This window comes from Fundulus heteroclitus, chromosome 15 (assembly GCF_011125445.2).
Source record: "Fundulus heteroclitus isolate FHET01 chromosome 15, MU-UCD_Fhet_4.1, whole genome shotgun sequence".
Lineage (NCBI taxonomy): Eukaryota > Metazoa > Chordata > Actinopteri > Cyprinodontiformes > Fundulidae > Fundulus > Fundulus heteroclitus.
In genome coordinates, this window is record NC_046375.1 from 7,533,470 (window position 1) to 7,641,427 (window position 107,958).

Genomic DNA, 107,958 nt, shown 5'->3' on the forward strand with positions numbered 1-107,958 from the left:
AAAAGTTTGAAAACCATTTTTCATTTTCCTTCCAGTTCACAATTATGCTCTAATTTGTCTCGGTATATATCATGAAACCCCAATAAAAGAAAAACCCTGAATTTTGCAGTTCATAATGTAAAAAAAAAAATCTGAAGTGTTAAAGAGGTATGAATACTTTTGCATTAGGCTTTATGTCTTTACCAAAGGAACCACAAATATCCAGCAGGTTATAACAAGCGTGACTTGGCCAGACCTTTAAAGATACTGTCCATCCATCCATCCATTTTCTAACACATCTATCCCTTGTGGGGTTACGAGGGGTGCTGGTGCCTATCTCCAGTTGTCGATGGGCGAGACGCGGGGTTCACCCTGGACAGATCGCCAGTCTGTCGCAGTAAAGATACTGTCATTTCAGATAAGAATAATGATTCTCACGAATGTGGCACAGAGCAGCCAGAGTATGTCTTTACACAGCCAGAGTGTCACAGTCCTGAAGTCACACCCTCAAATACCACATGAGTGAATAAGTGTGCCGGTAACCCTTCTGCAATCCTGACTCTTGACAAGCTGGGAGTTCAAATAGAAGTTTACCGATGCACGATCGAAGGGACAAACAGGCTTAGATAATAATAGAGACATGCAGTTTGCGTGAGTCGTGTGACTCATGAGGGAAAATGCAAACACAAACAGGATTGAGGAGTTTCGTTGTCATAAAACCGATCTCTGATAGGGTCAATTAGTCAGGGACCCCATAGAAAAGAAAAAACATAAGCATGTAGAACATTCTGATCGTGGCTGTTTTCATTCAAAGTCAGCAAAGACGAAAATGCTTTTTTAAACGTCTGGTAAAGCATCCAGTAAGCAGAGGTCGGCGTGTAAGCAGTGACATTATACTCCCTTCCTTGCCAAATATAGAACAGCATGATGATGATGATGATGATGAATAATTTAGTACAGAGTGGCTGATCGACACAAGCTCTCTAAACAGAACCATAATTTTTAAACCATGTCTTCTTTTTTGTTTTGTTTTTTTCACGTTTGACAGCAAGTCTCAGGCTACCTCTTTGTTTAAGTGCCTAACGTCGACCATTTCCGAGAAACATCCGCTTTCACAATCTGGGCCGTCTCATCTCAGCCTCTTCCCAATAAAGCTGCAGAACAGCGGGCTGTGCTATGTCACGGAGACATTGATTTTTCTGATGTCATCTTTGTTGAACATGGCCTCTTCCTATAAATCAGGTCAGACATTCTTTCTGATGTTTTTTTTTTTCCACGAGGCCGTAAATAGATCAAAAAAACGACTTTCGTGGTAACGCAACGCAGATATTGTTGTGCAAGCTCTGCGCTGCTGATCCGTATCAGAGAGGCACCCAGAGAGTTTGTCATCTAGCTCTAAAAAACAGGTCTGGACTTTACACCGTTAGAGCCACATTGAATAAAAAATGACAGGATCACCTGAAAACAAGCAGCTGCAGCGCCACCATGAAGATTTGTTTCTGAAATGTAAATTATGTAGAAAACGCTTCAGGTTCACAACATCCACACCACTTATTGGCAATATTTGATTACTATACCATAACATCGTGCTGAAGGGGAGAACTTCAGCAAAAGTGAAGCATCACCAAGTCTGCATAGAGTCCATCAGACGCCAGCTGGATAACACCTGAGGTTTCTGTCCTACCATCACAAACGTTCAGATGTGCCGTCTGGTGTCTAAACATTACAAGACCTTTAGCCTACACCTGGCTTTGGTCAGGCTGAGTTGTCACAGTGAAAGCCTACAATATAAAGTCCTTCCATCAGGTTCTGGGTCTTCCCCGAGGTTTCCACCTGGTAAAAAAGCCCTAAATAGAGGCAGCCAGGCGGGGCATCCACATCAGATGTCCAAACCACCTCAACCGACTCCCCCAATGGTTGACTCTATCTCAAAGGCTTAGTCTGGCCTCCCTCCGGGGGAACCTAAACCCCTTGGAAAACCTGTGCGGTTGAGCTGAACCACAGGGAGCATCAGAGAGACCGCTAACCTAATAGCTCTAGATCACAGTTTGCTTTGCAAATTATCAATGCCATTATTTCTTCTGAGGATAATCCCATACCGCGTGATCCCAACCTCATTGCAGGAGACCAAGTCCTGTCCCACTATGCAGAGATCAGCATCAGCAGGAGTACCGGTAGCTGTCGCACCTAGCATCTAGTAAAAAAAACTAAATTAAAAAAAACAGAATGGATACTTCATATACATTTTTTTTTTTAGATTTACACTAATTAAAGGCTAGAGTTCAGTGGTGCAGTGTGAGACAATTCTTCTGCAGTTACAGACGTATTTCTTTTAAGTCTTTTCAACATTTTTTCCAATGGATGGCATTAAGTTTACGTAGAGGGTGTTGTAGCTCCTCAGCATCTGTGAGTTGCTATGAAAAAATATGGAAAAATGGAAAAACAAAAGGATATGTATAGTTTGCACACAAAGGCGTGTCTTGATAATGGAAGTCAGTTTGCTATCAATGCCTAAAAGACTTTAAAAATATGAACCGAGGTTGGATTATAGATTCTTTCAACCCTCAAATCTACCGATAGCACCAAATGCAAGTCCCTCCTCAACCTGAGGATAGCATGAGATGAGTGGACTTGCACCGGCATTCATGCTGATGCTTCTTTCTCTTTTCATTGTGACGTTAGGGATCAACAACAACGACCCCTGAAGTCAGACTTCACAAATCATACATCTCCACCCAGCCTCCAGTTTCAACAACCAACATGGCTGTTACGGATAGTGAAAACCACCTTTTTTTTTGCCCCCCCCCCCCCTTTTCACATTTTGTATCCTTTGTAACCCAGTGGCTCGCCTGATCTCTATTTGTGAACGTGCGCCTTTTGTTATGTAGCATATGAAAGGAAAATGAATAAATTTTTAGTAGCTCGTACAAAAGCCAGTCACTAGCACTGCGGCGATTTGGAAATCCCCGACTCGAGTCGGGCGTGACAAGATTCCCAGATTCAAACTCTGAGACAAACGGCACGCAGCATCAGCCCGTGTTAACCCATTATGGTCACAGTGAGAGCTTTCCCACTGCTAAAATCACATCTTCATATATCAGTTTCTTGATCAAATAAAAACTGACATGTAAATAAGTATTTTAAGGCCAAAAATAGGTCACTTTTTTGTTTCGTTTTGTAGGAACAATGAATGGGAATGGACCTAAATGTCCAACAACTTCAGGGTCTATTTAACTGTTGCAAGGTAGCACCCTCAGCTAAACTAATGGAAAAGAAGAGCAGCTCAAGTAGATCAGTCTCGCCTTTGTTTTTTTATGTTTTATCAGAAACGTGCGAGTGGTGAAGGGTTGGGTTATACCTCAGCACGAATCGGGCCAAATCCAATAAACTTACCGTGACTGGCATGATTCAGAGAGCGCCACACTGCAAAAACAGACCTAAAAATGAGTAAAAGTGTATTTGTCCTTGATTAGAGCAGGTAAATAAGATGATTTGCCAATGGAATAAGATTTGTGCACTTAAAATAGGAACAACTCATTTCTATCATCTTATTTCAAGTGCAGTATGTCTGATTATATATTTTAGGGGACTAAATATTAATTTCCTTGGCAGATAATCTTATTTACCTGCTCAAATCAAGGAAAAATACACTAACTTTAAGAACATTTTACTTATTTTTAGATCCATTTTTGCAGTGTTGAGAAAACCTTTTCTCCAAACGTTACAGCTTATGTTTCTTTTCCCGAAATCCTTCCCTCCTCTCATTTGTTATCGCTCAGTAAACCTTCTACAATGGGTCCCGCTGTGATATTCCATTGTATTCTTTTTTGTAACGATGAAAATCCCTGGAGGAGATCTTGTTTACGGGTGCAAATGTTTACATTAAATGTGACACACGCAAAATCTGCTTGGTGTTATGAATCAGTCTGAAAGGCCAATAGCTTTCCTCTGTTACGAGAAAAAGGATTTTGTCACGCGAAGCACTAAACCCTTTATCATGTCTGGCAAGTAGATTAGTTTGAAACGTAGATTGTATGTGCGGTTTCAATCGAGAACGCTCTGGGGCTCATCTTTTTTTCTATCTGTATAAATGTGGGTATGTAGGGCAGGGAGGCTTTTGTACTGTAAATAAGACATAGTTGACTGTTCGTGTAGATATTGTCCTGTAAGCGTCTCTCACTTACAGATTCATTGAAGCCATGGGAGTGGACGGAAAATCAGCTAACACCAACTTTGTGCTAATCTTAATTCCTCCTCTGAGCGGTTTTCGTTCCCTTTAAGGACACTTGCACTCATTTAGCTACGCAAGCTGCCATGTTCGCAATGGCGCCAAAAGACGGTGCATTCACACTTGAACACATACGGCACAGTCTCTCTGTCTAAAAGACGTTAACAGTCTATTTTTTTGACCTTTGATTTTTGTTGTTGTTGTTGTTGTTGCAAGGTTAAAAGAAATAGGCTTTTTTTTTAAATGTAATTTATTTGTTTATCGACACAAATAAAACTGAATTGCTTCCTTACCAGTTGATGATGTGAGTTGAAAACATTTTTTTTTGTGTATTCTAATGTCACCACGAAGCTGCCTTGATGTTACACGAGGACTGAATACCAAATATCTGTTTAAAACTGGATACAGAGGTCAATAAATGAAAATGCTCACTAAAACCTCTGCACTGTTTTTTTTTTTTTTTTTTTATCTGGATTGTAAACAGGAGTGGGTGACGTGAAAGCAGGTTGTCTTCTTGGTTTGCTCTATTTTTCGACCAGAAGCCCACATCATGATGCCGCCACCACCGTGTCTCACCCTAGGGATGGTATGCATCGTCGGTTTTCAGACGACTCAGTTAAGGTGGACGGTAATGTCTTTGTAGGTTTGCAGTTTTGATGTGGTCTTTTCATTTTTTGGATGTAGGGGTTGACTTTCTGTGAGATTTAAAGAACCCTGCTTTAAACATTTCCACAACTCTTCTGGTACGTTCCTCTGTTTTCATTATGTTGCTTGTTTACTAGTGTTCAAAGCTTCTAGGCCTTCACAGAAGGCCTGCACCCATACTGATATTAAATGACATACAGCTAGACTGTTGTTATGCATGGCTATCAGAAACGGGGCAAAATACAAACACACGGCACACTTTTAAGGCCTTTTATTCATAAAATATATTGAAAACCATAATTCTTCTTTCACTTCACAATCAGGCGCTACTTGCCGTCCCATTAAAATACTGTACTTTGAAGTTTACATGTGTAATGTGGCAAAATTTGGAAAATTTGTAAGAGGAAAAACTATTTTTTTTGCTAGGCACTTTTGGGGTTTTTTGGTCTCATAATCCCTGATTTCTAAGAGAGTCAAACATATTCTGCACAAGATGATGCATGCTCATAATGCTGTACACCCGGTCTGGCGTTCTGTTAGCTGTGACATCATCCAGGAGGGCAGATCATCCGCTACTACCATCTAATGTAGAACAGATTACTGGATCAATGTGTGCTTCTGTGCTTTTTTGTGTCTCTGCTCTGTCTTCTCTAACCCCCAGTCGGTCGAGGCAGATGACCGTTCACACTGAGTCTGGTTCTGCTGGAGGTTTTCCTGCTGTTAAAAAGGAGTTTTCCTCTCCACTGTCACTTCATGCATGCTCAGTATAAGGGATTGCTGCAAAGCCATCAACAATGCAGACGACTGTCGACTGTGGCTCTATGCTCTTTCATGAGGAGTGAATGCTGCTTGTCATGACTTGCTACAATCTGCTGGGTTTCCTTAGATAGGAAACTATTTGACCAATCTGGATAATCTGACTAAATTTGCCTTGAGATGACCTGTGTTGCGAAGTGGCGCTATATAAATAGAATTGTTTTTTATGAATGTAGCATCTTCTGCAATGCTATAGCTCACAAATAGGTTTTGAGTTGTTTTTAGAGAAAATAATGAGGTACTATGTACAGTCGCAAGAGTTTGCATGAGTGTGTCGCTAGTTCTGATGTTGTGGTGCTTAATGACAACAAGAACCACTGTGGATACATTTGGCTTGACAGTTATGTCCCAGACATAATTTACTAGCCAAGTTAGAAATCCTGCAGAATGCTTTTCGTGTTTAATAACCTGAACGCATTGCAATCAAAGCATGTCCCGTTTTAATTTATATTCCTAAAACATTTGTTACAAACACGCAGAAACTTTAAAACTTTTGAAAGACCAAATCCTCGGAAAGGACGGTAAATCCTCAGGTTCAAATGAAAGTTTTCTGAAGGTTCACATTAAGGGCTTGATGCTGTTTCATCCTCTCCTCTGCTAAACTTGCTCGTCCCACTCTGCCCTCTGATTGGCCCACACGGCCGCGTTAATGGAGGCAGCACTCTGCTCGTCAACGTCTGTCTGGCGGATATCACATTCTGTTAGAGTGCTGTTCTGAGACATCGCCTCTGCCAAAGCTTTACCTCCGATCTGCACGAACACAAAAGACACACACACACACTCAGAATGTAAGTCCTTACGCATCTAAAAAAGAAACATTTGACAACCTTGTAAAATCCACCATTCTCTACAACTAGATATCGCTGCTGTCAACTTTCTCATGTTGTTTGTTTTTAACTCTGAAACAGCCATTCCTATTTCCACAACGACTGAACCAAGGTCAGAGATAGCGGCGGTATTAGATTTCCGCTGTTTGGGCGATCCTCTGCCATGCATTTCAGACAGAGATATAGTATCCTGCGAAGCCTCGGACAGGAGAGCGCAAGAGAAAGATAAAAAGTCAGATATGTCTCCCACGGGGAGAGACTTAACTCTGCTCTCCATTACTGCATGTTTTCCACACGCGTCTATGAATAATTTAAAATCCTTGTGCTTGACAGCCATTCTGGTTACTTGCTACAAACATGTCTATGCAGGCTGTGCCATTGCGAGCAAGTAAAGGGGAAGAAAACTGTTTTTTTTTTCTCACTTTGGTGGCATTAATCTAAGATATGATAGACTTAAATGTTTCACTTTGTTCTACTTTTACTGTCTGGCACCCAATTTTCAGGGTTTCTACTAAAGAAAAAAAAGTATTTTACTGTTATTTATACAGTACTTATCGAAACTGAATAAGTACGATTAAAGAAAAAGTATACAAAAAATTAATTTCCATCCATCCATGTTTCCACATTTAAAGCCTGAACACCATAAAAATAGCTGGTAAACTCTGGTATAAAGAATTTCAAAATGTGCTACAAAAAAGCTTTTGAGAACTCAATGGGAAATGTTTTTGCTAGAAAAGTGGTTAATTTTTCAAAATGTATTTATTGGTCATTTTTGTGCCACTAGTGACTTATAATGAGCGCAGGCAGACAGGACAAACATGTAGGATGATTGAGTTTGATAAAATACGTGGATTTACTGACTATCAGATAATAATTGAAGTATTACCTCGTACGGCTGGGCGATATGGCTTAAAATTAAAATCTCCGGATTTATTTTGCCAAATCCGATTAACTGATTGATTAATTGATTGATTGATTCCCCCCTCCTTTTCATTTCACAAAAAGAAATGAAAGAAATTATTTTAAATACATGCAGCTTTTATTGTCAAGCATTTCGTCTGGGAGCTTGAACTGAATTCAAAGTGCAACTAAATACAAGCTGTGGGATTACACAATGAGCTAAGAACAGGCTTCACTTGTGTAACTTCAAACTAACTTAAAAAAGTAAATGAATAAATTAAACGTCTTGTCTTATGGTTAAAAAAAAGAGTTTCCTTTTTTAAATTTTTTTGACAATATATTTTCCTAAACATATATTCGTCAGTGCTGTTCTCTTCATGGAAGCCCAATGAGTGCATTGGCAAAATAAAACCCAGGTTTTCCAAAAATGAAATCTTAAAAAATTGTAAATTCGAATTAATCGATTAAATCGATACGGATAAATACCAACATACGTGAATTTTTAATTTTTTTTGCCAGAACATACTTTTGGTATATTTCCCAAACTGTCCAGCTAAATGTACCCTAACAGTAATACAACTTTCTGAATCCCTTGGGTTAAAACTTTGCTTTCGTTGACCAAGGAGCGAAAATAAAGTAGCCGTGAATAGTTAATAATTATAATTAACGACATGTTCGAACTTACCTCTCCAAGATTGTTGCAGGACAGATTGAGGCTCTTCAGTGTTTTGTTCTTCAGCAGCACTTTCGACAGCGCGACAGCGGTCATCCAGCTCACGTCGTTGCCTCCCAGGTGCAGGTGACTCAGCGTCGTGTTGTTCTCTAAGGCCTCGGCAATGGCCTGGCCCCCTCCGTCCCCCACCTGATTCAGACGCAGGTTGAGGGACGAAAGGGTCACATTGTTGGACAAAGCGCGAGCTATGGCCTTGGCTCCTGGGTCGCTGATTTTGTTGTTGCACAGGTCGAGCGTCTCCAGTTTGCTTCTGGCGAGTAGCTCGCCAACAGCTTTGGCCCCGCCGTCGCCGATCACGTTGTGGGATAAGTCGAGGTGCCTCAGCGACGGGTGGTCCAGAAGGTACCTCACCAGCACCTGACACTTTTCGTCCTCCACCTGGCTTTGACGAAGCCTCAGAAGCTGAAGAAGCACAACGCTTGGATTATTTAGACGAAACGACAATATGCAGCTTTAAATTGTCTGATCACATGGTGGCATCTTAGGAGATGAATAAATTAGGCCCACAGATAATAGAAAATCTAATCAATACTGATCAACAGCTTTGAATACTTTTTACAGAGAAGTGGCTACAGATGTGGAAAGCAGATATAGTAAATCAGAAGTCTAAAGTAAACTTCCTGTTCCTGAAAAGTGTATCATATGGCCATATATACCTATATATATATATATATATATCATATATATATATATATATAAGAGAAGAAGATAGAGATATTAACATATAGATAGTATACACATATACTATATACATATATAATATATACATATATATGTATATGTATATGATATATCGATATATTATATATATATATATATATATATATATCTACATATACATATAATATTTACACATATAATATTTATAATATATTATATATATATTATATAATAATATTTTACATTATAAATAATATATTATATATATATATATATATATAATATATATATATATATATATATATATATATAAAGTCTGTGTAAATACCATAAAGATTTGATGTTAGGTGTGGTCAAAAGATGGCTCCCAAGTCACATAATTCTTCTTTACATTTAATGTTTCACATCATCACACTAATCTTATTATCAGATAGAGAATAACTTGGGTGTAAACAAAATGTAGCTAAATGGCGGTTTAAACTAAGGGGGAAAAAAGTTGATCAAACCAACCTGGCCCTGAATATGAAATGAATGGCCTTATTAAACAGCGTGGCAATTTCTTGTTTCTTTCTTGTGGTTGTGACTACACCAATCCAGAGGTGTCCTTTTGTTTTCTTTTGACTGCTTCATGGCAGATCATGAATTCATTGTTCCATCAGTTATGGAGAGTTTTAAAATTCCTGATGCCCCAAAGTAGCTCCAGACCTTAACACGGCCACCAAAGTCAGATTATTTTATGCTCTGTTCATGCACAGCACTTTGAATTGCACTGCAAAAAAAAAAAAAAAATAGTCACATTTTCTTAAAATTAGTTTATTTGTCCTTGATTCGAGCAGGTAAATAAGATGATTTGCCGATGGAATGAGATTTTTACACTTAAAATAGGAACAACTAATCTCCATCATCTTATTTAGAGGGCAGAATATCTAATGATCTTATTTTAGGGGTCAACTACTCATTCCATTGGCAAATCCTCTTATTTACCTGCTCAAATCAAGGACAAATACACTTATGTCAAGAAAATTTGACTTATTTTTAGTTCCCTTTTTGCAGTGTGCCTTGTTACTGAAATCTGATAGACTGATAAACTTGCCTTGCCTTGCCTAAAGTATTCTCGTCGCTCCCGCCATGGCTGAGGCAAAAATCTTATAAAGCTCTAAATTTAAACTTAGTGAGGCAAACTTTGGAGCAAGTCAGGCAGCCCTTGTTAAACAGGCATCTATTTTTAAAACTGAAAAAAAAGATGTAAGTGGAAATTTTTTTTTTTTAACAGAACTGTGAATCAAAAAAAGTCGCAACCTCCTGTGAAGAACCGAGGAGAGAAACATATGTTTACCTTCAGAGTTTTACAGGACTTGACAGCCATGGCGAGGGATCTACAGTCTCTGTCAGTAATTTCGAACATTGACCATTCAAAGTTCATGCCACATTGTTTGATAGTATAAACCAAATGGAGCTCTTCCAGGTTTATCAGCTTCTCCAAGACGGGGCCAAAGTCAAAGTGTTCCATAGAGGCCTTGTCTTCCTCATTAAAAATGACGAAGGCTGATTCAAACGGCTCCGCCCTCTTCCCCTTCTGGGGCTTCTTTACAGGCAGCAGCAGCTGCGAGATGTTCAACCTCCTGACGTCGTTTTTACAAAGAGGGAGCAAATCCAGAACCGTCTTTGGCTTTGTTACATCCGGGATGAAAAGTTCGATCGCGTTCTCCAAGTGCCTCTCGAGGAACATTCGCTTCCAGCTGTGGCCATAATGAGAGATGTCACAGACGTTCCACCTCTGCTCGCAGCACCGCCTCCAGTAAAGCCCATCGGGGACCAGGTTGGCAGTCACATGCAGGGGCAGGGAGGGAGACAGCCTCTCCTGAATTAAATCTTGCTGGTCGGGTGCAAGCTTTTCAAATACTTGCTTTTCTGTAACGAGCAAAAAATTTTTTGCGCAATTAGGTTTAACTAGTTAAAAGAAGAAAGAGACATTTCACCGCAGCGTAGGCTGGGTTGTTCGGTTCGTTCTGAAACTCCACTGCAAAAACGGAACTAGAAATAAGTAAAATGTTCTTAAAATCAGTGTATTTGTCCTTGATTTGAACAGGTAAATAAGATGATTTGCCAATGGAATAAGATTTTTGCAAATAAAATAGTAACAATTCATCTCCATCATCTTATTTCAAGTGCAGGATGTCTAATTATCCTATTTTAGGGGTAAAAATACTCGTTCCACTGGCAGATAATCTTATTTACCTGCTCAAATCAAGGACAAATACACTAACTTTAAGAACATTTTACTTATTTTTAGATCCGTTTTTGCAGAGATTTGCTAAACTGCATAACAAAATACCTTCAAAGGTGTCCGCAATGCACTGCAGACAAATGACGGATAAATTGGGAACCAAAGCCAGGGACCAGTTTTGATCTTCAGCAATGATTCTTCTCATGTTTCTTTTGTTTTCCATTGGATTGAAAGGCTTCTGGAAAATACACATACACAATAATGTGAATAAAATAAAAAAATAAAAAAAAACACAGATTTCTGGTGAGGAAAAAAATAGTACAACACAGAAAACAGCTGGAATTACTAAACCAGGTGTATCGCATCCAGTTCCCATGAGCAGAGCATCATTACTCAACATTTTGTAGGAGGCTTGCCCTGTTTGAACCCCAGACATTTGGTCCGGTGTGCTCAAGACTGTTGAAGTGCATGCAAACAGCAAGGCAAGATCAAAAGAGCTTTATTGGGCTTTCAGAAAGAAGACTAGCAGCCTATGAATCTGGTAAGGTTTCAAAATCATTTCAAATCTGCCATTCTGCTCTCCGGAAACTAGTCTACAAAGTAGAAGACTTCCAACATGCCCAAGTGTTTCCGACGAGCAAGTTCACCCTGAAAGCCGACTGCAGGATGCTAAAAGAAGTCTCCAAAGTCTCTAAAAGGTCATGGTGGGACCAACAGCAAGACCATGCTACTGTTACATGAAGTTAGTGCCTGTACAATAAGAAAGAGACAGCACGAGTTCAAGCAGTTGCCAGAAGGAATCCTTCTCTCATGAATAAAAGATTAAAGTTTACAAGAAAGGATGTAGACAAAGACCATTGCTGCTTGAATAACCATCTTTGAAAAGATGCAATGATTTTTTTCCCGTTTTAATTTTGCTTACAGTTTATTGACCATAGATGTTTTTTAATGTGCAAAAAGACTCATGTGTGGGTTGTATTAAAAAAATTAGTGTGTGTTTCCTGATTAAATACATTTAGACACAAGAATGTCTGTCTTAAACAGCCGGGAATTGCCGGGAGAGAACCTCATACCAACTCTGAAGCACAGAGCTGGATGTGTCATGGTTTGGGGACGCTTGGTGTATCAGAAGGTGGAGGATTGCACCAATCCACCAAGGACAGGTGAACCAGAAGCTAAGGAATGGAAAGTCCTGACCCAAAAATCAAAGATTATGATCTCACTGAAGTTCTCCTGTGAGGACCCGATACATGCTGTACAGGCAAGAAACCCTTCAAACATCTCACCACTGAATGTGAGAAGCAGGGCAATCTTTCCTCACTTATTTCAGCCAAACAGGGTAAAGCTAACTTTTAGAGCGTAGGCTATCCTGACTAAAACAATGCATTTCTTTGCTATTTAAAAGCAACCCCTTTCTCTCCCAGAGACAAATAAACAATAAGATTAAATGTCAATTAATGTGAAAACTTTTAAATAAAAACTAAATGTTGGATTAAATATTGTATTATTTTTAAAACTCAGTAATAACTTAAAAGAGCTAATCAAAATATTTAGCACACACAAATGTAGTTTAAAAGTTGCTAACTGGAGCTGTCCATTTAGATTGCACACCAGAGGAGCAAGCTAACGTTAGCTAAACTGCTGCCAGCTAACATCTATTAACTGAAAACGTTTTTAAAAACGAAACAACCAAACGTTACAGAGTTTGTTACTATCAGACTAACGTTTTTTCCTGCTTAAACCCTGAGCAAACAACTGACTGTGCATTAATAATTTGCACTGGAGGATTTATATAAAGCCTTCGTAGCAAACCTGTTGGTTTCGGGATCGCCCTGTTTCCACGGAAACGAAACACTTTCCGCTTAGTTTACGGTTTCGCGGAAATTGTAGCTACCACCCGTCGAACGAGTCAGTTACCTTGAAAGGTTGACATGTTGTTATCCCGAAGCTCTCTTTAGCTTTTTATATAACACACTGTACAAACTGTTTAGGAAAATCAGAATTTTGAGGTCGTGGCATATTTCTAAGTTAGTATAATAGAAAAATTTACGAGCTTTACATAAATGCAACACCCCAATCAGGGCAAAATCAACATAAAAACCCCACCTCAACCACGGCCATGATATCCACTTGGATAATCTATATAAAACGAGTTTTAATTAAGTGTTTTGAAGGAATTAAAGGGACATAAATCAAACTAAAAAATATCAATCAAAGAGTGATGACTTGAAGACCTTGTTTTTACTACGGTGGCCTACTTACTGAAAAACAAAAGATCACACAACTAAAATTATATTAACTAGTATTATTATAGAGAGACTTATATTCCACATATATTGAAAAACACAAAATCCTTATGACAGTAACTGCTTTTGAGCTATTTTTCAATTATTTATTTATTTATGCTTTTTATCAGGCAATGTGGACATGCTGACAACCACATTCAGATTCTGCAAAAACAACCAGATGGACCTAGAATACGGATCACAGGTCTCTTGGATGAGAAAACATTGGATGGAGTGAATCCATCTGTCTGATAAACAACATCGAGGAGTAGCCCAGATACTCTGCAGGAGGCGGTAGTGGGGGACAGAGAAGTATCTCCACACAAGAAGCATGACTGTTGTGTTTGTATAGATTTGTATATTTTCTACGTGACACATTTAATAAATGAAAAAACTCAAACTGGAAGGTATACAACCTTTGTCTGACATTGTGTTATCTGAATATTCACCCATGCGTTGTCAAAGATTATACAGCAGCTGGATAAAACCAAGATTTCTGTTATTAAGATAAGATAAGATAGTCTTTATTGATCTCACATTGGAGAAATTCACTTGTCACATCAGCTCAATAGTCAGTCAATAGTCAGGAGAAGGTGCCAAAAGTAGGAAAGGGTGCATCAGTTATATACAGTGTATCTTCCTATATACAATGGATCAAAAAGAAAATGAGAAAAAAAATAAGAATAAAAATACAAAAGAAATCGGAGTAGGCAGATGATGTCTTGTGCACTTCCCAGTTATATACACATTATACACATGTATATATATATATATATATATATATATATATATATATATATATATATATATATACATATACATATACACACATATACACATATACGTATATATATATATATATATATATATATATATATATATATATATATATATATAATAAGGTGCCTTGCAAAAGTATTCGCACCAATGAAACCGTTTCACAATTTTTCACACTATAAACTAGTTTTGTAATATTTTACAGCCATTTTTTCTTGTAGACCAACAGAAATTAAAATCGGGGGGAAAAGGTGGGACGCATTTTTATTTCATCACCCTTAATTTAATGTCTTTCTTTAGGATCCAGTGCAACCAACTCTGTGTAGTTATAATTGATGACTCTTTGCGTCATCAACATTTTCAGCTTCTTGACGGAAAAACTTGTGAAAGAATTTTGGTGACAAGATTATAACAAGAAATAGTTTTTAATTATCCCTTTTATAGCCCTGTTTTTTATATTGGTAGCAGGGTAGAGGGAGAGAAAAATGTGTGAGCTTCCTCCATGAATCTGATGTTGTATTGGAAGATGAGAGGCTTCAACCAAACTCCCCGGGCAGTCCATCAGTCCTGTGTTTGTGTAATTCGGCATGATGGACACACGCTATCCTTGTAGTTTGGCTTTAATGGACTGGTGTGACAGCAGCCAATGCAGGAGGGGAACTCACTCTGGTGTCCCTGTGTGCTCTGGGTGAAGCCGCTGAGCCTGTGAGTGCCAGCAGCACACAGAAAGCATACAGGTTCAGACATCGCTTTGCATTTCTATTGTGTTGGCATGAAACAGAGCAGTCCAGCTGCAAAAGTTTCTAGAATTGATCAGAGAAAAACAAAAACAAAGCAAAACAACAACAAAAAAACGTAATAATCTAAAATTAAAAATCACTATCAATACTATTGATAACTAGTAGTTTACAGTTTTGCTCTGTTCTTTTTTCTACAGAAAACCAAATAATCAGGAATTAACCAGCTGAAATAGTATTTCTCCCTAAGCCCACTGGCTCATGCATCAAATCAAACACATCTTCCTTATTATTAATAATGCCATATAAAATAGTTGAATGGGTGGATTCAGTAAATAAACTGTTTTTTTTCTCCATTTTCCTGTTGTGAAGTCTCAAAATGACAGATTGTGTAGTGCTGTGACCAAATGTTGTTTTTTTCCCCCTGATTTCTTCTCTTTCTGCTTCTTTTCACTCATCAGTCATGAGCTGATATACTGACGTTTCTCTTTCAGGATTTTCTGGTAACAAATGTTAATACCTCCGTAGATGCAAAAAGTAGTTTCCAAATATTGATTTTGGGGGGAGGAGGAGAAGCTATCCAAATCAACAAGGTTCCAAGTGAACAAGTATTTGTAGCCTCAACCTCCTAACTGGCATCACCCTTGCTGACAGCAACTACTGTTAAGCAAAATGGACAATGAGTCTGTGGAAGAGTTTTACTCTCCTTCACAGAATTGCGTTAATTCAGCCCCATTAGAAAGTTTTTCGAAGATGAATGGCCTGTTTAAGTTCATGCCACATCATATCAATCGGAGTTAGATCTGGACTTTGACTAGGCCGTTCCAGAACCTTAATTTTGGGATCATATCAAGGACAATGGCCCTCTGGACAGCGTTCATGGACAAAAACAACTCTCACTCACACACACACACACACATAGTCGATACTCCAATGTTAACCCCCCAGCATAAGTGTCTCGTCATTTGTGCTTTTCTCGTGCGAGTTTTTGTTTTTTTGATATCTAAAACTGTATCCTGGAATAAAATAAAGTGTGAAATATGTTTTTTTTTCCTCTCCCTCCCCAAATGTGGCCCCTATCTTTCCACAGAGTTAGAGGCAGCGCCCTATGGAAACCGCGTCAGGCGGGGTCCTTGGCAGCAAGGCCTCAGTCAATCATTCCCTCGAAATGTTTGTGATGGATGGTTGTACTGGAACTGTGATTTCCTTCTGGGATTATTAAAGTATTTCTGATTCTGAATCCTTCAGCGGTGGACATGCCGGTGTGACGTTGATCACTAACTGATGATCCAACATTTTGCTTCAGGGTTTTCTGTTAGGGAGCAGATGGTTATGGATCCGTTAATTATAGAACGTGGTCTAGGTCCTGAATCAGCAACGCAAACCAATAGCTAATTACTACTACCAGCGCGTTTGACTGTCAGTAGGATGCTGTTTTTCTTAAATGCTGTTAGTTTTACGGCAGATGTAATCAGAAAAAGTCCCCCTTGGGTCTCATCAATCCACAGGGTATTTTTACAAAAAGTCCTGGGGATCATGAGGATGTTTGTTGGTAAATGTGAAGCAGGCTTTTATGTTATCTATGGTCGGCCTTGGTTTAGGCCTTAGAAAACTGTCATGGATGCCTTTCTTTGCCCAGTCTTTTTCTTATTGTTAAATCATGATCATTGACCTTAACAGAGGCAGAGGAGGTCTGCGTTGCTTTACATGTTGTTTTGTCACCTCCTAGGGGAGCCAGAAATGTAATGTTTGAGTATTTTTGATAGGTTAGCAACTCCTGGGAAGGCTGCCCACTATTCCACGTCCCAAGAAATGGCTTTGCAACCTTTTCCAGACTGACAGATGTCTTTACGCCTACTTCTTGTCACCAGACAGCTTCTCCTTAGGTGATTAATTGATTCTTGGTCCAGCAGTGATCAGGCCTCGGTATGGCAAATGAATTTCAGTTCACATTTTCCAAAAATGTAAGTTGTTGACTTAAAAATTACTTTTTTTCACATAGCACCAAGTTAGTTTGGAAGGCTTTTAGACAGAATGAGAATCTGAATACTGATTTGTGTATTTTCTGTGTTTGGTTGACTTTATCTGATTACATTTTTTATCTTGTAGCTAAAAAAGTAAGAACAACAGGAATCTGCAAGAGGAGGAAATACTTTTTTTAAAGCACCGTTTAATACCAATAAGGCATCCTAAATGTTCGGAGAAGTCGTCGAACACGTGCAGAAACGCCTTTGTCTTTCTGCAGCAGAGTGTGATAACAGTGTGCTGAAATAATATCGTACCATCACACTTTCATTTGCTCTCACAACACCTATAGGTGTTGCAATAGTTCCTTAGCAACATAGCATTTCAATAAAAAAAAGGCAGAAGGAGAGACAAGGATTTGATCCGACATTTCTTCTAAATACAAAATTGGCACCCACTCCCACTGCTACTGATACACTTTTTATGGAATAATGTTCCATGGTAAAAAAAAATCATGTTAATTTTAAGGAAATAAAAAAAGGTATAGTTTAAATAGTTATGTGGGTTTTAGCTGAAACAAATGAGAAATATTCCTCAAAGTTTAGTGCTTTTGTTCATGCTGCCAGGACCCAAATGTATGATCTAAATGAACTGTGTAAAGTATAAAAACAATGCAAATTTTTGATAATTTCTTATCCTAATTGAAGATTTAATCTGGGCATTTTGGTCAGGCAAAAGCAGAAAGAGCTGAGATAAACGAGGCGCTTCCATTTTGAGTGATCGATGTTCTTCCTTTTCTACGAACATGTCCTTTCAGGAGATCTCCAGAGATTTTAGTCTTTTTAAAATCAATAATAAATAATTATGGAACAAGTAGGAATTTATGTATTTGCATTAACAAGGCTGTGCTGATTTGTTTCATTCTTGTTTGGATTTGAAACAAAAACTTCCAAAATAAATTTACAATAACTTGTCAACACAAGTTATGGTGGTGTAAAAAATATTTACACCACCATAACTTTTTCCACACTTTATAACAAAAAAAAAACAACAAAAAACTATTTCTTGTTATGGGTAAAAGTATTACATAACCTCTGAGGGACAATAATAAATGTTTTCTTCTGTACCTTGTATTTTGCATAATTTATTTTCCCAATAACATCTTCCATGTTATTGCAGAAGAAAATCCTACAGCATGATGCAACCACCAATTTTTTTATTATTTTCATTCACCTTAAAATGACATTAAGGTGGATGTAATGCAATAAAATCAGGAAAAAACCCAAGGATTTATTTTAATTTTTTGCCATGCCCTGTATACAAGTGTTTATATAAAGGATTTTAAGACTAACTTTATTGGTCCAAGCCCAAACACTGGCTGCTGCATAGATATAAAATCGACAAACACAACATTCACATTTATATCAAATTCCTCGCAAACTTTTTTAGACAGTGTTTGAGTACCAACATTGTACGATCAGGATGAAATAAATACAAAAAAATGCTATTGACCGGTAGCAATACATTCTGCAACGAGTTTAGCGTTTTTGTTGGCTTTCTTGATTCATCAGTCCACACTAACATCTGCAAATGCTTGAAAACTTGTATTAAACTTATAGATGGGTTATTACCCCTGACAAGTTGTTGCAGATCCCCTATAAATCTGCTGTGGAGAGTTTGATCTCTTCTGCAACCATCTGTTGGGATAGCAGCATCAGAGCCAGAGACAAAGGAACTCAAGACAATAGAGAAGGCCGTCTCTGTTCAAGGGTCTCCTCGCAAACCTCTGGATTCTTCATAAAAGGAAGAACATTACGGGGAAACTTGAAGATCCTCATCAGACTATTGTACAGCAGCAGCGTCTTCGCAACAGAGGCTTGTTCAACCCTGCTGTAAGACAGACCACTACAGGAGATCCTTCCTGCCCACAGCCATCATCAGCACCTTCAGCTTTGAAGAAACCTGCATAATATGAGTTAAAACATTTAATTTCCCTTTGGGAGTAATACATTCTTTTTAAATTGAAATATGAAGACTCGTGGCAGATGGTCGTTCTCACTGAGCCTGGTTCTGCTGGAGGTTTTCTCCTGTTAAAGGGAAGTTTTCCTCTCCACTGTCACTACATGCATGCTCGGTATGAGGGATTGCTGCTAAATCAACAAACACATTCCAAGCGACTGTCCACTGTCGGTACATGCTCATCCAGGAGGAGAAAGCGCTGCAAATTAACAACTCAGTGGTATCTGCTGGGTTTGCTTCGGCAGATAATATTTGACCCAATCTGTGTGATTTGAAAGAGTGAGTGCTACAAGGCAACGACTCAACGTAATCTTCTTGGTTTTCTTAGAAAACATTTTAACCAACCTGTACGACTGGATTGAATTTCCTGTAAAATACCTTGAGATGACACGTGAATAGGAGCTATATAAATAAATTTAATTCAATTATTTGGGTTTATTCTGAACATACCATAAATATGAACAACATTATTTCAGGTGGATAAACGCTGATAAGACAATATTGACAAAAACTTGTTGGGCTGAAGTTGCATTAACACACATTATGCAATTCTTGCAAAAAAATAATAGAAAGTATCATCCTTAAAGCCTCAAAAAGAATTTGGATCAGCATGTCTCCCAACATATTTCTGGGGAAAAAAAATTTATCCCTTTAAAATTACTTTGATTCCAAACTGTTGTAAAGGATGTTTACATATTTAAAAAAGTCAACCCAATAAAAGGAGAACATATGGGCAAGGAGTGATGGTGAAAATGCATAGCAAGAAACTTTATTTCTTTCGCTGGAAATCCACACAATAACTGAAATTATCTTGTTACAAAAACAAACATTAAACACAAGGAACCTTTGGGGACTAACGACGAGACCAAAGGCTTTTTGTACTAAATCCTAAACATCCCCAAAACAAATACCAGGGATTCCTATAACTCTACAAAGTTCAGTTCACGTTCCAGCCGACAGAGATGGAAAAAAAGAAATGGTTCTAATCTAGAAATCCGTCAAAACTGTCCTCAGAGTCCGAATGGATGCTGCTGTCCGTCTCCACGTAGACCACAGAGCTGCTGTTTGTGGACACCATGCTACTGTCGCTGCTCCTGCTACTGTCGTCATCGTAGATCACCGTCACCTCAGCGCTGGCGGCCGCTGGAGCACACGGAGAAAAGAACAAACGTGAGGTTAGCAGCGCCGTCTCTCAGAAACAAACATCTAGTTTCCTGGGATGTCTTTAGCTTTTGGAACACATTTCCAAAGTACACAAAAAGTAAAACAGTGCTTCACACTACTGCCATCTTGTGGTTGAAATGTTTATTTCCTTCCACCAGAACCTATTCTAATGCCGTATTTTTCACACCATAAACCGCACTGGATTATAAGGTGCATTAAAAATTCTTTCCAAGTGTGTAAAATCACTCCACCCATCCCCCATACACAGCTCTCTCCTGAAATGGAGAGGTATCCATATCTGTCGGGAGGACAGAGTAGTTGGACTTCACTGCCCTGTTTCTAACATGTGGCCAAAATAAACATAACTTTCATATTGAATTACCTTACTTGGTTTATTGTTGCTTGCTTGTCTTGTAGACAGCTCAGGGGTCCGATCAGGTAGTGACCATAATACTCTGAATATCCATTGAGTGGAGCGGCTTCATTGCTAACCAAAGTCATACTTACACATTTTGACAGATTTTTGAGCACATAGTACCACATAAAATCAGTCAATTAGCACAACGGAAATCATATATAAAGGTGCACCACCAATTTTTGAGCAAATCTAAGGATTTTAGGTGCGCCTTATAGTCCAAAATTACGGTAATCTAGCCATTTATAGTTTAGAATGGAGCAATAAGGGAATTTTCATTATTTTAAATAAAAAGAACTACAAAATAGTTTTGTGAAGAACTAAAGGTATCTTTTTAGATTAACTATGGTATGATGCCACACACACCATGTTTGTGTTGTTCTCCAGTCTCTCGTTTACATAGCCCGGCCGGCGGCGCGTCCATGTGAACAGCGGCCACTCGGGGCTTAGCCCCTCCCTGGCCTAAAATGCCACCGTCGGGCACAAAACGGCAGAGAGCACGCCCAGCGGATTAAAATGTTCTCTTTCTAACAGCATTAACAAGTTATGAGTTACTTCTTCACCAGAAATGTTCCTCCGAAAGGTGATGCTGTTTTGTCATGTTTTTATCCTTTACAAATATGTGCATAAGGGGTGAGAAGGGGAACGGAGGTAGAGAGAGGTGTGGCTTGATACACATCTTGACCCTTACCCTAATAATAATAATAATAATAATAATAATAATAATAATAGCTCCTGTTCCCTGACCCTTCATGGGGTCAACAATGAAAACTCTGTCATGTGGAAGAAAGGCACTTCACTCTGACGTCTTTACGTGAAAAAAACGCACACGGATGATGTGGGTCAAACCCGGGCCTACAGCCTTTCTAGAATTTAACTACAAAGTCTACGCTCTCTTCTCTCCGGACATTTTGGTTGATTTCCCTGAGGTGGGCTGTGCAGATACGTCTTGTCACACAAAGGATTGTGGGATACCTTCAGGCTTCTTAGCGCCGGTAAAGGGTTCCTAGGAAAAAAACTAGCTGCAGGAGAAGGCGTACAAGCTAATTTTCCTGCCTCCTTCCTTACTAACTGCACTATTCGGACAGCTTTGGCTGAAGAGTCCTTGCTCTATAAGGGTGTTCAGATTGAGTCCTTGTTTTGGTCTACAGACAGTGCTCAAGCCCCACCTAGTGGTGAAAAATCGCTTATTTCGCCTTTAAAACTATATTTCTGCAGTTTCTGTAGTCTTTTTTATTCTTGTAAATTATCTGTTGGTGGCTTTTATGCATAAATATACTAAACACACGCATACATTGCACATTTCTTCACCTTGCTCAGTTGCAACCTTTTTTCTGTTCTTCCATTATGCTATTTTAACAACTAATAACTGTAAAGTATTTCTTCATGCTAATTTCCCCTTTCAGCATAGCTTCTTATTCATATTTTTACATACTTTTTTTTATCCTTATGTGTATCTCTATATGCTTCCATTTGCTGTTGGGACACGTGACTTTCCCCACTGAGGGGCAATTAACGCTGTTTCTAAAACAAAGTCTCTTTGGTTGCTTTAAAAACTTGCTGCCGGCTTTACCACCCAGCGTGAGCTTTGTATCCTTCAGTCATCATTTTGGCCTTTATTGGGATATTTGACTCAATCTTATATTTCAGAAGCTTGACTATTTGGCCTCATTGTCAAGAAATGTGTTTTTGAGGAGGCTTAAGTCTGATAACACTACCAACTGTCAAGCAAGGTGGTGGCAGCATCATGATGAGGGTCTGTTTCGCTGTCTGTGAATATTGGTGCTTTCCAAAGTGGGTGGAATAATGAAGATGGAGGACTATCCCCAAATTCATGTCAAATCAACAGCTAGACCATAAAAGTCAAACTCCAAGGGGCTGGTTCTCTGTTTCAACACACTTTGATTAAGTAACATAATTTAGTTGGATTCTGCAGAACCAGGCTGCATGCTTAAGAGTCAATTCAACCATTTAATTTAGATTTGTTGGACCAGGGAAACATTTGAAAGTTGCAGGACACCAGCCTTCGAGGACTGGAGTTTGACAGGGTTGGGCTCGATGGTTGAAACTCGGTGATCCAGTTGAGTTTATTTAGCTTTTTGACATTTATAGTATGGCTACACGTGCCTATTTCCTTCTTTCCTCTATTTCCCTTTATGAGCATCTGCTCATATTAGTCAAAATATAGAATATAATGGCCAACAGTTGCAACAGTTTGCAATATGAAACACACTTATAGTGATATAGTCCCGATTTATTCTGCAGCCTTATGGCCTTTGCAAATTTATATGTACAGAGACTAAAGCAACGTGACCAATGTATTAATGCCATGCATAGCGTTTTTTTCCCCATACAGAAAATAACAAGCGTAACTTTTATCTGCAGGGAAATGTACAGCTTTAAAGGGCCGCCACTTTATGAGCGTCTACGACGACAGATGGCAGTCAGCACGCACCTCTCACCTTTCCTCTCGGTGATGAGGGTCTGCCGCCGCGCCTTCATGTCCAGGCTCAGGTTCTCCACCATGCGGTCGATGCAGTTGTCCAGGGCCAGGCAGCGGGTCTGGGACTGGATGGCCTGCCGGCAGATGGGACACTCGTCTTTCTTGTTGCGCCACTGCTTGATGCAGTAGCAGCAGAAACTGTGGGCGCAGTTCAGGATGACGGTCTGTAAGTAGGGGGGGGGAGTCGGTGGAGGTTTTAAAGATCAAAAACACCCACTTGGACACAGGATATCTTTTTGCCAGCTTCACATTTATACCACCTGGGCTGATTTGAATATCAGCTGTAATCCAGAGCGCCCTCTAGTGGTAGAGACTGTAATCGTGTTTCATAAATCACCCAAAATGCTAAACTGCTGATGAAACCAACCTCGATGAAGAGCTCTGAGCAGATGATGCACTGAAGCTCGTTCTCAAGGACTTCGGTGACTTGAGTCACTACCTCTTCTTTCTGGGCCCTCGCCTTCTCTTTCTCCTCCTGCACAAACAGGAAGACTTTGGATTTAAAGGCGCCAACAATAGAAAAAGGTCAGACTAAACAGAAAAGAACAAAACAAACAAATATACCTTCGTTACTTCTAGTTCTTTGTTTTTAGCTGATATAATTTCCTCAAAGCGATTTCGAGAGAGGGCGAGTTCGTCTATGACCTTCTTTTGCTGTTGAAAATAAATAAGATCAAATTTGACCAGATTCAGGAATTATAAAAAAAAAAATGTAGGTTTTAAAAAGCATTATTCTTAAAAACACAAGATAGACAGTTACGGCAGAAGATGCTGCTGATTTTGTTCATCAGTGATGCTTTTCTAATTACAATGGGTTCGTATAATTATTATTAAGAGGCTTATTTTGAGTTTCTTACCTCGTGTAAGGCCTCTTCAAGCTGCTTTTTCATGAGCTCCTCCTGCTGTTGCGTTTTCTGCTCCTGCTTAAATAAGAGGGACCAATAACACGTCTGAGTTTAGCAATGAATTTATAAATATGGTTTACTTCAGGTTAAATATGCAACATGGCTTGCTTGAAATTGATTATAAAACTTTCCTCTTATGACACCGCGGGTTGTTTTTGTTTTTGAGAATGCAACCAAATAAACAGAATATACATGTTCGTGTAGTTGATAATTTGGCAGATCTTTACTTATCCTACGCATTGTCAGACCCCACAGATAATTTATTGTTCTATATGTCAAGGTCAAAACTGACTGAAAAACAGCGAAGACAAAATGTTAAAGACAAGAAAAATACCCTGAAGAGCGACGTTTGTCCCGCTACTGAAAAGCATTATAGATAAACTTACCTCGCCTTAAAATTAACACAAACCTACAATGAAATGTGTCTTTTTAAAAATCACAAACATCCACGTATTTTATTGCCGTTTTATGTCTAAGAACAGGAAGTAGAACCTATTCGTGACAAGCAAAAAAGCAATGGCTGGAAAAAAAAACATAAAAAGTCTTGTTTAAAGTTTGTCAAGATTGAAAATATGTCACAAGAGACCTAAATGTAAATGTTGGGTCCACGTGGAAAACTTTGAGTGTGGCAGAAAACTAACAATTCAGAAAATTTCAGGCAAGATTTAAAATTAAAATCCTGTTTTGAAAAGTCCGAAGCTGGGAGAGACATACCACAAAAGACGGCCCTGCAGTTAAACGTGTCGATTCAGGGGCGGTAAACAAAAATCCATGTCACACTTCTACGTTTTTTATTATTATTATTATTTTATAACCACATTACAACTATTAACCACTCTGTGTTTGGCTGTTAAATGAAATCCTGTTAAAATACCTTCAATCCTGTGGTTGTGACATCAGAAAATGAGGAAAAAGTCAAGAGGTATCAATACATTTGTAAGACTCTATTTGAAATGCTGCAAAAAATAAATAAAAATAAAGCTAAATTCTAACTTTATTGTCCAAACGTATACCGTGTTGCAGGGAGAAAAAAAAAAACCAAACACACACACCTCCAACTGTTTCTTTGTTTCGCTGAAGGACCTTTCTAGTGTCTCCATGCGGTGCATTTTAGCTCTGAGCGCCTGCAGCTGACCCTGCAGCTCCCGGACCTGCTCCCCCCGCAGAGGGTCCGCCTGTTGGGGCTCTCCTCCCAGAGACTCCACCTGCCTCTGCGTGTCGTTGACCTGCTCCCTCAGCAGCAGGATGTTCTGGCTGTACCTGCGGAGACAGGAAGATGTCCAGTTGGATGTGCGTTTCTCTCCTACGTTTTAATTTGAGCCTCATGAAAAGAAAGAAAAAAAAAAAAGATAGATATTTGTAAAGAAATGACACTGAAACAGAGCTACATTTGTGCAGTCGGTATGCTGCACGGGCAAAACTTTCTCTTTTGGAGAATCTTGAATAATCACTAGCTCGTTTATTTCTGCTTTGCATCACTATTACAATAACCAGTCGCATTTCGAGCGTGCGCGCAAAAGTGTCTGAGATGTAGGACAAGCCTGACGTGCCGTTTTAGATGTTCTGACTTCGCAGCTCTGCTCTGTGCGTTCCTTGACCCGATTCCCCGTCAGGAAGCAACAATGATTCTCCAAAACACAGATGAACAACAAAAAAAATGCCTTTTTCCTTTAAAACACTCAAAAGGAACAAAAGAAAAATGAAAAATTCATCCCAGTCAATCTTTCAGCCATTTAGAAGAGGGAAACTGACCAAACTAGCTTCCCTAAGCACCTACAGTATTTGCTTCTGCTGTTGGTTAACAAACCTAACTAAGACGACCGATTAGAGAACCAATGCCTTCAGCACCATCCATCCTTACAGATGAGGACGGGTCAGGATCCAGAGCTTTGTAGGCTGGTGCCAGCAGAACCACCTCATGTTAAATGCAGGGAAAACAAAGGAGCTGGAGGTGGACTTTCGGAGATGCAGACCCACCTGTCTGACACAGGTGAACATCCAGGGAACTGATGTGGAGATAGTGGACTCTTACAAGTACCTGGGTGTTCACCTGAACCATAAACTGGACTGGAGTCACAACACTGATGTTCTCTGATGCCACTTATCTGGAACAAACTACCAGAAAACTGTAAAAGTGCAGAAAGCCTGAGTTTCTTTAAATCAAGATTAAAAACACATTTGTTTAGGACTGCCTTCCGATTGCTCTAGTTAAATAGTTCTACTGAAACATCATTAGTTCAACTTTTTTAGTCCAACTGTTTTTAATGTTCTATTTTTGTTTCTACATTTTATTCCCACTTGCTTTTATTTTAATCATGTAAAGCACTTTGCATTGTCTCTGTACTGAATTGTACAATACAAATAAATTTGCCTTTGCCTCTTTACAGGAAGGATCTGAACAGACTCTACCTGCTGAGGAGACTGAGGTCTTTAGGAGTCCATGGGGCGCTCCTGAAGACCTTCTTCTACTCTGTGGTGGCATCAGCCATCTTCTATGATGTGGTTTGTTGGACCAGCAGCTTATCTGTAGCTGAGAGGAACCCGCTGGATAAACTCATTAGGAGAGCCAGCCCTGTCCTGGGATGCTCTTTGGACCCAGTTCAGGTGGTGGGAGACAGAAGGACTGTAAGGAAAATCCCATCAGCGATGGACAACGTCTCCCACTCCATGCATCCCAGATGCTCTAAGGAGCGCTTCAGCAGGTCGTTCCTCCCAGCCGCTGTCACTGTTGTTACGGCCAGTGGCCTTTTTGTCTGTTTTGTTTTTCTTTCTAATATGTTTGCAGGTGTAGTTGCATCTTCCTGCCAGCTGGTGCCCCTGTGGAAACTTGCAGACCTCCTGAAGTCTCCTCCTCCTAATTTACCTTCAGCCACTTCCTTCTACCATCATCCTGGTTCTGGATTGGACACTCGCCTAATTGCCTCACCAATCTTAGGAGAGCCCTCCTTATTTAAACTCAGCTCTCCCATGCAATCAGGGCAGCTGTGTTCTAGAGCAGCTTGCCACACTGCCGGTTGTGTTTTGTTTGTTGTGATGTGTTTTTGTTTTACTGTAACACTCGTTTAACCTGACTACTGGAGGCTGTGTCACTCGTTAGGCAATTAGCCGTTGCACTCTGGTTAAGCCTTTCAGTTGCTGGTTGTGTCACTAGTTGGATGTTCTTTCTTGTGCTTTATTTTAGTGTTGATGCTGTCAACACATTATTTCTTGTGGCCTTAAGTCATCTTTGGGTTTCTTTTGTTATTAGATCACGTCCTGTCTTTTTTGGTAGTGTACTTATTGTTTCCATTATTTTTGTTTCTATAGCCAATTTATCAATAAATTGTTATATTTTTCTCATACTCTTTTGTGTTGGCTTTTTATGTTACCTCCCCTGTACCCCTAGACCTTTGGGGTCGTAACACTGTATAATCTCTGCCGCTCTCATCACGCTAATCGTTGAGCAGGTTCTGATCAGACCATTAATTGTTTACGCTGTAGGATTATCGTGTGTTATGTTAATAGGCTGGAGTTTTCTCCCACTGTCAAATATTTTCCAATGTGCGATATTTACTCTGGTATTTACTTTTATCTTCTCTTGGTGTTTTTTTTTTTTATAGAGCTAACTGATTAGACTGATTTGTTCTCTCTTTTCTTCTTCTCTTCTTTTTTCCTCATTGCTAACAATTGTGTGTAAATGTCTGTGTGTTTGCTGCTCTCACACCTGAATTTCCCCATTGCGGGACAATAAAGGAATTCTTATCTTATCTTACATTTGCAGGTTGTCAAGGTCCCAGGCAGAACCGGAGCCATCGGACGGCTGCTCCCCTTCGTGCACCTGGCCGCTGGACGCGGTCCCCTCCGGCTGCGAGAGACAGAGCCGCTGCTTCGGCTTCGGAGGAGACAGGGGACAGGGCTTTGCGAAGGACATGTCTCCAGAGGAGCAGCGGTAGAGTTTAGGCTTTGAGGTAGAGGGCTCGACCTCTTCGACGCCCAGCTTCCGCTTGAAGTTTTTGTGTGCGGGCGTGTGCGCCGCTCTGGGGTCCTCCCCGTGTCCCCTTACCACGTAGGGGCTAATGTCTTTGAGCGGCCGCCGGATGAGGACGTAGTCGAACTCCACTTTGGTTCCTAACAGAGGAACCCCGAGCTGGATAGAGTCTCCGAGTCTGAGCAGGTGGGGCTTCTCCGCAGGTATCCGCTCTCCGTTCACCCACACGCCGTTGAGGCTCTGGGAAGCAAAGCAGCACAACGTTTACAAGCCGTGGTCTGTCTGCGAGGTCCAGAGCAAGGCAGTCGTAGCGCAGCGTGAACCAGACTTCAATGCGTCTTACCGGGACTCAACCCAGAAATGACGTGTTCAATTCAATTCAATTTTATTTATGTAGCGCCAATTCATGAAACGTGTCATCTCAGGGCACTTTCCAAACTCAAATTTAATCAGATTATACAGATTGGTCAAAAGAATTTCCTATCTAAGGAAGGTGTTGCCTCCAAGCCAACTCGCAAGAAGCAGAGAGCAACAGTTTGATCACATTTCATTTTGAAACCTTCGAACGCTGACTTAATAAGACATCATTTTAACTCTTGTTTTTTTTACAAGATGTCATGTGTGGTGGAAAACGAATGCTGTATATCATCTTCATGGTAAGAGAAGGCGATGACCCTAAACATACAGAACACGTTTAGTACTGGTTTAGATTTGAGCAATATTATCTGTTAGAACTGCCCAGTGGAAGTCATAATATTGCACAATGCATCTAAAAATTCCTGTTAAAATGTTGTTTTTTAATAAAAAAAACAAAGCTATGATAAATCATGATTTTTACTTGTTTTTATCTGACATATTATGGTTTGACTTAGGGCTGGACGATATAGAAAACAAGCACATCGATAAAACAGAAATCATATTGATCGATATCAATAATTATCAACAAATTCAAAACATATTTTTTAAGTGCATCCCTAGCCATTTTACACTGTTGCTTAGCGACCTATTTTTAGATACAGAAGACACAAACACTGAATTAAAACTCAGACCTTTATTCAACCAACATTTGACTCAAAGTGCAAGTTTTTAAAGAAAGAAAAAAGAACTCCTGCGCTCTGAACTCTTTGAAGGGGGCGGAGCTTGTTGACGGAGGTTCCTGGGTCTGCGTTGTGATTGGTTGGGAGTATGTAACGACAGTAATATTAACCTACATGGCTAAAATGCTAAAGGAAGGAAAACAGTTATACCTATTATTACTTTTATTATTATCATTATTCCTGTTATTACTATTGAACTTTTTATTGACACTTTTTTCTATCATTGGTACACGTCTATCGTGTTATATATATATATATATATATATATATATATATATATATATATATATATTGTTTATTATTGTTTAGACTTAGAGACTTAGACAACTTTATTTGTCATTCTGTATGTACAGAGTGCATACAGAACAAGATTTCGTTGCATACAGCTTGTAAATTACAGTATAAAGTGCAGCAGTGATTAAAAAATAAACAACTGAAATGTAAATGTAAACAATGCAGGTGAAAGAAACAGTGTGCAGGAGAATTTTGTTACTGAATTATTGCCCAGTCCTAACAAAAAGTTCAACGGAATAACAGTTTTTCTTCCTTTTGCATGCTAGCCTATAATATTAGTTAATATTACAGTCAGTATTCCCTCCCAGCCAATCACAAACGCAGACACAGGAACCAGGAACCAAGCTCCGCCCCCTTCAAAGAGTTCAGAAGGCACACGTTTTTTTTCTTCTTTTTTTTTAAATACTTGCAGTTTTGGTAAAAAGTTGGTTGAATAACTGGTCCAGTTTTAATTCAGTGTTTGTGTGTCCTACATCTAAAAACAGCATAAAACGGCCAGGGCTGCACTCAAAATATATGTTTTGAATTTGTTGCTTATTATCGATATCTATTTTATTTATATGCTTGTTTTCTGTATCGTCCAGCCCTGCTTTTTATTGACCCCTTTTCTATCATCGATATACGTCTATCGATCAATATATATTGATATTGAATTATCGTCCAGCCCTACTGTAAAAAGTATTTGAGCAGGTAAATAAGATTATCTGCCAGCGGAATACGGCTACGTTCACACAGCAGGGAAATGCGACCCAAATGCGACAGTTCGAGGAGAAACCATAGCGACAACCACTGATTTACGGAGATTACAGCTCGGACAGAAATCCGCTCACCTTCTTGTCTATCACCGTCCACTGGCCGTCCTCCCTTTGCCTGAAGGAGCAGTGCAGTCTGGAGATCATGAGAGGGCAGGTGGAGGACAGCAGCTGGTGGGTTACCTCCACGCCGCGTCCCACGGTGATCTGGACAGTCAAAAATAAACATGAAACTTAGCCTCCCCCCTTCTGCGGCGCTCTGGTTTGAAACAAAATACGCTGGATTAACGAGCCGAGCGAGGAGTGAATTAACAAAACACACACACACAAAACAAAAACAAAATAAAAACAGAAGCTACGAGTGTCTTTTAAACAGGTGATTCAACTTTAAAGCCGCGCAGTGCTTAAGTTTCGCCTGTTAGCTAACGTTAGCCAACTGCACACCTCTGCGTCCTCGAACAAACGGAGCCAGCCCGAGTTTTTCCCGACTCTCATCAGACACGGAACCTCCGCATCCGGACAGTCGTCCTCCTCGGCCGCACAGCAGTCCGTCGTCACACTGTCCATGTCGCCGCTTTCCGGCGCCAGAGGCCGCGTCGACCTGAAGCACCGCACCAGAGTTCCGTTTCTGGCTCACATCGCTACTACTGCTGCTGCTGCTTCTGCTGCTACTACTGGCTGTCTGCCGCTGAGCTGCTGTAGCGATGCAATGCGACCGGAAACCGGAAATGACTGGCGACCTTTAAAAATTAAAGCCTATTTCTTCCTCTATTATTATTATTATTATTATTATTATTATTATTATTATTATTATTATTATTATTATTATTATTATTATTATTATTATTATTATTATTTAAATGGCGGTTGGCAAACAATATTAGTTCGATTTACCACCGTCAAATTGTTAGCAGTGTGGACCACATGATGAAAAAAAAATACTACATCCTAATATACAAAAAAAAAAAAAAAGATATTCTGATAGCTCTTACTACTTCCTGAATGTTTCTGCAATACATCAACAACGTCTAATTTCATTTTCATGTTACTAAGATGTCGAATTAATAGATTTCTCTCAATGTAATATTTCATGCAAAGCAAAAAAAATACATGTTCTAATGTCTTATATTCTGCACAATCACATTTCCCTGTCTGATGTCTCCCTATTATGAATAATGGTCTACTCAGTTTAAGTTGTGATATAATTGTCTCTTTCTCTCCTGTTTCTTTCTGTTCTTTTTATTTCTCCAATTTTCCTTTGGACCTTATGAAACCACCATTCTTTCTGTTATTCCTCCCATAACTTTAACCACCTCTCTTTCATTTTTTTGTTTTATTATAACCTTAATTTCTGTCATACTAAACTTAATATGTATGTCAACCAATATCCGTTTGGCACTCTCCTTCGCCATCCGATCCTGATGTGTTGGAACTCATAAATTTACTGTAAGCCCCATCATTTTGAGTCTATAAAAAGTATGTTGTATATACTTATATCTTGTCTACTATCTGACTGGTTGTTTTGCAAAGTGACCAATGAAGAATCTGAACAATGGTCTTACCTTTTTTACCCACTGAACAACTAACAGTATTACAAGCATTTCACCCATATAAACTGCACTTTCTTTGTACTTTAATGTTAAACTGTGGTACAATAAACGCTATTCCTATCCTGTTAGGTGTACTTTTTGATGCATCTGTATACATAATTATAATACTGACTGATATATTCTTGTATTATATGCTCATTCAGAATATAAATGTATCCTTTCTAGCACTGTAAATTCAACTGCAGCATCAGGAAGCATCCAAGGAGGTACTGTGGGTAATGGAACTGTCTGACATATTTCTAATGTATCTATGTGAATTTCTTCAACTGTGGAATTTATTAGCCATCCAGAGCTCTTTATGCTTTCCTTTCTTTCTCCCAACAATATTTAGGATCTTCTAATGTTGGATGACCAACCTTGTAATTTGGACCAATAATTCAATATTATTTGATAATATTGAATTATTATTGATAAGAGGGATTTCTCACCTGTAATGATTTCTCACCTGTAATGTTGTTGCTGGAGATATTTCAAAAGCGCCTGTACATATTGTTAAAGCCTGAAATTGGATATTCTTCAACTTGTGAGGGTTTGTATCTGCGTCTGAATTATACACTATGGTCCCATAATCCAAGACTGACCTCATCAATCTAGTAAAAATAACTTTTAAATAATTTCTATCAGCTCCTTAGTCCCTTCCACCTCATTACGTTTAACCCTTTTTTTACATTTGTCTTTTAATATGCCCACTCCATGCCATTCTTACATCAAACCACAATCCAAGAAGTTTAAATTGTTTAATGTTTTCCAATTCCTGACCATATAATTTTCTCTTGATTACCTCATTACCTCTATTCCTTGTAAAAAACATTGTTTTTGTTTTATCTACAGAAAATTTTAAATACATTTTTTGAATTAATTTATTGTAAAAGAAATACCACTGATTTATTGCTTCATTTATTATAAATCCATTTATGTCTAGTCAATAAATCAGATATTGTTATGTATCTATTAAAACAAGACCATAAATAGTTCAAAGTCTTGTTATTTAGTTGTTTTGTTGTTTTGATCATTTGAAATTACAATATTACTGTTGCTTCTTTTGCGTGGGCTATTTGTTTCATTCTGCTTTTAATTATTTTTATTCATTAGAATTGCAGATGTTTTTATTTTTTTCATTAATTCACTTTGGTGAGTTTCTTCCTTTTGTGCTATATAAATAAAGTTGGTTTGGCCATTATTTGTTGAATTTGTTTATGTGTCTGAATAAATCAAAGAATAAAGTGGGTTTATCAACTGAAATTCCTCATTTGTCTATTGTTTTATGTTTATTTAAGGTGTTTAAGCTATTCTTCAAAGAAGAATATAGGCAACATTTTCAGTATCTTTATGTGTAGAGATTGTAGAGATATTATTCAACTTTTTTTTACAGTGTCAGGAGGTCACAAAGGAACTCTAAAGAACTGCAAGCCTGACTTCTCTTGGTTAAGGTCCTTTTCTGGGTCCTTATTAAAAAAGAGACTGAGCACAAATGGTATCCATAATAAAGTGAAAACTCCTGCAGACCAAAAAGACCCCAAAGGCCATGTAACCCAAGGCTTTTGGGAAAATATTCTGTGTCTCATTATGTCTGGTAAGATAACATTTAAGGAAAAGAATACACCAACGGTCAAACGTGGAGGTGGTTGTGTGATGACCTGCTTTACTGCTTCACAACCTAGATTCGCCACGATTGATGTAGCCATAAATTCTGTTCTCTTCCAGAGAATCCTGGTGGACAAAGTTGGGAAACTCAGTCACACTTAGGTAAACGCAATGATCTAAAAGACACCTGCAAGAAAAATAAAACAAAGAAAATGAAGGTTATGGAGTGGCCTAGTCAAAGTCCAGATTCATAGAGCTTCTGCAGCATGATCTTTTTACAGGCTGTGCATGCTTAAAAACACCCAACAACAATTGTGAAAAGAAAAGTGGGCCAAGATCCCTCCCCTGCTTTAATATGAAAGACTTGCCAAATAGGTTGATGGTAGGATTTTGTGCAAGCACGTTTAGGAGGCATGGAGTTTTTATTTTTTATTTTAGCTAGAGATGAGATGAGAAATAAATTATAATCAAAGATAATCTGTACACGCTACAGTAAAAATAACGCACATTTTATTCAAACGCTTTTTAAAAAAAATTAAAATAAATAAAGTATCACAGCAGTAAACATGACAGGAACTCCCAACCATATTCTTCCTCTACGCAGCGATGTTCTATCTATTACGTAACCGACACTTCACTCGGGCGACCCCGCATCCCGAATCAGGCGCACCCCGAGCTCCAGGCGGGACTTCCTCTCTCCTGCGGATGCGACATCAGGGCCGGGGAGCAGGCAGAAAGGGCTTGGTCGGGGTGTCACCGGGTCCCGAGCCGCGCGTCTCCGTCCGGACGGCAGATCTCTCCCCCCCCCCACCCCCCGCCCTCCGCCGCCGAACTGGACGCGATAGCCGCCCCGCGCAGAGGAGCCTCCTCCCCGGCTATGCTGCCCTGAGAGCGCCGCGACCATCCGCCCCGCCAAAATGTCTGATGTCAACAGGACTGTTCAGAAATGGCACGCCAGTTTTAGGAAAGGCACAGACTTTGACTCGTGGGGTCAGCTGGTGGAGGCGATAGATGAGTACCAAATGTAAGTTGAGCATGTGTGTGTTCTGTCTGTCCAGAAAGCAGCGCTGCTTTATTTTATTTTATTTATTTTTAAATTGATTTTTTTTAAATGTTTAAAGCCGTGCGTCCTGAAACCTGCAGAGCAGACAGCGGCTTCAGAAGAAGTTAGGCTGGGAGCTGTCAGTGCGCTCTCACAGCAGTAAATAATAAAGCTTTCCCACCCATGACGTGATGTGGCATTTGTTGCACAGGGAGTGGGGTGTGTGTGTGTGTGTGTGTTGCATCCCTTCTTCATCCACAGCAGCAGCTCCAGCTGTTTGATGGAGACTCCTGGTCATGGAAAACCGTACTGAGCTGCGTGTTGTGCAGGGCAGTGAGAAAAGAGCCAATATTCCTTAGAGTATTGAGAAATAGGCAGCCACACCCTCTCATTGTTATGGGTGGGTTTCATATGTGTTCATGGGGGGAAAGCTTTGTCCTTCTCAGAAGAAAAACAAAAATCCTTCTCACTGCAAGTTATTTCAGGCTGTAATCCTTGTCAAAATGTTAATTTGCAGCCATTATTTTTTGATAATAAAAAAAAGAAATACACCAAGATCACCTGATAATGTAATTTCCCGACCACAAGGGGGCGCCAGGGTCAGTCTTGAGAGCAGTCACCTTCCAGGTCTGGAAAGGTTTTCAGATTTTATGCGATTTTCATAAAATATTAAAATCCACATTTCCAGAAACAGTAATATTTTTGAGTTGATTTACATTATATTGACACAATTCTCCATTGATTTGCCATCAGCATCTTTTGGAAGCTTTCATGCTCATGAAAAGGGTTTCTGCACATTTTTTTCATCATATAATTTCATGCATTTTCAAATGTTTAGATCCGCCCCAATTGATTCTAATGAGAAATCTAAACTTTTAACATTCCTTAATAGGAGCTGGTCACATTTCCCATAGTTTTGATTTTTAATAAAATAAAGTGCTGAATTAAAGTGTTGTAGGACCTCTGTTTTAGTGACAGCTTGGCTATGTTATATTAGCTCTATTTCAAAATGGATGACTGTTAGATTTCACAAATCAGAAGAGGATGTCCTAGGCTAAATGGAGATTCTCTGTGGATATTGTTAACTTTCCTGTTTGAAAAATTTTCTAAAACTAGCAGAAGTTCTTCACTTAGTATTTTAGATGGAGTTTAGGAACAACAGCTCCGGTCGAGTTCAGCCTTAATTTGAAGTTTCCCAGAGACCAAAAATGGAGCACAAAGCCTGTTTTTTTGTTTTGTTTTTTTTTTTGGTCTAGTAGGAATCCAGTTAGTGAGTAAAAATCAGTGTGTGATCTGACAAATCATAAAACTCAACTGATTTAACATAGATCAGTGGGAAACAACCACACTGATTAAGTATTAACAGACTTTAGCCCTTTGAAAAATGGAAGAGGCAAAAAGTTCAGAAGAATAAATATTCCTTATGTGGTTTTCGTTTTTCCATACTGCTCTAGATCTGTAATATTGTTAAAAACTATTTTTTTTCTCGACTGCTTAGGGAAACAAGAGTTATAAAATTGACAATTTAATCTTTTTTTTTTGGGGGGGGGGTCTTCAGAACTGGACCTGTTTAAGCTGGGCCTGATGCTTGCAAACGAAGCGTTACAATTATCTTGCGTCTTTATTAAAATAAGAAATCCCTCGATATAGACATATATTGTTGGCTAAGAAGGGATCATCACAAGCTAAAAGTTTGACATTAACACAAAAAGACATACAGATAAAATAAAATGAGTCAGAATCAACATGACAAAGATACAAGGTCCAGTTCAATAATAGCAGGCATACCTTTTAATCACTGAAGTCTTTAAAGTGTTTGATGAACTCATCTAACCGTGTTCATGTGGATTCACCCAGTCTCGCCAGACAACTACAAAAGGAGGTCCAGTCTACAAACTCTTCAGACTTCACAGAGGAGCAGAAGGTAATCCCTTTGGTTTTGCTGCCTCTCCAGACCAAACTCAGTTGCTGCCTTCTAACTAACAACTGTTTGTGTGTGTGTGTGTGTGTTTTTTTTTTTATTATTATTTACAGAAAAACTTAGGAAAGATTGCAACATGCCTAGAGATGAGAAGTGCCAGTTTGCAGGTTTGTGTTTTCATTTTTAAAATGGTGATTTAAAAAAAAAAAATAATTTTAATGTCACATCAGGTTGATACAAAATATTAGTATAACGCAAAAATTGGATAAATACATATATGTTTTTTTGAGTTTTCAAGTGCTTAATGTGTTCTTAATGTGTACATTTTGTTATAATCTTGAAAAACACAAGCATAAACTGATGATTTGCTGTATCATCAATCAGCATTGAAAATAGTGAGATTACGGAATAATACGTGTTAGGGAAGATTTCTAACATGAAAATATTAAAAGACAGAGTATCCAACCTAGAGGAACGCCAACAGGGTTATTACTTGGTCTGTAAAAAAAAAAAAAACTTTTACAGAGGATTACTCATTAGTTTAGTACAGTACTGTGGTTGAATGTATTGAATGCTGCACTGAGATCAAGAAGCACAAACACAGAATAACTCCACACCTACGTGGTCGTCCTGAGATTGCATTTATTGGTTAATTTAAAAACTACTAATATGAGTTGCAACTCAATAATTGTTGCCTCAACTCCCTAAATCCCTAGATCAGAAATATTAAATTTAAAATGTATTTAAGATACTTAATAAAGATGTAATAATACATACAAACAAACTTAGCTGGTCATTCACATGGCAAAGAAATAATGGGGAAAAAATTAGCAGCATTAGACACATGTAAGGAGGTGAGTGAGAGTAAATTTCACTCAGCATAGATCCACCTATCTCTACATCTTTGAGTCAAAGTCAAATTTCACTTCAAAAACCCCCAATGTGTTTTTTTTTTTCTATTTTTGCAGAAATATATCCATCCTCCTATCAATATAATATCCTAGTTTTATCAAAAATAAGAACATCCAGGGTCACTTCATCATGATAGTTTTCCATGCCAGCATTAGAAGAGTTTGTTTAACCTCTTGCTGCTGTATCAACGAGTCTGGAACACCTCCAAGCAAACATATTAGTGGATCTACTGGCACAAGTTTGCTACTTATTGCCATGCTGATGGTAACACACACCGCCCTCGAGAAAAAACACAAATTTTAATCTATTTTTAAGTAATCAGTTTTATACGGTTCAATCACAAATAAATGCTATTTATTTACAAAGTGAAAGTGTTTTTCCGCCTCTTATCTCTGTAGCAACAGTAAGTTTCCTCCCATTTTTTTTATCAGTTTCTCAGGAGTCTACAATGTGTACATATGTGGGTCTCTCTTCTTTCTTTCTTCTTAAATACAGAGGGTATATAACTTTAAAATGCTCAGTGGGATATGATAATAAAATGTATCATTTCCAGAAATTAAGATTCTTTATTTCTTATTTTTCCCTTTTTTTGTCATAAACAAGTAACTAGAAGTATAGCAAAGTCACATTGCATCATGCTAAAGTAGGAGGGATCAGATTCTGGACCCAGTTTGGTCCAAACACAGACCGGCTTTGTAAATAGTTTGATTGCCTACCTTGCAAAAGTTTTCGTACTCTTTATTTTTTCACGTTGGAAACAACACACTTTAATGTGTTGTAATGGGATTCTATCAATCAACACAAAATAACGCATAACTAACTGAAAATGTTGCCTGTTTATCTGCAAAATAGCTCAAAGCTCAGTCAGATGGGATGTCGAGCGTCCGTGAACGACGTTTGTCAAATCTTGCCAGAAACTCTGAATTAGATTTAGGTCAGGACTTTGACTAGGCCACTCAGCTAAATCCATTTTCTCAACTCTAACCAGCGTGTTTGTCACTGCTATATATTAATAAATATACATTTATTGACGCATTTCATTATTATTACAAAAGAGGAACACAAGGTTGAACTGGTGCTTATATGCATGCTAAACACATGCAAAGACCACAGAGTGGAACATGGACGCTGCCATCTGAGGCGCCATCTTGAATGATCACGATTGCTGCTGGAAACACTAGAAAACGCTGGTTCAAACCTCATCAAGAGGTGCCCAGAAGTTCTGTGGATGAAGTGGTTGACAGCTCGGGTTTGGGAAGCTTCATGCATTAACTGATATCTTAGATATAGTGTTTAAAATTTAATGTCTGTTTTTCCTCAGTGCACCCAGTCAAAGGAGGAGTTCAAGTTAGAAGACTTGAAGAAGCTGGAGCTCAGTGAGTACATGAAGATGGATGTGCACTAATTTACAAGAGCCGCTGTGAAAATGCAATAATCTCTGTCCTTTTCTCAACAGTAATCCAGAATATACTCACCTATAACAAAGAGTTTCCTTTTGATGTCCAGCCAGTGCCATTAAGGTGAGTTTTCCATCACTCAATGCTTTGTGTATTGGCTGAAATATATGCAATTTATTTTTTTATTTTAGTTAAATATTCTGGCAAAGTCAAAGTTCTTTAAACAAAATGAAACCTTTGCTTTGCTGATCACAGCCAAAAGTAAAGTCAGTGTAATTACAGTGTAATCCAGATATTTAAACATCATTGCAAACATTACATGAGATTATAGATGTGCAGATTTAGCCCAGTAGCTGTGATTGTTTCTTATAGCTGGTCATATTATTGAGATCAGGGAATCCTTTGTGGTTTGTGTGCATCTAAAAAAAAAAAACAAAAACAGAACTTTTACACCTCCATGGCATTTCTGAAACATAAATTTATATAATTGTATCCTTCCGGGTCACAAAAAACAAACAAAACAATTAATTAAAACCAGTTGTAGCCAAGCTTATCCGGTAAAATCTGTGATAAAGCAAGTGAAGACTTGTTTCTGCAGGTACGCTGGGTTGCTGTGAAGTTTTTTTTTCTTTTCCAATTAAAAAAAAAAAAAAAAAAAAAAAAAAATATATATATATATATATATATATATATATATATATATATATATATATATATATATATATATATATATATATATATATATATATTTTTTTTTTTTTTTTCCCTCACTTTCTGTCAGGAAAATCCTTGCTCCGGGCGAGGAGGAGAACCTGGAGCTGGAGGTGGAGGACGATGCTGCTGCGGGAGCGGGTTCCACGGAGGCGTTCCCGCCGAGAGCTCCCGGTATGGCTCCTCACAAAGAAACTGTTTTCATGTTGCTTCGGTTTCACGTGTAACTTGGTCCCTCGTCTTGTCTTTTTACGCCCGTTTGGCCGTTGCATGTTTTCGTTGCATCTGTGCGCGGCTTAATCCGCGCCTGGATCATTCGCAGCTTCCACAGGTCTGGCTTTAACCTCTCACAGCGTCTGAATTCAGCTCCGTGGAATATCTTCATCAAAGCTTTTCACTGCAAAAAACGGATCTAAAAATAAGTAAATTGTTCTTAAAGTTAGTGTATTTGTCCTTGATTTGAGCAGGTAAATAAGACTATCTGCCAATGGAATGAGTATTTTGACCCCTAAAATAAGATAATTAGACATCCTGCACTTGAAATAAGATGATGGAGATGAGTTGTTCCTATTTTAAGTGTACAAATCTTATTCCATTGGCAAATCATCTTATTTATCTGCTCAAATCAAGGACAAATACACTAATTTTAAGAACATTTTACTAATTTTTAGGTCTGTTTTTGCAGTGTGTTCTAAATACTAACAACTGCTTTTTATCCTCTCGTCAAGTTAGGATTGTCTCTAAATCAGCTCTTTCCTAACAGGAAATCCTCTTTTGAGCTAGACACTAGTTCAGTTTACATCCACACAATGAATTCAACTGGAACTCGATTGTAACGTTTCACATTATCTTGGTTTTCCCACTTTAATGAAGTGTTGTTGCTTAAAAAAATCGGCATCTTGCGTGACAGGGTCCTCACAAACTCCAGAAAATTACAGAAAGAGAAAACGTGGATTAATGAGAAACATAGTTGTATTCTCTAAATGACCCATCTATCATCTAGTCATGAATCCATCCATCCATCCATCCATCCATCCATCCATCCATCCATCCATCCATTCATCCATCCATCCATCCATCCATCCAATTTTTCTATTTTCTTGCCCCTCCGTCCATCCTTATCAATTCACCAGTAGGTGTGATGGATAGTGCTGCTGTGCAAACAGGCTTTATGGAATAGTTGGCCAAAAATCATCTTTATAAATGTCCAATTAGTATTAACAGAATTTGCATAATTGTGAACCCTTGAACATATCAAACAAGCTTTTAGAAACACAGCCAGAGGCTCTTTTTGTAATAATTAATTTTTGGACCCTCTGATGTCCCTCACCTTTGTCTTTTTAAAGGCACCCTGTTGCCACGGTTGCCTTCAGAACCTGGGATGACGCTACTCACGCTAAGAATAGAGAAAATCGGGTTGAAGGACGCCGGCCAGTGCATCGATCCTTACATGAGCATCAGTGTCAAAGGTAAACGGCACGTCACGCGGGAGGTGTTCAGCCGCCACCTTCCCTCCATCCTGCAACCCCCCCCCCCCCTCTTCTCCCTCAGCCTCTGACACACAAGGAAGCCTCTGAAGGCCTCCTCCAGTCCTGAAAACATCCCCTGGTCTCTGTGTGCTCTGCCTTCAGATGTGAACGGAGTCGATCTGAACCCCATGCAGGACACTCCCGTGGCCACCAGGAAGGAAGACACGTACATTCACTTCAACGTGGACGTAGAAATTCAGAAGCATGTAGAGAAATTACCAAAAGGTAACGACTGTCGCTGTGTCCGTTCGTCACCAACAAACAAACGGCTGATTCACCAGCGGTTCCTTTCTTTATTTTTTTGCGGGTGCTTCTCTTGGCTGCTTGGGCAATGCTGACGTAGAAATTCAGAGGTGTGACGGTGGGACTGGCTACCTTGCAGTGTCTTTGGCAGAATTGCAAAAGAGCATATTCTTATTTAAGGGTGGTTGAGACCCAGATACAGAGTATAAAACAAATCTTTGAGAAAATTACGTTTTATTAAAATAAACTATAACTGATGGAGGTTTTTTTTCTTAAATCTACATTCATAAAAAGGTCGAACTAACAAGAGAAATGAAGGGAAGTCCCAATGTCCCTTTAGGCCAACCCGCACTAGATTCTTTTTTATTGTCTTAAAGGATAAAGGAATAAAAACAGAAAAGTTATTCCAGGGCTAAAAGCGCACTCACACTGAATGCGAACAAGGCTGAAGGCTGACGGTCGATTGTAGTAGACTACCTTCCATTTTGAATATCTCTGCACGATAATGAACCGGTCCCTGATTGGTTAACGTGACGTGAATTGAGAGAAAAAGTTCAGATTGTTGAACTCGAGCTAAGTTTTGCTTCGCTCTTGTCTCGCTGTTCGCAGTTTCGCTCCAGTTGCGTTGCTTGGAATGGGCCGTTTGCATCGCCGAGCGTTTACTCGAGCCTCTGCATAGGGGTGACATGTAAATCACTCGCTCGCTCAACCTTGTTCGCGTTCGGTGTGAACGCACCTTAACATATTTGCACGATGGCAGGTTTGTGGAACATTTTTAATACTTTGAGTATTACACCAATTAAAGGACGGATACATCTTCCTAGAGTATATAATCAAATCCTTTCGGCTCCCATATATAAAATAACCAATATTTTCAAAGGGCCGTGATGTGATTCCCTGTTTTTGCAGGGATACGTGTCGATTTATGACTGGCAAACTTTCTCAGGCAGTATTTAAAAAGATAAAATAAAAAATCCTTTTTTATAAAAGAATTTTTTGCAGCAATGGAGTTCACTGCAAAAACGGAACTAAAAATAAGTCAAATTTACTTGAAATAAGTGTATTTGTCCTTGATTTCAGCACATAAATAAGACGGTCTGCCAATGGAATGAGTATTTTGATCCCTAAAATAAGATAATTGGATATAATGCACTCTAAATAAGACGATGGAGACGAGTTGTTCTTATTTTAAGTGTAAAAATCTCATTCCATTGGCAGATCATTTTATTTACCTGCTCAAATCAAGGACAAATGCCCTAATTTCAAGATTTGACTCATTTTTAGTTCCGTTTTTGCAGTGTTCCAGGTTTGTAAAATGAATGCAGATTAAACAAATCTGATGCAATTTATGTACAAACAATATATTAATATTTTTATTGAGTGAGGATTTGTTAATGGATGAAAATATACAGACTTTAGTAAGTTTGCATTGTCTGTTACTGTATGCTTGTGTTCACATGAAGGTACGGTGCCCTACAGAACTGTTTTTTCACCTTATTTATTTAAAATGGGTTTTACTGGGATTTTATGTGATGGCCAAAAAACAGTAATGGACAACTTTTGCTAAAAGAAAAATAATACATTGTCTGGAAATCAATAAGCAAGGCGGGTGTAGCATCATGGTGTGGAGAGGCTTAAACAATTTCACTTTCTTCTTCTTCTGTTTTTTTGTAAAACAAGGTATATGCCGCATGTTTTAAAGACCTTCACTTTGAGCCTCTTCTGTTCGGCCATTTTATTGATGTAAAGTTCAAACTTCCTCCAGGAGCAGCTATCTTCTTTGAATTCAAGCACTACAAGCCCAAAAAGAGGTTCACCAGCACAAAATGCTTCGCCTTCATGGAAATGGACGAGATCAAACCCGGACCCATCGTCATCGAGCTGTGAGTTTTATTCATCCGTAACTTATTTTCCAGAGAGTGACCATGAGGTAAAAAAAAATCACATATATAATATAAATGTTGCTCCTTGGATTTCAGGTACAAGAAGCCCACAGACTTTAAGAGGAAGAAGCTGCAGCTGCTCACAAAGAAGCCACTTTATCTCCATCTTCATCAGACGCTCCACAAAGACAGCTAAGCCTCCTCTTTGAGCTCACTGCATATCCAGGGAAATGTGATGTTCCTCCTCATCGTCGCATTCAGCAATACCAAGTCAAGGCTGCGGTGTGAAAAAGGCAAAAAGGGAACCGATCTCCTCGCACAGATTTGATGAATTTAAGTGCATTTTTGTCTCCTTCTGTTACAGGGAACCTCATCTTTAAACCGGCGGCAGCTTGTTAAAGCCGCTTAGGATGTTCAGTCTTCCACAGGTAGCGCTCTGAGATATATATATATATATATATATATATATATATATATATATATATATATATATATATATATATATATATATATATATATATATATATATATAACCCTAAACAGGAACACCTCTTGAGTGCCCGCAGGTACTTCACTTTAAGAGTTTGGTTTGTTGTGTTTACGCCACTGAACTCTGGACTTTAAAACGAAGAAAGGAAGGAAAAGAAACCCCCGGCAAAACATTAACTCCTTAATCCAACCAGCGTCTTGGGGAAAACTTTGATCCTCCCCTTGGACCATTTTTGTTTGTTCAACTTTAACGTTCGCTCTCTTAAGGCTGCAGAACACGGCTAAAAAACCCAGAATAATTAAGCTGTGAGTCTTTTAATCATTACTGATGCGACTGAAAACACACACCGGCGTAACGGTTACTAGGTTTACATGTGGGCTTGTGTGCCATCAGGAGGCGGCAGCAACCTGTCGCAGTTCCCTGAGCAACTGGAAAGAAGACGAGGGGAACAAAGCTGCCTGAAGCGTGTAAAGCCGCATAAAACGCCACAATATTCAGTGATTTGTAGCTTGGTAAATGGAGATGACAGCTAAAATAAAAACCGATCATAAGTATAAAATGTTGAATCCACAGTACAATGCTGTGAAAAAGTATTTGCCTTCCGTTTATTTTTTTTTACTGCAAAAAGAGAACTAAAAACAAGTAAAATTTTCTTGAAATGAATGTATTTACCCTTGATTTGAGCAGGTAAATAAGATTATTTGCCAATGGAATGAGTATTTTTACCCCTAAAATAAGATAATTAGTTATACTGCACTTGAAATAAGATGATGGAGATGAATTGTTCCTATTTTAAGTGCTAAAATCTTATTCCATTGGCAAATAGTCTTATTTACCTGCTCAAATCAAGGGCAAATACATTCATTTTAAGAAAATTTTACTTGTTTTTAGTTCTATTTTTGCAGTGTATTTTTCCACACTTAAAGGTTTAAGATCAACACTGCAAAAACGGATCTAAAAATAAGTAAAATGTTCTTAAAGTTAGTGTATTTGTCCTTGATTTGAGCAGGTAAATAAGATTATTTGCCAATGGAATGAGTATTTTGACCCCTAAAATAAGATAATTAGACATCCTGCACTTGAAATAAGATGATGGAGATGAGTTGTTCCTATTTTAAGTGCAGAAATCTTATTCCATTGGCAAATCATCTTATTTACCTGCTCAAATCAAGGACAAATACACTCATTTTAAGAACATTTAACTTATTTTTAGTTCTGTTTTTGCAGTGAAATTAGTTTTAATATCGAAGATAACCAGTAAACACAGCATGCAATGTTTTTAAAAGTATGCTTTTATTTATCAAAGGAACAACAGCTATGGGTTAGGGTTGGCTTGGTCTAGCTTAGAAAACAGCTTTTTGTATTTACTCAGGTTATCTTTGGAGGCGAATACTTTCTCACATCCTTTAACTGGAAGTCATTTGGAAACAGGTTCCACTCGTCGTGTACTCGTACTTCTCGCAACTCCGTTGTGTTTTAATTTACAGACGCCTCTATTTAATTTGTGTGCTTTTTTTTTTTTTTTACAGGGTGAAAAGGAGTTTAAAATAATGAACACAGTAACTTTGCTAATCACAGCGTTTTCTCTAAATCGTAAGAACTTTTTAAAGCATAGGAAAATGCTTTATTTTATTAAGCTTTGCTCTTTTACCTTGGGTCAAAACTGAGTGCTTTTTTTAAAAGTTCCTTTTACTCCATGATCTTTTGCAGACCTGCAGTTATCGCATTGCATTCTGGGTAATGCCATGACCAGACATTTTCAGCACGCTTGTTTAAACGATAGCCACAACAAACCAAATTATTTGTTCAGTGTTGTTTGAAACGGGATAAGTCTACAGACCGCACTGGGTTTATGTTTTTATATTTTAACGTACAATAGTCTTGGCTACATTAATAAATTCTATCATTTGCAAAGGAATGCATGAAAACCATTTATTTAAATGCCCCATGAGGAACTATATGCCCCCACTGATTCAGTTTTTAAAGTTGCAAGGTGGAGTTAGTTGGGTTTGTTTGCATTCTGATAGAAATAAATCTTAATTAATGGAGCATGGTTTGAAAAGATACTGTAAAGCAGAAAAAAAGTGTTCAGATGTTTTCATTTATTTTTTTTAAATTCATCCTTTTATTCATTGTTTTTTGTTCCCCTAAACACGAAGGTTAAATGAAACTGTGATTAGCTGCATCTTTACAGGTGGATGAAGAACAGAGTGGTTCAGATATAATCCATTACTTTGTAATGCTATTTAACTTCACCTTCAGTCACATGTAGGTGGTAAAATCTGCTTGCAGACTTTATTTTTGTAACATCACTAAAATGAGGACAGAAAATAAACCGTAAGATAAGAATGATGGATTAACTGTAAATGTGCATTGAGGAATGTTTGCGATTATTGACTTGTTTTTTTTTCCACTTTGTTATTTTTGATTCATAATAAACTATAACCGACGACGTTTGTAATTCGTTGTATTTCCCTGAAAATGCATTTTGTTGTGAACTGTAAACTCAAGGCCAAGCGTGCATTAGACGGGCTGAAACGGTCACAATAATTCACTTGAGGAATGACAATTTCTCCACGGGATTAAGATCTGGTGAGATTCCCAAGAGTTTAAGGTTTTGATCCACACCTGCCTGCTGCCATTCCCAAGCTCTGTACCGGTGGCAGCCTGATCCCTTAGCTGAAACCTTTTAAGTAACTTCCTGCACTTGATTGACACTGAAGCTTTCTGCATAGTGACCATACCCTTCTCAAGGTTTTGGAGTCCATAAATGGTTAATTTGTGTGCAGTCTTTGCCTTAAAGCACCTCTGATGCTTCGCAAAGCATGCATAGCAGCTTGTTTTTGTTGCAGGACTAAAAAAAAGTGTTAGCTTTTAATGAAATACATTTCATCCAATGTTTTATGGCACCGCGTAATCATCAGTAGTTTAAGAATCATGAGGCATGGCCTTGCATAAAGGAAAACCCCATTTTTATTAGCCTCAAACGGGTGGTGTGTAGCTACGCAGGTAGGTTTTTACACCCGTTTTAATCTTAACTATCCAGGGCTGAAAACAGATATAAAAATAATTTTTAATAAAGTCCACAAACTGTTTTTAGAAGTCGCCTAAATAGTTTGTCATTTAATTTCAGTACAAAAACAAGTGTCTATATACTTAAAATCAGATGTATTATGAGCAGGAAGATCAGCTGGAATGAACCAAATGTGATTTCTGAGATGTAGAGTCTGAAGAAAAAAAGAAACTAGGAAAAAGTGTAAAATATTTCCTAATGTTTTCTCATACTTTGTTGATTAACAACACGGACAGAGTTTCCATTGTTTATTATTAAATGTTCTAGCCGACAAAATAAGTTATACATCTGGCCATCATTTTACACATTTCCTGTATACGGTTTGTACTGAACCAACATGTTGGTGGGGGGGGAGGGAGAAAGGGGGATTCCTGAAATGTTAAAACTAAATCTTCTCGTCTCTTGCTGTTTTTTAATAATTTCCACAGGAAACAACATTAAAAAAAAAAAAATGTGCCCCCCTAAATCATAGCAATATACTCATTTAAAAAGATCAACACAACTGGTATTGCACAATAAGCTGTGGAAGAAAACTTCTAAACTCATGAATTTCAGACATAATTTCTGGCGATTTTTTTTTTAAGACCTTATATTTTAATAAACATCTTTGCATTTTGTTGGACAGAAAAAACTGAAACCCATCACGAGCGAATGCTTGGGCCTCGGGTGAGTGGTCATCGTGTGTGGAGCCCTGTCCAGCTCCTCCTCTGCAGGCTGGAGCGTTTTAAGGCTAGACCATTCCTGGTCTGACTGAATCCTGAGGGGCCTCCTGCCTCGTGTGCGTGTCCTGACCGGGGCCGCTCTGAGGGCCCGCTGAGTTCTGGGGGTGGCTGGGCGCGCCCTGACCGTGCCCGTCACCCGGGTGAGCAGGAGGGGGCGGCACACCGGGAGGAGGGGCTCCAGCTGGCGGCACACCGGGAGGCAGGTCCATAGGGGGGCCCATGTGGTCCCTGGGTCCCGGGAAACGCATGTCAGGAGGGAAGGGTGGACGGGGGCCCAGGGGTCCGCGGACGCCTACACGGAAAGCCCGAGTGGGATAAAATGACATGTGAGAAACGGGTGGCATAAAAATGATGAAACATTTTTTTATAGCATCAGGAAGGACTCATCGACTGCTGTAGTTTCAGCATTTAGCACAAAATTCTTTATTTAAAATGCATTTTAAAAGTAATCAAACCTTTGATAATTTTTAGACTGATTTGCAAATAAAATCTGAAAAGTGTGTCACAGATTTTGTCAATTTGTTGTATCAAAATGATTAAAAACATCTTTAGAAAAAGCCAAACCTACCGAGCGGCGGAGGCATCGGTCCGAAGTTATGAGGCGGAGGACGGAAGTGTGGCGGCGGTGGCGGGCCCCTGGGATCGCCCGCGGGGCCGGGGCCGTGTCTGAGTTGGTATAAATGTCCGTTGGGAGGTCGAGGGCCAAACTCCCCCCCCATGGGTCCGGGCAGGGGCATCCCTGGGTGTCCGTTGGCAGGCAGAGGAGGGCCAGGCGGGAGTTGGTAAGGGCCCGGTCGGGGATGTCCGTAGGGTCCGGGTGGGGGTAGACGCACGTTGGGTCCGTGAGGAGGAAGAGGGTCATGTGGTCCCGGGCCTGGAGGTGGTCTGTGAACCATGGAGCCGGGCGAGTCTCTGATTGGCGATGCCATGAAGGATCCAGGTCCCTGGAAACAACCAGAGGAAAAAAGAAGAAGATCTAAAACTGTGCAGCGGGACGTCTTCCAGTGAGAAAACGTTAGCCGTGCACTAAAGATGTCCAGTTTAGTCCCCAACAAGAGGTGCAGAAAGCTCGATCACATGACCAGTACCCACATCCCATTACTATTGGGTAAAGCGGCCCCCTTTGAAAACGTTCAGCTTAATTTGGTGCATCTTCTTGGTCAGTACTGTGAGTGAAACCACAAACGGAGAAAAGGAAATCTTTAAATATCCCCCAAAAAAAGACCAACTCCTTTTTTTCCTCCTCCCCAGGCCAGATCCAGTTTTAAAAAAAGAGGAGGAGAAGGAGGAGTCGGCGCGCTCGCATTCACCTTCACACCAAGCACCAGGACTTCGGCAGCGCTCATACTCACTGGCTCTGGGCTCTCCGTAGAGGCCACAGCCTGACTTTCTGTTTTTATCTGTGGATCTATCACTTCAGTCTGTTTTAGAACAAGGACATTCACAGGTGAAACCTCAGGTAGGATCCCCTGTATGTGCAAATGGCCAGGAGGGCAACGGGATCAAATGTGGAGATGTTATATCTGATAGACGAAAGACTTACAGAGCCATCCTGGTTAGCAGGAGAGGAGCTCCTGGGACCCATCATGTCTGAAAGATGAGAAACAAACAGCAGAGTTTCAGCAAGATAAATAAAAAATATAGAAAAATGATGAGAGCTATAAAGAGTTCAGAGAACACACCCATCCCAGGGACGTGTTTGTTGTCGGGGTAGATGCCGTGTGGGTCCGATGGAGGCCGAGGACCTGAACGGAGCGCAGAAGAACAAAGATGGCGTCACGTAGCCTTCAACGTATATTTCTAACTCAGGACAAAAACTGAAAAGCTTTCACATCAGAGAAGGAAAGAAAGTTAAGAAGCAAAGTCATTTTGAAAGAAAAGAGTACAAATTCAGATTTCATGCATAACGGTTACAACATTAAACATCCAATCCATTAATAGATAATCTTCTCTTGCCTCCACTGCTGAGAAGGAGAAACTTGTGTTTGAGAAGGCTACAAAAACACAATAAACTGAAAAAAAAAAAAATGCTCTGTACCATGGACATGTTCTGATGGCTTGACCAAGATGTCTAAAAATAAAAAAGGCAGGTGCCAGGAAGGAGATAAAGTGCAAGTCGCAACGCAAACAAGGAGGAAACAAAAGTAAAAGCATCAAGGCGAAAGCTGAAAGGAAAAAAAACAAAAAAAACGTGACGTCAGGTGTGAACAGGGGGAGAGATTTAAGGCGGTTGTCGTGAGGAGATGAAGCCCAGCTTTGGTACAAATGACAGCGGGGGTGAAGAGATCCGCTCGGACTCACCATACGGGTCGATTCTTCGCCCTACGGGGGCAGAGGGAGGGCGCCTCGGACCCTCGATCATTATAGGAGGGGATGGAGCGCCCCCGCTGACGGGAGAGGGTCCGTACGAATCACCTGTTACGATCAAATCCTCGATTTACTAAAAGGGGATAAAAACTGCTGACAACAAACCACAGCTTGGGGCGGTAGCGGGTCGATGTTCCACGTGAGAAAAGAACACCTGTGGCCAGAAACACTGAAAAAGCTCAACACGAGGAACAAAAGGGAGCAGCCGCTTCTCTTTTAAGCTCTGTGGAATAAGAGCGTTCTGGAAAATAAAACAACAAAAAAAGGTTTTGGGAGCGCTCACCTTGACGCGGCCCTGCCGGCTGACCAGAGTTGGGCCTGAACAGAGGAGCGCGGCGCTCCATGAGCTGGGAGCTGAGAACGGCCAGCCTGTTAGATTAGACAAGAAACCATCAGCGACCGCAGCTCAGGTTAACCCTTTCAAACCAAATAGTCAATTTTAAAAGCCACCGCTATTTATTCCTTTTTTACTTCTCATGAGTATTCTGTCATTACAAGCCGCCCAAAGCTTCCCAGTTCAAAGAATTCAAAAAACTGAATCCTCCGTTGGAAACTCACTTTTCCCGCAGCTTGGAGGACTCGACCTTCTCCTGGCTGAGAGCTCGCTCGGCGTTACGAGCGTTCACCTGGAGACGACACCGAGGGTTAGCGTGCAGCCAGACCATCACGCACTGCTTTTTTAAATGCTTTCACTGCTTCTGTCACACTATAGTCAAACACCTGAGGGCGCTGCAGGGATTTCATGCGCTAGTCCGACGCCAAGCAGGGCAGAGTTGTGAGAATGAGCCAAAGTGACGCGCTTTTCAACAGCAGTTTTACAAATATCTTAAACGTTTGGTGTGCATTTGTATTCAGCCCTCCTCTGAGTAATTACTTTGTAGTAGGACTGGGCGATAAATCAATTCTATCGATTAATTTACAAAGAGAAATTGTCTTTTCAATAACTTACAATGCTGAATATCTGTTTAGGAAGACATATTGTCAAAGCACTAAGGTGAACAGGTTTTTACCCTAAGACGGGGCACTTTAATTTATTCATTTACTTAGTTTTTTTTAAAAAGTTATTTTAAAGTGAAGTCTGTTCTTAGACGTAAGCGGCGGCCAGAGGGGATCGACACATATTTCTAACTCAGGAAAAAGTTTCGCATCAGAGAAGGAAAGAAGGTTAAGAAGCAAAGCCTTTTAGAAAGAAAAAAAAAAAAAAAAGCGTACAAATTGAAATTTTATGCACCACGGTTGCAACACTAAACATCTACTCCATTTATAGATAATCTTCTCCTCTCGACTCCACCGCTGAGAAGGAGAAACTTGCGTTTGAGAAGGCTTCAAAAACACAATAAAGTAAAAACATATTGTCAAACCATTAAAGAGAAAACATTTTTACCCTAAGACGGGCACTTTAATTTATTTACTTCCTTTTTTTTAAGTTATTTTGAAGTTAAGTCTGTTCTTAGATGTAAGCGGCGGCCAGCGGGGATGGACATATATTTCTAACTCAGGACAAAACTGAAAAGGTCTCACATCAGAGAAGGAAAGCCTTTTTATATATATATATAAAAAAGCGTACAAATTCAAATTTTATGCAACACTAAACATCTAATCCATTTATAGATAATCTTCTCCTCTCGACTCCACCGCTGAGAAGGAGAAACTTGCGTTTGAGAAGGCAACAAAAACACAATAAAGTAAAAACATATTGTCAAACCATTAAAGTGAAAACATTTTTACCCTAAGACGGGCACTTTAATTTATTTACTTCCTTTTTTTAAGTTATTTTGAAGTGAAGTCTGTTCTTAGATGTGTAATAATATCAGCAAACATTTTGTGTTACAGTTTCGCTGTTTACTAATGCCGTGGCCTACCATCTTGTTTTATACGCATGTTTTAAGTTGCACTTTGAATTCAGGTCGACTCCCAGACGACATACCCTAACAAGCTCTGAGTGTTTGGGGGTTGGAAGACCTCATTGCCATCACCCTAATCTTTAGCCTGCTTCACAGATTTTCCATCAGAATCAAGTCGGGATTCTGGCTGGGCCTATTAAAAATGTTTAGATTTCATCCAATCAGAAGAAACATGTTGGCAAAACTATTAGTTTAAAACTAAATCTACCATAGGTATAAATGTTTGGGTTAATTGTATGTATGCCTTTTGGCAAAACCTTGCACGGGATTTTAACTTCTTTACTCTTCCGTAAATGGACCTCTGCACATAATCCCAATTAAACACATTAAAGTTTATGGTTATAAGATAACAGATGTAGGCAAGTTAAAGCGGCATGAATACATTTTTTATTATTTCTCTGCAGCTTACCCAGTTGGAATGAGTTTTGTTTTCCTGCTCCTTTATCTAAAATGATAAAAAACAGAAAAACTGGTTTAATACAATGAAAGTCTCCCCTTTTTTACACAATACTTTAATTAATGATCTTAACGACTGTACCTGCTCTTTATAGACTTCCTCTGTCTTCTTCATCTGCTCCTCCATCTCATTAATGCGCTGCCTCAAAAGTTTAACCTGCTCCTCGGCCTCCACGGCTTTACCTCCCACCTCAGACAGCAGGCTCTCTTTGCTGCGCCGCTCCAGCTCCTCTTTCGTTAATCTCCTGAGAAGCAACAGATTCACAGCCGCATCAAAGACCAACACCTGCTTGGCATGTCGTCCGCGTTTTCAGACTGAAGGCGCTTGGACTGGGTTTGGCGAGCAACGCGGTCTGGTTACAGGACAGAGGACCGCCGCAGGCTCGACTTACTGCTGCAGAGCGTTCTCCTTCTGCTGATACATTTCAACCATGATTTCATTTTTCTGCTGCAGGATCTTGTACTGGTTCTCCATCTGCATCTTCTCACTTTTGAGGGCTCCAATTGCATGTTCCAGCTCCTGGTGCTTTTCTGTTTGCAGCAACAACAACAATAAAAAAATAAAAATGTATTATTCAACGTGAAGGATTCATGCAAACAGACCTACAACAGTAACACAAAAATCACCCTTTAAGATCCAGGGAAGACAGATCACCCGCTATTACCATCTAATGTAGAACAGATTACTAGATCAATGTGTGCTTCTGTGCTTGTTTGTCTCTCTTGTTGTGTCTCTGCTCTGTCTTCTGTAACCCCCAGTCGGTCGAGGCAGATGATCATTCATACTGAGCCTGGTTCTGCTGGAGGTTTTTCCTTCCCGTTAAAGGGGAGTTTTTCTTTCCACTGTCGCTTCATGCTTGCTCAGTATGAGGGATTGCTGCAAAGCCATGGACAATGCAGATGACTCTCCCTGTAGCTCTACACTTCATCAGGAGTGAATGCTGCTTGTCGGGACTTTATGCAATCAACTGGTTTTCATTAGATAGAAAACTTTTGACCACTCTGTATAATCTGACCTGATCTGTGTAATCGGATTGATTTTGACTTTAAAAAGTGCCTTGAGATGACATGTTTAATGAACTGGCGCTGCATAAATAAAACTGAATTGAAGAAGTGATTTTAGGCCTGACCTTCCAGTTCCTTTCGCGACTTCTCTTCATTCAGCAGTTTTGTCATGAAGCGGTCCCGCTCCTCTTCGATAACTGTCAGAGTCGTCTGAACCTGTTAGGAAATGCAGAAATTTAAAAAGGGGGGCTCTTTAGAGACGCATGATCCTCAAAACATCTGCTAAAGCGAAAAACAGCTGGATCTCAAGGCGTCTTACCCTGGACACGTCCATCATCTGCTTGATTCTGTTTTTTATTGCCGTCTTCTTATCAGCTGATGACACCGAAAGGACAAAAAAAACAACAACAGGTATGCAAAACGAGTAGAAACTAGAACAAATCTGCAGAGTTTGCCGTTTTAAAAGCAGCGACCGGCTCACCAGGGGCTACTTCTCCATTCGCTAAAGTGTTGGCTTCGGTTTTCTGCAGATCGCATGCGTCTAGGTCTGCCAGCAGTTCAGACAGCACCTGACAGAAGAACAGTTCAGTTTTCTAATTTAAAAAAAATATTACCACAGCAAGTGAGGGAAAAACCAACCTCCACATTGTGATCTTTGAGCACCACAGAATCCTCCAGTTCTTTATGGGACTTCTGATAAACTTTAATCTTCTCATTCAGCTCCCTGTGTTTCTCCTCCCAACCTTTAATAGTCGTTTTAAGCTGTAAGAATGATAAAAATCAGGGAGGAGCCCGCCCCAAAAAAACGACAAATTTTATTGGCGACCAGAGTTTGCAGGTTTCTTACCGTTTTATTCTGCTCTTTTAAAGCTGCAAACTCTTTTTGGAAACATTTGTGCTGAGCATTTCGTGCATCTTCGCGGATTTTAGCTTCATCCAAGAGAACAGTGGTCTGGGACAAAAACAAAAATAAGGGCTTATAACGCATGTTTAAAGTTAAAGGCTCTTAAAAGAAAAACATAATGGTGTAAGGATTGTACCTTAGCGAGCGCTTCCTGGATCTTTTTCCGGCTGACCTGCAACTTTTCATTTGCTTTCTCTAACTTTTCTATCTGTAGAACATATAACATAAAAAAAAACATTGCAATGTTTTAAATGTGTGAATAGCAACTGATCGTTTTAATTCTAATTATCATAATGAATACAGGCTAAAATGAGGAGAAAGACGGGTTACCCTGCCGTCGTTCTGGAGAGAGACGGTTCGCTCTTCTTCGAGTAGCTGCACATATTTGTTCTTTTCTTCTGCCATCTGTTCATTTATCTTTTCTGCTTCGAGAACTTTACTCTGTAAAAGGCAACAAGACAAAGTTGAGTGACCTAAAAAAAAAGGTCCAACTGTGTCACACAGTGTCCATAAGTCCCTTTGTTTCAGCTAATAACCTTTTTTTTTTTTTAAACGGCCAAAGCAGATTCTTTGTGAAACACTAAAAAGTCTTCCTCCCCAAATCAATTAAAACGCAAAAAGCACTTAATTGTTCTCACCTCCAACGCCTGCAACTTTTTCAATGAACCACTCATGGTTTCCTTTGACCGTTTCTGATTTTCCTTCAGCTGCTCAGTCTTTAAAAATGAGAAAATGATAATTAAGACAATTTTTCAAACAAGCTTTTTGATGCCTGAAGACGTCCGTGTTGCGGCTCACCTGCTTCTGGAGTTCAGATATTTTGGCAAGAGCGTCGCTCTTATCTTTCTTGAGCGTCTGGATTTTCTCCTGGAGCTTTTTCTCGTCCACTTGTTGTCCACAACACAAGACGTACATTATCAGCGAGACTTTGCACAATTGTGTTATTTTAAAAAAAACTTTATTACAAGCAAGACTTACCAAGGTATTTACTCTTCTTCACCTAAAAATAATCCAGAAGACACACATCAAATGTAAGTCTTATTAAAATATCAACTGTATAATGAAGCTTTATCATCATTAACTGGGTATAATTGTTCAAGAAAAATCATTTTAAGTATATTTTAGATATGTATATGTAATATGCAGATAGTTTCTGCTTTTAAATAAAGCAGAAATAAGCCAACGCTTACTTCCAGGACTGTCCTCCAAAGGAAGATGGTGAAGGTAAGCACTCCAATCAAAGCTGTGACAGCAACAGCTTGCCAAGGACAACCATACAATGTTTCCCCTGGCTTCCACTCCTCTGGCAGTAAAGAAATCATCTAAAGCACAAAAACAAAATCACAGTATGAAAATCAAGCTTAAAACAAGGAGAAAAAAAGAGATCTTTCATGCATTACATTTGAATAATACTGTAGGGAAACCAGTAGCTGGTGATTTTACCACTTACTAGTAGGGCTGTGCATAAAAATCGATACAAAGATTAATATCAATGTCTTTAAAAATGGTTTAATATCGATATTGTGGCTTTCAATATCAATATACCTCCCAACCCCTAGGGGGCGTTATTACAGCGCACCGTTACTGTTCACAGCAAGGAAGTGCAAGTGAGACGAATTTGCGGATTGGCTGACAGGATTTTAGAAGCACCTTCTTCCCAAAAATCAGACGTTTGAGCACAGTTTTGTTTTCAGTGATACGTTAAATGCATTGAAACAAATGCACTTTGTTTTCCTGTTAATATATCAGTGTTCAATAAATTGAACATAAATATAATATTTGCCTGATTTTGTTGATTGAATGACTGAGCATTAATTTGAAAGTCAAATCAAGCTGAGCTATGTATCGAGAATGGCATCAAATCGGCTCATCCTAGATGATAACCAGCCCTACTTACTACCAGAGTATTTCTGTGCTGTCTGGATGTTTCCGATTGACTTTGACAACTCAATATTAAAGGTAATTTCCCACAATTCACTCAGTCTACAGTGAGAAAATTTGGTTTCATGATGCCAATAAATATCATCTACCAGGACAAGGTCAATTAAGAGTTATTCAAATTACAACTGGGGTCATTATCTACCATATATTCATAGGATTAAACTTTTCGACAGAGGGATTAAAACCAAAATGAGCAGGAAAACGGTGTCGCACAAAGTTTTTAACAAGTAGGAACAACAAGTATGTATGGAGGCAACGTTTGGCGAAGCGGTGAACTGACCCAACAAATAAGTAAACATAAAAAACATTTTAAATGAGAATAACTTCAAATACAGCTCCTAGTTTTAACAGGTAGCTTTAGACAAAGATTGCATTCATTAAACTGAACTTTGATCAACAAGAGTTAATCAGAGGCCTTTACCTGCCCCACTCACACCCCAGTCTTATATCGCTGTCAGTCTATTAAGAACCATTAGCATACAGTAAGGGGAAACAAACTGCAGCACTATTCAAGCCAGTAATATATTTGGCATTCACTGCCTTCAATTTCCAATTCCTTCGAGATTTTAGTGAACGAGATGCGGAAACTCATGGAGAGTTGGGGAACAGCATGATGAAAGTATAGGTTAAAAAAAGCTGAACTTGTCAGTAGGGCTGGACAATTAATTCATTTGCAATATGATCGCAATAACAAAAATAAAAATATTAAAAAAAAAATCACAGAGGTCTGTAAATCTTGGCTATGTAACAATTAAAGGATGAGAAACATTTTTAGGTGTCCGTAATATGTTTAAAGTGGGTTTGCCTCCACGTGGGAGGGAAGAGAGTTGCAGCACAGAGATAATCTAATTTTATTGTTTGTTTTAGAGTTTATACAATCATAGTTTTTACCAAAAACTTTCAGGAATCCCTCCATAGACAATAAAGTTTAATCTAATCTAATCATAGCATTAAGTACAGGTCAAACTGTTTAATACATAGACATGTTTGTTGGTTGCACTTTATGTTCAACAAGGATTGATGTCCAGTTCAACAAGCTATTCTCTTGACTAAGAATATTCTGATTAATAAAAACAGTCAAATGTCTTGTCCTTGTTCACAACCATATTTTATCTACAGGCCATTTTTGTTGCTTGTGGTTAATGCAGAGAAAAGTCAAAATTAAATCGCAATTATGGTTGAACATATATCGCAATTTAGACTTTTGGCCAAATCATACAGACCCGGTTGTCATCACAACTTTCAGCAAAAATATAAGAAATAACAAAAAAACTGCACGTTTAATACTTTGGTGCGCCTTAATTATAAATTATAAAATAAAGACAATTCAAAAGTATCCCTCTAAGCAGTTTTGTGCAGAGATTAAATGATGGCAAAACACTTAAGCTTAGCCAGTATAACATTTCCTGTGAAGATCAACATCCTGTATTAGAAATAATTCTAAAGCGAAGCTAAATTACAGACAGAAATAAGCTGTCCAAATGACACATGGACAGAGGGAAACTGCCTGTAAAATTAAGGTCAGGCTCGGTGTGTAAACACATCTGCAGGGAAAAAAAACAGCCGCCTCCACATCTGCTTATCAATGCTCCTTTGAGCCAGAACAGCATAATAAAATGCCTTCTACTAGTAGTCAGTCCAACACAGTTAACTTACATGCTGCATCTCCTTCAGTAGAAACACGTATAAGTGATCTGGTTCCGCTACAGGTGGTCTCGATGCCGTATCGCTCCCCATGGCCATGATGCAACAAAGGGGGAACTAGCTAAACACAGTTTGACAGACACCGGCTAGCTTGTTAGCAGGTTAGCTATAGCCAAAGCAGTCCGTTTATCCAGGCTAGCGTTAGATAACGCTTAGCCCTGAAGCTCAATTGTCTAAAAAATATATAATAAACCCCACACTTAATACTGAAGACGCTTAAATAAAGTAAAGAATGGTGCGAAACAAGAGTTTGCGACAACAGGCAGCTAACGGTACAAATCAGCTGTCATTTAACTGTGGCTATTAAAACAACACCGCGGTTAGCTTAGCAGGGAGCCCGCTTTACGGATAAAAGTTGGACTAAAACGGGCTAATTGAGTTAAAGTATTAAGGTAGTCTTAATACTTTACGACGGGGGGTGTAAAGAGAGCCGTCTTCCAAAACAAGGCCGGTCGGTGGTGCTGAGAGCCAGCTCAGCATCGGCCGTGTTGAACTTCGGCCTACACCGCAACACGAGTGGGCGGGGCGGCTGGGGGAGTAGCGCGGCGTTCAGGGGAAATCGGAGTTCCCGGTTTTTTTCCAAGGATTTCCTATTAACAACTGCGCTGATTTTTAAAACAACACAGTATTATGCAAAATTAAACGCCTGGTAAATAATGCTACGTAAAAAAATACATAAATTAAAAAAAAATTAAATTAAATACACAAATACAAGTATTTGGTAATCAACTTGTGGATTATGATTAACACTATGATAAGGGGGCTACACAGTGGCGCAGTAGCACTGTTGCCCTGCAGCAAGAAGGTCCTGGGTTCAAGTCCTACCCTTGCCCTGGGTCTTTCTGCATGGAGTTTGCATGTTCTAAAAAAGTTAAAAAACAAAACAACTGGACTTTTTTCCCCTAAGTTTCAAACTTTTTTTTTTACTTTTTTGGAATGACCATGACCTGGATGACTGAGAATCTTCACCAGAGTTTGCATGTTCTCCCTGTGCATGCATGGGTTCTCTCCGGGTACTCCGGCTTCCTCCCACAGTCCAAAAAACACGACTGTTAGGTTAATTGTGCCCTGCGACGGACTGCCCACTGACAGCTGGAGATAGGCACCAGCACCCCTCGTGACCCCATAAGGGATAGATAAGGACATGACATTAGAATGTATTACATTCAAAGCTTAATTTATTTTGATCCCATGTAATTCAAAAGATAGCAGGCCATGATCTTCGTAGTTCTAGTGGGTTAATTCTTTATCAGCGAGTCCAATTTCAGCTAGAACTCCAACAGATGGGAGTGGTTCTCATCATAGCGTCAACGATCAGCTCAAAAACGCCATCGGAAAACACAACAGATGCGGTCCAAGCTCACTTATCGCCACATGCAACGTGCAAAGACACAGGAGCTGATGGCGCTCAGACTCACCACAGTGGCCCACTCCACAGTTTTATTCCGGATCACAGAGAAGACGCCGCTCGTGTCAACATCTGCAGCTGCAAACGATTCCAATTCTTCCTCAGGTTTTTCAGCCGCCGTCTCAATGGAGTCCACGGTTCCTTATAGAAGAAAAGTCAGCATTTAGTTCCATCTGGTTGTCTGCTCTATGAACTGATTGAGTACAGTATAACTATTACATTACTCAGAAGTCGAGGTTGGCTCCAAGTTTATGGCTATAATATGCTGAAGAATTACAAAAGCAAAAGAAAATATACCATATACAGAGTTGTTTATTCTAACAAGCTTTTGAGCTACAACAGAAGATATTTTTATTATTATTATTTATTATAGCAATTGTTCTAACCTGAGGGAAGATGCTCAGCTTCAGCTTCCACGTCCATCTGCTTCTCTGGGGTGGGTTGAGGGACCTTTTCCTCTTCGTCTGACACAGGAAGGCTCGACGGCTCCTCTGTGTTTTTCTCAGAGCGTTCGGCCTCCTGCGCCTCCTCCTCCTCCTGCGGTGTCACATCTGGTTGGGCAGGCACCTCATTCACAACTAGGTGCTCCTCGTTAATCTCCTCTCCCCGATCTTCTGCTGCCGTGAGATTATTCACACGGTCAGTTTCCGGCTTGTCGTCAGGCTTTTCTTCTACAGCGGGGGGCGTCTCTTCTGGACCGTTCCGGCGAGGTTGGTCTGTGGGGCAGAAACGGACAAATTACAGGACATTTTTCAGATCCGTTTCAGCCAGTGACAACTACACTGCAAAAATGGAACTAAAAATAAGTAAAATCTTCGTAAAATGAGTGTATCTGTCCTTGATTTGAGCAGGTAAATAAGATTATCTGCCAATAGAATAAGATTTTTACACTTAAAATAGGAACAATTCATCTCCATCATCTTATTTCAAGTGCAGGATGTCCAATTATCTTATTTTAGGGGTCAAATTACTCATTCCACTGGCAGATAATTGTATTTACCTGCTCAAATCAAGGACAAAAACACAAGTTTGAAGAACATTTTACTTATTTTAGGTCCGTTTTTACAGTGTAGGGATCTAGGGATCTTTTGTGTACACTGCAAAAACGGATCTAAAAATAAGTAAAATGTTCTTAAAGTTAGTGTATTTATCCTTGATTTGAGCAGGTAAATAAGATTATCTGCCAATGGAATGAGTATTTTGACCCCTAAAATAAGATAATTAGACATCCTGCACTTGAAATAAGATGATGGAGATGAGTTTTTCCTATTTTAAGTGTAAAAATCTTATTCCATTGGCAGATAATCTTATTTACCCGCTCAAATCAAGGACAAATACACTAACTTTAAGAACATTTTATTAATATTTAGGTCTGTTTTTGCAGTGTAGTTCTTTCTGTAAAGTTGGGTCTGTCTGACGGCTGTTCAGTTAATTTTTACTACAGATTAAAAGTAAAACAAACAAAAAAACAAAAACAAATCAGACCCACCTGGCGTGTTTCCCAACGGTGTTTCTGGTGTTGCCAAAGGTGCGCTGTCGCTGGCCGTCGAGTACTTTTGCCGCAGGCTGAAAGCGAGCTCCTGAAAGTCATCAAGCAGTTCGGTTTCCGCGTCCAAACTGCTCGTGTCGGCGTCTTGCCCCTCGTCTCGGTTTTTCTCCCGGCCGTCGAGCATCTTTTCAATCTCGTCCAGGATGGTGTTCTCCGACGCTTCCAGGATGTTCTCCAGCGCGCTCTCCACGTCGAGCGTGGTGCCTTTGTGGGACGCGCGCGTCGCCTGCAGCTCGGCGTCCAGATCCGAGAACATGGCCTCCACTCTGAACAGATTGTTGAGGCCCAGGAGCTTCTGGACCTGCTCCATCTTCTCCTCTGTGAAGTGCTCCCTTAGCAGAGACAGCCTCAGTATGTCGTCGCTGTATTGCGGCTCGGCGACCTGGGTCGTTTCCTCCGCGGGGTTTTCAGGGCCGACATCGTCCGACTGTGCGGATAAAAGTGCGTTTTCGTCCTCAAGTAGCTCCTCTTCTTTTTCGTTAATCTCTTCGACACCAACGGCTTTTTCCTCTTCTTCCACCTCTGTGTGCGTTTGCTCGCGAATCTCTTCTTCTTCCACAGATACCATCGTCCGATTACTTTCAGCGTCTGCCACCAAGGTGTCATTTATCTGATCTGGTTCCTGGCCGTTTATTAAAAGGTGGTCAACGCTGACATCTGAATCATTAGATGGCTTTAGTTCAGCGGACTGGTCCGAGTCCGCTTCACTTCTGGTAACATCCGATTCGTCGGACATATTTCTGTTTTCATCCGACTCGCCGTCTAAAAGCTGCTCTACCACGACGACGTCGTCCTGCACGCCGTCGTCTGTTTTGCTACCTTCTGGATCCTCTGACTCATCCTCACCGCCTTCGTCGTCTGATGTGTTGTCATCGGGAGTGTTGACGAGATCATCTTTCGACACAGGATCTTCTGACAGAACACGTTGGTTTGTTTCATGGCGAACCAGCTCATCCGCTGATTTTGATGTGTCACCCCCCTGATCCGTTTCGCCCCTGTGTCCGCTCACTTCCCGGTCCTCCGCGTCTTCTCCGTCAAACGAAAGCTTCTTGGGATCACTGCTCGTTTCATTAATTTCTCGCTCCGCCATGTTGGGACGACGAGCCTCCAGATGAGGGGACTCCGTGCTCTCTGGAGGCTTCTCAGATTCGGGTACGAGTGCTTCCGTCTCAGTTTTCTCTAAATTCTTTTGAGGTTCTTCAGGAGTTTCCTCAAACTCATCGTCGTCTTCCTCATCCGAACTCACGTCCTCTCCTGTACGTTCTCCTCCTGTGACGACCGAAAACACAGCATCTCCAAGTGAAGTCCACATGTTCTTCTCCTCTGCGGCGTGTGGCTCGTCTTCTTGCGCCGGCGGAGCTTCTTCCTGTTTTTTAACAGACTCCCTTTCCACGGCGTCTGTGGGTTCCTCGGAGAAAGAAAGCAGCGGTGTGCCTTCTTTGATTTCCTCTTGATGATGGTCCACACCTTCGCTGACCTCCTCTTCATACGGAGTGACTTTAGTGGTGATCTCTTCTTCTGTGACGACAGCATCAAAGGTCGTTCCAAGAGTGGCTTTCAGCCGTGGGATCTGCGCTCCCTCAGAGACCGTCACCAGAGGAGACTCCGGCTCAGACGCAGCTACATCGTCTTTGGTGTCGCCATTTTCTGGCACATCTTGCACAGGAGACTCTGGCACATTTTCTGGCTCATCTTCCTCTTCCTCGGTTGCAGGCACAGTGTCTTTATTAGACTCCTCGTCGTTCAATGAAGGCGATTCTGCTGACGTTGTGTTTGTCTCAAGCTTAAGCGAAGAGGCACTTTGGTCATCAGTAAGTTCATGAAGCTCCTCTGAGTTATCAGCGTCTTCTGTTTGCGTTTCACTCTCGGTCGCCTCCTCTACTGAGGGCTTAGGTTCTTTCTCAATGTTCTCCGTCTCTTCTCCGGCTGTCCCATTGTTATCGGCGTCACTCTCCGTGACTGACAGGCCCAAGAGCTGGTCTATGTCATAAGAGTCAAACTTGTCATATCCAGTGTCGAAACAGACAAAATCTGTATCCTGAGAACAACAAATATAAATGAAAATTACAATAATGATAGCAGGTTTTATGATGATATATAATTTTTTAAAGGTGTATAGCCACGTTATTTGACTTTTTGAAAAATGTATACGTCAGTAGCTCACTCTGGTTGTTTTTATGAAAGATTATCACGTCTTGCTGGCATATTAGTTGTTCACTGCAAAAACTAAACTAAAAATAAGTCAAATTTTCTTGAAATTAGTGTATCTGTCCTTGTTTTGAGCACGTAAATAAGATTATTTGCCAATGGAATGAGATTTTTGCACTTAAAATAGGAACAACTCATCTCCATCATCTTATTTAGAGGGCAGAATATCTAATTATCTTATTTTAGGGATCAACATACTCATTCCACTGGCAGATCATCTTATTTACCTTCTCAAATCAAGGACAAATACACTTATTTCAAGAACATTTAACTTATTTTTAGTTCCGTTTTTGCAGTGTTATTTTGGTTGTTTTATGCTTTGCTTTTGCTCGATTTGTTAATAAAGCCTGTCATATTTATTTACGTTTTTAACGGAAGTACGTACTGTCATGCGCAGTAGGAGTTAAAACAAGGAAGCAGCTAACGGCTTTTAGCATCTCCCAGCAAAACAGTGAAGAACTGTCCAAGATCCGGAGAAGAAAAAAGCGCTAAAAAAATTATTCCAAGAGGGAAAAGACTGGAAAGTCTCTGGGAATACAGAATGAATGTTGGTGTTCACTGAAGCGGACGCTAAAGCAGCCGAGGGTCAGATGTGACCGCAGGGTAAATGTTCTGAAATGAGGCTCTTAAAGTTGCTGTAGAATGGTTTATTTCATTAATAATTGTTGGTCTTCCATCCTGCCGAGCTGCTGCTTTACTGTGAGGCATTTCAGAGGGTCGGGCTCGGTCCGGCATTATTTACAAGTGGTTTATTAATTAAGCAACCCGGCATTATGATAGTTCTGCGATACTGTCGCTAGATGGCGCCACGTCTGTTTATATCTGCTAATCGCCCCCAGCGCTGGGGCTATATTTACCCACAAAAAGGACCGTAAAAACATTATCAGGATGGAGACTTGGAGAATCTAACCTTATTTTATCATGGTCAAATAATTTTTGGTCCATTTTTAAGCATATAACGTGGCTATATACCTTTATTATTACATTTTCTCATACCTCTGCCTTAATTTCAACTTCTTTATCTGTATACACGTGGTTTACTGCAAGAAGGTCCTTTGGGAAATATCCAAAGTTGCTTCCGACCTTTCAAGATGAAAAGGTATTTTGTATTAGAATCAAAACCAAACGAGATAAACAGCAATTTCATACAGTATACTCACACTTCCTGCCCATACGTCAGCCCTTCTTCCTGACAGCTTGTAGTAAACATATATAGTTTCGGATTTTTTGAATGAAAGGAATCGACAGTCAGGTCCTGAGAAATCTTTTACGGCTTTTCCCCGACAAAGAAGCACTGGAAAAGAAGAAAACAAAAAAACATGTTTCAAGGATGCATGAAAGAGCTATCTTGACAGACAGTGGCAATAGATGAAACTGCAATTCTTAACAAAGCAAAAGGCGAAATGACAAAAGCTGGACTGTGACGTCGGAAATTGAACAGGGTTGAGCCCAAGGAGCCAAGACCGGACCCCCACACCCTACCCAGACATCACTCCTCTCATTTATCGCAGCAGAGTCAACCTCTTTCAGTGGTTTGCTTATTTGAGATCCTTAACCCACTGTCAGTCTGACCCTCCCTATTTGGAGAGACTACTTGTGGCTGAAACCAATGACAAAACAGTCCTGATGATCATGGGAGCTATTCAAACTCCTCCAGTTCATTCTAGTAGCAATGTTGTAAAGGATTTTAGGGCGCTGCATTGGATGGAGTCAGCTGAGGTCGTCTGGGCATCTGATCAGGATGCCTCCTGGGTAGATCCCTCTGGGAAGAGACCCCAGGGGCACACCCAAAACTAAACGGAGGGAATATATACCCCATTCTGGCCTGGTAACATGTTCGGATCCACTAGAATAAGATCGTTGCTGTAGACATCTGGGTTTTGCACCCAAGCCAGTTCTCGCATAACCGGAAGACAAAAGACAGATAATTCCCAAAATAGGGCAAAAGACAACACCTTGGATAAGTGCTGGGCGATATGGCTTAAAAATAAAACCTCCCATTTTATTACACCAAATCTGATTCATCAATTTTCCCCCTGCTTTTTGTTTCACAATTTTTAAATCAAATTATATTTTTAATAAATTTAAAAACAGTTTTTATGTCAAGCATTTTGTTGAGAATTGACCTGAATTCAAAGTACAAGATGTGAAACATCCTTGTAAAACAAGATGGCAGCTTTAAAACAATGCAAATATAACAAAAAGTTTTCTGCTAGTGGTATTACAAAATGAGCCAAGAACAGGCTTCACTTCACTCATGTAACTTCAAACTAACTTAAAATAATAAGTAAATGAGTAAATTAAATTGCCTCATATTATGGTAAAAAAGTTTCGATATTTTAACAAATATATATTTTCCTAAATATATATTCAGGATTGCATACTATTCTCTTCATGAAAGCCCAATGAGTACATTGGCAAAATAAAATCCAGATTTTCCAAAAACTCAATCTTAATCGATTAAATAGATTTAGCGCTCAGCCATACCTTGAATTAACCCCAGTATCCTGCAACTATTTACATTTTAAACTAGAAGCGAAGTAATTGGTCAACAATCTTGCGTCATATCCGGATAATTGCCAGTTTTATTGTTTTACGAGACCAACTACTGCTCTGTTTAGATAAGCCACCAGTCAAAGGATTTCTAATCCCCAACTAAGGAATTTTGTGGTTACAGGTTCAAACTAAAAGGTAGAACTCGTCTTTCACAGCACTGTTTTTTTTCTTCCAGCATTTAGTTTTCATGGAGTTACCACTACTTTTATCCTAGATGTTTCATTGGAAGCAAACCCCAACTCCCCAAAAAAGTATCAAGCTAAATGATAGCTGAGCAACAGTAAAATCAAGCAACACTGTCAACATAAAAGTATTTTGCACAAATAACCACAGAGCCATCTCTAATTAGAATATCAGTCATATTAACACTGATACATTATACATAGAGTGAACAATTTCCGTTGTTTATTTCTGCTAATATTTATTACTGATGCTATTTTTTTATTTTTTAAGAAAATCTGAATATTGCATAAGACCAACAAAAAAGGGTTTTATTAGTCCACTAAAAAGCGTGTCCTTGTACTTTATAGTTATACTATGTCAGAGCTCCTGTTATAGCCTGTTGCACTGCTTAGATGTTAAAGAAGCCCAGATGGCTTTATAATAGTGGCCTTCTTTGGGTCTAGTGTCTCATTTCCCTAAAAACAAAAGCCGCAGATTGAGTTCAGGCTTCAGACTTATCTTTATTGTGATTCAGATTTGCATAATCACAGATGCAGTATATCTGGACGGGGTGTCGTTGCAATGGCTAAATGTGCAAATAAAAACCAACAATACAATAGCAGCATCATTTCGTATAAATTATTTGCAGAACTGCAATAAAATTAATCCTAAAAAAAGAAAGAAGGGAAAGTGTGTATTAAAACAATTTGATAGCTTGCGGATGAACTGAGCACAGTGACCTCTTGGCAGCTACAGCAGGTATCGATACTTTTGGCAGAACATGCAGGTGTGGAAAATCAAGACAAGACAGAAGGAAGTGCATTCAAATTCTCGGGTTACAGCTGCGCCGACTTTAGATAAAAACCCCTGACCGATAACGGGAAACAACGCGACTACCAACATCGCCACAGAATGTGGAAACTTTACGCGGCACCTTAGGCAACTTCCATCTGGGCCTCAGAATTTATTTCACCTTAAAAACGGACTTTGACCCACAGAGCAACAGTTCTTTTCTCTCCAGAAATGTTTTAAAAGAAGGAGTTTGTCAGGTTGTAAGTCGAGTTTTTTTTTTTTTTTTGTACAGCACATTTCAGCAGCATGGCGGTTCAAAGTGCTTTACATCATGAAAACATAAAAACATCAAACAGTCACCGGTTGTAAAACCAGTAACAAACATTAAATTGTATTAGCTGAAAACATCAATACACATCGATACGTTGGTCAATGGTCCTGTTATTATGGCTGAAAGCAACTCTAAACAGGTGGGCTGTCAGTCTTGATTTAAAGCAGCGTTTTGGCTGATTTTGCCGTTTTTAGGAAGTTTTTTCCAGATTTATGGAGCATATGAACTAAATGTTGCTTCTCCATGTTTGGTTCTGGTTATGCAGAGGCGACCCGAACCAGAAGACCTGAGTGATCTGGAGGGTTGATACAGCAACAACAGGTCTTAATGTATTTTGGTATTAAGCCGTTCAGTGATTTATAAACTAGCAAAAGTATTTTAAAGCCACAGGGAGCCAGAGGAAGGACTTCAGAACTGGGTCAATGTGCTCCATCTTCCTGGTTTTAGTGAGAACACAAGGAGCAGCGTTCTGGATCAGCTGCAGTTGTCTGATTGATTTTTTTTTTTTTTGGCCAGACCTGTGAAGACACCGCTGCAGTAATCAATGAGATTAAAGATAAAGACACGGATGAGTTTCTCTAGATCGGTCCTTTAACCCTGGAAATGTTCTGCAGGTGGTAGAAGGCCGACTTTGTATCTGTCTTTATGAAGGTTCAGGTCTGAGTCCATCAATACACCCAGATTTCGGGCCTGATGGTGACTAGTTTGTAGTTGTAACAACTAAAGCTGACACTAGTTGTAGTCCAAGTCCAGGACGTGTCTGTGCGTAGTGGCTCTAGATTAGAAGCACGGACTGCAGTTGCAGTCCAGGACTTTTAAAATCTTCCTTAAATGGTTTTGCCTCACGATCCTCTCAAGCATGCAACTACTTTGGTTAGTGACGCATATTTTTTTTCTTTTTTAACCACACTTTTTCCTTCCACTAAACTTTCCCATAATGAGCTTGGACAACTATCTTCTCCAGCGATGCCCTTTTATGACCTACCGTCCAAGTCAAAGAAGCCAGCAGTCTTCGCCGTGACTGTGTAGGCCATAGCATTTATTAATTTGTAACACCGCATTTAAGATATTTTTTCTTTGATCATTCTTGTGTAATAATCTAATCTTGGCGTGTGTTTATAAAGCTGCAAAGCATGATTGTCCAAAAGAACAAGCAGCAAAAACAACAAAATAAAAACACCAAATGCATCACTCCCATGCAATTTGTAACACTAATCTCTTGAATTATACAACTTAAAGGAACAGACTACAAAAAAACAAACAAAAAAAACACATATAGTTAGCATTGAAGCTAATGTTGCAGAAGAGTCTGCCTTCGCATTAGCTTCCCAAGCCGGCCGGTGGCTAATTTTCTGGCTAACAGCAGCGCGGCAGGCCCGGAGCTTCCCAGTGGAGCGCAAACGCTCCTTATTATGCTAGCTTTATAGTCCGTATCTTTGCCCGCGTTTCGCTAAACGCAATGACCGCAAGAGGCAGCCAAGGTCACACAAAAAACCAAAACAACAACAACTATCGACTGGCAACAAGTGAAGAGATAAGGCTCCGTTTTACAGCTAGCCGCGGACTCTGCTGGTTGCAGGGGAGACGACGCATCCCTGCATGTCGGCTCTCTCTCTCTCTCTCTCTCTCTCTCTCCCACCTCCAAGCTGAACTTACTGCTGCACTCCTCGTCGGCGCATCTTTTAAAGTCGGAGAACCTCTTCTCCAAGGCTGCGGTTGAAATAAAGTTAAACAAAAGTAGTAAAAAGCCCTGTCGGTAGAAGTGTTTGGCTGCCATGCTGGCAGTTTTCACTTGGCCTGGCTCTCTCTCTCCGGAGCATGAGCACTGGGTGGGCAGCAGGAGCCGACACGTCAGCACATCAGATCCGGCTGGGTTTTTGGCGAGGGTTGGATTTCACGGGATCTGAAGGGATGGATGCGGCTGTTCTCTGGTGACTGCAGGGAAAACAGGCCAGTGAAGAGATAAGAAGAGCCCGGATTGCTCAACAAGTTTTAAAACAGGTCCTTCTTCTTCCTCCTCCTCCTCCTCCCCCCTTCATGCAGCACTTCTTGTGTCATCCTCAGCAGATAGGCTATTTCCTAAAAAAAAGATCTATGGTGCAAACAACATCATGGTTGTGTTAACTATGAAGATTTTTTTTTTTTGACAAGCTAGGTCAGGGGTCTGCAACCTGTGGCTCTTTGGACCTTAATAAATGTGATAATGATAATAAATGCAGGTTTTAGCAGTTTTTTTCTTCTTGTAATAAGGCAAGGCAAATTTATTTATGTAGCACATTTCTGTGCAAAGACAATGCAAAGTGCTTTACATGATTAAATATAGGAAAATAAAACAGAATAAAAGCAAGTTGGAATAAAATGTAGAAACAAAATAAAACATGGGAGAAGAGAAACTAAAAGCAAATAGCAAACACAGTTGGACTACAAAGTGGAACTAATTATGTTTAAAACAGCTTAACTAGAACAGTCAAGGGCAATATTTTTAAATGCTTTTAATTTTCACAACAGAATGATGCTAAAAGTGCCAGAAATATTTCATTTTAAATCAATATTTTTTTCATTATGTTGGAAATTATGATTTTTTTTTTTACATCATTATTCACAAATATCAGCATCCTGTCTGTCGTCTTTTTTTAAACCTCAAAATAGACATAAAAGGGTGTTTCTTTGATGATGACAACATATTTCCGACAGTAGATCTTTATCAACAATTATAACTTGTCTTTTTTTCAAAAGGCCAGGCAACATTTGCGGCTCTGAACGAGTTTAATTCAAGTGGACTGTAGGCAAAATGGGTCTTTAGACTGTAAAGGTTGCAGGCCCCTGAGCCAGGTGATTAGTTGTAAATTACCTTCAATACTTCAGGGTTTCTTCCAAACTTTTTATACCAAGGGTCAAAGTCACCCAGTTAAAAGCACTGAGTGATTTTTTTTATTTTATTACTGGCACTTTTTGCAACAGAGGGAAGTGAATAACCAAAGGTAGGCATGGTAAATCGCAAACCATAAACTGGTATGCGGGAGGTTCAAAGCAAAACCAAAATCTGGCTCAGATGCAACAAAAACAAACCCAAGCAAAACGAAACTAAAGAGAAGCTGGGTAATCTTGACATATTCCAAGAAAAAAAAAGACACAGAAATCATAGAAATATGAGAAGAACATGAGGATCGGTGACGAGTCTCAGGCAGTTCAATCATTGTATTTTGTTTTCCGGCAAGTAACTTATAAATGTTTTTTATAAACATATGTAAAAAAATAATTAAGGATCTGTTTTGCTTACTTAAGCTGCAAAAAAAAAAAAAAAAAAAAAAAAAAATACATAGAGTTTTGGTGTGATCAAAAATCAGAAAACAACTGAAATACAGATTAATGTCAGCTCAATAGTGCCATTACCAATAGTAGATCTGGAAGTATTAAGAAAGAAAGGGAAACAAAATATATTTTAAATCCAGATACGGTCATAAAATACATTAATAGTTTGGATATGTAAAATTACATACAGCTGCATCAAAGAATACTGCAGATCAGATAGCATACATTATTCCTGGGTTTGAACTGAAAGTATAGGGAATATGATGATAATTGATCAGAATATACAAGAGAAAGGGAAGCAATATTACTACCTATGCAGTGGATTGAAGATAATCAGTCACTAAGATCAATACTTTGTTCAGTTTTCAGTTAATCATTACTATTCGGTCTTAAAAACAGTTGTTCAGAAAGTAGACCAGACATTTTGACAACAAACAGCGTTTGGGATCAAAATGAGGGGATTTATTGTCATATTTGTATGGATACCATCTCATATTGGCATTAGAGAAAATGAAATGGCAGATGCAAAGGATGCTGCCAGACACATTTTAGTTGGAACAAATACCAGCCGAACAGAAGTAAAAAGCATCATAAAGAAGAAAACGAGGGAAAGGTGGTAAAAATAATGGGATGCAGTGAGAAAGGCAGATGGTTTAATGGTTATTATAGAATTATCCACACAGGATTAAACAGTACAGGATTAAACAGTACATTATTCTTAATAAGGAAACATAAAACAGGTAAATGTGATTATTGCGGAGAAGATGAAACTATAGAACATATTTTGTTATACAGCCAGAAATACAGAATAAAAAATATTCAATAGATCAGCAGTCTTTCTAAAATAAGAAAATAAGGGTAGCCCCCATTGAATTATTTGAGAGGAGTTCAATATCTGACAGTTCACGAGCTTTGATACATTATATCAAACAGACTCCTTTATTTGAAAGCAAATGACACGTTTACGGTATTTTTATTAGATTAATTTACGCCGTCGTTCCAGTTCATACTCCATACCAATTGGTGGCGGTAATGAACACCTTTAGGTTTTTTTTTTTGCCAACCACCACCAAAGAAATAGTAGTAGAAGAAGAACTTCCTTCGCTGCATCATAGCTGCATGGAAAGCATGGCAGTTACAAAACAAAACTGTTAAACTTTTATTTTTAATTGTTTTTCTTTTTTGGTAAAGTAAAGACCGATTAGTAGCTTAGCATTAAGCGATAGCTTAACGTAGCACATAAGCTAATAGCATAAGCGGATTAATTCATCACTCTCAGCAACAACACTTACTTCTGGGAGGTGAGTTCAGTCTTATTAAACGGTGTTTAATGAACTTAGCGTTCTTTTTTCAGTTAAAGCACATCGTAATGACGTAGGAAGGTTACATTAATTAGTCAATAATGTTTTGAAGGCTTTGCTAACTTTAGCTTTCGAGTTAGCATCTCTGTGGTTTATATTCGGCAAAGAAATAAACGTCCTTAATAGTCAATGCTTTAGATTGTGTTTATCGTACATTGGGTTTCAAAAAAAAAAAAAAATACCTAAACCACTCCTGGTATAAAGCACTACACCTGTCTCCTTTATTTGTATACAGTGCAAATGTTTAAGATAGACTAAACACCTATTTGAGCAGTTCAAGTCAGTCCAGTTTATCACACTGCATCTATTCACAACAAATGCTATTATAAACAAGTAGAAATTCGCATTTGGTTATATAAAATCCAATTTGGTTTAAATGCATTCATCAATCCGGTTCATTTCAGTACAATCCAAACGTATAAAATTCAAATGCAATTGTATACTGCCCAGTTCAGTCCGATTTTATGATGGGACACAGTCAAATTCTCCTGGTAAAAAGTTAGCTGTGTAATGCAGGGTTCCTTTTTAAAGTCACAATTGTTTGCTTTAGTTATTGAGATTTGTTTCATAAAGCAGATTGTTTAAAAAAACACATTGGTCCAAAATGTTCTCAGTTCTTTTGTTCCTTTAAAAATGTTTTTTGTTCCTTTAGATTTTCCACAAATATGTTCCCATCTGTAATTGCACACAGACTCTTCTGTGTTATGGTTTTTACTTCAATATGAATGTGTTTTCTTGTTTGTCTTTTTTTTTTTACCAGATATTTTTAGTCGTCGTTTTTCAGTCTGCATAAATTCAGCCCTGTATTTATTTATTTTTTTAATAGCAGGTGAGTACAATGAAGAAAACCTAAGTAGGGGACAAAAAAAAAAAAAAAACTCTAGCAAAAAATAAAGCCCCTACCCTTGGGAGATATTACTACTTCATAAAATATATGCATAGTTCTTGTGATTGCTACAAGTTTTGAATTTATAAGCACAAATGAAAGCATGGACTGTGCTGAAATTAATTTATTTGTTTGAAAAACATTTATTTTTGTTGTTTTTCTCCCCGTTCTATCAGTTGAGCTGTTGGTTACAACAATGCTATTTAATTCATTTACTATATTTTACATCAACTGATTTACCATCATGAATAAAATAAATCTACTTGTAATTTTCTCAAAAAATACTGAAATTGGTGAGTAAATACCAATTTGTTTCTACATACAAAAAAGTCTAAGTTTTACAGCCCATAATGCACAGATCCACCTAACAGATTCGCAGTGGGTCGATCTAGGAGCTTCCTAACAATATGTCCAAGTAATATTGGCTAAATTTAGGTTATGTCAAAAAAACGTCTCTATATTCTTTACAGAGCTGACTAAAATGTTGAGCAAGTACACAAAAAAATGGGAAGACTAAAAGAGAGGCACGAGAAAATGGTAAGACAGAAGCCGTAAAAGAATAAAAAGCACAAAACAGCATTGGGAAACCTTATCCTATCCAATCAGATGATTAGGATCTTTTTTTTTTTTTTTTGGTCCTCTCATCTCAAGCTAAGCATTTTTTTTCCTACAATATTTAGGATACATTATCTACACAATATTTATCAATATTCTTGGTGGTAAAACAGAAGTTCCTTGAGTTGGCGTGTTCTCTTATGTTGACAGAAAAAGGCTTCTGAAGAGATTTTTGTTCACACAGGTGTTGCATGTCTGAGCCTCCCTGCAGAGCTGATTATGGATGCCTTAGATGAACTTTTGGGCCCTCCTGTGGACCTGGAGGATGAAAGCGATTCCTCAGACAACAGCTCGAGAAAAAGACACAAATCAAAACTCCCACTGGCTAAACCCTTGTGCGCAGGTAAGAAGCCTGCAGCTTACATACATTCCTGCTCTGTGACATAAAGACTCTTTAAATGGGACAGAAAACACGAGCCGGTATACCGATAGCGTGTCGCTCGTTCCACCTTGTCAGTGTCTTGTATTGGTTCCGGTAATCATACCTTAAATATTTTGTATTCTGTAGCATGTAAACATTTTTTTCCCCAGAACTCTGATGTATTACAGACCATGCTGACTGCAACAATAGGAAAATGACATACACCTACATGTTTAATCAGAGCTTTGAAATCTTCTTAAAATTCTTTAAACTCTTAAAAACATTGCAAACATATTTATACACTGCTAAAAAAAGAAATCAAAGGAACACTTTTTATTCACAGTATAGAATCAAGTTAATTGAAGTAGTGGTTTATTGATCCAGTCAGTTCAGTAGTTAATCAGTGTTCTGATGTTAATGAAAAAAACAACAGTTGCAACAAGGAGCAACAATGAGACAACCCCAAAAACTGGACTGGTTGGAAGCAACAGACAGTTTTCCCCTCCTTGATTTTTTTTTCGACTGCTTTTCAGTAGTTTTGCATTTGACCAGGGTCCGTGTCACTACTGGTGGCACGAGGCGGTCCCTTGACCCTACAAAGGTTGCCCAGGCAGTCAAACTCCACCAGGGCGGTACATCAATACATGCCGTTGCCAAAAGGCTTGCTGTGTCTCCCAACACCGTCTCAAGAGCATGGAGGAGATTCATGGTGACAGCTAGTTCCTGTAGGAGAGCTAGACAGGGCTGTTGGAGGTCCATAACCCATCAGAGGACCGGTATCTGCTTCGTTGTGCAAGGAGGAACAGGATGAGAACTGCCAGAGCATTGGAAAGTGACCACCAGCCAGCAAGAGGTATGAATGTTAAAACAAAGAACAAAGAAACTGAATGAGGGTTAGCTGAGGGCCCAACTTCTTCTAATAGGTCCTGTGGTCACTGGTCGGCACCGTGGAGCTCAGCTGGTATTTGCCAGAGAACACCAGAACTGGCAGGTTCGGCACTAGTGGCCGGTTTTCTTCACAGACGAGAGCAGGTTCGCTCTGAGCTCACGTGACAGATGTGAAGGGGTCTGGTGATGCTGCAGTGAACGTTATGCTGCCTGCAACGTTGTTCAGTAGGATCGGTTTGGTGGTGGGTCAGCGTTTTTTGATGGCCCCTACAAAAAAAAAAAAAAAAATGGCTCCCCGAGTGCCATTAAGTATCAGGATGAAATCCTTAGATGCATTATTAGACTCTTCGCTGGTGCGGCGGGTCCTCGGTCCCACTTTGTGATTGTGTCTAGCCTCATATGGCAAGAATACGCAGGCGTTTCCTGGAGGATGAATGACTTGACTGGCCTCCAGGCTACCCTGACCTAAATCCAAAAGAAGATCTCTGGGACGTCCTGTTTAGGTCCATCTGATGCCACCAGGATTCACCTCAGGGTGTTCAGGGGCTCAGAGATACTCTGGCCTGGGAGGAGACACCCCAGGACACCATCCGTCATCTCCTGAGGAGCTCTGATGTCGTCAGGCATGCGTACAAGCATGCGAGGGTCATACAAACTATTGAGTTTCATTTTGAGTCGCTGCAGTGACATTTCAGCAAATAGCACTAGCTTGCTAGCCTCGTGAGACCATCCTGATCTCGCGAGCTTTCAAGGTTTCACTCGCAGATCAGTCTGGCTACTCTCCGTTAAAGAAAATTTGGAGCCGTTCACCAAACGAACGTCCAATCAGCGTTGGCTTTGAGGCGGGTTGAGGTGTGACGCAACGGGAAGCGCGACAGTTCAGTCTAAAGAACATGGCGGCTTCAGAAAAAAGAGCGACAGAGCGACGAGGAATCTGATTGGTTTATTTGGCCCGTCTATCACCAACATAGGCCAATCAGCTAACCAGTATTTTCGCCCCTTCCCAAAATTACTTCAACGGAAGGTTTCCAGATGGATATGTGGAGCAAATCTATCTGGCGGAGTCAGGTAACTAGCCTGCTGCATCAGTTTTTTAGTTTCACTTTCTCTGTTCGGACTAAGCCCTCTGTGGGTTCATTTTTTCATTTAGATCAAATGATGTGGCGTCTGTTGAGATCTGATGCGTTTTAAAGTGTTCCTTGAATTTTTTTTTTTAAAGCAGTTTAGTACAATGTTTCCTTATATTTTTTGCAATATAAAAACAAAGTGGAAGGGCTGACTCTGAAAGTCAAAAATTAAAGTAAATTAATTTACGTTATTCAGTTCAAAAAGTGAAACATCTGTAGAAACTTTTCACTCAGGGTGATATATGTTCAGCAGTTATTTATATTTAACGATTAGGACTTATTTGCAAAGCTCACATATGGATTTATAATATTACTAAAGACCAATTTAAAGTAAGGATTTTTTAATACAGACTAGGGCTACGCAATATATTGCAAATTTGATCCTTCTCACCATATGCAATATGCATATCATGAAGAACTACTTGGACTGATCTAAATGTTAATGTTAAATTATTTAAGTTGTTTAATGCAGCTGGGGAAAGCGTCAGTGTGTAATGCATCAATATAATCCACTGTATTATAATAAAATGTAACTTTTTTTAGTAGCAAGTAGTCACGCACAAGTTAACTACAACCTAATTTCTGCTGATAAGAGCACTGTTTTGGATAAAGACAAAAATCAAGAATCTTACGAAGCATAATACGTTTATTTTGTAAGAACTATGTGGTTAGCGGTTGATATCAGAAAAGGCTCGGTCAGAAGTGCTTACACTGCGAAAACCTGCATTTTCTCACGTTGTCAGGCGTTTATTTTTATTTTTTATATGTTCTCAGAGGGACAGACCGAAAGCGGCTTTCACAAGACGTGCCGAACCTGTCTGGAGCATATCCGAGAAGCAATGCTGCACCACCGATGGCAGGAGGCTGCAGAGTACATGGTCAGCTACACCCAGGTGCTGGAGGACAGAAATAAGGGCCGAGCACTGCCAAACAAAGAGGTAGGGGTTGATTCCCGCAATTCTGTTTCACAAAGACGATGCTCCTTGTTACGTATTCCTGCATTTTAAAGATCCTCATGTATGTTTCACCTTTGTGTGGGACTTTTTTTGTCGATCCTTTCAAAACCCTCGTTTCAGCTCATCTGGAGAATCAGCACCGAGATACTTCACCACCTTCCACACTCCACAGTCAAAGATTACAACATCATATATGAACGGATGAAGCACTCAGGAGTTAAGCATTATCTCATGGTGTGTTGAGTGAGGGTGGTGCAGACATGACATTTCTGCTTTGCGTTTTTATGACTCGTTTATGTCTCCGTCGTCTTAGATTTGCCTGGAGCATTCTTTCCACCTGATGCTCCACGGTCAGATCGAAGGCGCGAAGCAGCAGCTGTCCGTCGCAGAGAGCTGGAGGCACGGCAAAGTGTCGTCCTCTCAGCATCAGCGCCATAAGCTGATCCAGGCGTACAGGAGCCTGTTGGATTATATGATCTGGTGTGACAAAAAGTCCACGCTCTCCACAAACAGTAAGGCGACACCCGACTTCACACCATTACAAGCATCTATTATTTATCCGATTAGTGGCCGACACTTTTCAAGTCTTTGTGTGGTGTTACGCTGCCCCCAAAAGGATAAACGGAGATACTACATGTCAGTGAGGCCTGACTGGAAAAACTCAGATAAGGTTTGCCTAAGATTTCCTGCTTTATTTATTTATTTATTTATTTTTTTAGATTTTGTTTTTGATTCTGACAACCAAGCGATGCATACCTACTTCAGACACGCATCTGTGAATCTTCAGGACATTTTGAAAAATCCAGGCGTCTGGGATCCCTTCATCCTTTGTTATGTTGAGGTAAGCACTGAATTAACGGCATCAGTTAATATTTTCAAACGCTCTAAAAGGCAGGACAAGGCTCGTGTTTGGAAATATGGACATTTCCTGCCAACATCTGTTTTTATTTGTATACAGTGCCTTGCAAAAATACTAATATGCACTATTGAATCTTTCCACATTTTCTCATGTTACAACCACAAAATTAAATGTTTTTTTTTTTTTGTTTTGGAATTTTATGTGATGGACCAACACAAGGTAATGTATGTATACATGAGAAGAGGATATATGTATGCATGTATATATGTATGTATACATGAGGAAAGGATTCAAGAATGTTTGCTGTTTTTAATGATTTAAAATATTGTAAGCAAATGCAAATCTTGGCAGGCATGGCATACATTTGCATTTGTAAGTATAGCTGCAAATCTTTTTGAATATACTTGTCTCTGCTGAAGCGAAGGATCTCTAAGACAGGATATATATATATATATTTTCTGCAGCACGCATCCTTTAGCGTGTGTGCCAAAAGCTTTTTGATTTAATCTAATCAAGGTACACTTTTCCAGATGTTTGCATTGTTTATGGGAAATGCTTCCAGAAATGCTATCCTTGTGAAAAGAGAACTAAGGACTATATATAGCTCCATCCATTTTCCATCCACTCTGATCAGCGTTTCTGTTCGCCACAGCATGATGCTGCCGCAATGATAGCAGGTTTTCAGTTGCAGGTTTGTCTTTCCCTTTCAATTTTAGGATGATGGATAAAGTGTTGCTCCTTGACATGTTGAAAGTTTAGGATAAATTATCTCTTAACCTAAACTCGACTTTAGTTTCTTTCCAACTTTCCCCGATCTTCCTGCTGTGTTCCTTTATCTTCATGCTACTCTTTGGTGACTAATTTCCTCTAACAGACCTCTGCAGCTGTATCTGTGCAGCTGTATTTATACTGAGAATAAATTACATACAACGACAAGATGCTACTATGTAGGGGATTTTTATAATGCAGGTTGTTGCACTTGATTTATTTAGGAGACTCATTGTAGATGTGGCTGAATACAAAATGCATGGCAAACTTTTTAGATTTTTGATTTTAAACTTGTATTGTAATTTGCCTAAGTCAATCATCGCACATTGCATCTCCCGCTATGTCTTTATCCTGCCTGATAAAGTTTGGGCTGGAAAAAGTACACTTGATCAAGGACAAATCAAGCTAAAAGGAGAAAATTAATTAAACTCTGTCCAGTACTTGTGTTTAATAATCTAGTGCAGACATTTCTATGGTGATTGGCACAAATCTGAAACTTCCCAAATTATCTTTTGAGATGTAGATATTTTTTGTTTGTGTCTTTTTCTGTTTACAAAGCTTGTTAAAGATATTGCTCATGTCATGCTCATTGTTAATCTGTATAAAGAAGCGGCCTTGTGTCTTTTATTTTTGGCAGATGCTGGAGTTTTATGGGGATAACGAGGAGGCTCTGAAAGTCCTGAACGACTACGCGTACGACAACAGCTTTCCCCCAAATCCCAACGCGCAGGTCTATGTGTACCAGTTCTTAAAGCGACACAACGCTCCTGAAAAGAAACTGATGAAAGTGTTGAGGGTATCACAGATAATTTAATAATAGTATTCTCCTTCTCTTCCTCCTTATCAATCCTGTACTGAATTTTTTCTCTTTTAAAAAGGAGACAAAAATCTGAAACATTTTTTTCTCTCTCTGTAGAACCTCCAAATATTGGTGCCAAGCCACGAACTGATGTTAGAGTACAGCTACCTCCTGCTTCAGTCTGGTAAAAGCAGATTTATTTCTCAGTCGAATGCTTTTCCAATAAATGTGGAATAAAAGTGAGAAAAAATTTTTTTTATGACTCTTTTTCATGACCTTGTCTTGCACTGACAAGTTATCTACTCAAGTATTTATTGATGTATTTGTTTTTATTTTTAAAGAGAAAACTAGTGACACTGAGAAGGCTCTAGGAGTCCTCCTCGAGATGCTCGACTTCGCCTGCTGGAGGAGCAACCTGGACGTGTGGACGTGTTTAAAAGCTGTCACTCACCAGCTGCTGTTACGGTACGTGCACACACTTAGATTTCAGTGAGATCCTGAGTAAAAAATTCAAAACTACACTGCGCCTGGTTTTCCTGGTGTTAAATGACAACAGGGAGGACGGGGAGATGACGGTCTGCAAGCACATGACTCTAAGGATGGACTGGTGGCCCGCTCTGCATTTCACAAGCTTCCATGCAGAGAAGGACAGGGAGGAGAACAACAAGCTTTTGGAGGTGAAGGCGTCACTCGCAGAAATCCTTTGTCCAGGTGAGTGGGTGCACTGCTTTGAGCGGCCTTTGGAGGTTGAGACACTTCTTCATAGCTGGAAAAACACATTGAGCTTTTCTTTCTTGACATAAGTTGTTCTATAAGATTTAGACTATGAGTTTTATGCAAATGTACATTTTCAATAGAAACAGGGTCTGGAAAAGTTTGGATCTGGCTATTATCCATTTCTAATTCTATGTGTGGGGGAGGGGAAAAGAACATTTATTTACTTTAATACTTATTTGCTTATTTGTGTGTTTCTCAATATAGTGGTCTTACCTTGGTTTATATTAAATTTAAATGCTCATTATATAATTTCAATTGTTTTACCCAGCGTTGTTGTACCCAACAGTATTGATTGAACGTCATTGAAAAAGCAATAAGCAGCCATTTTACTACCACTTTTCTTGACAGCTTTAAACTAGAGATCAACCGATACAGTTTTTTTTTAAAGCCAATACCAATTATTTTGACATCTGTCTAACCGATACCTGATATGTGCTGCCGATTATTTTTGCCGCCGATTTTTGAAGCCAACATTAATTTTTCTGTCTCCATTTACATGATAAAAATTCCAAACAATGTTCTATAAGTTTCACAACCAGCGTTTAAACCAGCCAATATTAATCAGCTTTAGACCACAGTTTGAAAGGTACACCAAAACCCCCCACGTCACCAGTCTTACGGCATCGCTTTGCTCTCACTTAATCAATGTGTCACAGCGAGAAAATAACTTTTTTTAGTTCAGTGGGGAGAAACACCCCCGCTGACCTCCGCTGCAGTGTTTGGACATTATTTTAGTGATTTAGTGACTTTAGTGATTGGTACCGTATTTTTCGGACTATAAATTGCTCCAGAATATAAGTCGCATCGGTCAAAAATGCGTCATAAAGAAGAAAAAAATATATATGTCGCACCAGACTATACCAATTTATTAACAAATGTATTTCACGCAATCCAAGAATAAAAACTGACATTTAATCTGGTAAACCAACCAATTACACAACTGCATCCACAATCGGCTGAATAACATGGAACACACCTGGCAGGTTGAATGGGGTAAATTAGCATAACAAGTCAGCAACTATGGGGTGGTAGATTAGTGGTTAGAGCTGCGCGCTTGCACTCTGAGATGGTTCCAAGTACCCGGTTCGACCCACAGTGACCCAGGGACCCTTAGCCCCAGATTGCTCCACGGGCAACTGTGATAGCTGCCCACTGCTCCCTAAGGGATGGGTTAAATGCAGAAGACAAATATTGGAACATCAATGAGAAATTAAGATTTCTTCTTCGAACTCCAACCGGCAAGTTTCTCGCCTGCGCATTTCAGCGTAACTGGTTGTTAAAATTATGCTGAAATCAGACCGTGAGCTTTACAGTGCTATGTGCTAAGCTAACAGTACGACACGGATGTTTGAAAGCAACACAAAACGCTCTGTGACGGTCTGGTGCACCACGTAACGCTGCTGCAGTACTAAAACAGTGAAACAACATGCAAACATGTGTTCGGTCTTTATTGCCTATAAAGTTAATGTCTCAATTAATTTAAGCGGTACAAGAGCAGCGTATAGTTTTCACAAGCCTAGAGCGCCCTCTTGCGGCTATGGACGGTAATGTTTACTACTTGGTTCATGTTGGTCAGCATGAATCGATCTCTACTTTAAATTTAGGTTCAACTGGACCTATTGTTCTTAAACTGTGTGTAAAAAGCCACTTAAAGCACCGAAACTGCTATATTTACGAATAGTGTTGCCCGTTCTTATTTAAGTACAAAGTTTATCATTATATCTTGAACCCACATACTGTATCGTTAGACTCGACCACTAATCAAGCAGATTGAAAGGTAATACTTTGAACCGAAATATCCAGAATTTCAACAAGAAATTCCAAAGAGAAATTAAAAAATGTGATTCTGGAAAAGTATGAAGTTGTGTAAAAAAAAAATGTGTTTGCATCACATGTATTCTAGGTTCAGTTTTAATTGGTCTGTTGTTTCTCTTTGTGCAGGTCGAGCTCTGAAGTACACCGCTGAGCAGATGCCTACTTGACCCGTTAACCGATTCTGCCTGGCTTTAATAAAAACCCTTAAGGTGAAGTTTTTTTTTATCAGATATTTAAAATATTTACTGAAGTAAGATCTCTCTCTTTCCACCAATGACATATTTTAATGTCCAAAGTTAAGAAACCTAAAGTGTTAAATATTTTTCTTTGGTATTGGCCAAATGGTGCCCTGAATGTTTTATGATGTAATAGAAAGGCATTTCCACTATGTGGAGCTATTTTACTGTAAAATAATTTTAAACTGCTATTTTGATGGGAAGCATTAAAAGTGCTTTTTTTCTAGGTTGTATATTAAAGTTTGACAGATTCAGAGATGCTTCAATGTTATTATTTAATGCACAGATCACACACAAACGGTAGTTTTCACCCTGTCATGTTATTTATTTAGCAACATGTGCAGAAACAAGTGACAGATGGTTGAAGGCTTCTTCTCATGAAGGATTTTCAACATGTTTATTAAAAAAAACCTCAAACAGCATGTTCTGTGTTGCTGTAGGGAAGCAAATATGTTTTTCATTTAATGCATTTATTTAAAAATATTATTTATGAGGGCTTTGTCATGTTTCTTACCTTCAGAGTTCATTTGTCTGCGTTCACAGGCAGCCATGAAATTGTGTTATTTAGCAGGGTACTATTATTCTTAACAATAAGAGGAAGTGTTTTTAAGGATTCTGCGTTGGTCCACCATGACTTCAGTGAAGCAGCAGAAGCAGCTCAGTCAGCCGTGTTGTATGTGTTGCTCTGCAGTTATTACATAATCCGAAGCCCAAAGCGTTTGCCCGAGAACGGGAGCAGCTGGAGGAGGCATCTGGGGATACACGACACATGTTTAATCATTCACAACTGGGGTACTGATGAGGATGTTCTAATAAAGAGCAGGTCAGTGTCTTAAACTGTCCTGTTCTGGATATTGTTCAAGATATGCCACTTCGGGAGTTGAGTTTGGTTACATTTTTGTTTGTGCAGTAGCCACTGAAGAGCTGTGGAATGGCTCAGTCGGGGTTCTCCTCATATGCCATCCTCTTTTAAAGGATCTTTGGGTTTTGATATCTCTCTGATCGCCACATTCAGACAAACTGCTTGACTTTAGAGGTTGATGTAACCCCCATGCTGCTTGAGATCACGGAGTTGCAAACAATAGAAAGTGTCCCCAATGACCCTTGTTGCTTCCTGAAGCAGCTGCTTGTGTCTGGGTCCTAAAAACAGCATTAATAATGTGTGCTGATGTAATGCTATTTTGTAATGAATAATATTGTAGCTTAAAATAAAAATTTTAAGGCTGATGTTTAAGGTTAATACCAGATACTTTAGACCCAGACCAAATGTTTTATTTTTTTTAATTTTCTATTTTTTTTACTTTAGTTACTTGGTGAAACTGATGCAAATGGTGTCCCTTAAATGCACCGCATAATTGGTCCTGCAGACATGTTGCGTCACATGAATGCGAGTGAATGCAGCCTGCAAAGTACTTGTTTTTTGCCAAATAAGAAAGACAGCTGTTTTTCAATGAACTGCTCAACTTTTGTTTATAAAAGGTATTTAAAATATCAAGGCAAACCAGAGTGCTTTACAGAGAGGGGATGAAAAAAGCCAGAATAGGATAAATTGTTCAAGAAACAATATGACGAAACGTAAACGTGGAAAACTGAACACTATTGCCAAAAATGGGAGCTAATTCCAACGGAGAGGCGACTGATAATTAAAGGTCCTGCCTTCCAAACTGCAACAGTGATCATACACAAGCATGGAATAAATTAGATGTGTGTTAACCACAATAAAATCGGCGTTGTGCAGCCAACTACTAACACTGCACAACACCTCGAACACACCACGGTGAAACATGGTCGTAGCAACGTAACTCCGTGGATGCTTTGGTAGCAGGACAGAGAGGCTTGTCAAAGTTCATGGGAGCATCTAGTCACCCATTTAATATTTTTGATATGGTGTTGAATTTAATGTTTATTTTGCTTCCACGTGTCTTAAAAAGGAGCCCCTGTGCTCTAATTGGTCAGGTTTAATGGCTTGATCAAGCATCTGCTCACATTCTCAGAACAAATAATGTGAAACCTTCATTTTAGAAACCTTGGTTATCGGCAAATGCAAAGATTTGCAGACAACAGGCTACAAACATATCTTCTTCCCAGCAGTGAATCAATAAACAGTTACAGGAACAAATTATGGGTGTTGTTTCAGCTCTTTAAATGCACCCTGGGGTAGAGCGGGGGATTAAAAAGGGGTCTTTTAGTGTTGTGATATCTGAAGCCGGTTATTCTCAGTAGCCCCTTATTGTAATGTTGAGACAAACATTTTATGAAATATACAGTCCTGTGAAAAGTATTTGCTCCTTTTGAAGATTCCTTCTGTTTGTGTTTTCTCTCAAACATAAATGTCTCAGATCATCAAACAAATTTTGATATCAGAAAAAAGATTACTTGACTGAATACTGAATGTTTTTTTTCTGTGTGATGATTTTATGGTTTTCAGGGGGGAAAAAACTGTTCCAACCAACCTGCGTAAAAAATAAATGCGCCTACCCCGTGGTTAAATAATGAATTAGCTGGGATAAATCACATTTTTTAGTTCAGTTCCACTAGATATACCAGGACTGATTACAGCCAGAGCCATCGAAGCAAGAAATCTCTTTAATCAAAACTGACAGCATGAAGTAGGATGAAAGATCTTAAAACGGTGACACATCTTGTACTCGTGTGTCATTAGCATCTATGAGTCTGGAAAGGATCTTTTCTAAGGCTTTTGGACTCCTGGGAACTTCAGTGACATCCAGTATCCACAAATGGAGACAGGGAAAAACATTGGTGAACCTTCACAGGAGTGGTTAACCTATCAAGATAACTCCAAAATCGCATCATCAACTCATCCAGGAGATCACAAAATAATCTAAATAACTGCTGGCCTCACCTACATCAGATGAAGTGAGCGTTTTTGATTCCACAACCAGAGTGTGGGCGAGAAATGGCGTCCACGAGAGGGTCTTGAGGATGCCGTTACATCTGCAGTAACGCTTAACAACATTCCAGGAAAGAACCTGATTCCTACTGACGAACACGGTGGTTGTTGTATGGGTGTCTTGGGCTGCTTCTGCCTCAGGACCTGGACCATGGTTCCATCAATCATGGCTGTTGATGGAACCATGAATTAAGCTCACAACAAAGAGATCTGACCTTAAGCACAGCAGAAGGTCCGCTTCTGAGTGCCTCAAAGTAACGGCAAAAAGGTTTTGTAGTGGCCTAGTCAAAGTGCAGACTTAAATGGAAAGTGTGTAGCTAATTTGGCTTTTTATTTGGAAAAACCCAGAATTGCTTTCATAAATACATATTCTACCAAAGTCTAATAACCATCGAATTGAAAATGAAAGCGTTCTCAAAGCTTAGAATAAGTAGTTTATAAATACGTAAGTGGCGGTGCACCTAGTAAACGACACCGTGTTCTGTTGGCATTTTTGATTGCAGTAGCCCAAAGGGGACAAACTTGTTAGTCTTGTTTTATCTGTATATAAAGACATGCTGTCAGCAGAGAAGTATCAAACAAGCAAAGACAACCGTAGATCATTCTATTTGACGTTTTCTCTTAAATAGATAAATATAACAGTGAAGTTTATTTTGGCATTATAAAAGAAACAGGACAGTGTAGTCCAGCAACTTCTCTGTCCTCCCGACAGAGATGGCTAGTTTGTTTGTTAGCTAACACTAGACGAGCTCGGGACGGGACGTAATAACTACTAGCATCTGTAGTAGTTATTACGTGCTGAACAACAAGGCAACAGTTAGCGCACCATTAGATGGGAGTAAATCTTACACACTAGGGCTTTAAATCCAAGGAGATGCTGATGCACATCCGTTGATGCTTGGACATGTTTCTCTGTGGGTGAACTCTAACAATTCTGCGAGGAAGTGTGGGTAGAAATGTTTCCAAATTTAGGTAAAAGACTTATCGCGACTTCTCTATAAACTTGATGTCAATTGCTGCTGCCAACGGTGGTACAGACAGTTATTGGGTTTTAAGGCATAACTGCTTTTTCACACTGAGCCAGGTTGCTTTGGATAGCTATTTCCCTTAATAAAGAAGATCACCATACGAGACACAAAGATGGAGACCATTTGTTTTCTCACAGCAACCTATTTAACAGAAACTGCACAAAATTAAACAAATATAAATGAATTTGACCCAAAGAAAGTGATGCAAGTGTAAATTTAAATTATATATTAATTATTCATAGAATTTTGGTCTTTATTTCCTTGAAAGTAATTATTAAATAAATCAAAACTTTCCATGAATCACGGTGGAAACTATCAACATCCAATTAATTGCTTTTTGCATTATTTACCTAAAACAAATCAGGTCAGCTAAAGCTGACCAATCACAACAGACTATTTGAGAGGCAGGCTTCTCTGATTTTCTGGTTTTACAAGTAATGGGAAATTTTAGAGGACATGTGCTGAGAGTCCAGGCGTAGCGGAGGGTGGAGTCACAGGGCTGCTTCCAGTGAACTAGCAGCTCCACTAGTTTCACTGGTTCGATCGGTTTCCAATCTGCATAGGCTGAAGAAGACACATTCATCCTAACGTCAAGATTGGTGACACGTACGCTGCAGTATCGACATGTCTGTATTTTCATCTTTTTAATACAGCTGGTCTGTGAAGGCCTGAAGAGTTTGTTAGAAAACATCAGCAAACAAACAGCACCACAATGACCAAGGACAACGGGGGTAATGTTCTGGATAAGTTTAAAGCAAGATTAGGTTATAAACCAACATCCAAAGCTTTAGACATTTTAAAGGCACAGATCAATCCATTTGTAAACAGGAAGAGTTTTCCTCAACGTCAAACGATATCAACATCATCCACCTATGGCTGTTTGCCTAAACAGACAGGCTGGCCAATGGTTGCTCTGGAGGAGCTCCCGGGATCCTCAGCGCTGGTGGGAGAATCCATTGACAGGACAATTATAATAGGAGATGGTGCTTTGCAGAGATGGGACCAAAACTTAATTTTTTGACTAACACTGCACATCGCGCTTTAAGGCACCCTCCTCATGATGAAACATGGTGGTGGTGGCATCGTGCTATGCGGAATATTTTCTTCAGCAGGGACCAAGAAAATAGATGGAGCAAAATACAGAGTAGTTCAGGAAGTAAATCTGATAGAGACGCAAACCCAGCAGGGCAATGACCCTAAATATACAGCTAGAGTGGGATGGTCCAGATCATAGCACGATAAAATGGCCTACTGAGAATCTGTTTAAAAAAAAAAGAAGACACTCAAATCTGACTGAGCTTTAGCTAAATTAGCAAAGAATGGGAAAAGGTGTCTGAATAGAAAAACATGGGTAGATTTTCATTTCCGAGGGAAATTGAAAACCTTCTATCCTTTTCTTTGTACTAATTCCAATTATGCTGCTTTGTCCCATCACATAAAATTCCAATAAAACATGTTTTTCCTTCTTCCCCTTATCCAGGATCCGGTCACAGGGGTAGCAGCCTAAGTAGGGAGGCCCAGAGAAGCAGCGGCTCTACTCTGAGTCCTCCCTGGATGACTGAGCTCCTCACCCTATCTCTAAGGGAGAGCCCAGACACACTACTTGTAGTGCCGCTTGTATCCGGGATCTCGTTCTTTCGGTCACGACCCAAATCTCACGACCATAGATGAGGGTGGGAACGTAGATCGACCGGTAAATCGAGAGCTTCTCTCTCCACCACGACAGACCGGTACAGAGTCCTCTTCACTGCAGACGCAGCACCAATCCGCCAATCGATCTCTCGTTCATTTTCCCCCTCATTGGTGAACGACCTGGAGATACTTAAACTCCACCACTTGGGTCAGGACATCCTCCCCGACCCGACTCAAGATCATGGCCTTGGATTTGGAGGCACTGACCCTCAGTTTCTGGTTTTTGATGAAGCACAATTGCACTGTATGTTTGTGTTGTTAGTCCTTAGTTAGTCGTCGGTTTGCAGACTGAATGCATTTTTTCTGCTAAGAAAAACAGCATTCCAAGGAAGGCTTTGGTCCTTTGCCCCACGTCTACAAACGCTTCGGATGATTCTTTCCTCTCAAGATTCCACAGAAACCGAGTTTTTCTCCTCTTTCACACCTTCGCTCCCGCTCCTCCTGCAGAGGGACAGATACACCGAGCAGCTGGCCCCATGCAGGGTCTCGCTTGGTTGGTCTGCGGGGCTCCGAGGATTTGTAACCTGAAATCCGGGCTTTCCGCAGCGAGCGACATTGTGTAAAACCTCAGCAGCTCTGCACGACATTTGTGTGAGTGCGTTGAGGGGTTAGGCGGGTGGGGAGAAAAATAAATAACTAACGGAGAGAAACTGTGATAACTCGGCCATGCAATTTGGACTTAACATACTGATGTGTTCACCAGTGCAGCATCCTACAAGCTGGAGGGAGATAAGACAGGAGGCTGCAGTCACAACATGAAGATCAAACAAATAAATAAAAGGGATTTAAAAAATGCATGAATGCAAATCCCACAAAATTCAGCTCTAAGTCTTATATACTTTTTAAAGATGATTTTGGTGCTCTGCATTCAGCGAGTAAACGGTGCTTTCCGAACCTGTGGTGGCTTGCTCGTATACCACGATTTAATGTACTTGTTTTTCCAAAACCAAGACAAAAATGCCAGAGGTGTCATTTTTTTTATTTTTTTGTTAAACATCCTGGAGGTAAAGAAGAAAAATTTATATTCTCGGGTAATTTCCTCCCCATTCTGTCTGTGAAGTTGAAAGTGACAACTGCAGTACCTTTGTTCTCAGAGTGCAGCTGCAAAAATAGCTTTCAATAATAAATCAGGAGGAATAAAAAGAAAAAAAAGTGAGCTGATTTCTGCTCAGCTGTGTATTTGCCAGGGGACCCGGAGCTTTTGTGTGTGTGTGACGTGTGCCAGCTGTGAGAAAGAATCAAGCTGGCGAACACCAACTGATCCTCTTGACTTCTGAGATGGCTCTACTTATCAGGCACGAAGCAAAAAATCCTAGCCCTGGAACAAACGGCTTATTCCTCCGCATGCCTCGGCGTCCAACCCCGAGCGGACAACGACTTAAGCAGGACGGCTGCTCGGGGAACGCATTCCTGGAATCTTCGCATGCAAACAGCGTTGTGATGACTCTGACATGCAAAGCGCCTTGACCAGCCGAGCGTTCACCTGAAGGCCTCAGGGTGGGGGATTTAATTTCTTGAGTGGCCCAGTGTGATAAATTGCAATCCAAATGTGACTTCCCTTAAGGCTGCATGGAGGCCAGCCAAGTGGAGCACAAGTGGAAAATAAAAGCCAGAGCGTTCAAGAAGCCTTGGGTGGGGGTGGGGGGTGTAGTGGGGGGGTTCTGGGCAGGCATCAATTATTAAGACGTGGGTGACAGTTGTGACAGTACATCTGTGTCACATCAGGGAGAGAAAGTTTTAACAAAGCCAAGTGGCACGCTGCTGGGAATATAAGACGAGTCCTTGCTGCTGCTGTTGTGTTGAGGTGGTAATATAAAAAACGCGTTTTCTCTCCATGAAAGCTGCAAGGAATGGATTGAAATGAGTCGACATCGAAGGGATGAAACGTAACACGATTGTTGCCAGGGACCAACTTCCAAGTTGAGGAAGATCGAAACTTTTGAGCGGCACCGTGTTGAGGGGTTTCGGGACGCGGGAAGCAGATGTTAGTGAGACGTGATGAAAGTACTGAATGAATGGACATGCAAAGAATGATTAAATGAGAATATGTCTCAATATGTCTACTGTCTGAGAATAATAATAATAATAATTGAACTTTATTGATCTCGCAATGGAGAAATTCACTTCTGCAGCTTAACCCATCCCTTTGGGGTGCAGGGGGCTGCCACTATGTGGCGCCTGGGGAGCAATCTGGGGTTAAGAAGCAGCATTTAGCTCCTATACTCCACTTATCTGGAACAAACTTCCAGAAAACTGTAAAAGTGCAGAAAGCATGAGTTCCTTTAAATCAAGATTAAAAACACATTTGTTTAGGATTGCCTTCGACTGTTCTAGTTAAACTGTTTTACTGAAACATCATTAGTTCCGCTTTATAGTTCAACTGTTTTTAGTGTTTGCTTTTAGTTTCTATTTTTCCATGTCCTATTTTGTTTCTACATTTTATTCCTACTTGCTTTTATTGTGTTTTTCCCCCCCTGTATTTTAATCATGTAAAGCACTTTGCATTGTCTCTGTACTGAAATGTACTATACAAATAAATTTGCCTTGCCTTGTCTTAAGGGTCTTGCTCAGGGACCCAGAGTGCAGGCAGTGGGGATCGAACCGGGTACCTGCAACCTTCTCAGAGCGCAAGCGCACTGCTCTAACCACTATGCGACTGACCAACACTGCATTACAGTTAAGCAGAAGGGAAATGAGACATGGTTTTCAACGTTTAATTATTCACAAATAAACATCTCAAAAGTGAGGAATACATATGTATTTAGCCTCCTTTAAACTGATGGCCCTGACATGTACAGGGAAGCTGTTGGAGTTGATGGAACGATACTTGAAAGTAAATGTGGGGCAATTCTGTATTGCTTCCTTTTTAAATTATATTTTGTTTGGCAAATTATTGGCAAATTAGTCAGTTGAACAGATCCATCCATCTTTAATACATACTTTACTCTTTCGGGGTCAAGGGTGTCCGGTGTCCATCTCCATCGGTCAACAGTTCAATAAACAGCACAATGAAAACCTGAAATAAATGGGTATATAATATAATACAGGGTATAATATAATAATAATAATAAGTACATATAATAATTAAGATAATAATCGAAAAGTCTACTTGACAGCATCTATAAGCAATGAAGTCAAGAAACGTGCCAAACGTTTCAACAACAACAAAAAGTAGAAATACCAGATGCCATTCAAAGACACATTTAAGACCATTTCTCAACCATGATTTAAAGCAGGTCATCAGAATGAAGTCTATTGTTTTCTGAAACTGTGTTTTGTTTTGTATGTCAGGTAGTGTAGACCATTAAACCATCAAAGATTTCCCTTCCCCAGGCAGAGAGAACATGAACTGTTTTCCTCTAAATATTTTTTTGCCATATCCCCAATAATGAAAAAGCTAAACTTAGCTTAGAAATAGATTTTCCTATGGCAGTTTCGTGCTTGGTTTGAAAAAAAAAACTGAACAAGAGTTGCTGCTCTTGTCTTCCTGGGGTTACTGTCCTGAAGATCGCATCTAAGATATAAAAATATACATCTAAACTATGGATTAAAGTAGTAAAGCAATTCTCCGTTTCTGTTTAATTTTACCTGCTTTTATTAGAAAAAAAAAACATTTACATGATGTCATCTTTTTAGTCTGGTCCTCTCCTGCCATACAGATGAGTGCCGTTACTTTACACAGAGGCATCACGTCAGCAGTTTTCAGGAAACATGTAATCTTAGATTTTGACCTCTAATTTGGTTTCCGTTTTGCTTCATCGGCGCTAAATGGATACTTATTCTGTTTGGCCGGTGATATCATTCACCAGCACTGTTTACGCTGCACTTGTTGCACCCTTGCTGATGTGATACCAGGTAGGTATCCGAGCTGAGCCGTTCTCCAGAAAGCTGCAGGTTAGATCACAATGACTCATGTGAGTGTGTACTGTATGAGCCCACTGACTCATCTGTATTTCTTTGTAATGAACAAAAACCACTAAACAACAACGTCTGGCTGACCTAACGAAGCCTTGTTTTTGTCAGCAAACACGGCCCGCACGGGGGAGGCACTCTCAGTGGTTGGAAAACACCGCAGAGCCCGATGCTTTTTGGACTGACCGCGGGGGCTGGAGTGGGTGACCAATCAGTCAGTCTTGTCTTTGTATTTCCGCCTTTACTCATTCGTCTCTCTCTCCGATTTCCCCTCACCCGCCGGTGCGTCTGCAGGTTGCCAGGTGATGCTGATGCAGTGGTTGTCATCAGCTAAAATCTGTCACGGCAGATATTTAAGGCGTAAAGGCTAACGGGGTCACCTAATTGATCATTGAAAAAGCTTTTAACGCTGTTTGAGCTAATCGTGAACCACAAAGAATAAAAGCTCACCAGATCTGTGTCATGCAAGTGGCTTGAAGCAGTGTGGATATGATCTCGGAGGAGCTTCAGTCACAGACACAGGATTAAAAGGATTTTTTTGTGTGCATATAAACGTTCCGGCTTTGTAAAACAAAGGAAATTACAATGTTGTAATTAATGGGCCATTGTTTTCCCTGGTTAAGTAAACTGAATGATTTGAACTCAATGTTGGGGAAAAGTGTAAGACAACTTAAAGGGTACACATAATGCTTTTTAGTTATTCCCTTTCACATTAAAATCCTTCAGTTGTGGTCTACATAAAGTGGAACATCAATGCTTTAGTCTGAATTCCTCTTTAATTTATTATGATGTTCCTCCTTTTTATCCCTGTTCTGAGGTGCATTTTAAAGCAACTCGTTTTGGTGCTGTCTCTTTAAATCTAAAGGAGGCGCTTCAGGCCCTGCCCCAGTCGAGGTTGCAGAGCATTCCACTTCCCTTCGATCGGTCATTTTTTGGAGCATATTGTGGGATGGTGTTGTAAACAACAGATGAATTATCCACTTGTAGCTTCAACATCCTTCCGCTCGGAGTACAAAATAAAAATGGTGGATTTGTATGACTGGTAAGCAGGAAGTCCAGGATCTTGTTTAGCAGCTCTGCAGCAAATACTGTGATGTTGTTGTTTCAACAAACAAAATAGAAAACAGAAAAAACTGACCAGCTTAAAAAATATGACCAAAAAGAATATAAAGATATCTACACAACAACTAAAGAAACTACATTAAAATTTTCGGCACTTCTAGAGACTCCAATTACACCAAAAAAAGTATTTAAGGGCTAAAAAAGTGGATTTTGTATGATATGTCGCCTTTAAAAAAACCGTTTTGGTTATGTTTAATATTACAGAATTATCAGTTTTCTCCATTTTACTTCACCAATTTAATATAATAATGACCAGAAAATAGAGGTTTTTATTTTAGTAGATGTTCTCAGGATGGGGCAAATGGTTGTCCCATTCTGAGAACCCCCCCACCCCAACAAAAGGGTAAAAAATGTAACTTTTATTGTTATCTGTTTTTAGAGCTGTCATTCTGAAGGTTATCCAGGATCCCTTGTAAAATTTATAAGATGTATATGGGTTCATTTCTAACATATAACAATACTTTCTAACAACTGGAATGTTTCAACATGGACACTTTTTTTTAACTATATAACATTAACAACAATATAAATGGCTTTTAGCCCCACTTATACCTGTATTCAACTTTTAACTAACTATGAATCTCATATGGCAAACATAATTTCAAGCCATCAATGTCAAAGACAAACTTCAGTTACATTAAGTTTTGTACTTGCTTAAAGAGTTTATTAATAGTATTATTCTTCATACTGCTGACGGAAGGTACATACCGAACAGCAGGGGCTGCTGTTATCACATTTAGAGTGATTTAGAAGGCCTGTGTTAGACAAAAGACATGCCCCCCCCAGATGTAATATTCACAAGAGATATTCACAACCTGATCACGTTTTTAAAACATGTAATCAGTAAGATAACCAAAACTCTTACAATGATATTGTGTAAGTGAACCCAGGGCTGACCGATTGTCTATCTTTGCAGCTGTAAGCCAGCAAACCTTTTCGCTATTTTCCTGGTGTTAGATTTCTTGTTTCCTTTTGTTCCAGATTTACTAACTTGAAACAACCCAACGCTTCCACAGGAGCCTCTCTTGGGTCTTGAAATCCCCTCTTGGTTCAGACATTGTGTTCAATATTAGGAAACTCCCCCCATTCTGCAGAAGCTCAAATGCAGGTATTTGAAGCAAAGCGTGCATATGCGCCCCGCTAGTCTACAATAAGAAATCACTGCCCCAGTGGTTTTACCTGGTCTAGGACCATCTTTTTGATTTAGTATTCTGTTACTTTTTGTTTTTTATTCATGTTTTGTCTCATCTATTCACTGTTGTTCATCATGTTCCATATTCTTGCCTTATTAGTTGCTCCTTTGTGCCTTATTTCTTAGTTTGCACTTGTGTTCCATTCCCTGTATATTCTAGTTTTTTTTCCTCTTATAGGTTAGTATTTGCCTTTTCTCCTGGGTTTAGGGTTTTTGTGTGTGTCTGTAAATCTCCTCGTGTTAATTGGTCTCCTCGCTTACCTTCTACTAGCTGCTCCGCATCATCCTCTGAGTCACGCACCAGCATCCACTGTTATTCTCTAAATGTTCCTGGGTATTTAAGTTCTTTGTTGGTTATTGTTCTCCACCGGATCCCCCTGTTACACTTCCCACTGTGCTGCCCATGTTCCTCATCCTGTTTCCCTTGTGCCCTCCTGTAAGTTCTCGGTCCTTTTATAACACAATATGTTCAGCCAATGCTCCAGTTGGCGCCTGGGTCCTCCTCCAAACTCACACCCATACTTAAACATACTTAAAAAATCTAATATTGTATTTAAAAAATTGCACACCTTTCACAAAGCAGGGGAAATGTCCACCTTGGTTGAAGAGATCCAGCTGTCCCACCTGCAATATTCCTTTGTTAGATTGCTATTCACTCACTGGTTGTGCCTCCAGCCTACACTGTAGCATCCTTTGTTTCCTCAAGTCATTTCCTAGCTCAGACCATACTTGTATAACTCACCAAAGAATCTGCACTGACTAACTGTGTCTGTTAGACTTGATTTTAAGGTGCTTTCATTGATTTTGAAAGGTAATAACAGTTACAGTCCAACCTAATAGCTGACTGGCTCTTACCTGACAAACATGACCCTGAAAGCTTCTCAGAAAGGTATTTCTTTGGTATCTAGATAAAATGAAACTACACAGTGAGGCGTCATGGTTTTGTTATGGCTCTGCCTTCTGGAACTTCTTGAGGACCTGAGGTCAGCTAAAAGGGATTTTTAAAGCAAATTAAAAAAACGTTTGGCCTGGCGTTTACTTCAAATCAGTTTTGTGTTTTATTTACATCAGTTCTTACATATTCTTTAGTAATTTATTTAGTTCTATTGCATTTAATCTGAATGCCTTTCATATTATTTAATATTTTAATCACATTTGGTACCACTAGTGTAGATTTAATCGTAAATCAAATGTAATTTTATGTCTATCTCTAATTCTTTGTCATTATAAATAGTATATAATACTGTTTTTGGTGTTTTAGAATTGCAATATTTTTATTTGATCTATATCTGCCTCTGGTGTTGTCTTATTTACAGTGGCTATTATTTTTCCTTAGTTCTACATTTTCTGTAATTTATTGTTATTTATTGTTGTTGAATATAATTTCTGATTATCAATGTATTTCAATAATTTTTTTTCTGGTGTGTTGGTCATTCGCATTGCATTTTATTCTTCTGTGAATCACTTTATGTTACATTTATTTGTACTGAAAATGCTCTATAAATAAAATCTCACTTTGAACCGGTTGTTTTCCGAAAATAGGCAAATGCAAATGATGAACATTATCCATAAATAAAGACATAGTTTTATAATGAGGTAGCTAATTTAAGCTTTACTACCTCAGGCAAAACCGCTGGCTCGTAAACCTTTATTTCCGCTTCTTCGTTTGCATTGAAAAGGCTGCGATAGTGTACCACAAGCTGACATTTCGTTGCTGGCCTTTCCCTGCGCTAGCCTTTAAATTAGCGGTTTTGTGTGTCTTTGTGCTGTGTTAAACTGTGTGTTAGGTCAGATTAACAAATGTTAAGGCCCTTAGCAGGCTGAATAACAGCATTAACCAGCAAACAATGGGACTGTGGGACTAAGCCCTTTTGCAACCTGTCTGACAGCTTGTTGCGTTGATGTCATCCTCTGACTCAGGCTGTTACCGCCGCCGCTGCCACCCTGGACGTTTGGAGGCATGACATCACCAAATGACACGTATCATTCTCCACCACTGCCTCTGTGCTTTCAGTTCGACACTTTGTTCTTTCTCTTTAACTCCAGTCATTTGCATACTCATCAACTTTGCTGCATTGTGGGCTTCCACCTTATCAGAATGTGAACACAGAGGAGGAAGGGGAATTATACTTTGCTCGTGGAGACTCAGATAAAGAGGATGGAAAAAAAAACAACAACGAGGATCTCATCATTATCACTTGTTGTGTGTTGATATGTTCAATTCAGTTAGTTAAATAACATAATAACAGGTTTCTGTATTTAGGACCCTATTCTTTTTATTATTTATTTCACTTCACAAGCTTTTTTACACAGAACATTCTACGGATATTTTCATGTCCTAGGAAATCCTAAGATTTAACATCAATATCCAAAACCTTAAGCCCCACAGTGACAGAAAATCAGTAGGTAGAGTTTGATCTCTGTGTCTCAGCATGAAACGTCCACGTCATTAGCCAAATGTCAGCTGCTGCTCTACTGGGGGGTAGAGGTTCAAAGATAATGAAGATATTCTAAACCAGTGGTTCCCAAAAGCTTTTAAGATACCAGTCCAAAAATTACCCGGCCGTTGCCCAGACTTACAGCCTCTAAATTTCTAGTTGACACACGCAAACATTGCCAATGAGGTACTGACACATGGTGGCAACACGACCGATTCTAACAACTATTCCAGTGAATTATTCATTTTAACCACTGAAAACCTAAATTATAACTAGTGTTGCGCCGATGCCATTTTTTGGCCCCAATACCGATACCTGATACCTGGCTGTGCAGTATTGGCTGATACCATACCGATACCATCTGTTTGAAATTGATGTGTGAGTGTATATATGAAGAACTGCATACTACTCAGGGTAGTAGAACTTTTTATTGCCTCCATGGAATGGGTGACAATAGTTGAAGAAACTTTTGGCTCTCAAAGGCCAAAACAGTGCAACATTCGTGAAATAATAACATGTATAATAGTAGTGCAACAGTAAAATTACATTAATAATTGAATAATCTCTTTTAAATCCTGAGTTTTGGCTCTCAAATGCCAAAATAGTGCAACTTTCATGAACTTATATAACATGTATAATACTAGTCGGGAGAGAGAAGTCTGCGTTCAAGTGACATACAAACATCCAAATGGTATCGATGCCCTATTTGTTGGTAATCGCCGATACCGATACCACAATTTTAGTGCTGGATCGGAGCCCCGTCCGATACTGGTATCGGTATCGGTGCATCACTAAATATAACCTAATGTTTAAAATCTTTTCGAATGCTTGCTCCCCTCAGACAGTGGAGTCATGCTTCCAACTTTCAGAACAACACCAAAAGGTGTGTGCTCTCAAAACTACAGAAGCATGATCAGTTTTTACGAGTAAACGTTTGTAGAAATTGTCAAATCACGTTCACCTACACAAGTTTTAGGTTTAAAACAGCTTTACACGTTCTTCACGGCTGGGGACTCATGGAGAGCACTTAGCTGCTCTTAGCTAAGTTTTACCCAATTCTAATATTCAGCTCTCTACCAGGAACCTGAAATACGGTATGTTGTAGCAATTTTTATATATAAGATATATAAGATGAACCAGAAGGATTGCTTTATTGCTTTACATGTTTTATAAAGATGTCATGTTTCGTGAGGCTTGAGAAAGGAGAATTCAATAGAAAGCCCATATAGCAAAATCAAACATCGACAAGAAGAAAGACAGAAAACAGGGCAGACTGACGACCCACGCGAAAAGAACAATGGAAAAAAAAAAATCAGGCAACAGCAACAGGGAGCATGAAATCAACAGAAAATAAAAATCTAGCAAGCCTATATACTGAGTGCAGGTGTGGTGAATGGCATGGGCTACAGGTGTGAGCAATCAGGTGGAGATGAGGAACAGCTGAAACTATTGAAGACAAAGGAGCTGAGCTGAGGAGTGTCTTAAACAGGAACTGAACCGGAAATCACAAGGAACAAATCTAACAGAAATAATACAAAATGTAAAAAGAACACAAGCATGAACTAAGAACCTAATCCACGTATGTACTAAAATGGAAGCAACTGGAGATCATAAGGGAGCAAACTAAAACATAAATACTCAAACACCTAAAGGATTGTGACAAAAGAACAGTTTTGGTTATGAATTGTGGACCAACAAGGTCTTAAAGCTGGAGTCGTCGATTTTCCCCCTTCTTGAATAACAGCGCATGTGCAAGACCGTTTTACCTGCTGTTCCACTTTTCAAGGGGATTATGTGAAATATTCTCCCAAATCCACTCTGGTCTTATGTCTTTCTACTGAGGCCTTCCTCTTCTCATAAACTTGAGTGCAGTTTGCATCTTGCGACTCTCAGACATTTTCAAAGTATACGGTGAGAGTAGCGGCGCTACAAATGAACGGCTAACACCGAAGCTAACAGCTAAGCTAACAGGGTACATAAACACTAGAAGTGCGGATGGGCAGCTAGCAAGCGGAAACTAACAAGGAACATGCACACACACTGGCGTTACGTGAGCACGTCAGAATGATTGTGGGACAACCAATAGATAAGGCGATACCCCGGGAACTCGAGGGACAGAGGGGGATGAGGGCAGGACCAAAACTCTGACCAATCTCTGCTCTTTGGTGTAAATGACAGAATCGGTCAGTTTTTCCAGGACTGCAGCTCCCACAGAGATTGAATTTCTTAACCTCTTTTTTTGTGAATACAAAATGTATTGACTACTTTCTGTAATGATTTGCTTAGACTGAGGAGCAGATTAACCCCATTATTCAGCCAGACACTTGAGGTAATGTTTAACAGGATTTATTGAAGTGATGATGCCAGGCAGGCAGGCAAAAACAATCCAAGCTGGGTACAGAGCAGACATCCAAGCACAAAACCAAAAAAACTAACAGGAACTGGGCAGACAAACAGGTCAGATTAAGTAATCAGGAAGACAGGGAGAATACAGAATGCTGGAGAGCTCTTACCGGATGAATGAGGACTGGGACATGAGACATGACGTTCTAGCAAGGAGCAGAGAACTGAGGCAGGTATAAATAGACAGGCAAACAGGTGAGTAGGGAGAAACTAATTAACCAGGAACAGGTGAAAGTGATCAAGGAAGGGAAAGTGACTGAGAGAATTCGGGGAGTAAACATATACAAATAATTATTAAATATTTAAAGAAAACTAAATTATTTCAAAGAATATGATTAAAATAGGTGTGTGTGTGTGAATGGGTGCATGATCTAGGGGGGTGGATTATAAAGATATATATAAAAATGGATGACAGTATGTAGGTATATATAAATAGGAAATTCATTTAGTTAAATTATATATTAAAGGTAGGAGTAGGAAGATACAAATACTTATATAAGTTGATAGTCCATTTCGAACCACACTCCATACCAGTAGGTGGCGGTAATGCTGCTTAAAGTTTGTTGCCAACCGCCAATAAAATCAAGAAGAAGAAGAAGAAGTGACTGAGAGGCTGATGGGACAGAAACTTAAGATGAACAACTACAGAGCCAAAATAACGATAAAGAGAAAGCCCAAGATAGAAAACAAGGCTAAGACTGAACAGAACACAAGCTTTAATAAAAACTAATAAAGAAGACCAGATAACTAAAACAGTAAACAGGCTAAACATGAATCCAATACAAAACAAAACTAGAAACAGAAATAAACCCTAAAGCAGGAAAGCTAACTTAACCAAAATAACAACATGAACCAGAACAGAACATTACACTTTCAGGATGGAAGGACTATTTCACCCAGTATAACAAAAGGTGTTTCTGAACAGGATTACCAACTATAGCGTTAAATATATATAAATTGTAAAAACCCTACAGAGTATCATGTTTATGACCACTAAATAATTCAATTCAATACAATTTTATGTATATAGCGCCAACTTACAACATCTGTCATCTCAAGGTGCTTTACAAAGTATGATAGTGTAAAGGTTTAGGAGGTATCCTTTGCATATATTGCTATATCTTCAGTGGTGGTTTTACTAAACATAAGTGTAACCTTTGATACTGCTGAAGACAATGATTTACTTTATAGATCCGGACAGACTGGAATCTCTGGAACTGTCCTTGAGTGGTTCAAGCAGTGTCTCAAAGACAGGATTTTCTTTTGTGAACAGGATTTAAACTATTGTGTTCCACGAGTTTCAAAGGTCCGACACTTGGCGTGCTTTCATTCGGCGGAGATACCAGGAGAAGGGGCATTCATTTTAATACATATGGTGAAACCAATTAAAAATGTATTCTTATATTTAATGAAACCTTGAATGTTTACATCACAAAGCACATTTTAAAGATTTTAACACACAAAGAACATTACCAGAGTTTGACTGTTTGTTCTCAGCCTAGGGAGGCTCATTTGTCGAACACACCAAATAGATTATTTCAGTCCACTAAAAGTTATCTCCATGAATAATAATGAGGCTACTTGTGCTTTAAAACAAAATCAAGCTGGCATTCAAGCATTAACGATTTCAGAGGAATCTATGTGATTTGCTCGCAGTTACTCCTAACAACGTATTTTACACATTACACATAACTCTTCATGTAAATAAATGTCCTTACACTTGCAGGATCATTCAGTTTCCATACAACACGACAGGACCAAAATGTTACATATTAAGGTGTCACTGGTACATATTTACAGACAGTTTCATCATCCCGCCATTAAGTTGCACAGCGAAGACAACAAGGTTCAAAGGCATTTTTTTTTAAAAGTATTTAATTATTACTGGAGGCAGACTTTAAGGTTTTATTTTTCTTTACTTACCCAAAAAAAAAAAAGAACATCTGTTCATCAAAACTGCTCAGGAAAGGCAACAAATTAGCTATTCTACCCACCTGGTTTATGGGCAAACTTTTCTCTGGCAACATTCATCCTCTGTCACACAGGAAGGGAAGCGTTTTACATTTCTGACAGCTGCAGCAGCTTGTGTGGAGTAATATGGGAAGAAGCTGAAGGGTTAGTGTGAGTAATGTTTCCATGTGTGTCTGAACTGAAGATGCAACAAAACATGGATGCAAACCTCCATTAAAACTCGCAGCGATAGGCTAGATCTTTCTTTCATACACTGACAGTTCTGATGCATTGCTGTACTGAACCAGAGCAGTTCTCTTTGAATGCCTGAAGACAGCTGCAAATGGAGGATAAAGCCTCAGCCTCCTGTGGGAGAAAGCATTCAGACCTAAAATGTCCTGGCTTCTGCACAGCCATGCATCAGATGTCCATCCCACTGTCCTAGAAATTGTTGCTATTTAGGCATGATTACCACCCGGTGTGGAGAAAGTCACCGTTATTTATATTTTCATTTGGGTCAGCTGGGTTTACAGGGTGAGGGGAGCAGAGACACCAGACAACCTGATGGTTGAAGCAGTAGTAGTTTAGGTTATGACCTCAGAACTGGCACAAATAGGCACCCCAGTTAAAGGAGAATGGCATAAATATAAGGGGGCATCATCAAAAATCCCCAAGGGGATGATGCGGTTCCCCTTTGGGTTAAGGTCAGAGTTAAATCGAGATCCAACTGCGGGCCGGGTGAAAATATCCGCCGCTTTGGAGATCATCGTGACACGCTTCATTAAGAGGTTGATGTAAATCCAAAAAAAATATGCATCTGATATCCACTTCTTCGCTTAGTTCATTCACCGCAAGCGTGAGCGAATGTTGAAACGTCACGATTGCCAGCTGGACAATGTTTAGTCGCTCCTTGGTGACCGAGACGATGAGTCACGGCTCCTCCGGCAAAACGACCGAGCCGACAGGAGCGCCGAAGTCTGAGCGGACTGCAGGAGCTCAGGGAACACAGGGCTGCTATGAGTTCAGCCATGGAGCTGTTATTGTTAAATGTAAACAGTCCCTGTCCTGGTAATCTGTCAAAGTGCACCCCCACCACCACCTCCACCCCCACACAGCCAACACTCCCAGGATAAACTTCCCTGTATATTTAGAACATGATTTTTTTTTTTTTTTTATCTGACTTTCACTGCGCCCCACCGATTTGTTTCTGCTAAATATAGTCGTCCTCAACCCTCAGCTGGAAACCCCCTGTCAGGCTGTTACAGAGGCGGTAAAAACCAGAAGATGACGTCTGACGGGTCTGAAACATCTCTGCACACAATTCATTAATCAAAATCTGTTTGTTTTTTGTGTGTTTTTTTTCCTCCCAGGTGCATCGCTATAAATTTAAGTCAGTGAAAAATATTTTTTTTTCTTCTCCCCGATAATTTAATTGAGAAAGTGAAACTCATATGGACGCCATGCATTAAATGCAGAATGACGTGTTTAAAGTGTTTATTTCTGGTAATTGTGACAATGATGGTGTAGCTATCCCTGTTGGTTTTTCACGCTTTTCCTTACACTTAACTTTCCATGAGTATGCTTGTATTCAGCCAAATTCTTACGTCAGCCACTTTGTGGGTTGACCTTTTTGTGGAGTGTCAATTTAGCAGTCTTCCCTGTGGTTGTTTAAACCATAATAAAGTATTTCTGTCTTAAAAGTATTTTTATTTATAGTGTGACATAATATTTCCAATTTCTGAGAAACTGATTTTTTTTGTTCTCATTAGCATTGAGAAACCAGCAACCTCGCCGAAAATAAATGTTGGAAATTTATCAATTGGTTTGATGACTCAAAGTGAGTTTTACTGTCAACTGAGTTACCAAAATAAATCAATTTGTTTATGAAAATGTATTTTGTATTAATTCCTGTTAAACTGATTTCCTGTTAAAATGTGTTTTATGATCTGAAAAATTGAACTGTGACAAAAACAAACAACACAAGTAGAAAAAATGTCAGAACAGTAAAATTAAGCTAGATAAAGCTTTAACTCATGAAAGCTAAAACTTCACAAAGAAACTGAATATGTTTATTCCTGATGGTTAAAATATATGACAGAGAGAGAAAGAGAGAGAGATTTGAAAAAGGAGAAAAAAATCACCTAAAAAAAACTTATAGCAAACTGGCTGTGCCGGAAAATGTTCTGCTCTGCTGTGAAACTAATGACTGAAGTTGAAATTTTATTTTACGTAACTATTGATGTGATTCTGAATGCAAAATACTGATTAACGGCAGAATCTGTTAAATTTAACTAAATTCTGGGTAAAAGAGATCATATCGGTTAAAGGGGAAGTTTACAGACACTATGAATAAACAAGTTTTTGTAGCTAAAAGCGTCAACAACAAAAAAAATACAGGACCAGCTGACATTAGTGAATTGGATTTCTCAAAGGCTAAGGATTCCTTTTCTTGTTGTCAAATTACACTTAACTAGACATGATTATTTAATAATAAGGAAATTAAAACTTGCAAATATTTAAAGAAATATTCAGTTCTTTAAACATTAAGATGTGGAAATTTGCCACTGGTCGCTGCATCTCTATATCCCTCTGTGTTGAGACTGCATCCAGTGATGTCGCGCCTTGTTTTATTTAGTTTTTTTCTGCCAGTGAGGGAGATGCGGGCCCATACCATCCAACGGCCTCCACCAGAATCTATTTGGATGGGGCAGAGAGCATTTTTAATGGCTGCAACCCACATAGTCAACTACTAAACCCACATGTTTATTTTACAAAGTTATACCAGGCTTTCTATTGGTAAAGGATATATTGCCAAAAAGAGTTGTTACAGCACAGAAATAAAATATTTCATTACTTTTCGTGCTAAGCAGATAAGCGTGCAACCATTTTTTATTACTTTTATTTGAGAAACATTTTTCAAAGAAACATCTACAGTTTTCCTTTCACTTCACAATTATGCGCTACTTTATGTTGGGCTATCACAAAGAAAAAAAAAAATCCTAGAAAAATACAGTGAAGTTTATGGTTGTAATTTGACAAAATGTGAAAAAGTTCCAAGCGTGTGAACATCTGTTTTGCAAAGCACTGTAATACTGAATTTATTTATAAACCCTATATGACCTCCCTGTACTGAAAAGGAAGTCAAGGGGTTTCTCAGCACCTTAGTTTCGAACACAAAATGTCGGAGCAGGTGTGAAACTAAATGTTGTCAGCGCGTGATAAAAACCTATATACAGGAAATCAAATTTCCATCCCGTAAAAAACAAGCAACAAAAAGACGAAGAAGAAAAAAAAAAAAACAACAACAACAGTGGTGTGACGGCACTTCTGAGGGATGCACCAGATTGCATTGACAGACTGGGCTGGCAGCTTTATAAATTTTTTTTTTCCATCAAGACTAACAGTCAGACATCTTTATTGAGCTTGCACATTCAAGTAAAGCCTCTACTGACTGAAAGAGATAAAAGGATCAGTTCATGAAAGGGGTAGACATGCTTGAAGCTGTCTTGTTCTGTGTGGTACAGTAAGAGTAGGAACTGATAAATATGCAGAAGGTGAAGATGCAAAGGTCGACAGGCTGTTGAGTCTTTTGGCAGCGTCCCCCCCCCCCCGACCCCCCACCCCTCGCTGTCGCTGGACATGTTGCTTTTCAAGCTGTTGCGACTGCAGTAAGCCCATCTGTGCCGTTCCCTCTCAGAAGCCATCAGCAGTAACACTCTCCCTTTTATTAAACCTTGAGCCCATAAAAAAAACTAACGAGGTGGGAGAGAGGGGTGTCCTGTGAATATTCAGGACTAAAACAGCAGTTAGTAAATGGGGAGGGGTTTTCGATTTGTAAGTTAAACAGTCACCTGTGCCGGGCTAAATGAATATATGTATGACAACTTGTTTCCAAGGTTACCTAAGGTTGAGGTTTTTCTGTGCAGCCGTGAATGTGACTCTGCATCTGCACCTTTTTGCTGAAGACAGGAAGTGGTTTGGGTCTTTCATCTGGGCCTGCAAATGCCGCACGACAATCAGTCACATTTTCCATGCCGAGCTGTTAGAAAAAAAAAAAAAAAAAAAAAAAAAACAGAGAGAGAAAAAAAAAGCACAACCACATGACTGTGTTTCACATCAAGGTTTGACATTATCTAATGTGAGATACGCGAAACCGCACTCTGTCATGTTTTCCACCGTGTGACATTTCTAAAAGGAAGATGGCTGTCTCGGTCCACATCAAGATCTTGCAAAAGAGGTTCTAAAATGAGTTTTCTCTGAAGTGATGAAATGCTTTCATCAGCAGAAATCATTTTCACATTTACCTGTTACCCCCGTCTCTGAAAGCAACAGATTGCAGAGATTAGGGATAAAACTATGTGTTTCGGCATAGCTCTGTGCAGCCGACCTGAGCGGCAGAGGCAGAAAATGGAAAACATCAAATTCTAAATCCCTTGCTTTGTAAAAAAAAAAAAAAAAAAAAAATGTAATATGAATATCCCATTTATTAGTTTTCCATACAGAAAATCACACACAAATTTATTAAAACTAGACAAACTCCATCTATCTAGTGTCTGTAGCTGCTTATCCTTGCTGGGTCTCAGGGCTGCTTTCTCCACTGGTAATGTCATGGGGAGGAGAAAGGCATCCATCCATCCATCCATCCATCCATCCATCCATCCATCCATCCATCCATCCATCCATCCATCCATCCATCCATCCATCCATCCATCCATCCATCCATCCATCCATCCATCCATCCATCCATCCATCCATCCATCCATCCATCGTAACAGGTCCAGAAGGGGAAACCCAGACGTCCCTCTCCTGCAGCGACACTCTCAAGCTCATTTTGGGAGATTCCAAGGTCAAACCCAGTGAGTTTTAAGTCAGCCCCAGGGTTTTCTTATAGGGGGGCATGCCTTGAAATCTCCATAGGGGAATATTTAGATCAGATGGCCAAACAATGGAGAAGCTGTGGGTCTCTTGCAAGCTCCTTCTGGATGACAGAGCTCCCCACCCTATTGCTTGGACTCAGTCTTACCACCATATGGAGGAAGCTGTTTGCATTCAAGATCTTGTTGTTTCAGTCATTGTCTGTATCATTACCATAGATGATAGTTGGGATGGAGACAGACCAGCAAATTGAGAGCTTTGCCTTTTGGCTCAGCTTTTTTCTACATTGATAGCCCATAACAGCACCCACATTACTGCAGACCAGGCCCAAATCCCTCTGTCGATCTGTTTGTCCCTCCTGCCACCACTTCTTTAGTTGGGGCAAGGGCTGACGGCTAACATGGAGGGAGAATTCCACCTCCTTCAAGCTGAGAACTATGTTCACAGTCATAGCAGAGCGGACTCTTTTCATGGCCACTTCTCAATTGCAATGAATGGCTCCAGCGTGCGATGAAGGCAGCAACTTCAAGATCTCAGTAGAAGCACACCATTTGCACAAAGAAAGACAAGACCCTGAGTTTAACAAAGCATATTCACTTCACGACCATCCCTTGAGAACCTGTCCATGAACTTCACTAACCGGACCAGAGAGAAGCAGCTGCCCCGGGAGAGTCAAATCTGCTGACACAGCTACTTCTTTGGCTGTACGATGATCTGATAACCCTGAAAAGCAAAAAAAATAAAAAAATGCCCTCCATACATTGCAGCAACCCCTACCAATCTCTACCAATAAAGCGCAATAATTGAATCCAATTTTCAGTTTAATTTTATTTATATGGCGCCAATTCATGATACATGTCATCGCAAGGCACTTTACAAAGTCAGTAGTGTCTTAATAAACAACTGCCTTAAAATGAGCCTGCTAGCGCTCCCATTGAGAGCGAGAGGAGCCCAAAACGTGACTTTTAGATTAACTTGTCTCTGTAAATTGCAGCTGGGAATAACTGTGGGGGGTGCATGCTTGTGCGTCTCTGTGTCGCCATGTGATGGACTGGTCCTGGTCATGAGTGTCCGTCTCGCCCATTGACTCCAAGGCTAAGTAGCTATAGACCACAGATGGATGAATAAATGACAGTCTTCATAAACTGTGGCATAAACTTGGTCCCTGTGGTACCACAATCCAAGTGCGTCCTCTCCTAACAATGTTACACAGCCTCTTTCATTGTGTTCCCTGAATTTAAAGCAATTAAATCAAATAATGGCATGTTTACATGGCTGGTGAGTACACAATAATTATGATAAAATCATCATACTTGAGTGGAGCGTGCTGTCGTTATTAACAATTAAAACAGTGCAACATAGACAACATTTACATTCTCAATATATATCTGGGTAAATTAATTTCACAGCCAACAGATTGTTTTTCCAGTGACAGAGGTAACATGAGGCAGTTTTGCATAGAAATACATCATGTGCACAAACAAAGGGTACTTCTAGGAAGCAGCTGCCTTTTCAAAAAACCTGTTTGCATCTGAAATCTGCTTCACTATCAGAAACACCATATCATAAAAAGCTCCTATTATTGGCTGTCAACCTCTACCTTGTGTTATTTATTCATTTATCTTTTAGAAATTGCATTTATAAACATAATTCCTGGTTCACTGACAAAGCCTCCTTTTCCTCCTGCGTTGAACGAGATTCCTATTTTGGTTTAGATTTACAAACTCTGATGTTAGGAACTGCCCGTCGGTTAAACCACAGTTTGGCCCGATGAAACCTGAAATACAGGGTGAACTAGTTGAATTTATTCATGTGCTCTGGTTGTGCTTCATCAAATTTTGCATTTTAATTTTATGCTGGGGCAGCACAGTAGCACAGTGGGTAGCATTGTTGCCTTGCAGCAAGTTCTGCGGTGCTGCAGGCTGATGGCACAACGAAGTTTATGTCTGCCGATCGTGCACGGTGCAAAATTCTTTTCAGACTCAAAATGGAATATAGTAAACACTTGTTGTATGTTGTTTTATTTGAATGATTATATCATTATATGTTTTTTATTCTCCTTTTATGGTAAAAATATGTGACTTGGCCTATTTAAAATATCGAACTATTCAATAAATTAGAATATTATAGAAAAGTTCATTTATTTCTTTAGCTTAATTTACAAAGTGAACACCTTATATAGATTAATTACACACAGTCATTTGTCTGGGAGTCAATTAACTAATTTCTGTTAATTATGATGATTTTACGCCTATGTCTAATGAAAAAAAACATAATTTAAGATTAGAATATTCCATCAGAGCAATAAAAAAATATAAGGAAGTCAGGGCTTCATGAAAAGTGTGTTTAATACCAGCTTAAAGTTTATTATTTTCAAAAGGAACTTTTAACATACATATCTGTCAGATATTTGAGCTCATCATCTGGGGTTTCCATGGTTCAGTAGCCTATATTCTATATTTATTGTGATAGCTCTTTAAAAAAATATCTTCCTCACCCTAGGATTTGGCAAATAGAAATGTTTTGGTAATCCTAACTGCTTACAACAGGATGAGTTAGCCTGCATTCAAGTCAGACAGTAAGCAAAACAAAGTTATATGCCTATTTATACAATGTGTGCTAATATCCAATTTTGGATGGCAAAACTTTCTTTGCTTACTTCGTTGACTTGTGTGATTCCAGTCAAAAGCATGAATTTTCCCACTAATATCTGCAAAACTGCATAAAGTATTAAAGGGACAATTCTGTGGGATTTTCACAGATGTGACGTATCAGAGAAGCGACTGTTTGGATTCAGACAACAATGGCGGCTCTCAGTGGGGAAGCGAGCGGCATCACTGATGCTGCTATTTCATCAGTGTTGTCCAATCTACTGAATATTAATTCTTTAAAAGAACACCAGAGAATGTCTTTGAAGGCTTTTGTTAGTGGAAACGATATTTTCACCCTTGTCCCAATCAGGTATGGCAGCAGCTTGTAGCACATCAGTAAAGATGACAGACAAGTGGTTTATTCAATTTTGATAAGGCTCCTCCTTCTGAAATAAAACTCCAATGGGGTGATCCCAGATGGACGTGTGGCGAAAGTCAGGTTAACAATGGAGGGCTACATGAATCAATCCAAAAGAAAAAATGGGAGCTTAGATGTTAAAGTGGGACTTGAGGGGACTATTTTTTGTTTTATTGACTCACATTTTCTTTATTCCGAGGGGTTTAAAAGCTAAATAGTTTGCTGCTCAGTTGGGATTTTTTTTTTGTAAATCTGTCCAAATTGTAATCTTAAAACAAAGGAAGGTGGATAATGTACCCCTCCTTGTGGCGGTATATTTCAAAGTAGATCCAACAATTAAATCAACACATCAATCAAAGTCTAGCTT

The 107,958-nt window shown here is 39.5% G+C and overlaps 6 protein-coding genes and 1 long non-coding RNA gene across 13 annotated transcripts in view; 3 read left to right on the forward strand and 4 right to left on the reverse strand.

Annotated features, from left to right (window-relative positions):
* Nucleotides 1–130, forward strand: part of tmem151ba (transmembrane protein 151Ba) — a 5,377-nt gene extending 5,247 nt beyond the window's left edge. The window contains exon 2 of the mRNA XM_036147593.1: nt 1–130. This exon is cut by the window's left edge and continues 2,812 nt beyond it. The gene's annotated coding sequence lies outside the window, so the exon portion shown is untranslated.
* A 5,907-nt stretch (nt 131–6,037) lies between these two features.
* On the reverse strand, nt 6,038–12,851 carry tcte1 (t-complex-associated-testis-expressed 1). Its single transcript, XM_021319735.2, has 5 exons — nt 12,828–12,851; nt 11,124–11,253; nt 10,125–10,699; nt 8,081–8,530; nt 6,038–6,418 (listed from the first exon to the last, which is right to left on the reverse strand). The coding sequence occupies exons 2-5, from the start codon at nt 11,236–11,238 to the stop codon at nt 6,266–6,268; spliced, it is 1,293 nt and encodes a 430-aa protein (XP_021175410.2). The 5' UTR covers nt 11,239–11,253; nt 12,828–12,851; the 3' UTR covers nt 6,038–6,265.
* A 6,688-nt stretch (nt 12,852–19,539) lies between these two features.
* On the reverse strand, nt 19,540–30,575 carry rnf8 (ring finger protein 8, E3 ubiquitin protein ligase). Of its 3 annotated transcripts, none has more exons than XM_012869119.3 (9): nt 30,340–30,574; nt 29,974–30,102; nt 27,538–27,992; nt 24,838–25,045; nt 23,738–23,800; nt 23,445–23,534; nt 23,248–23,355; nt 22,840–23,044; nt 19,540–19,941 (listed from the first exon to the last, which is right to left on the reverse strand). In XM_012869119.3, the coding sequence occupies exons 1-9, from the start codon at nt 30,460–30,462 to the stop codon at nt 19,781–19,783; spliced, it is 1,542 nt and encodes a 513-aa protein (XP_012724573.3). In that variant the 5' UTR covers nt 30,463–30,574; the 3' UTR covers nt 19,540–19,780. The 3 variants fall into 3 exon arrangements, with proteins under 3 accessions (XP_012724573.3, XP_012724572.3, XP_012724574.3); XM_012869118.3 differs by having other exon boundaries at nt 23,738–23,803; XM_012869120.3 differs by having other exon boundaries at nt 19,806–19,941; nt 22,833–23,044; nt 23,738–23,803; nt 30,340–30,575.
* A 3,174-nt stretch (nt 30,576–33,749) lies between these two features.
* aida (axin interactor, dorsalization associated) lies at nt 33,750–43,239 on the forward strand. The gene is made up of 10 exons (XM_012869033.3): nt 33,750–34,113; nt 35,989–36,055; nt 36,166–36,219; nt 38,286–38,340; nt 38,421–38,484; nt 39,143–39,246; nt 40,419–40,541; nt 40,704–40,826; nt 42,610–42,727; nt 42,824–43,239. Exons 1-10 carry the CDS (start codon nt 34,007–34,009, stop codon nt 42,921–42,923), a joined length of 915 nt encoding a protein of 304 aa, XP_012724487.1. The 5' UTR covers nt 33,750–34,006; the 3' UTR covers nt 42,924–43,239.
* Nucleotides 43,240–46,525: 3,286 nt separating this feature from the next.
* On the reverse strand, nt 46,526–68,207 carry mia3 (MIA SH3 domain ER export factor 3). Of its 3 annotated transcripts, XM_012869083.3 has the most exons (28): nt 67,956–68,207; nt 63,619–63,752; nt 63,455–63,541; nt 60,191–62,288; nt 59,088–59,417; nt 58,712–58,842; nt 54,839–54,970; nt 54,627–54,648; nt 54,447–54,535; nt 54,287–54,364; nt 53,979–54,089; nt 53,785–53,856; nt 53,592–53,696; nt 53,384–53,506; nt 53,226–53,313; nt 53,064–53,119; nt 52,870–52,960; nt 52,132–52,270; nt 51,822–51,984; nt 51,693–51,728; nt 49,938–50,005; nt 49,663–49,748; nt 49,314–49,427; nt 48,695–48,757; nt 48,556–48,602; nt 48,365–48,433; nt 47,581–47,956; nt 46,526–47,304 (listed from the first exon to the last, which is right to left on the reverse strand). In XM_012869083.3, the coding sequence occupies exons 1-28, from the start codon at nt 68,074–68,076 to the stop codon at nt 47,021–47,023; spliced, it is 5,313 nt and encodes a 1,770-aa protein (XP_012724537.2). In that variant the 5' UTR covers nt 68,077–68,207; the 3' UTR covers nt 46,526–47,020. The 3 variants fall into 3 exon arrangements, with proteins under 3 accessions (XP_012724537.2, XP_021175440.2, XP_012724538.2); XM_021319765.2 differs by lacking the exon at nt 49,314–49,427; XM_012869084.3 differs by lacking the exon at nt 48,365–48,433 and having other exon boundaries at nt 67,956–68,206.
* Nucleotides 68,208–70,689: 2,482 nt separating this feature from the next.
* Nucleotides 70,690–81,315, forward strand: taf1a (TATA box binding protein (TBP)-associated factor, RNA polymerase I, A). The gene is made up of 11 exons (XM_021319766.2): nt 70,690–70,912; nt 72,658–72,816; nt 75,624–75,787; nt 75,926–76,039; nt 76,119–76,317; nt 76,525–76,646; nt 78,070–78,228; nt 78,349–78,415; nt 78,573–78,696; nt 78,788–78,942; nt 80,950–81,315. The coding sequence occupies exons 2-11, from the start codon at nt 72,693–72,695 to the stop codon at nt 80,988–80,990; spliced, it is 1,269 nt and encodes a 422-aa protein (XP_021175441.2). The 5' UTR covers nt 70,690–70,912; nt 72,658–72,692; the 3' UTR covers nt 80,991–81,315.
* Nucleotides 81,316–85,382: 4,067 nt separating this feature from the next.
* Nucleotides 85,383–100,806, reverse strand: LOC110368920. 3 transcript variants are annotated; one of them, XR_004932874.1, is made up of 3 exons: nt 99,681–100,806; nt 97,868–97,921; nt 85,383–85,553 (listed from the first exon to the last, which is right to left on the reverse strand). It is a non-coding gene; the product is annotated as an uncharacterized LOC110368920 (long non-coding RNA). The 3 variants fall into 3 exon arrangements; XR_002428534.2 differs by lacking the exon at nt 85,383–85,553 and adding an exon at nt 89,651–89,706 and having other exon boundaries at nt 99,752–100,806; XR_004932875.1 differs by lacking the exon at nt 85,383–85,553 and adding an exon at nt 89,651–89,706.
* Between the last annotated feature and the right edge of the window lie 7,152 nt (nt 100,807–107,958).

Bases quoted from the DNA above. Each gene is read 5' to 3' on its own strand.
- mia3 (XM_012869083.3), bottom strand. From the start codon at position 68,076: ATGGCAGCCAAACACTTCTACCGACAGGGCTTTTTACTACTTTTGTTT. The intron at 59,418-60,190 runs GTGGGTCTGATT...TCTGCCCCACAG, and splicing joins ACCGTTGGGAAACACGCCAG to ACCAACCTCGCCGGAACGGT. The intron at 49,749-49,937 runs GTGAGTTTCCAA...CTAATCTAACAG, and splicing joins TCCTCCAAGCTGCGGGAAAA to GCTGGCCGTTCTCAGCTCCC.
- taf1a (XM_021319766.2), top strand. From the start codon at position 72,693: ATGGATGCCTTAGATGAACTTTTGGGCCCTCCTGTGGACCTGGAGGAT. The intron at 76,647-78,069 runs GTAAGCACTGAA...TATTTTTGGCAG, and splicing joins TCATCCTTTGTTATGTTGAG to ATGCTGGAGTTTTATGGGGA. The intron at 78,943-80,949 runs GTGAGTGGGTGC...CTCTTTGTGCAG, and splicing joins CGCAGAAATCCTTTGTCCAG to GTCGAGCTCTGAAGTACACC.
- rnf8 (XM_012869118.3), bottom strand. From the start codon at position 30,462: ATGGACAGTGTGACGACGGACTGCTGTGCGGCCGAGGAGGACGACTGT. The intron at 23,804-24,837 runs GTGTGTGTGTTT...CTCTTATTTAAG, and splicing joins AAACAAAGAAACAGTTGGAG to CAGGAGCAGAAAACGCAACA. The intron at 19,942-22,839 runs GTGAGAGGTGCG...CGTGTGCTCCAG, and splicing joins CCTCATCACCGAGAGGAAAG to CGGCCGCCAGCGCTGAGGTG.
- tcte1 (XM_021319735.2), bottom strand. From the start codon at position 11,238: ATGGAAAACAAAAGAAACATGAGAAGAATCATTGCTGAAGATCAAAAC. The intron at 10,700-11,123 runs GTATTTTGTTAT...TGCTCGTTACAG, and splicing joins CATTGCGGACACCTTTGAAG to AAAAGCAAGTATTTGAAAAG. The intron at 8,531-10,124 runs GTAAACATATGT...GTGCTTCTTCAG, and splicing joins AGTCCTGTAAAACTCTGAAG to CTTCTGAGGCTTCGTCAAAG.
- aida (XM_012869033.3), top strand. From the start codon at position 34,007: ATGTCTGATGTCAACAGGACTGTTCAGAAATGGCACGCCAGTTTTAGG. The intron at 36,056-36,165 runs GTAATCCCTTTG...TATTATTTACAG, and splicing joins ACTTCACAGAGGAGCAGAAG to AAAAACTTAGGAAAGATTGC. The intron at 40,542-40,703 runs GTAAACGGCACG...CTCTGCCTTCAG, and splicing joins CATGAGCATCAGTGTCAAAG to ATGTGAACGGAGTCGATCTG.